Source organism: Idiotropiscis lumnitzeri, chromosome 4 (assembly GCF_059441095.1).
Source record: "Idiotropiscis lumnitzeri isolate Australia: NSW breed Sydney's pygmy pipehorse chromosome 4, RoL_Ilum_1.0, whole genome shotgun sequence".
NCBI classification, from domain to species: Eukaryota; Metazoa; Chordata; class Actinopteri; order Syngnathiformes; family Syngnathidae; genus Idiotropiscis; species Idiotropiscis lumnitzeri.
In genome coordinates this window covers 17,435,177-17,542,860 of record NC_142394.1, presented here as the reverse complement: position 1 = coordinate 17,542,860, position 107,684 = coordinate 17,435,177, and the positions used below count along the sequence as shown (strand labels likewise).

Genomic DNA, 107,684 nt, shown 5'->3' with positions numbered 1-107,684 from the left:
TGTTCAAATTCATGCTTCCGTGGTGTAGTATTCAAATTGGATGTTCAAGCAAAGTGGAAAAATATATTTTGTTCACAAGTACTGGTAGCTAACAAAACTCATATTTCAGTGTTGTTTTTATCGCGGGTATAAAAACGGGCAGTATTTTAATTCCACATCATGCACTGTACATTAGAATAGACGAATGACTAGAATGAGTGGAAAATAAACATGTGTACATCCTGTAAACTGTCAAATTACAAAGAAACGTGATCTACGTTGACACGTTCGCGGTTTGTTTTCCTTGTTTGTATCATTCGTTTGATTTAATGGGAAGGAAATTACTTGTAGCCACTTAAAGGTTGGCTCAGGTGACATTCATGTTACTTATTAACATTCTGGCTCAACGGTCGGCAACCGTTTGAACAGATTCACACGGGTTTGACCAATAGGCCGTTGTCATTCACTAATGTTAGCACAAGTGGAATTCAAACGTGATACAAGTCTGCCGTTCATGTGATTCACTTTTGTTACACTCACTGATTTAAAATGATCCACTCAATTCTGCCCTTCAAAGCGCAAGGAATTGCATTTTATTGCCACTATTTTATTTATTTAACCAGGAAAGTCCCGTTGAGATTAAAAATCTTTCTTTCTTTTCAAGGGAGTCCTGGCCAAGAGGCAGCAAAAAGTTACAGACATAAACAACAAATAAAATGGCATGCAATTATAAAAACAGTTCTAATGAAAAAAGTGATCTCAATTTGACTTTAAAAGCATTTAAAGATAAGAGTTTGGGTAGCAGGTTTTCTGCAGTGTGTCCCATGTCGTGGGAGCAGCACGTGAGAACGATCTTTTATTCGACACCATATCATTTCTGGTAAGACCTTGAGCTAAAGCGTTCAATGTGCAACAATTTTTAACCTCGAAAGAGAAACAAAGCTTATTCCAGAAAAGGAAAACACATTTCAGTTTTAGTTTCCTTACAAGATTTTCAATGTGGGGCTTGAATGTTAAAAAAAAAATCATCGAGTAAAACCCCAAGGTGCTTGTACTCATGTACCTACTCTATTCTTGAAGAGTGAAGACCTTAGAGAAATCTTCAGGAACCTTCCTGGTATTCGAAAACAACATTAATTTGGTCTTGTTAGCATTTAGAACAAGTTTCAACTGCACCACATCAAAGGTTTTCTGCAGAGATTCACGTGTTTTTTGAGAGTGTAGGTTCAAAGCAATAGATAATTGTGTGTCAGCATAGAGATGAATGTGAGCAACTGTGAGATCTTGTCCTAGTTCTTTAATATATAAAATGAAAAGCTGCTGGGTCCTAATATTGAACCCCGTGGCACCACCTTGTGGACATTCAAAAATTCGGAGGAAAACCATCACATTTAATGCACTGAGTCCTATCATTTAAGTCATTTCTGACTATTAGAGAGATAGATGTGAACACTGCTTTAGTTTCGGATTTTCTCTCTCTCTCCCTTTCTCTCTCCCTCACACACTCTATGTCTCTCTCACACACAAGCACTCTTTCTCGTTCTCTCTCTCGTTGTGATTTGTGAATGTCATGCCAGTCACTGAATTGGAATGTTGTTGCAATGCACAACACCTTCCAGCAGATGGCGGTCACAACCCCCCCAAAAACGGTGTGCGTGTCAATACTTGTTATTGAGGAAATGTAGATTCTATCTAACCGGCGCCTTTTCCGGTCAATGGTCAAAAGTGATTGACGAGGGAAGTTATAGCAAGCACATTTCTCTCATGATAGAGATGATCTCTCTGTAATTCTAATGAATAAAGAAATACATAAAAACCTTCGCAAACTGGATGGACTATGTATAAATACCAAGCGAACACATAATAAACTTGCAATTCCAATATAGAAAGGTCTGATTTAAAGACTAGAAAATTTAATACATCATGCCTCGGGATTATTTCTGATCAGAATTAAATACTTTGGAAGGCTTTATATATACTTCACTGCTAATTTGCACAATGTATCTGTAAAAAATCTGTATATTTTCCACTATTTTGGTTTTGTGGCACGGAGGAGCATTTTTAAATAATTAGAAATGTCAGTGTGATAGGAGATCGAAACAAATGAGTACCTCCAAATGTCAAGTCAAATTACAAGTTTGTCTATCAGCTATATTGTGTATATCACGCCAAGAACGAAAAGAACCACGACACCATTGGCGACCTAAATTTTAATGTAAAAATTGTCATCAATTAGAAAAAGCTGATTTTTTTTCACAATGAGATCAAAAAGAAAAGTTCAGAGATAACGGAAGGATGTGAACATGAAAGGAACCTGTGTCATGCAGAAAAATGGAGACTCGCAGGCATATCTGAGGTGTAGAGCGGTCATTATGAAGTCTCTTTCAGAGTACCATAATCAAGCGGAAGTCTTTCTTTTCAGCTATGTGGGTCGCTTTGGTCCAAGAGGCCTTTTATCCATGCAGCGTGACATAATTCACAGTTTGGATTCAGGACGTCTGGTGCTTTCACTCAAACGTGTCAAGTGGGATTTATGCTTTTAAAGGTATGGCGTTACTCTAAAATGACAGAAAAGGTCAGTGGACCAGAGGAGGGTTATTATTTTGTGAAAGCTGTCAACACTAATTTGAGGAAGAAGAAAAAAAAACAGATGAGTACTCTCATTGCTATTACATTTGAAGATGAATGCAATCATTGATTTCTTCTATTGAATGGAATGTAAACATTTCAAAACACTTCAAAGTGTTTAGCCCGCAGGCTGTGATGTACTTCTGCTCTCCTACGTATGTTTTCGGCCGTGACATCACAGCGCCGGCGGGCAGGCAGCGGCGAAGACGCCAGAGGATGCCAGACATTCCACGAATGCCCCACACAGGATCTGACTGCTGCTTGTGAACACAACCCCTCGGCCTGTGGCCAGTGGAAAAATACAAGCTTGTCTTCAGGGTCGCAGGGGCAAACAAGACTCTCGGTGGGGGTCTACGACGGGTTGGCTGGCCGCCTGGGGAATATCTGCTGGGTTCTGATTGATGTCATTGTTTTGCCATTTTGGTGCCTATTGTGAGACATAGCAGAGCTGCGCAGCTTCAAACTCTTATATACAATGGTCGATTTGATGAATAGTGGAAGAGTATGTGTGTATAAAGAGTTGACATAGTGTCTCTTCTTACATTACACACTGTTATAAAAGCAAGTCAATGGCGACACGTAATGTGACGTTTCGCCGGGCTGTACATGTGTTGGGCGATCGCGTTACAGATCTGGCCTTATCTCAGCCCTTGTCACGCAACTGCAGGTTGTCTGCTTTCGTTTGCTTTCGAATGTTGAGAAAAGAAAGCTTGAAATCGGTGGCAAAAGACGTCAGGAAATGTCCTATCTTTTGCACGCAAATCATGCTGCAATGTGCCTGTGTGCACGACGGTATTTCATGGTTCAAGGTTCAAGGCGTAAAAACTTCCCATCCAGCATCACTTCAGCCTATGTTTTTTTTTTTTGTTGTATTTGCCTAGCAGAACTTTGCATCTTATGGCCAGATTGTAATGGCTCATACTCAGGCTGGGCGGAAAAAATTAAGTAAAAATAATAAAATAAATAAAATTTTCAAAATATATTTTTTTGTTTGTTTGTTTAATTCAAGTTTTCAATTGATATTGTTGGGCAATATTTAAAATGCATATTCATATTTCATATTATCTAGTTGATGTTCATGGACTTTGAAAAATACCAGTTACTCAGTACGAGAGTAGTTTTTTCCACTGAATATGTACTTAGGGTAATTATTTTGAAGACTCCTTTTTATTTGAACTTGAGTCATATCTTTAAGTAAATAATGATTGGCTATCCTCTACTCACCTCTGAATATACAGTTGCTAATTATGTTGACGGGAACTTGCCATGTAGCGAATAATCAGTGTGTGCACGTGTGCGTGAGTTACAACAAGCAGGAGGCCTGCCTGTTCCAGTTGTAATCTGCTTACGGATTTACTGCAGGTGAGTATTTTGCCATGACATCAATGTGCGGACTAAATCTTCTTGGTCAAGATATCCCGTGTGTGTCCTCACCTCAGTGTAGAGAGATTTAATCCAGTTTTGGAACCCCGCAGATTGGAACACGTCAATCATGACTCGTGGCGATTGTTAAGAGGAAAACCAATTTGTTGGTATAACAATGGCTAAAAAAAAAAAGAAAAAGAAATGCAATAATTTAAAAAATGGTCTCAAAGTGAACATTTGAAAGCATGCTTAAATGTTCAGTATGGACGCGTAACAAGAAATTGAAGAATTGTTGCACCAACAATTACTGACAGGCTTTTGATTTCAAAACTGGCTTCCCATTAATTTGTTGTGTGTATGTGATAACGTAAGGTGATCGTACATTTATTATGGGTCCACCGTCATTACGGCCCTCTGAGGGAAACGAAAAGAGTGAGACACCCTTGCTATAAAGCTAACGTTAGCTAGGACGTTAGCCTTTGTTTTGCAAAATTACTCAAAGACAAAGCAACCATACATTACATACGTACTGTAAATGTAGGTTTTGGTTCTCCCGGGCAATCTTACAATCGTATCTATGCCACAGTTTGCAATATCCACCCTTGTACCCTCCTCACCCACGGGTTTTGCTTGATGAAGGATATTAAAAAAACAAAAACAGACGTTTTGGGATCCATCTGCTTACTTGATTTTATTTTCATTTTTAACATCTCAGTTCCGGTCAACACATTTCTGCCAACCAGAAATATCCTGGCACCAGTTGTTTAGAAACAATGACATCCTACTTGACATTTCTCTTTACGACACTTGCCCAGGGACAAAACGACAATGCCAGAGTTTGCCAGCTAAGTACGAGTGTGTCATGCTTCTTACTGTGGTTTTTTTTTCAATGTTTCTATGTAAACAGGTACTGTTTTGACAACATCATCTGTACTGAAATTTCCTAAGCACCTTCCTGTTGGGTCACAGCGGAGTTATGGTTGTCCTCAAAGGTTGGATAGCATACGTAATCATAATTACAAAATAGTCCCCTGCTTTTATAGATATCTTGTTTGCATGTCTTACACTTTTAGATTCATAAAAATTTTAGAGGTCACAAATCGAGTATCCTATTGATTATTTGGGTAATCACACAAACACCTGACAAATATTTTTGGGGTGGGGTGGTGGTCGGTGGCAAAAATGGATAACAGTGTTATCAACGCATCTGAAACTATTCTCACTTGAAATAAAACAACCTTTTCATATTCATTTTCATATAAGCCAGGGTCTGGTGTTGTGATCTTTTTGTTCACATTTGCCACATTAATCATGTCATCACTTAATACTTTTTCTCAATCGCTGTTTAGCTATGTTAGAGCGTGCAATGCTAAGCTAAGTTAGCTGGAGAAGCTTTAACATGCATAGATGCAAGTGAAAATGCTTTGCTTCTTTTAAGAAGTGATTGGACGTACTGTGACAAGGTTTTAACTTGTTCAGAGCAAGTTGTAAATAAAAAGCATCAAAGCCGAGTTGGTTTACGTCTAGTAGTAGGCATTTGACAACCGACTGGCCGGCTCACGCTAACACGTTCCTGTGTTTTCTAACCTCCGCCAGCTCCGCTTTGCAGTAATTACATAAAACTTTATTTTTGTCCAGTTTAAGTTTAAAGCAACCCCAAATCTTGGGCACATTTTTCATTTTTGAGTATTTTTATTAAAATTGGTTGAAAATCGTGTTGTCTAACCATTTATATGACAACAGACTTTTGAGCTTGTGTTGTCAATCTTTCTTTTCTTGTACCTGGGACTGGTATTCCTTTAGAAAGTGGAGTGTAGCTCGATATTTGGTTTAAGTCTTAAAAAATGAGAATAAAGATGAATATTCTGTATTAAACAATAGACAAAAAAGGTCACAACCCTCTTCAGTTTTCAAGTTTATGCCGTTGTGCTTCATGACTTGATGAATCCACAAATAACAATGATCTACTGAATGAATGCTGTGGCGGCACACATCCAGCTTCACTCCACTTTCGTCTGCAGGGATCCATGAAAGTTAATAAAGTTTAGAGTCAATGTATCACAAAAGAGCAACAAATTAACTTGAAGTTAGTCTGTTTTTGTTTCCATGTCCCCTAAGTTGTGATTCTCGTTAAACTTTAACCGTGAGACTCTGTTGGCCAGTAATTAAAAAAACAAGATATTGTATTGATATGAATTTAAAGCGCCCCCTTCCCATTATAATTTTCGTAAGATATGGATATCTTTGAAAAATTATATAATTTCTATTTTTAGTTAAAAATTGACATTTTAACTCATTTTTGTGACTGTTTCTCTGTAGAACGGGGACACTGTAACCCTGCTTCTTTTTACAGCTCTGTTCCGAAATGTCATGAATCAATTATTATTCTGAGAAAAAAATACATTTTTTAAATTTTCTAGACATTCGTTGTATCTGTGTCCGAATATGTTCAGAAGACGATTGCTATACGCAAAAAAAGGAATGACCAGCGTGACCATGTGTTTTTTATTTTGTTTTGGAAAAAACCTTTCCATATACAATGCACATAAATCCTGAGGATTTGGATGACTTCATGTCATAAATTCCTCTGAGAACATGATGATCCAAACCATCCCATCTCATGTATAAAAACCTCCAGGCCATGTGTCACGTTCACATGACATCACTCAGCAACAACAACGTGACTAATTTCCTGGGGTAAATATTATTACATCCATATATTTTACCATGACTATTCAGGGCATCAATTACTCTATTTAGATTTAAGAAACAACCCCAAAAAATGTTGGACTTGATGATGTTGAAAACAAGCTCACTTCCTGTCACGGCAGCGGCGTCTGACACATTTCAAAGCCCTTCATTTAATTCAAATGGCTTTGAAGTTGAGTCAGAGTCGCTATCGCCAACTGAAACAACCACTGAAAGTGGCAAATGTCATTACGGTGTCTGACTGGAAAGACAACACAACTGAGGGGACGCGTAGGAAACAAAGCTTAGTGTGCTTCTGTCAGGCTTTGCACCCGAGTGTCCGACCTTATGTTGACAGCATGTTGACACTCTCTCAGCCCACGTTAACGACAATGCTTTAATCTCTCAACCTGACTATTGACATAGGCTTTTTTTCTTTTTTTGTTTTTCAACTCGCCTAACGACTTTCACACGCATACAGACAAACAAATGCACAGGAAGTTCAAGGGACACAAAAGGCGGGAGGGCTGGCGGTTGTAGGGCAGCAGGGGGGGGGGGGGGGTTGCGCATATGTCGCTCGTGTCTGAGGGAACTGGTGAGGTCATGGATGAGCATTTCCCACAGAGGCGTCAACACTACTGATGTTCTGTCTCAAAGACTTGTTTACATGGAAGTCTTTAGAGCAGGCGTGGGCAAACTACGGCCCAGGGGCCACATGCGGCCCGTTAAACGTTTTAATTGGGCCCGCCGAACTTGAAAAAAATTAAATGAATAAACCTTGTTAATGTTTTATTTTCTAAATACTGTGTGTGTTTTGTTGAAATGCTTTTGTTCACTTTCATTTAAAATGAAATGTTTCGTTTTTTTTCTTCGATGAGGTGAGGTTACCAAAACACTCCATCCGGCCCCTCAGTAAATATTTTTAACGCATTGTGGCCCGGCAATCAAAAAGTTTGCCCACCCCTGCTTTAGAGCGTGTTTACACATGATTTGTTTCTTCTTTTCTTTTTCACTACCAGCCGAGTAAAAAAATATGGATCTTTGACGTCTTTAGCCGTCAATGGTAGAAAATGAATGAAATAAAAACATTTTCCACCTCTCCAAAAAAGTGCTGCTGTGGAGAGCCTCTCAATACAGGAAGGTTTCATGCACATATGTTGTGATTTATCTGATCTGAGTTGACTCTGTTGGATCGCACTCCTGCATCAATGATGCAGATGGCTGTTTTGTTCTTTCAGGCCTTGAGGGCCAATCACTTTTTTTCTCACAGTCCACAAGAAGTCACAGCCAATGTTTTGGCTAATTTGCAAACCAAACATATTGCCTTCCCTTTCAGAGGCACCTCCGTAAATGCCCCCGCCACCACCACCACCGCGTTCCCAACTCACCACCCCCTCTCACTGCCATTGGCATGTGAGAGTGGCGCACGACTAAGCCCTGAATGCTCTTTAGTGGTCACACTTTTCCCAAACGCCTTGCAGCTGCTCCTATTGTGGCTCCATAGGGAGGGCTCCTTCGCCAATTCTTTGGGCCTCCTGTCGCTGTCCAGGCCTCACACAGATTCAAACAGAAGGAGTAGGGATCCGACAATGGAAGACGCCATGACATCATGCGTCTTCTGTGGCAGAGTAAAAAAAAAAAAAATCAAATGTTAGGATTCCATTGCATGAACAAAGAGTTGTACAGCATTGGTGTGATATATTTTCTTCGACTCTTGCAACAATCTGAATTAATTCATCAAATAGAGAGTATATTTCGATGCAAAGACTGTTCTAATAGCTTTCTTTGATCCCTGAATATTTTTCTCTTCTTGTAAAATTTAACCAAAGAACAAAACTGACTCAGCATTTTATATACTTCTCAGGGAAACATTTCTCAAAACATCATGCTTATAGGTTTAATTTTTCTGCTCATGAGCGCCACACTCCAGCAGCGTTGCATTGCAAGGCCCTCTCAAGGTAACTTAAGCAGGGTATTTTGTTCTGAAATAATAAGACAAAGACTAAAACGCTCTGTGCACGAATTAGTTTTGATTTCTCCAACAAGCGTCAAGCAAATAAAACTCAAACTACCTACAGCCCGTGTTTTTCCATTTTCATGACTGTGACTAAGTTTGGTTACACATATCAGCAGAGGTTGAAGGCCGCCAAAGAAAGTAAAACACTTTTTTATATATATGGAAAGAGAGAGAGAGAGAGAGGGGTGAGGTCGGAAAACACAATGATCGAAATCCAATATAGTGCTCTACTTGTGAATTGAAAGGTTGTGTTGTTTTAGTCTCCGATCACATGTTTTGGATTACGCATTCATATAAACAACACAATAAAAGGATCACTTTTTAAATGTACAAAGTCACTTTTATTCAGTGGTATAAAAAACATTGAAATGAACATATGCAAAAATAGATACACTAGAGAAATATATTACTTTAGTTCAATAAATATGTCACATAGCAATCATTGCCCATCTCGGGGCTTGAAGTACACAGTACAGAAACATGAGGTATTTAATGGTCGCTTTCCCCAGCACGTCAGGATCGTCACATCTAGCAAAGGTTGGCCTCTTCCGTCACTTCCACAATAAACAGAGGGGATACATTCATTGTTCTTCAAATGAAGCAGTAACTTGTCAGAAAGGTTAATTATTAGATCCCTTAACTAGGGAGCAAAATAGACATTTTGGAGGTCAACATTCCTGAGACTGCTGTTAGCCCTCTGATTTGTTATCAATAAATGATTGTGATTATCAAAAGCATTTGCCTTCATGTAGCAGAATCCTATTCCAACATCCGCGCTGAGCAATTACACGTCAATACTGCTTGTTGGTAGCTGCCACATCTCCCCTTAAATGGACGTCACGATACAAGGTTACATTTAGTGCAGTGATACCAGCACCACTGTTTAAGAGTCACCAGTTGTTGAGTTGTTTAAGTCCTGTTGTTTATGTCCCGTTCTGCATCAGCAGCTGGGAGAGGTAGTGATGGGACTGTGGAGGAAAGAGAGCTGGCTGGCGGACGAGTGCACCGGGATGGACACCGGGAAATTGAAAACGGTGTTGCCGTTGCCGATGGCCGGACTTCCGGCCTCAGACGAGCAGGTGGAGGAGGCGAGAACCTGCGACTCGAACTGGAGGAGCTGACCCATGAAGCTGAAGTTGGGCGAGATGATGCTGCGGCGTTGCTTCACAAACTCGAAGGCCTCGTCCAGTTTGACGCGGTTGGTGCGCATGAGGTAGGCGAGGCAGATGGTGGCCGACCGGGAGATGCCCGCTTGACAGTGGACGAACACGCGACCGCCGTTATTACGAACTGAATCTGCACAGAGAAAAGAGGCGGCAGAGTTAGCACATTGCGATGTGGCTGTTTATGCATGCAGGAAACATTGCGGTCCTCACAGTTGCTATTTAAATTCAACAGCTCATTAAGACACAGGAGCACGGTTAATGGGGCGGCGGGGGTGTAGGCCTGTGGGGGTCATCCCTGAAGGGGGGTGGGCCATGTACACAAAGAAGAGGAACAAACGCCCCACTGGGCATATTGATCTGGGAGGAAGGCCGCCAGTGAGTGAGGAGAAGTCGCCTTTTGTGAAGACACAACAAAAGGATGGCGCGAAGCCAAGCCGAACCCGCTGTTGCCACGGCCTGGCAACTCATTTAAAAAACAGTCTGTGTTTGTGTTTGGGTGGGGGGCTTTTCTACAATTGAGGGGTGATGATGTAACCAAACCAGCTGGTCAGTTTTTGGAGGGAACTTTTTCAAATTTAAATCCACGAGTGAAGGAGGGGGGGGGGGGGTTTCACTTAGCTATTAAGAGCACAAAAGCAGTGTAAAAATAGGAAATAAAAATACTAACCGATAAATTCAATGGCCTCGTTGAACCAGGAGCTGATATCCGCTTTGTGGTTATCCTCCACAGGGATGCTCTTGTACAAAAAGGAGTCCTCAAAGTGGTTGGGGCAGTTGGCGGAGACGTTTATCAGGGCCGTGATCCCCAGCATGTCCAGCATGTCTTTTCGGGACGCATGGTAAGCACTACCGAGGTACAGGAAGGGCAAGATCTCCACAGGACCTCCCTAAGAAGATGACAAATAACCACAGTCAGTCAAGGAGGAGAAAGGTAAACATTTTGCTGTGACCGTGTTGAGGGAAAAGACACAAACCTGGTCATAAAGTGGCGTGTTGCATGGACTACAGCTTGGGTCTGCACTTCCTGGGTGGCTGGAGCTTAGAGGTAAACTAAGCCCCTGTGAGGGAGAAGGCTTGGTGCACATGTCTGGATACTCTTTGGAAAATGCGTCAAATCCACCTGTGGACCAAAAATAAATAAAGAAATAAGAACGTGTTGTAATCACATAACCGAAAAAGGGAACAACTGCTTGGAACAGAGCGAGTGGAGTCTATTTCTGAATTGTTTACAGCAGCACCAGCTGGTATGGTGACAGCTGAAAACCACATTTGCTACCAAGCACACACACAAGCACAACAAATGTAACGGAGACAATTTGCTTACCTTTCAGGAAGAAGACACTCGCGCCACAGGGGTCCCGGCAGAGGGCTGCCACAGCCAGCATCAAAGTTCCGTCTTTCTTGGCTTGGCTTAAGTCACAACTGTGATCGTCCAAAAGTACCACCGACTGGTACTCGCCGGAGAGGAGGCGGCTCCTGGTGTCCTCGTTGGGGACAATGTGTTCGAGTCCCAGGCCGCCCCTGGCTCGTCTCCGCACGATGGTGCTGAAGCGGACGTTTGTGGAGGCCGTGATGTGCGAACTGTTGAAGGACAGGAAAGAGCGGCAGTCCAGCACTAGGCAGCCCGGAGCGTCGGCCTCAATCAGACCACGGAGAGACGCACAGTCGATGGTGGGCATCTCCATTATGACCATAGTAGGGCGACGGGAAAGAAAAGTTAGATCCAAATACATATAGCTTGAAGCGGTGGAGAGCTGCTGGTTGTAGACTCCTCTTTGTTCCGATGTAAGAAAAAAAATCTTCAGACGACAAGAAAAAGTAACTTAAAGTGCTCGCAGCGTCTTCTTGAGCGTATCCGCTGTTGCTAGTTCTTTCCTGGTGTAACTGTAACAGTAGCTTGCGACGAAGTGACTGTAGAAGTCGCGTTGAAGCACTTTATTTATATACGGCCAAAGCTTTGTGAATGGGAGGCCACTGACGTCACGGGACCGCCCTCACTGGCGTCCTGCCAGACTGCATGACGTCAAAGGCACGCGCCCGCCCGCAGTGAATTCAACCACACGGGCGCGCGCACGCTTTCAGAACATTTTGGTCCCAGGCACGCACACGTCGTCCGCGTCCGCCTTCATTACCCAGCTGTCCTATCTCAGCGCGGGCACGTAGCAAGCGAACGAGGCAAATCATTCTTCACTATTTTGTAGTTTGTAGTTACTCTAAATAAGCCACGTAAAAGTAAACAATTTTGTACTCTGATAAAAAGTAAAAGTAGTGATTTGACTCTTTTACGAAAGTGAAAGAGTAGACTGAAATGTACTCAAGTCGAAATATTATCTTTTTTACAGTCAATTATATATAATGAAAACAATTGTAAACTAATAAATTGTCACTGAAGGCTTTTATGCCAAAAACACTCGTATAGCTTTGCCAATGTTTTTTGTGCTTTACACAACCAAACACATTTACAAACAGAACTGAAGACATTCACAAAGAGAGAGCACAAAAGTATCTTATGAGAATTGCTAAAAAAAAAGGAATGTACACTAAACATTTACAACCAAAAGATGTAGAGACATTAAAAATCAAAGGGGGAAACAACTTTCTGAAATTACTAAAAGAACGTGTTGTCTATTATCAATGTTATGATAAAGTCCTATTGTTGAATTGACAAATTATGATAGATCACTATGTATATTGTGTGAGGGGAAAAACATGTCCATGTCTCTATGCATAACATAAATGCATAATATTGCACATCATATGCATTTTAATGACAATTGAAATCATACACTTTGCCTGTATTTGTTTGTCCTGGTTACACAGAGAATCTTTGGATGCCAGAAGTTGATGCTTTGTACGCTCAAAAGTTGAGAAACAGTGACAGTAAAAAAATCTTGGAAAAGAAATACTCAAGCAAAGTGTAGATACCAAAATTGACTTAAGTACGGTAACAAAGTATATGGTCACTTCCCACCACTGGTGTTGACTCTCCAAAGCGGTTGATGGTTAGTCACTTTAATCACATGTTGGTTACATCATATCATCAACACACTCATTGTGAGTGACTCTTCAAAAATAACCATTGCTGATTGCGAATGAATAGATGAGTTGTCTTGTCTTAGCTTAAGTCAAGTAAAACATTTACACAATCCTTTTATGTGTAAATATTTATTCTGGATGCATCATGTAGTGCATAGTGATTAAGGTAGCTAGCATTTCCTCACTGAAATTGTTAGTTTCGTGTAAAGTGTAAAACTAAAAACAAACGTTTATATACTGCCATGTGTATTGTATTGATTTTCAGGCCAAGTATGTTCATAAATGCATGCAGGCCTATTTAATTTTTTTTGACAACATTACATCGTCAACAATTTGAGTGCTGTAATTTTTTCCCCCACCTCTGTTTTTTTTTTTACTTTGTGACCCGATGGAAAACATAAATATATATTACAATTACAAATACATACTTAAACATTTTAAAAATGGAGATTGTGTTTATAGGCCTCTTCAACTTTTGTGTTGTTTTTCTTTTGTTTTAATATCAGTCATGCTATCCCATCAACTGTTCAAAAGTGAATACAGAAATTAAGTGTTTGCCAGTAAATGAGGAATTTGACAAATTTTCCATGATGTTAGCATATAATGAGATTTCTGTTTTGCCTCTTGACCTGAGGGTTGACAAATAAGAAAATAATATGTAAATATCTGGCACGGGGGGCCATAAACATTTATTCTTTGTTTTTATTAGTCGGAGGTACATAATGTTCAATGCCCCGAGAGTGAAGGCAAACCATAAAAGTTAATCACTGTATAGAAATCTCAAGTCCAGTAAATTTCCACACGCTGAGTACCAAAACACGGGTCTTCCAGGAAGACAAGGCAGATGGAGATCTTTCCGACATGTCTAATTGAAAAAGGTGACTGTAACATTAATGTCCAGATTTTTTATTTTTTTTTTACGGTGACAGCCACTCAGAAAAGCCCTTTTGATTCGCTGCTTTGATGACTCAGAATAAACCCTGCTGTCTCATCATCAGGAAGCAGGAGTCTCATTGTTGACAACAGGTGGAGGGTGTGTTTCACTCTTTTGTGACTTGAACGCCGGTGTTGTTTTGTTGTTGTCAATGTACAGCATTGACTCCCCTCCAGCATGCTTTTTCAGTTTCAGTTCAACATGCGTCACTGGTTGTAAATCTATAAATCCAATGATTTGCATACTCTTATCTTATCGGACTGTATGTGTGTCAAGTGTATCTTATCTTTTTCAAAAGAGTTGCTCAAATAAGGGCTATGACCTCATTATCACGCCAGAGAAACCTGAGCGGGTCTATCAGCCCTCCGAATCCACATCCTCCGGTTTTACCTCGGTGAAAGAAAGGATAATAGGACGTATTCTGTGAGAAAGGGGACGTGGTGGATGAGAATCCAAAAGGGCAGAAACTTAACTAATCACAACCGAGTGCAAAAACTCTCCAGCCGGTTTAACCTAACGCTCCTGTGAGATGAGTCAACAGCAAACCAAATGCAACAGAGTTGGAATGTTACACACTTTCCAGGGGAGGAGGGGCTGGAGTGATTCTGTATCCAAACATTTTGTCCTAAATGTGTCTTCCGCCAAGTCATGATGATTTGGCTGAGGAAATAAATTTGACCAGCAAAAAAGGTAAACTGTAAAAGTTACACATAGTAACAGTTCAGCACTTTCATATACAACACAAATCAGAAAAGGTGAACTTGGGTTTGTCGATGAAAAATATTTTCCTCCAATAAGAATAATAAACCAATGAGTTTAAACTAGGCGTGGGCAAACTACGGCCCGGGGGCCACATGGAGCCCGTTAAACGTTTTAATCCGGCCCACCGAATTTGAAAAAAATGAATTGAATAAACCTTGTTAATGTTTTATTTTCTAAATACTGTGGTTTTTCAAAAACAAATATATTGTTGTAATGCTTTTGTTCACTTTCATTTAAAATTAAATTTATTTATTTTTTCCGATGAGGTGAGGTTACCGAAACACTCCATCCGTCTGCTCCTGTTCTGGCCCCTCTGTCAAATTTTAGAACCCATTGTGGACCGCAAATCAAAAAGTTTGCCCACCCCTGGTTTAAACCAAGACTTGAAAATAGAGCTGATGCTCCCGATGTCAATAATTACAGTCTGTAAGTCTTTCTTTCAGAAAGGGAAGTGAAAGAGGCGACAGACCCATTTTTGCTGTCATGCTTACCCGTTTACTGTCAATGTCACTATAGACAACCCCTGAGCAATCGTGGGAAAACACACAGCCTATATCCAACAGCTGACACATTTTTTTGACTGGAATGTGTTTAATTTCTGAAGCAGCCCCCCATAAAAGGATGAGATGGCACATAATTCGCCAATGTAAATCGTCTGGAGGGAACTTTCTGTTACTGTTTTGTAAGGTGAAAAATGCACATTGTTTTATAATGTGGCGTTAACAGTAATTGTTGTGTATTCAATGTTTGCTATGAAACAATATTCCATTTAAAATGAGTAGTCTTTGATTTTTGTCTTACATTTTCAAACAAATATTAAATTATGAGTCCTCATTTCTGCATAAAATAGCAAACCTTAAACCAAAGCACCTATCTTACACAAGAAAAATCTTTACGGCACACGACTAAACGAAGATGTTACAAAAGTGTGAATATCTAAATAATGATGATCTCGTTTCAATGAGTCACAAATTTAAATTTATTTCCTGCAAAAATCTGGGCTGTTTAAGGAACACACGCCAATATATTCATATTCGAAGCTATGACGCGTGTATGAATGGCAACAGGTGCGTATTCAGATGTATGTTGCCTCTGCCATCCAATGCGAGAACATTACCAAATATAGCTTTGTAATTATTAAATAATAATTTTCGGATAAATTAGGTGAAATTGGAATTTCCTGTGGCACCCTTGATGACCTCATGACATACTCTGGAGTACCATAGAGCAGTGTTTCCCAACCAGGGGTACGCTTGAACATTTCAGGATGTACGTAGAAACATTGGTCTTTTTTTCCCCAAGATTAATAATCTGTGGCATAGTCAACAACAAAATCACAACAGCCGCGTCTCAGCTCAAGTGTCTCATTCAAGCTCAGTTGTCAAACTGAATACTATTCTTGTTGAGTGTTTTGTTCCTAATATATTAAGTTTACATTTTTAAAGGCAAAATGTTATTTGGTTTTATTTTCAATTTGAGTTAAAAAAAACACTTGAATCAGAAGAATTAAATGTTTGATTTGAGGAAACAAAAATAAAAATATTTTCATTTAATAAACAGTTTTGTTACATTTATGTTTTTCCATGATAAATTTGGTATGTTTTTTTTTCCTGGTGTGGCAGAAGTACGCTTCCGTAGTTACGTTCTACTTTTGGAGAATCATCAACATTATGAATCACTCTCGTGGTATGACAAAAGGTTTCAGGGTACACTAGCCTAATTGTACTAATTTCTCAGTCTGAAAAATAGTGTACCCATTTTACACACTAAGAACAAATAAAAACACTAATGACAAATTATAATAATAAAAGATTTCATTGTACTTTTTACTGTCGCTTATGTATCTATTAAAGTTTCTTCATTTTTGTTGTTGTTGAAATAACATTAACTTAATATTTTACTTGTATTTTATAATATCGATTTGAAGTGACAGAAAATGCTCAAAGTCAAAGTTTATATTTTATGTGCCCTCAGATAGATTGCTTTTGAATATACTTAAAATTGTTCCATCGTTTAAAAGCCAAAACGTTTCTTTCTTAATTTCAGCGTTCCTTGCCACAGGAAGCAGAATCACAACCAGCCGGAAGTAGCTCTCCGCCAATCACATCGTGCAAAGCGTCCTAAACTGACGTCAGCCCCGGTACCGCTGAACCACCGGTAGCTTTGAGAACAACCTTGTGCTCTCTTTTGCTTCTGACTTTTCCCGCTAATCCACCTTCACCGTAGCCTGTGCGAGCATCATGCCTTTCGATGTCAGGAGGTGAGTACTCGACTTCCGCTTCAATTTTGGTTCGGATGTGAGGCTTTTTGCTCGCATCCCTGCAGCGCCACCAACTAGCCAGTCGATGCTGTTCCGGTAATCACATCTGGCATGAATAGGCTTCATTGTCACATCGTTTGTGCCCCCCCCCACCCTCCAGGTGCCTCAAGTTTGTTTTCTCACACCACCCTTATGTTCATCGGCCCTGGAAAAAATATTAAAAATGGAAAAAAAATGACTAGCCTCAGGACTCCCCGTCTAATGCTGCTCGATACTGTTGCGTATTTAGCGTGCGTCAGTGATGCGTTGGGAATTCAATACACAAGATAAAGTGGAAAAGGTTCAGAGAACATTTTAATGATTTTGCAACAACGAAGAGTCACTTTGTTGACATTGCAGAGCCTCTACATTGATACTCGTGAGCCAGACTTAATGGTCACGCCTGCAGTGCTGTTGGAACTCATTAATGCATATCCTGAAATAAAACAAATAGAGGATGTTGACACTCATTTAGCAATGTGGTCGTTAGTGGGTAGCATCAGAAACGTATCCTGTGACTGTCAAGAAATTAATATTCATTCATCAAGTTTGACTCACTTTTCAAGTATGAAGGGGGACACATGATATGAATGTGTACCTTTTTAAAAAAAGATCATGTGAAAGGTAAGCAGAGCTGCAGTGTTAGTGCAGAATAGCTTTAACTAGCAACGTAAACTGTCAGCAGAAGCTGATGAAAGATTGTAACGGGATCCCCGATTTCTGCAGCGGAATAAGCCTACCCTTATCAAAAAATACACTGAAGTGCTACGAGTTATTATAAAATAATAAATATGAAAACACGGCAACTACCCCAAGCCATATCTCTGGAAGTATGCTGTATGCCTTCTGCAAATAAGCAAATAGTGTCCAACTTTGCATATTACAGTGACACAACATTACAATGGTTCATATTTTAAATAGGTACAAAAAATCAATAATTATCATTATTCATTGATATGAAATACTTTAAACATTTTTCAGCCACATCGACCATCCCTGCTAAGCACATGATGTAAAAAAAAGGAGTTTATTCAATCTTTATACTAACCATTTATTTCACTTTTTCGCACTTGCATTGACCTTGTCGAAAGGTTCAATATTTTTTTTAAATAAAATGACTTAAATTGATCTTATCCTAATTATTATGAGAAATATTTTACATGATCAGTGTCCTCACATAATTGAGTGTTAATTATTAATAATAATCAGGCCTCTCATGAGCTAATCTCAGATCTGCATGGATGGATGCGATGTTTAGCATTAGCTTGCACCGTTAGCACTTGATTGTTCGGAGAAGTTCTTGGCGTGGTCATGGCGCATATTTGTATTTGGCAAAGTCTCCATTTGAACTGTTGCCTCGGCCTGAACGGTATGGATAAAAGTCCACATCCCGATTTTCATGTTAGATATCTCTATCAGCATTTTATGATTGGACGATGGATTTCGAAAAAATAGGGCTGAACAATGAATCAAATTAAAAGCCAACGATCGTCCAAAATACTGCGATTTTCGGTGTAATATTTTCAGAGAATGATTATCACACTTGCGCGCATACGTTTTGATGACACTTGGTTTATGTTTTTTAGATGTAGAGTTGGGATCAATGTCACATTGGAGGCTCACAGGCTGACTACCACCCTCGCTTCCTTTCTCCTAGAAAAGAATATGAAACCTGACGCGAGAAGTGATAACTAAATTATGGCAACACTTGACGACGCCATCTGGCATTTTTATAGCACAACAAACCGCTAAGCAAATTCGATATGAAAAGTCTAGTCTACTGCACGCGTGACATCACAAGGGTTACATGAAGTGGTCCAAATTGTCCAATATGGCTGCGTACAGGTATGTCATTGTTTTGATGCTTGCTTATTTAAACCTTTTTTTCTTAATTTGGGAAATCAGGTGCCTTGATATTTGCGCTTTATTCCACACACTAAGAAGAAAGGTGGAAAATGAATTTTGACTGGTCTGCCCCTTTAAGATATGTCCTCATTATTGCAAATATCATTGCAATTCATGACTCGTTGTGCTTGTCACAATAGGTGAACTGTAAAGCATTTCAGTACTGTATAACAAATCTGTTGTGACAGAGTAGTTGTGTAATGGGTGTTATCAGCTGGTCAAATCCTGTTTAGACTTACACAAACTTGCATTGCAACACTGGACCAGAACTCCGTTGACCAATTAATTAGCGCCGGTTTCAGTAGCCTGTGTCACGACTCACAATTGCGCCATAGGTTGAAGCCTTCCCAGAACGACGTGCCGCACAGGATGTTCGAGCACACGAGCCGCATCAAGCGTGTGCTTTCTCATTGACACGTACCCGAGTTACATGACATCATTTAATCCTATGTTCTGTTTATGAACACCCGCACCTGTACTACATGTTCCATTTACCGACTGAACGCCATGCACGCCAAGGTGCACTATATAAATGACGTACTTGCGCCATCCAAGTGTGTTCTGAGCTCAAAGCTCACCTAATTAAGTATTCTCCGAATTACCTTTATTGAAGCGTTCTGTTATCTATGTTAATGTAGCAAAGTTATCTTTTTGATTAGTTGTGTGCAAAGGTAATCAATGAATCCATTTATGAAAAAAAAAAAAAGTCATGATACCAAAATATCAAAGTGTAATATTTTCCGATTGGATGATGTCATATATCACCCTCGGGGGTGGTTGGCTTTGGTACACAACAGTGATTTCAGTCTTTTTCCTTAATTCAATTATTTATGCAATTGATAAAATTTCAATCATCTTTTGAAATGTTCTTGGGATAATATTGTCTTCCGTATCATAATCTAAGATAAAGTCAGTCACATGAGACATGTCACAATGTCCTTTTGGGGTTTTAAGTGCAGCTTTTAATTAGGGCTGAACGATTTTGAAACGTAATCAACTATGGAATTTACGTCCAATTTCAATAGAATTCTCAAATTTTGAATTCAAGTATACTAACTATAGTATTAGATGTTGTAAAATAAGTACAATTTGTATAATAATACTTTGCATAATCATTGTTTTCTACGATTACGCCATGCCAATTTTTTAATCTTTGAGTGTAATAATCCTAATTGAATTTTGATTTATTGCACGGACCTACAAAAACTATCATTATACATTTTTCTTTTGATTTTACGGATTAGGCGTGCACTAAAATAAAGGCAAACGAAGCGCGAATTAATATGAAAGCCAGCTTCTCTTCAATTCTACTTCAATTAGCGTTGTAAATAAAGTCTTTTAACATTCTACTGCATAGCAATGTCGATTTGAATTTGATTAATTATCCAGCCCTGCTTTTAATGATGCATCATTTGTACATAAAGTCCAAGGCAAATGCGTCGCTTAAGCTCTAAATAAGTGTGATGGGGAGGAAAAAAAACATTTTTACAGGACTTGTGAACAACTGACTCATACTGACTCATTTGCCTCGTAAGAAGCATTTGATAAGGTTCCTTCTTTAAAAAAAGCCACGCTGTGTTTTCGTTTGCCGGGATCAGCAGAGTGGACGGTACACAATGTCCTCACTAATCATCGCGCAACTGAGGCGCTGCACACGAGAGCGAGCGGCGAGAAGTGACGAAACGAGGCAGACGCGCTGACTGCAATTCAGGAAATTACAAGCGTCGAGGACGGCCTCTCCGAGTCAACATTAATATTCATGATTACGTCGAGTTCTCAGGAGAGGAAATGAATGAACGTATGAAAAGTGTGATCTCCCACGAGAGTGTACAGAGCGCACACAATGTTCAGCGCATCTTTGTCGTCATGAGAATTTCAGACAACAAATGCGTTCCAAAAATGTTTTCTTTGCTCAATGAACGGCTTCTGGAGTCACCTTTATGACTTCATGATCAGACCTCAGAGTGACATTGTTGCCAAAAATGTGAAATTGCAACATCAGCGCCCGTCACGTGACATGTGATTCATTTTAAAAATGAAGACACACGACAGATGCCATTGTGGCACGCCTGTTCATCAACTGGCACGTTTTTTTTGGGGGGGGTGGGGGTAAATTATGTTCCCAAGTGTAATGAGACACACATTAGCGTGGACACTCACGACAACAATGCGTTGAGGTTGTTGTCTGGGCTTCCGTTTAATCCCTCCCGGATTGAGAATTCCCTGTAGCATTTTAAAAATACTGTGCAAGTAGGTAACAAATTTATATAAAGTAACATTGTAAGAATGAAAAGATGCCAAGTAGTACAGTTTAGCTAACGGCGGTATAGACCAAATAAGGTAACTGCTGATCAGGCTTGCGTTAGACGTGTGACGTCAGGTCATGACAGCGAGATGTCATGTATTGAAAGAATTCATGTGTGGTGCTAAGAAACACAGCTTTGAATCCTTCTCCAATTGTAATCCACAATATTATTTTTTTTCCCAACAATTAAAATTTTCCCTTTTGGTTTTCTTCCTATTTTAATTAATTCTCTTAGAACTCGGAAAAGGCGAACAGTTCTCAGTCAACCAATAAACGTGAAACCGTTTGTCTACCTCTGTGCTCTAAGCGGTGAAAAACATGTTTTCTATTTCATTTCTATTTATTTTTAATTCTTTATTTAAACATATATAATGAATTAAAGACAAGTCATGATCTAAAATAAAAGGGAGGGAAAAAAAACAAACAAACAGAACTTAATGTAAAAGCCTCTGTATTTTATTTTTTTTACTTAATTCTGTTTTCCTTTAAGTAACCTTAAGATAAAATTTGCTTCATCAACTGGGGAGAAAATTCATTTAGTTATTTTCGCACATATGAGTCTTTTTCCGAATGTTCTAAATTATTTTACTCCGCCAAATTATGGCGCACATTGAAATTTCCATCGCGAAGATTGAATCAGCAGTGCCTCTGCTGGTTTCAAGCAAGTATTGCACTCCATTCCGCCACAATATCGTCAAAGTAGAGGTGCGACTATTCCTTGACAAATGAATCGATTATCATGTTAATCGTTAAATCATTGAAAATACCTTTTTTAATTTAAAATGGTAAAAATGCTCGCCATTACAGCTTCTCAACAGTAAATTCTCAGATTTCTGTTATCCTTTATTAGAGACTAATTATCTTTAATGTTTAATCTTTAGTGTTCAATCAAAAATCAAACATTTGCTTTTACTTTGAAAAAAACAATTACAATTTTCTTTTTTCTCCTTTTTTCTTTTTTAAGCATTTTCTGAACAAACCAGTGTCTGATTTTTCATTTATTTATGCTAGCATATTTTCTGAACTGTCAAGTTGAAATAGTGTCATGGTGTTAAATAAAGGGGTGTAAATTAATTTGATTAATTTTAAAACATGTCAATTAATTGGATTGATTAACTCATTCACTATCAGCCGAGTGGAAAAAAAATGGATCTTTGACGTATTTATCCGTCAATGGCAGTGAATGAGTTAAAAAATTATTTGATGAATTAAAAAAAAAATCGACCAACTGATCGACAAATTAATAAATTATTAAAACAATTGTTAGTTGGTGCCCTACTTCAAAGCAGGGTTATGCAAATCTCCTCTATTGACTGAAGGCTTAACAGAAGATTAATCGATTATCATGCTCATCCCAACGGACTTTTTTGTTGCCATCGTTTAAGTTCTGAGGGTCTGGAATTCAATTCAGGAATGGTGAAACAAAGTGAAGTAGCAGAGTCTGCTGGGCAGGAAGCACCTCCCTCCCACTTCCTCCCCCACCCTGCATTGCCTCAGCCGTCATGATTTCACTGGCAGCTCTCGGTGGAAGAAATGTCAACAGATGTGACTGCTTTGGCCGGAGATGAGGAAGGAGTGCGTGAGGTTGTGCGCTGTCAGTGGGGCAGTTTGGCTTGAAAAATGTATCACAGCCCAAAAAGGACATATGCGTGAGCTCACAAACTGAAATAGTTCTGATGTTTAGTCGCACATTTTGCCTCCTCTTCACTCCATAAGTAGGCTGCAATAACATCACTAGAAGAGTCACCGTATGATGATGAGTTATGCAGTAATTCACTTTTGTTTTTTTTATACGATGGTGGTCCACTTTGCTGCATGAGTCGATCATTACGTAGGTTAGCGAAAGCATTATTCCGTGATCAGCTATAACTTACGAGTATTGACATTGAATAGCAGTATCAGAAATAGACTTTACACAATCAGGATCTTCAGGCCAATGACCGAACAGCGAGTTATATAGTAATAAACGAGTTGTATAGTAATAAACCGATCACCAGTCTGATCACAGGCTAGAGCAATATGTCTATTTCAATAATTTGTATATGTCCTGCATATACTGTTATATTGTGATTTGAATATGGATCATTTATTATTTAATAAATGAACAGAACCATTTATATTTTTTTGCACCCAAAATATTTCAAAAACGTGATGTCAATTATTACTTAAATAATCATGACGAATATTTTTTCTATAATTGAGCAGCCCCTAATATCGGATTTCCCTCCTCCATTTTACGTATATTGAATCTTTCCCAGGGTTTTTGGGACAACTTTTAGGGTTTAAATATTGTTTTAAATATCTATATATATATTTACATTTACACAAAATTGTGGACAATGCAATGAAGTTAACAGAGTAATCCTGCTAACTAAACAAAAAAGAAAACCATCAAAATACTAGCCGTCGTTTTTGGGCGAGCCGTTTCCCTTTTCCAGCTGCTGAGATATTTTTCTGCTTTGTTGATGAATTGTCTTTTTAATTCATTTTACGACTGAGACTATATCCTGATGCTGTCAGGGGTTTGGTCAAAGTATCATGATCTTATCGCGACTTTGTTTTTATTGGTCTTGTGCTTTCTTGTGTAAATGTTATGTGTGAAGGAGCTACGTTGAGGTCGGGTCACAAATGGAGTGCAAACAGCTGGGTGTGTGTTGCAGCAGGCTGTCTGGGCCTGTAGAAGTCATGGCGGCGTTCCAGGGCTAACATTCCAGCACTCTTCCGTAATATCGCACGGCCCGACGAGTACATAATGTTCTTCCCTTCACAGCGCGTCGTGTTTACCTTTTTAATTTTTTTTTTTTTATCGCACCACTCTTTACACCCCCTTTGTCCCCTTTTTTTCTTTTCAGGTTCGATATCTACAGGAAAGTGCCCAAAGATCTGACCCAGCCCACGTACACAGGCGCCTTCAGTGAGTACAATCCATGACGTTTGATGCTAAAATGCTCTTTCTTGTTCGAACTGAGACAAAATTCACATTTTGCACCTCAATCAAGCTCACCGAAACGCTAAACTAACGCATAGATGTCATTTCTCAGCTTCAGGCACCACTTTGCATTGGAAACAAGTAAACCGTGTCTTTCTGGACACACACCAGCGTCGCTTGAAGCCTGAAAAAGCAAATATTTGCAAACATGGAAGTAGTTTGAAAATGTCACTTATGGAGATGAATTAAAATTCACAAATATGTAATAGGCAAAATGACGATGGTGTTATAGCATTTGTGTTGATTGCACTTCTCCAGCCAAATGTGCATGTACTGCAACGATAACCTAAACTCAGTGGTGGGCGGTCAAGGCCTTCAAGGTCTTCTCTGCTGGCCTAACATAGTCAAGAAATCATGATCATATTCTGTCCTAGTGTTGTCTTTTTATTGAGAGTTTTATCCAATCAGAATTCAGATAGCTCGTGTTGCCGGGTAGATTTCTTAATACCTGTAGCATGCACTATTCGTCCGAGGCCTTTGCATACAATCATGCGGGCATCTATTCTGTGTGAATGAGGGGCTTCTGCAGTTGATAGACAGTTACGATAGCCAATCAGATCACGAGTTGGTTACAGTCGGGCCTTCTCGCTGGCCTTACTCTGAATGTGATGAACGCGTTTTGTGATTGGATACTCACTCGTGAGACGGCAGCGCTATGCGGAATCAGCACACCCTCAGGTCGTAACCGGCGTTTGAAAATCTAAAATATTTTCTTGCTTGTTTTTTTTTTTTTTTTTTTTTTTAAACCACAATGGCTGAAGCAGGGAAAGTGTGGATTTAATTGCAGATAAACCTGCGAGGTCATTTTCAAGACGGACCTTTCAAGAGAAGCTAGGACGTCTGACACTCACTCAGTAGTGCGCAAGTGTCTTTCTGTATATTATTTGTCCAGCCGTGGTGTCATAAAAGATTAATCGGACTAAGTAGAACGTCGCTGAAGGCCTACGTGTCGAAATGCACGGGCCGCCACTGCCTAAACTCAACCAGCATTTCCCAGATAGATGACTGAGAGGAAAAGGTGTGACGGATTGGCACGTACATTCATATTTGAGTCTATTTTCTGCCAACAGGTTTGAAAACAGCAATTGTTTCGACTTTGTCCCCAAAACTTGGTACAAATCCGGTTTTCGTTTCTTACCAGCTTGTTGTTGTGTGAACCAATCCTAAAGCGTGCGTGTATATTTCTGCGTCTGTTTCGCATTGTTTTGCAGAACCAGTTTAGTAACGACTCTTATTTTAAGGAAGGGTAATTAAAGCACAACGTGATACCGTGAGATCCGGTGTAATTGAAGCCCCGTAGCTGAGTGAACGCACGTGCCGTTGTACCCGTTTGGTTGGCTGCTATGACAACAGTGTTAATGATGACCGCAGGCACTTTGGATACGGAATACTTTTCCTCCCACGCTGCGTGTTTGTCACCACTAAGTCATCATCTAATCATTTAACATTTTCACCACTTCAGAAGATCCCATGACACATTTTGGGGCCCTCACTCATCCCCTCGCATCGGTCAACTGATGAAAGCGCATCGTAGAACAAAAGACTGAGTCTCCGCATACTAAATGACATAATGTTTCAGTGTCGCTGATTACAAACGCCTTCCTGGATGACAGGGAGGAGAGTGAGGCCGCTAAAGATGTCCGTTTCCCACAGAAGAGGAAAAGGATGCGAGTAGTTCCTTCGCCCGGTCCGTCAGTTAGTCAGTCGGTCACCACCCTTCCTGTCGCCATCCACTGTCTGGTCGTCCGGCTTGTTGGCGGCATCGGAGGGGGGGGACTAGAAACGACCCCCTCCACATCACAAAAGGCCAAATATTTGCTCCCTTACGCGGTAGTTGGTCTGTTTTAGCGCCGCATTCCTTTGGGGTATGGTATTTGCATTTAACAATACATCCGTTTTTAACCACGGCCGTGTTTTTTCCGGAGCCCCTCCAGCGTCGTGCGTAATATTTGTTGGGCCTGTCTGAGCTGATAGAAAATGCTCATTGTTCTCGTTTGGTGTTTCAAATGAGCCTCGGGCGGGCCCAACGGTAGAAAGGTGCGTTTGTTTACAGCGTGGCGTCAGACTGTGCGGGGCCTTGCTAATGTACATTTTCACCCTCTGTGAAACGTGGGAACGTGCGGACGCGAGGAAGGATGAGCTCATGTAATATTGCTCGATTTGTCACTCTTTCCTACTGTACTCAACCCCCCCTCCCTCCTCCTCTCCAGTAACCTCAGGAAGTAGAAGTCTTGGCGTCTCCGCTTCAAGTTGAATTGCTGACTGTTGTTTCGTTGCGACACCGTTGTTTGGCGGTTAAACATTACCCAAAGTAGATCCTCCAACAGCCGCAAGTTTGACTGCGACGCCCTGCCAACCGCAAGGTCATGTGACTGCGATCCTTGGAGACGGTTGCCGCGTAAACACGCCTCACCTGCTCGGGGGGGGGGCGTTCCGGCCATGGCTTCTCACCGCAGCGGTCTGACCGCTATGTTGAGAACTGGTTGCTTCCCTATTTTATTATTATTGTTTTTATTTTGTAGCAACACTTAGCGCATTAGTTTATAATATTCAGTAAAAGGGCCTGACTGCTTTATTTTTTGGAGCACACACTTTTTGTTTTAGGTTATTCCCAGAGGAAATAATAGAGGTACAAAAATCATGTTCGTCTTCGTCATCAAAACTTTATCAACGCTGCAGGCAGTTTAAAGTCACAATTTAACATCATGCAAGTGTAAAAAATCGGGTAACCTCTCAAGTGCAGTAGAATGTAAATAAATAATTCAACACCCTGTCTTAATTTTAAGGCATAATGCAACAGCGGCCTCTTTTCTAAGGCTCGGGTTTCAATTTGAAAAAAATTCAGTTTAATACCTATATTCCTTTTTTTTGTTTTTTTTTTTACACACTTTAAAAAATGCTGCGTTGTGTTGGAGCATATTGGGTTACTTTTACTGAAGGTTGAGTTAATTATTTCTGACCCAGCACATTGATTTGGGTTGAATTTCGCATTTGGGGAGGCCGATGAGCTGAAGCTGGTCTCCATTTTGGCGTTCAAGCGTCGAGGCTTCATGAAGAGGAGGCGAGAAAGAAGATTGTTTATTTGAGCATTTTCCCACATTAATGCTCGCTTCTTTTATTAATTCCGGAGATATTGAAATTTCTCCACATTGTCCCGAATAAAATCTGAATACAAATACATTTAAATTTTTATTAGCTTTTGGGTCCTCCACCCACCCGTTGAGAATCACTGACTTAAATCATGCAAAGAAAATTTTCAGGCCTAATTTGGACTTCATGTTTAGTTTGTCCCTGGATGCGTTGGCATGACAACCAGCAATTGGATACATTAATGCCCTTGGCCGCTGTTTGTTTAAATATGTTCTGACTGTAGTTTCAACTTCCACGGTTTTCTGGAAAATTCAAATAGTTCATGTGGATTTCGTGAGTCACGAACATTTACGTCTTCTCAAGAAATGCAAAGCTGGGCGTTTTGCCGGTCTATATGAGCTCACCTCCTTCTTGCCGCTGCGGTGTGATGGCATTTAATGTGTAATTAGTGTAGGAGGTCGTCTAAAAAGAGTGTAACAGCGAGCCTGAGCGCCACCATTAGAGCTGCTATTCACGGAGACTATTTACAGCCTCGGTGATTTCATTAATGTCAACACCGCGGCTCATCCTCGTCTCCTTCGTGGAGCAGACTGGCACATTTGGTTTGCATCATCGCTTAAAAATAGTGATGTCATTTGAGATTGGTACTGGAGAAGGGCCATATGTCATTTACGGTGTGTGTGTGTGTGTGTGTGTGTGTGTGTGTATGAAGCAAAGATATTGATTTACACTCTGCTCCCCTCTGCCCGCAGTTTCCATCCTGTGCTGTGTCGTCATACTCTTCCTCTTCCTCTCCGAGCTGACTGGATTCATAGCCACTGAAATGTAGGTAGCACGGCCGAGTTTCAATATATTTGTCGCAACTCTCGTTCAAAACCTGCACGTGAGAATGCACAGGTGGAACGTCATGACGTGATGTCAATGAATGCGTTTTCTTTCTTTGTGTCGTCAGAGCTAATGAGCGAAGTGCGTTTTGTCACAGGAAATTGGCTCCGCTGCGCTCCCGGGCGATGTGTAATTAGGCAAGCCATGTGACGAACGACACGGAAATTACACTGGCAGGGATACGTAAAGGCTCACAATATGAGTTGACGCCAGAGATGGATACAATGTATCATATAATGAAGAAATTTGGACTTCTAATAAAAAGAAATACATTAGAAATAATGGAAATGGAGGCCATAATAAACCCTTTATTAACTGTTAAATGAGAAAATCTAAAAAACTCAGTCTTACTAAAAAAAAAAAAGACAAAAGCACAGAGTGGCGTCACAGAATTAGTTTTGGAACATTCGGAAGTCATGCAAGTGTAAAAATAATTTGGGGATTTGGGGGCTATTAATAGTCATATCAAACAAAACACAAATCAAACTTGGATCGCAAGTAAGAACGCGTATGACGCACGAGTTGGAATGTGAGTCCTCAAGCTTCGCATAACTCCAAATGATTTTTCTTCCTTTTTTTTTTCTTTAATTGGAAATAGAAAATTGTTTGTTTGACATGTAAAAAAAAAAAAAAAAAAAAAAAAAAAAAAGGGTATCAAAGAGATTGATTTTGCGTCACTCAAGCTTTTACTTCATTATTTAAAAAAAAAAAAAAAATGACCACAACTGTCTTGTCTTCTTCTCTTGCTAGTGTAAATGAACTGTATGTGGATGATCCAGACAAAGACAGTGGTGGGAAGATAGAAGTGAGTTTAAACGTCAGTTTGCCAAACTTACACTGTGATTGTGAGTATATACACAATATAAACACACACACACACACGCACACACGCACACACGCATATCATTTTCTATATCGTCCACTTGCGTCTGTTTCACACCGTCATCGCCTCTTTGGCGTTCCTGTTTTTGCCGTGCCCTTCGATTGAGGCCCTTGTTTTGGCTCGCCCCCACTTAGTGGCACACATATCTTCGTCTGCCCCCGTTTGAAGTGTCGCTGCCACGCGGTCAACGTCCGCCTTTCACATCAAGTGTGTTGTGTGTTGCCCCCCCCCCCCCCCCCCCCCCAGCTTGGTGGTGTCATGACGAAGAGCAGTCTCTGTTTATTTTCTCTCCTCATGACTGCCACGACCAACTATGCGCCGGCCACAAATCAAACAAGCAAGTCAAAAACCTGGTGACTCGGATGAACACGAGTGAAAAATGGGCTCCAGATTGCTATAAAAGAAGTTTTTGGAATGCGGGAAAACAGATGTCGACCTTGTGTTGTGGCAAGATCTCGCATGACATGCGAGACAAAAGCCAGACTGAAAGCTTAATCAATATGTTCATGGTGGTTTTTATTTTTTATTTCTTTTGCAAGAAGAATCAAGCAGTTCAGTCAGCTTGAACTTTGCGATTCTCTGCCTGAGAGGTTTTGTCGTATGTTTGCCAGACTTCTTAAAAGGTCGTACTTAAGAAAAGTCACGTCATCATGGAAAGCTCCTTCACTTTTATCTGCCCTTCCGCACTTCCACATCATCTTCCTCCACTCTCCTTTACAACGTCGCATGACTGGAAAAAGCAGAACCCGCCTGTAATAACCTCAACATCATCGTCATCGTCATCTCCCCGACCCCTGATTCACTTCTTGCAGATTTTAATCTCTTGAAAAGGACAAACAGCGCTCTGCTGTATTTTGAGCTCGCCGTGAAAAATGAAAGCACAGCAAATGAGCGTCCAACATGCCGCCGGCGTCAAAGGTCAGACAGACGGCATGCGGAGGTCTTTAGTGGACATCCTACCTACGCTCGCAGGCGAAACATAGCCGGCCGGGCGCTGAAAATAGGCCGCCGTGAGCGGGCCCGGTGGGGTGGCACACGGGTCGTGGCTAGCGACGACGGAAAAACACAAACAGAGACTGACAGGGCTGGCCAGCAAGCTGGGTGTAACATTTCCTCGTCGCTGGCCTTATGGGTCAAATTTAGGTACACTGCAGGGGTGTCCGAACTTTTTCCTTTGAGGGCTGCGTACACATAAATTGAATGATGACATTGTCGGACTTTACGACACTCACTAAAAAGCGTTCAATGATTTAGTTATTTTAGTAGTTGTTGTGTATTTTCTTGTTATTTTTAACACCTGTTGAAGACGATTTGGCAAACAGTTTGGGATTTTCTTTTCTTATTTTGGGGTGGCCAACAGCCCTCTCGCACGCAAAAATGGATTTGCCCCTGCTCTGTGCAGATGTCCTCATTCAAATTAAAACAAGAATGAATTAACATTGGAAATAAGATGACAATTTTGAAAGCCGTGTTTACTTGAGGATCTTTAATCATTGTGATTTGTAATCTTGACAGTGAAATGTTAAATAATTTCTTTGCATATCTAGAAAATCTCTTGTAAGTCAAATGTATTAACGCACCCATGGGGAATATGTGCGGCCCTCAGATTTCAGAGGTCCTTATGAATGAGTTTATATGAATTTGCCCATTTAACAAGATGTATGTCACGCAGTCATTATTTTGTTATTTTTCATATTGTGATAACCTTCAGTCAGTTTAAAAAAAAAAAAAAAAAAAAAAAACTACTAAATAAAAGTCCTGACTTGGCAACTTGTCCGTTTCCAGTGGTGGGTTTGGACATCCAAGATGAGATGGGGCGCCATGAGGTCGGCCATATTGACAACTCCATGAAGGTTGCTCTCAACCACGGAGCCGGTTGCCGCTTCGAAGGCGAATTCGCCATCAACAAAGTAACGTCTCGCCGCACACACATGCACGCCATCACGCTGTCCTGCCAAGCGCAGCTTGTATTCCAAACGTCTCATGCGTCAGTCTCTCCTCAGGGTTTGCAATCATTAACCCGGTCGTTGGGCATTTGACACGTTCGCCCATGGAATAATTGTAAATCTGTTGTTTTTTTTCACGGTGAGTTTAGGGACTTCTTGTTTCCGATTAACTAAGTTATTCGTTAACATCCGCAACGTGATCATGTCACATTTGGTTCAACCTACACAATGTAATACGACCATCACCTTGTAAAAATACGCACCAAAATGAGTCACTCGATGCTCTCGTTTCATACATTTCAGAATAACGTTTGAATTAGATTCGATCAGGTTCAAATATTTGTTAATATTTTTAATGTCTGTATCGTGCGTGGTATTAATTGGCCAAAATATATTAGCTCTTTTAAAAGATGGCATAAGTCTATTTATTTATTTATTTGAGTTTTCTTTTGCTGATTTTTAACACATTACAGCATAAGAACAGAAAGGAGTAATAATAATGAATGATTTGAAAAAAAAATAAATAAATGACAAAATGTTGTGCACTTTATTCATATTTTCAATGTTTTGCTTACTTTAAGGTGTCAAAAAGAAGTTAACGTATACATTTTTAAAAATTAATCAACCGATTAATTTGTAATGTGAATTTTAATCTGCCAAATAGTGATATCAGTTCCAAAAACTATCGTTTACCTCTAGTTTGTGTTGGTGTGCAACTGAGTTTCTGATACTGTATTTTGGTTAGCTCCATTTGGTACACGAGATGGACAAAATATTAGCAAACGCCTCTCACTAAATATAAAATGTGGTTGTAAACCTCTGCAAACTCAAACCACATTAATGAGCGTGTATTGTCTCTCTGCCGGTGTCAGACAAACCTGTTTATTGCAGGCAGGTGTAAATGTGTTGTGGTTTAGTTTAGATGACACGCTTGCACTGTTGAGACCATTTGCATAAAGTAATTGTGCATGTGTGATCAGGTGCCAGGAAACTTCCACGTGTCCACACACAGTGCCACAGCCCAACCCCAAAGTCCTGACATGACTCACACCATCCACAAGCTGGCATTTGGAGAGAAGCTTCAGGTTGGGAATGGCACACTTAGAACACATTAAACCCCCCAAAAAATGAAGTATACGGCAAAAAAAACATAAAAACGTATCCTATCTCTTTTGTTTGTCTCACAGGTGCAAAAGGTCCAAGGCGCCTTCAACGCTTTAGGAGGAGCGGACAAGCTGGCATCTAATCGTACGTAATTGCGCACTACACCTGAGCGTTGGCGTGCGAAGGCACCGTGTCATTCAGCGAGGTGGAACGCTGGCACGTTGAATGCAAATGTCATCACAGATGACATCAGGAAGAAGGCAAACGCTTGTCGTGATAGGTCAAAATGCAGCTGGCTCCAAATGTACAGAATGTGGACAATGATGAAGCTTCTAGATATTGTTGAGCCGGCAAATGGAGATTCTCAATGTTTTAATTTGAAACGGTAAATTTGTCTGAAATCGCGCGAATTGAAGGCATACTTCACATGTACGCCATTTGGAAAGGCAGCCGTGCTGCGCCTGGAAATATACCGGCCGCTCAGGAAACTTCCAAAATTCCAGATGGCCTCCACACCCTTGACGGCGCCAAATAGAATTCATCTAGAGTTACGACGCCATCTTGTTACGAGCCAACATTATGAAATAAGTCCGCTTTTGATGTGAAAGACGCAGTGCCGATCTTTTCACGGCCAAAATTATACTTTGGAGAATCAGGAAGTGCAGCAGACATGGTGGTGATTCGCTTCCACGCACATGGAATTTTGCTGGGGTCGATTTGTGCTCCTACCTTGCGTGCATGATGAACAGAGTGCTGCTTTTGTTTTGAAATATGACGTCCGTGGCGTGTCCTGCCACTGTAAACGACTCTTTTTTTTGGCGAATGTTCACTTCACATGTTGCCCTAGTATTCGTTTTGTAAAAAATTGTGGACTAACATACTTGTTTGCTGTTTCTGGTCGAGCCCTTGCAAATTTTCGCTTTGCATTCTGGCAGTGGTTTTCAAACAGGTAGGCACGCGTCCAAGTTGTTGACCTGTCGCTCGCACCTCAAGTTAGTAGACACTCACTGCTACCTCCCATGTTATGACACAACGTTGCACGTCATTGATGGGGGTCTTAACTCAAAATTCATACTTGCCTCGATACTCTAAAAATCCATCAAAAATGATCACTTACAAATCTGCGATATTCCTGTAAAGAGGCACATTTAGTAGCCTCCGTACTTAAATGGTATAACTAATAAATCTGATTGATTGATTTTTTTTTCCTTTTTGCAGCTCTGGCCTCACATGACTACATCCTGAAGATTGTGCCAACAGTTTATGAGGATCTGTCGGGCAAACAGAGGTTCTCCTACCAGTACACGGTGGCCAACAAGGTACCCTAGTCCCCCCCCTTCTGTTTCTCTGCTTCGTTCGTTGATTTGGAAACAATCTTACGAAAGCACATGCAGTGAACCCCCACATACTGGTGTTTGATTTCTTTATTCACCCTTTCTTCTGTTATTTGCTGAAGTTTGCAATTCTGCGTATGTATGTTGGTCCATCTTATTTAAATTGCATCTTGTGACATTGATATGCCATTTCAAACCCTTTATTTTGGGGGCATAAATTACTCACAGATTTTCATTCTTCACGGCAGCATTTGTTCCCTATCCGTTGCTACTCGCGTGACTTCACTGTTAACCACTTCTGAGAACTCTGCTTCGGGCTCATCACAGTCAATGATCAAGAAGAGTCTGCGAAACGTGTCGAAATTGTGCCACAGCAGTTCCTTCATTCTGGTTTGAGATGATCGAAACATCGGATTTGAATGAAGTCTGGTTCTGAATGAATCGCGAGTGACTTGATGCCGTTATGACTCAGAGAGGCCTCCAGATAAGGATGCAATTACCCGGCAGTCGACTCCAAAATGCATGGCACTGCTGATTAGAGCGCTTCTCTCCCCCAGCACGCTCATATTTACCACACGCTCTTTTCGCAGGAGTACGTTGCGTACAGCCACACGGGCAGGATCATACCGGCCATCTGGTTCCGATACGACCTCAGTCCAATCACAGTCAAGTATACGGAGAGGAGTCAGCCCCTTTACCGCTTCATCACCAGTGTGAGTAAACCTTACTGTGGATTTCATACCAGGAACCTCACCCAAAATGTCACTTTATTGACCTCTTCTTTTCCGAAATGGTAATATTATTAATATATTATTTTATTAATATAGAAGTGGAATGCGCGTATTTTATTCTTGTGTTTGCGCAAATCTGAATCCAAATCGAAATATTTTATATTTTGAGCGTCACGATCAGCTGTGACCTTCATTAAAAGAAATAATTCAAAGCGATTTGATGCAATTTGGACTTGTTTTTCATTAATCATTTGCTATATCCTGGTCAAATGAAAAGCATGTTATATGTCTATTTCTTTTTGATCGTATCTATTAACTGTCCAATGAAGAACATGCCATTGAATGTTGTTTTTAAGATCACTTTACCGACACAGTGAAAGCATCTTACTTTTCTTCCGTTTGCTTTTATCCAAACAGCAAAAGAAGTCTTTTTCTAAATGTTCTGGCTATATCTTCATTACGTCACCGGGGTTTTTTTTTTTTTCCTGCTGACTGACAGCGTGGTCAAGGCTAAATTGGCCCTTTAGATGATAAGTTCCACCCTAATTGGACCTTTGTGTTGTTTAGGCCTTGTAGTGACTGACGCGAACTTAAAAGCAGGCGATGACTGTGCTTGCTCTCAGTGCACTCGTGAGTCATTCCTTCAGATTGTGAGTCAAGTATGAGGCTCTTTGGTTGCATTCCGTCTTCCAATATTGCATGCAGCGAACACAGATCGTCAGCCAGTTACAAGCATTTCCTTGCTGACCGATTGTGTGTCACCCTCTCTTAGGAATGAAGTATTTTGACGAATAATTGAATCGGGATTTAATTTGGGAAGCATTTTTCAAGGTCCTCTTCCGAGATACTATTTAACAAACACAAACGATGAATATGAATAACGTCAACAAATCTGTGGTTTTATCATCCCCAACTTTTCATGTTCCATGAAACAATGAGCTGTAAATGTACATTGCGCTTCTTAAGCACTGAACTCATCGAGACCAGTCAGGCCAGTGAAGTGTTGGAATGTAACGCGTTACTTTAAAATGTCCATTTTTATATAAATAATCTGACGCGTGTTTCTCTCAGTGGAGTAATTTGATTATAGTTAGCTAAGTCACCTTTCGTTACTACTGCGCAAAGGATAATGTGGTCATGCTGTTAACTTGCCTGCGTCTGTTTGAGCTCTCCAAAAGAAATCAGTTCTATTTACAAACAATGTAAATTCAAAATGTTACGTGTTGCCATGGCAATATGAAGCGTTAAACATGTTAGCACAAAACAGACTGCCTTAAAGAAATATTTGTTATACTTTGATGTTAAGCGCGGTTTCGGCTTCTGTTGAATGTAACTATGGAATAAAGGAACTTGTTATCCAACTTAAATTCAAGTAATCAGTTACTTTTTCAAGTTAATTGCTGCAGTACTGATCTCGACACTATAAAAATAAATATACACAATTTAAACAAAGTGAAGCGGTTTTTTTTGGGTTTTTTTTTTAATTGTAGCCTTTGCGATTTTGAAATTGCATTCCACTACGTTACAATTTGGGTTTGATTAATCGTTCAGCTCTACTTTGTGTGCAGATCTGTGCCATCATTGGAGGGACATTTACAGTGGCGGGCATCATTGATGCCTGCATATTCACCGCATCAGAGGCCTGGAAGAAGATCCAGATTGGAAAAATGTCCTAGGACTGAAGCGAAAACTGCCCCATCCCTCACCCCTACGTTATTATTTATAAGTGCAAAGTAGGCTGTTAGCTAAATCCAATCTTGCTTCCTTGTCAAGAATGTATCCTGGTGCTTAGTGAAGGCGTTGGAAGCACAGGATCTAACTTTCAGGCTACTGGCTCTCATCTCGGTTAGCGATGCTGCCCTCAGGCTCAGTGTTCGCTGGTGACGTGTGGATCATGCTGGCTATCACATGTCTGTTTCCTCCGGCCAACTTAAGAGTGAGTCATGGGTTAGCCAAGGGAACTGTAATAAAATGCAAATTTCACTCATTTTTTTTTGTTTTTAAGGGATTTTTTTTTTGTCTTTTTTTTTTTTTTTCCCTCAAAACTAAACTCATCGGTAAAGAGTCTTCCATTGAGTTACTGTAAAATGCTTTTGAGTTTCCACAATCCTCCTGTTTTGTTTTGAAGCAGTGCAGTGGTCACCTGCAATTTAAAAGTAATTTGTAAGCAATTAACCCCTAAAAAAAAGTTCACCATTGCTTCAAAAGATGTGGAAAACATTTTTCTGTTACACAAAGCCATGGCCTGACTAATGAAGCTCCTCCCGTTTCTTTATCATACAGGCCAAGATGGCAGCAAACACTTCTTTGAAAGTTGACACAAGTTTGGCCTTAGCACGAAAACAGTGATTTGGCAAGTTCTTCAGAAAATAAGCAGGATAGGTTTCTTCCAAAGAAAAAAAACATCAGTCGATAGGTGAATTTTCCAATATGAATGTAGGGGAAAGCTGCATTTTACAGATTTTACAGCACTTAACCCCTCCACATTAGACACATTTGTGACCAATGTCCATTTTGGAGCCTTTTTCCAGATCATAACTGCCATCCAACATTCTCTTTGTTTTTGTTTCAACACAGTTTTGATAAATGTTATGACGTTTTTAATGTTATGCTGGATTTAATTTTTTTGTTGGATTAAATAGTATTGAGCCACACTGAAATGGAAAAACAACATTAAAAGAATAATATTTGTGGGATTAGTAAATCTTCTGTTGTGACCGTTAAACTTTGCGCGGTGATTAAAGATCTTGCAATATTTCAAGTTTAAAAACTAATAGTGTAAAATTATGAAACAGTCTTGCATAGATTTCATCAGAATAAAATCCTAATAATGTAATTGTGCATTATGATGTGGACTGTTCAGAAATTTGCTAGTTAAACTTGAGAAAGATTGAAACAGTCGATGTTTTGGATTTGAGCGTGTTGGAAAAAGAAACAAAAACAGCTCAGTTGATGATCTTAGAAGTTTTTTTTTTCCATGAGGATATGGAAAGTCTCCACATCAACATAAAAGCTGCTGGGCTTTAACTGTTTTGGGTCATGTGAGACTTATGACACGCAGCTGTTAGAAATGACTTTCTTTCCATTTCTGTGTGGCAATAATGCTCATTCGTAGTTTTTCAATTGTTTTTTGTTTTTTTTTTTAAAGCAAACCAAGTATTGTCCTTCTTGTTTCATTCTGTTGACAGAACACGTGTTCGAAAAAAGACTGAGGTGACCCATTTGCCAATTTGTGTTAAATTCTTGTTTGCTAAAGGTGCCAATGAAGTTACTGTCATATAGTCATTAACTGCGATTTAATGATCTGCTATTTATTTAAGTCTTTTTTTTTTTTAAACTCTCTAATTTTTTGGGGGAGAGAACTCAATTCTAGGTCCAATTCACAATATGGTACTTTTGTAGTCTGGAATGCAGACGCGATGTTTCATTTCATAATAAAAGTTCAGTAGCTGAACTGTTGTTTCGTCCGCGTTATGTCGGGGACGTACAATTCAGGTTAAAAAGTGACCGTGAAAGCCCATCGGAAACGTCTGTCGGAGTACATAAAACTGAAAACAAGCGACTTGACCCTTGGCGTGCACGCACGTGCATGAAGTGGACCTTGCCCCCCGCCACCTCATTTACAATCCAGGTCGTCATGTGTGATGTCAGCTTGTAAGAGGCTGATAAGCCGTCACCGTGCGTACGTGTGGCACCGATAAGAGCCTCTTAGTGTGACTCAACTGCTTTTTATTCAGCCGGCATCTTTCAGCCTCAGGTGGCCTGCTACATATTCAAAGCGCCGCCGCCTCCACTAAACGGCAGCTTTGGCGCATATACGCCTGCTGCGCAACATGAATCATCACTAAGCCTGTCAATCAACAATGCGAGATTATTTAAGACGAGGTCACGACAAATGAAAATACGCTGCATCCGGAAATTGTTCTTCATTTGGTTCTTGTTTTAAATTATTTCCGCCTCTCAAAATTCTACACACAACAGCCCATAATGATGTGAAGCGTCAATAAAATAGTGTGCAACGGCTGTGAAAATTTACAGTGGGTGTAAAAAGTCTACACACCCTCGTTCAGTTTTAGGAAAAAAAAAACATTTCCACCTCAATTGAAAAAGCGAAAATAGAAAAGCATCCAATAACCTGGTTGCATACTTTACAAAATGCAGCTGCTATAAGTGCGGCAGTTCTATACATGGCAACATTTCCATATTAAGCGATGAGGGCGTCTTGTGTACTCAGCCCACTTCGGATTATGCCAACTGATGTTCAATCGGGTTCAGGTCAGGAGTCAGGTTGGACCTTTTCCGAACCATTTTCTCAAGGTGAAGCCATTCCGTTGTTCTTTGTTCCCTCCATCTTACGTAAGGTCACAGATTTATCCATCCATCCAACAGCTTCTCCTCACGAGGTTTGCGGGCACGCTGGAACCTATCCCAGTTGTCTTCGGGCAGTCCACCCTGAACTGGTAGCCAGCCAATCGCAGGGCACACAATAACGAACAGCTACCGTTCACACTCATAATGATCCCCCGGGACAATTTAGAGAAGGCGCGGGCAAACTACAGCCCAGGGGCCACATGCGGCCCGTTAAACGTTTTAATCCGGCCCGCTGAACATGAAAAAAATTTAATGAATAAACCCTGTTGATGTTTTATTTTCTAAATACTGCAGTTTTTCCAATATATATATATTGTTGAATTGCTTTTGTTCACTTTCATTTCAAATTAAATGTATTTTTTTTTCTCAGATGAGGTGAGGTTACCCAAACACTCCATCCATCTGCCCCTCTGTCAAATTTTAGAACCCATTGTGGCCTGCCAATCAAAAAGTTTGCCCACCCCTCATATAGAGTGTCCAATTACTATCATACATGTTTTTAGATTGTGGGAGAACGCCGAAACAGGCACAGGGATAACATGCAAACTCCAGGAAGGCTGGAGCCTGACTGCTAACGAGTCTTCAACCGAATCGCCAGTCCCAGTTCCAGCATAAGTAATACGGCTCAAGTAAAGCACAGTTGTTCTAGTGGGATTTTTCTGACGCTTGCGGTTTATATTTCTCCAATTAGTGGTGATGTCACTCTGTTCCATGATTTATGTAATCTAGTGGAAATTCTTTTCTAATCTTCTCCCGACTGACACCTTTGAACAATGTGGATCGCGAGGTGTGGAATCTCCGCAGACAATGGCTTGTGTTGTAAGGCGTCGCTTCAAAACTGTCAGTCAAAGAATACTCGAACACCTAAACTTTATTTTGGGTTGTTCGTGTTGTTGTGGTGGATGTGCCCTGAATGGCCGGTGACCACCCTCAGGAGGTCCATCCTCTCACCCCAAATCAGCTGAGAAAGATTCCAGCTCATTTATGACCCTAAATAAAATGGATCGATGTGCTCCATTGATTGGAAAACAGACTGAATACAGAGAGAAGTGAGGAGATACATTTCTTTATATCTTCCCATATAAGGTAACAGTTGTACAAATGAATATAAAAGCTAAAAACTTTACAGTAAATGTGTTAAGAAAATACTTTGGTTTTATTTTGTAGTCATAATGCTGCCACCCAGTGGCTGCTGTGCAGTCAGGCACATCAATTCAAATCCAGAGTCAACCCAGGTTAAAGTTCACCATCCATAATCCTTACGAGGGTCGCTGGCGTATTGTTTTTATATCTTATTTACACCAGCATACTGCAATGTAACACACCGAGCTGTCCGCCTTTCCTTTTTCTTGGCATTCAGGTCACACATTGGAGGTGGCCAAGCAGGGTGCATTTGGCGAGGAGAAGAAGTCACTGGCGCAAAAGCCCTCTTCAGATAAGTGTCCGTACTCGTTGTTGTAGAAGGTCTGACCCGACATCTGGTTGAAGAAATTTGGATGTGTGGAGCTGGTGGAGCCGAAGTTCCGACTAAAGCAACCGTGAGAGGCCGTCAGAGGCTCCGTGCTGCTGCTGCTGCTCATGCGTCTGAAGGCGAGACACCAAAATGTCAGCATTGTCTTGGTTTCTACGTATTAGTACTGCAGAGCATCCAATAAGGTGTTGAGGTGAAATGTGTTTCTTGATGACTGGGCAAAACTAGGATCAGTATTGGGTATGATTATGATATTCTGTCTTAATAGGACTGAACAATTTGTCAAATTCAAATGGTCATCGTTAGGATGTTGAAGGCAATTTTCAAAATCTGCTTATTTATTGCTTGTAGCCATGGCCTGATTTTGTTGAAAAAGAAAAAGACTGGGTTAAAAAGGGAAAAAAAATATCTTTATCTTCTTCATCCAAATATTTCGAAAAGGTCATTCTAGAGCTGTAATTTGAATTCCGTGATTGCGCGATACTTTTGCTCACGGTTCTCATCCCACCAAAATCTAATATCGACTCATGCCTAGTCGGTTGGTAGGCTTTACTATTTATATAAATGTATGTACAATTTATTTATTTATATAGTGGTGTCTACATAAATTCAGTGCAGTCCACAATACATGTTTTCATCATGCAAGCCTGACCTATAAGACCAAAATATTTATGTAGTGTAAATATGATCCAGCAAAAATGAGAGATTCATGATTATCAACATTGCTTGTGTTTGCTAAAAAAATATGTCAAGAATGAAAAAAAAAAAATCCCATACTAAATCCTAATCGAAATAAAATAGCAATCATTGTATAAGTCACCTTTTTGCTACAGCACCCTTGCGCCCGTGTTCAAGTCTCTCCAACTCCTCCGAAGCTAAAACCATCCCGCTGTCTGTTTGATTATCCTGCAAAGATAACGTCACATGAGATCTTGTGATCCGCCGACCTCAGAAAAAGCCCAACAGCCACACCCTAATATCAACTTTCTTTCTCATTTGGATGATTGAGAAGATGCTCTTGAACATGTCTGTGAAGGCGATAATAATATTTTTAAGTGTTGGGCAAGACCAAAACGCACCACTGCACCTGGAAATTAGTCATTTAAAATTATTTGCTTTATATTACTAAAGCACCAACGGCAGTTTAGTGGTTAACCCGTCTGCCTTACAAATGCTTTTGAATCCTTGCTCAAGCTCTTCAGTGTAGAGTTTTATATTACTCAAAATCAATATGTGTTCCTGTGGCGCAATAACCCCTTAAAAAGTGAATAACTTTGAAGGTGAACTCAGGCCAAATGCTGTATATATTTCACGAAATTGCTAATAATAGTACGACACTTCCTACCTGAGTGCTCTTCTGAGGGTGAATCTCTAAAGGCAGCTCTTCAAACGTCTTCACTCTCGGATGGCATGTCTTTGAGCTTCCCACAAACACGCAGCCGGCAAAGGGCACGAAGTTATAATACCTGCTTGAAAGACGAGTGAGAGGTCAGCACATCAAATACGTGACAGCGCCTCACAATGAGACTTTCTTCAATTCAGACTCAAATAAAACCTCAGCTGACCTATTCCGCTCACGGAACACGTCATGAACAGCTAAATGATCTCAATTCTGGTCCAGACCCCCCCAAGGGTTTTGAAGTTTAATGACCATACTCCCAACAGTTAGGTCATTCCATTCGGGGAAAAAAAAGGAAAGAATAAAGCAATAAAAGCTCTTTGAATGGCAAAAAAAAAAAAAAACTCAAACGAAGCTGACCTGTAAACAAAATGGTGTCAATTGACTTTTCATCACGGGTTATGTTTTTTATGTTTTTAGCCACTCCCCCATATTCAAGACACTGAATGGCAGTTTGTTTCCAGTCGTCCATGCATGTGGCATGTTTGTTTGCTTGTCCCCGTGGCTTTTGGGGATTCGGCTACAAAAACTAGTGTGAGTTCTCCATCCTGCTGTCGGTGAAATGTGGATTTGGACGGCAATGACGTGTGACCATCCCTGATTGACAGCCCAAGGCTAGTTTCCAATCTTGAAAGTCTCAATCTTGAAGTGAAAAGTTCTTTATCCTGGCTTCGAAGTGACCTGTCACGGTTGATATTAAATCTCCGGTAAGGTGTTTGCCGTAGTTTGGTTGGAACATGCTGTCGCAGTGGAGCCGTAATTTATCACTCCAAACTCTTGCTGCAACTGATAAAAAGCGATTTCGACGCATTCTATTATTATTGCATGAGGTATCGCATAAGACCAAAGCAAGAAATACATCAGCACCTCATGGGCAGCACATTGCCGGCGAGCCTCAATTCCTCTTCAGATGGAGGCCGTGATGATGCTTGAGAAAAGCCGTCGTCTTCCGAGCTTTGCGAGTGGTTCAGAGGGATGTAGTCCTTGCCATCCTGAGATCAAATTTGATCGGATCAATAACCGGGGGACACTCTTGCTGTGGATTTATTTTTTCACAGGTCAATCTCACGGGCAGACTGTTGTCCTGCAGCAGGTCTCCCAGGGTTTGCACCAGGGTGGGGAAGAGGGGCCTCTCTTTTGGCTCTCCGTGCCAGCACGCCAACATGATGCCATATCTACCAGCAGAGGGCAGCAAAGTCACGCAAAGAATGCTCAACAGCCAACGATGCGTTCATCCATTCTCTCTACCCGTTAATGATATTCAAATTCAGTCTTTAGGACGATATAATTTCAATGGAAACGCAAGTTTTTAAGAATTTAATTTATGCTTAGTCATGTGATGGACAACTGTGCTGCATCACAAGGTGACGTGACTACTTTGATGATAAAGCAGATGGGCAGGTACAATAATCCGTTGCACATGATTAAAATGTAGTAAACTAAAAAAAAAAAGAATATTTTTATATATTTTTTCAGTGTAGGTAGGTAGAAAATAGTAATATTATATATATATATATATATATATATATATATATATATATAAATATATATAATATATATATATATATAATTTGATTATCCATAAATAATTGAGTTACAGATTAGATTAGGGACAGACACCAGTCACCAATTTGGACAGTTTTATTGTGTACTCAAGTTGAAGGAAATTTGTGCCAAACATAACATAATTTGCCCTGGCAACCCCTGACAAGTGAAAATGTTTTTTTCTTCTTCTTCTTAGAAAATGTTGGTAGTAAAATGAGTATTTTTCCCCATGCTTTAACAAGCTCAAACTCATGAGCATGGATAGTTTTTCCCCTGTTGGCTCAAAATCCTGACCTAACATGCTGGGTTGGCTATTTCGCCCAGTTTGGGTTACTTTGACCCAGCATTTTTACGAGTGCATCTATCTTCAGGATATACCCTCAAGTCTTGCCTCACTACTCATATCAACCTTCCCTTGGGTCTTTTATTATGTATTAAAAAATCAATACATTAATTATTTAATTAAATAAATGAGAATAATATCAGAATAAATAAATTTTAGTTAAGCATTTTAATTTTATTAATGAATAAACTGTTGATTAATACAACAAATAGCGCAGGACTCTTGATAATCGTAATTTTTAAGAAAGCAGAACGGATGTTGCCTCGTGTGGCCGGCGGGCCGTATTTTTCCCACCGTTGATATGGAGCTTACATTTCTGGGGAGGCTGTTTCTGGCGATCTCATTCTGACACCATCTTTTAATCGTTTGCAAAACTCCTCATCAATTTGCACTCCAGGATATGGAGAGGCACCTGGAAGAAAGAAGAAAGCGCGAGATAGAACAAAGGATCTGGTGCATGAAAAATTAGGCATGACGATTTAATCTGCTTCGAGAAATCCAACAAAATTCCCAAGTCCTCTGTGCTGACGCAGTGATTTACACTTCAATGGCGACCCCACATAACCAGAAAAGACTGCGTTTGAACTTCCCTTTCTTTTCAAATACTGTATGTGTCTTGATAAAAAAAAAGTTTTTGTACCAAGTGAAAAGATTTCCCAAAGGAGAACTCCAAAGGACCACACGTCACTCTGGCTGGTGTACACTTTATCAAAGATACTCTCTGGAGCCATCCACTTTAGAGGCAGTCGGGCCTGTGAGGATATCAAAGCACCACACAAATATTCCAGCTGAGGCACAAAAGCATAAATTGCATTTATACAAAAGTGAACTGTAATGTTGACTTTGCTAACAAAGTCATGAGCAGATGTGTCTGTCGCACGTACGTTGCCTTTCCTGACGTAGTCGGGGTCTTTGTATATGTCTCGGGCCAGACCAAAGTCGCAGATCTTCACAACGTTGCTTTCTGACAGAAGAATGTTGCGAGCCGCCAGGTCTCTGTGGATACACTGTAGACACACACACGAGCACACATGCGTCAAAATGTCGCAGATTCACGCGTGTGTGTGTGTGTGTGTCCAACATTGTTTCCGACATTGAATTTAATCATCTGTTAGTTTTACTTTGTTTGAGCGCTCGCTGATATGCGGCGCTGGACTTTGTCTGCCAGCCCCCGCAGAGGCTTTGCCGAGCATTTTCGAAATCCACTGCGACCTACAATCTGTTTACAAAGTTCCGTGTCATGCTATTGTTTGATATGTAAAACTTTTCAGTTTGATCTATTCACAGCGAGCAATTACGATGAGACAGATGTGATACGATGAAGCCAGACATTCAACAGAAAACGTCTGAAGGGGTACAAAGAAGCAGTGAAATATCGGTTTTAATGAGCTTCCCTCTTCTCATATAAAGACAAAATCAATCAGGGACAAAAACAAGCAGTATTCAAAAAAGTACAAAAAAAAAAAGGCTATATTGATTGATGTTGCTCAAGTTGTCCAAACTTGCTTCATCAAGTTGATGGCGACTGTATGACCTCTCGAGCACATTGTTTCTTATCGTTGACGGCAAGCTCGAGCCACGTGGGCCAGATTCGAACCTCCAAGTCATTTGATGTGGCCATTTGCTGGTGCTCAATAATTCAGTGAATTCATAGCGACATAGCAATGTAGAGGAATGCAGTTTTCAAGTCGCAAAGGCTGCGACTTGGAAAAATCAACTGTGCTCAAGATGAGTCATGTTATGAAATGTGCAGAAAGAGGAATGTGAACAAATACATGAATAAATAATCGCATATTAGTAAATCACAGTCACGGTTAGATCGTTTTTCAAATCGTTCAGCTCAACTGACTGCCATCGTTTTTCCGTCATAAATGATGAAATGAAAATAATCAACCACAGTGAGCTCCGTGCCTAAACTGAACAAACTAAAGTTAGTTACTGTCGACTAATTCCATGCTACCAATTTGCTGCCGCAGAATAAAAGCGACCTCTGGTGTTCTTATCGGGAAGTACGTAATGACCTTTTTAATGAACCGCAAACAATATCGCAGAATAGGCTGTTATAACTACATTATAACAATACTAAGAGAACAAAGTGTGTATATTTGAGAGGCTATTTTCTGGGATGGCCTCATTCACCGACTGCGCTCATGTATTTCAGCTGCGGAGTCTCTCCATGCTTCGCTTCGTAGCCATGACGACATTTGAAATTAGAAATGTGCTGTCGTTAAGTATGATGGTCAAAGATCATGTGATACAACGTTGACTGCCGTGTTACATTAAAGACGTCCAGTTGCGTCTAGTTTAGAGAGAAGCTAAGGATTGTTTTGCGTCTGACTTTGTTTCACTGAATGATTTGCATATCTACAAAGGAGTTTTAGTGCATCCAATCGCAGCAATTTCCGCTATTCCCCACGAAGCAAAATGTTGCTTGCCTTTGTTCGCCAATTTTTTTTTTTTGTTTCATGGGCTTTCAGATGGACAGATGAAAATATGGAAGCCCATCTTTTCCTTTTATCACCATTTTTGCCAAAGCGCGTGCTTCTGATTAGACTCTCACTCGCCACAATGTGATTGAACATTTGTCCCCTCTTCTTATTTGTTTTTCAATCCATCAAATGAGAAGGATTGCGCTGGACTGATGATTTTTTTATGAGCTCACCAGGACAAATAACTCGATGCAGGATGTCATTTATGTCAGTGGTCCCCAAACACTGGGAGGGGCGCAGGCTACTTTTAGACGTCAAGATATTAAACACACATACGAGCAAAATGAGTGTTATAGTGTGAATAAAAAAAACACAAAAGCAGTGTTTGAAAACACAAGTAAAATGAAATAAAAATTGCGGCCCCTTGTAAATATAGAAATATACCACATTTATCGGTTGAAAAGAACAGCATTTTGCGAATGCTTGCTGCTGTCCTTTGACTTGCTAATGATCTGAGCCACAATCTAGTTCCTGCGAATGCAACCTCGAGAGACAAATCACCGCTGCTCACAGACTAATTGCTACAGTGCTGATAATGAACCTTTCTAGATGCCAGGAACTCCATCCCACGGGCCACTTGGAAACTGTAGCAAATTAGATCTTCTATCGTCAAAGGCGTTTTCCACAAATCCTCCACTGTGGGGAGAGAGACAAGGACTAAAATGAAAGATGAAAGCCACTCAATCTGCTCTTTTTGCCACTCACGTTTCTCCACGGCAGGTTTCCGACAGGCCGTGTTGGATGATGGCGTCTGAAGGCCGACGAGCGGGGAGGAGGACGGCGAGGGTGGATGCTGGCGAGTTTTTTGGTCCGTTTGACCGGCTTCAATCATCCGTCTAACTTGGCTCTGAGTTTTGGGTGAGCGATCCTAAATGGGGAAATGAGCCAAACGCTTTATTTCATCAGTTGGAATCACGCCTGAGTGCCTCTCTATAATTGACGGCGGTTTCATACCCTATAGGGGAGGAAAAACTCTCTTTTTGCTCGCAGGAAGTTGGACAGATTCCCGTACTTGCAGTATTCCACAATCACCATCAGCGGACCTGCGCAGACAAACACAAATGAGACCAACCCGTCTCGCAAGAAAACACAGCAAATTATTCTTGCTTTCCTAATCCGTAAAAAATAAATGTAACACCCAATTTGACATCATCTGGAATTAGCCAAAGAACATTTCTGTGCTCCCATGCCGCCATTATATAATTGCCTTGGCAGACTTGTTTGCGCTTTAAGCATAAATGGCACTGGAGAGAAACAACAGTAAAACAAACCAAATAAAACAAAGAAGGTCTTGCTGTGAGCTAACCGAGGGACGACTAACAGGAAAGGGTTCCCGCGAGGACAAAGCATCTGTTCCAACAAAGACGAAACAGCGCAGCGCAGCGCAGCGCAGGGCTCATTCGGCGCATTCATGCACTTCAAACTGACCATTTGGTTTGGTGCAAGCTCCTAACAGGTTCACGACATTCAGATGGTTGCCGATGTGAATGAGGATCTTCAGCTCGGACATTAAAGCTTTGTGCTCGCTGGCCGTGGCTCCGTCTGAAAGCACAGAAGGGAAGGTAAACATCGCTTCATCTGGAATTCAACGTGGGCCTTGAGAAGAAAACGTTTGCTCGAACGCGTCACGTGTTTGACCGCCCGGGTCCAGCATATTTCATGCAGGTGGACGTGTTTTAACACACATTCGAGACACACTGTCCTGGTGTTCTCTTGAAATGAACTTCCATTATAGATGACTCATGCTCATCAAGCGGCAATGACAAAGCTATACAATCATTTCACTTGTTCATCGAGAATCTTAGGCTTTCATTATCCCACTGTAAAAAAAAAAAAAAGCAATTCCCCTTTAAAAAGCAATCACAGTTAGGGCTTTTTAATAGAACAAACTGCCTCATACTATTAGGGAAAATTGTTTCCTAGAAGAGGGAAAAAAGTATAAGAAAACTTTAACTTTTGGATACCACCCTTTGGTTTTTTCGTGTTTTCTTTTTTTCATAACTTCACACCCTCCCAGACCACTCACCTCCCTTAACAGAACGCAGAACGCGATCAAATCTTCTGTCACGCTTGCATTCATTACTTTTGCAAATCACAAATTACTGAATCAGTCTGCCTATCTGCCTGACTTAAAAAAAAAAAGAAACAAAACATAAAACTCTTAATTGCCAAAAATCTTTCAAGTTACAATGCAGTTCAGATCTTTCCACCTTAAGGGTGAAAAAAAAAAAAGCCACAAAAACAACAATTTGAATTGTAAAGTTGGCTTTGATTTGCCGGTCCAAATCGAATTGTTACATTTTGAAATCGCTCCATCCTTGAATCGTATCGCGCCCCGTGTATCACGAATCGGTTTTCATGAGAGATTCACACCAAGTATAAATCGAAATAATTCGATTTGATGTTTGTAATGATTTGCATGAGCAAAGATTTGATGTATATTTTGCCACACCAAACTGCGCTGGAAACATACAACTGTCCAACATGTCTTGGTTAAAATTTTAAGAAAGAAAATTTAAAGCACGTGTCTCACTGAACGGCGAAGCTTTCCAACATTGTGCAGGTAACATTTTTTATTTGTCAGGGTTCGTTCAATGTTGCAGTGAGCTACGGTCTTTCCCGCCTGATATTTTAATCCAGACAAAAACTGAGAATCCAGTGATACATTTGAAAAGATGTCTCTGACCTTTCAGCATCTTGACAGCCACAGTGTCCAGACGTGCGCTCTTGCTGATCCCGTAGATTGACGCCTCAATGACCTTGCCAAAGGCACCGTGGCCTAAAACTTTTCCTGCGTCGAGAGACGCCAAACGGACGCAATAGTTAGTGCTTGATATTTACTGGGGCAATCTCAGCATCATGAAAGCAGCTTAGCAAAGGCGGCGTTACAAAACGTAAATGCATCTGGCAGACAAGTCAGAAAAATGACAACTTCAATTGCAACGTTTGGAAAACAGAACGCTCCAATGAGTTGCATCCACGAGCAGATGCTTTTTTTCCTCGGGGTGTTTTTAAAGAGCCGTGCAGGGAGCGAGTGCAATATTAAACATTAGCACTTTTCTTGGCAGTCTGCAATCTAACCTCGGCCAATAAGAATTCACGGAAATGGAAACCGAATTCGGTTTCATCCGTATGTTCTTGCCTTTGTTTTTCCCTTGTGCGTCGTTGCCACCTGTTAACTGCATCATCGCCAGCATGCGTCCGTGATCACCCCCCCCCCCCTTGTGGGTCACTCACCCAGTCGCAGTCGGTCCCGGGGGATTTCCCACTGGGAGGAGTCATAAGGCAGATATTCACACTGTTCATCCAAGGGGACCTCCAAAGGGTCCATGATGATTGACAAATAGCCCGTCTTAATGTCTGCCGGGTTAATCTGAGGAACAGAGATGATGCATTTGCAGTGAGCCGGAAATGAAAAATGAAAAGAGAGTCATGCTGCTGTGACCGAGTATTCCCACTGACGACGCCATCCTGCTGCAGAGCAGCTGTGAGGTGATGTCATTTGTGACGGAGTGAGCAAAAAAGTAAATAAAAGCCTATTGGGGTGGGGAGTCATCATGCGCTTCCTTGTTATAAGGGTTAATAGCGACAAATGGTGTAATTGGACTCCGAGGAGACATTGGAAGGCCTCCGAGCAAACGGCAGCGATCGAAGAGGAGGTTGATTTCGAGGTGAATCAAAGGTTAAAGAGGGTCCGTCTCATTTCTCAAACACACAACCGCGGAAAAGCAAGAGCGCCTGACCCGTTTCACGTTGCAGAATATGAGGATGAGCAAAGCCCAGAAGAACACGGCAATCGCTCCGGTTCCGATGAGTATGATGATCTCCACATTGGCCTTATCGCTGGAACCTAAGCAGAAAGAGAGGAAAGGCATTTTAGGATGGGAACATTCCAAAGCCAACACTAAGTCCAAAGTTCCCCAAAGAGCCATTCAGCCGCCACCTGCAAATTCAAATCATGTCACATTAAATTTACTTCAACTTCATTGCGGCCAGCTTTGGCGTGCCCAATTCCAATCTTCAACTCAACTAAATAATCAAGCTGACCTTGGGGAAAAGAAACCCAATCTGCTCAAAATCCACAACTCCTCAATGAGTGGGTTGGAAAAACATTTTTTTTCCTGTGAGAGACGAGCGTCCAGTTGTGTGGAAAAAAAAAAACATATGGATGTCAATAAAAGTCTCTTAATTGTCCTGTTTTCTGGGTTTGAAGGGCATGCATACACACTCCTACGAAGGGAAGGAAGTGATTAATTCATACATTCCTTTATGTCCCGAGTAAGATGAAAAAGTAGGCCTAGGCATTCTGCCAAAGGAGGAATTGTAAGCACATGAAGACAGAGACGTAAATAAATACATATTCACTTGTGTGTGCAGCCGCACTGACAAAATGAGCACATGTACGCACACACATACAATATGCACGTCAATCAGGGATTTGTAATTGAAAATTCCTGGTTTGATGTGGTGTGTTTGGAGGCAGCAGACAGCCTTGGGATCTTCAGAGGTAATACCGAACAAAGCCCCCAAGCGTCATCATTCATTACATTGCGCACTTATTTCTTGGTTGTGTCACCTGCGGAGCGATGGAATGCCAGTGTCAAATAATTTAAGAGGGATTACAAGGTTTTGCTGTCCCGGGAGCTTGAACATATCTGGTGTTATGTATACTTTAGGCCTGTGTACCGCTGCACTGAAATAATTTATTGTACTGAGGAGAGGCGTGCACAGAATCTTGGGATAAGGCCGTGAAGAAAACCATTTAGCATCAGTGGGCTGTGTTGGAAGGAGCCTTTGTATGCTAATACAGTTCAGTACTATCGGCCTTCAAATGCTGAAGGATGAAGAAGAAAAGGGATTATATCCAATAAAAATTACAGAGTGAGTGGACTTGCATCCAAAGCAGTAAGTGTCCAGGGTCACGATAAGCATCATCAAATGTTATTAACGTTAATGTAGAGACCGTATTTTTTTTCCTGTAACGTACTGGTCGAGTCATGGTCCAAACACCTCTTGTGAATTTTAAGATGTGCAAAAAGTCCTGCAACATTGAGCAGTTGGACAAGGACATTTGAGTATTTAAGGAAAGTCAGATGAAGTTTACCTGTCGCTACCTTTATAAAATAATGGCTTAAGTCATGTTTCCAGAAAGCTCGAAAAACTGCACCAACTACAGATTAGGTACACCATTGGCCAGCATTCTAATGCAAAAAAAAGATTGTTTATTGTGTGTATTGAAGTGAAATGTTATACTGGAGCGCATGGATAGGCAACTTAAAAGCACTTCCTAACTAGATGTATGACAAAAAAATTAATATGGATGAAAATACTTCATATATTTAATTTTTTTTCAATACATGCATAAAAGAGCCACTATTGTAACCCAACAACAAATGTTTTGAAGCAACCCACAAAATAACCACATACTGTATTTTTTTTCTTTCCAGTGCAAAGGGATCATTGACCATTCAAGGATGGCACAAAACCGTTGAACAAGAAACCAATATGAAATGTCAAAACGTATTCTGAAATTAAAAATCAATCAAAATGTTGTGATTGAGCCGCTTTGTTCATCCATCATATAATTTCAAATCCACAAAAAATATTTGGCCTACTCAGATTGTAGTATAGGGTAGTTAAGACCCTATGGAAGCACAAATAAGACATCTGCCATCTAGTGGTGATTGGTGATATTACAACTTAGAACTGCAGTCGACCCCGGCATATTCACAGTTCAGCATTCGAGGATTCCCCTAGTTTTTTTTCAATATTTTCTTAATAAGTTGGATTTCTCCTGGTGTTTCTTCCAATTTCACCCGTTTTTTTTTAAACATATTGACTGTTTATCAGTTTCTTTTTTTGTTTGTTTGTTTTTAAGAATTTGTTGGATTTGTTAAACCCCCCCCCCACCCATTTTTCACCAATAAAATAAAATAAAAGGTTTTTAGTCGTGGAAGTTAATGTAGGGGTCTGTAGGACCCCAGTTGCCCGCCCTTGCTGTAGAGCATTTCAAATTCATCCTGAAATTTCAACTAACACTCAAATATAATATCCCTAACTTTTTGTGAGTAGTATGAATTAAAAGTCCAAGAAAAAATGTCTGGCAATGAGTAGTTTGACCCTAAAACAGATTTAATTCTAGTTCCAATATTTCCATTAAGGGAACATTTTAAAGAAATGGGACATAATAATAATAATAATAATTATAATTTGCCCTTTATTAGTCCCACAATGGGGAAATTCGAGATTCGAACCCAGGCCTCCTGGGGAGACTGGTTCCTGAACGCGGCGCCTTAGACCACTCGGCCATCCTGGACACCACCGGAATGGACTCTTTCAACCTTCAGATTCTAGTCAAGGGTATAAAATGATGCCACATCAATGATTGTAGAGGCAGCTACAGCAATACAGTCAACTGATAATCTGCATTTTTCTAACATCCGGACAATTAATCTTTAAGGTGAGCAAATCATCAATCTGATCAATTACCCATGAAGCCCTCTACTGCAAACCTATTGAATTATTCATCCGGGTGACATAATTACTCCAGTGGTCAGTGACTTTGATTATATTGCAGTGGTGTGAACATGCCTCAAGCGGTGAAATGCGAGAAGTGACTGATTAAAATTCCGACCTGAGCATATGTGGTGCGTCAGCAGTGAGGTGCTTTTCTCTATTGCGTTTGCGGATTTGTGATTCTCACCAATGACGCGGATGGCAGCGGTCGAGTGGACACAGCCCCGCTGGTTGCAGGCCGTGCAGGTGTAAAGGCCGGCATCCTCCTCCCGAACTCGCTGGATGCTGAGGGTACGGTTTGAATCATGCAGCTGGATCCCTGCAAGGAGTCATGTAATCAGGGGCGGAGATTGAACTTTTTCTATAGGGGGGGGGGGGGGGCTGGGCTGGGCCGAACCCTGACGCGTAATCATCAAAACATCCTCTACCTTCGCAAACAATTGTAAATATTTTCCCCATTACTTTCACATCCTTTGCATTGAACCGTTTGTCCCCGCAGCCCTTCTGAGGAGCCCGTCACTCGCCCCCGTATCTTCAAGGAGAGACAGGCTGAGAAATCTAATGAGTCATCACCGTCAGCAACATAGAATTTGCGTGTTTGTGTGCATAGGCATTCATGCACAGTACACATCTGTGCCAATTTGGTTTGTTTGAAATAATATTTCAGCGGCATGAAATGCATGAGAGGGTGGTGGGTGGATTGGATCAACCCCCTAAAAAACAGCTGTGTTTTTTTTTTTTGTTTGTCCTTGAGTAATAATGAACACTGTTATCTTGCTTTTATGTCTAAGTGGAAATCTTGATCTGAGCAATGTCCCAAAATATGCAAACTCTGACCAACAATGTGGGTGTATGAGAGTGTGTGCAGCTTGCGAGGTGGGTGTTGAGTTGCTGTGTAAAAATATGCATTATCTACAGTAGTGTTCCGTTAGATTTGTTGACTTTACCAGATATATATATATATATATATATATATATATATATATATATATATATATATATATATATATATATATATATATATATATATATATATATATATATATATATATATATATATATATATATATATATATATATATATATATATATATATATATATATATATATATATATAGAACTAGGCTGTTGGTCTATGTAAAAATGATGGATGGTGCCATTTACCATTCCAGTGGTGGAATCACAGAGAGGACTTTTGAATTGACAGCAGATCATAAAAATTCAAAGACGATTCATTCTGTGACACAGGTTGACTTAAAAATTGTTCCAATTCCATAACATTTTCAAATGCAAGTCTGTATTTACATTGAAATCAACGTACAACCAGGGGCTGAAGTAGTTTGGGATTTTTTTTTTGTTAGTTTGTATTTCATTTTGCCCTTTTTTAATTTTACTTTGAATAAAATGGTTTATTTTTGTTGAATTTTTATTAGCTTTAGTATTAGTTGACTCTTGAGCTATTTTTGTTGTGATTGCCCCAAACAAAAACATTTAGTTTTTCTAGCCATTCAACATTAAAAGGAAACTGAAGAAACATGAGTAGGTTGTAATTTCTTTTCCATGGCTGTATAAGTAGAATTTGCGGAGTACGAGATTAAAAAACCCCCAAAACAAAACAACACAAAGTATTGTGTTGTAAAGTAAATAAAACTACAATTTCCAAACGACTCTTCAACCTTCTTTCTTTGACACAGCCGTTCTGTAATACTGAAATAAAATTATTTAAATTAAAACTCGTGTAGAACATAACTGACATTGACGGAAATTAAAAACATATTAGCTAGAATAGTCGTTTTAGTAAAATGTATTTTCAGTTAGTTACTGTTTTTTTTAAGCAAAGTGTTTTTATTTTATTTCGTAATTGAAAAAGTTTTTTCTATTTTAATTTTGGTTATTATGTTAACAATAATAACCTTGCATGTAACTCAAATAAGGTACAGTGGCTCTCCGCTATAATAGCACACGAAAAAATTACTTTTTTTTTTTTAACACAAAAAGGCTAGAAAAAAATGGTGATCAACCTGCAAAATGCATTTTACACATAGACATAGACACAAATAACAGGGGTTGTTTACCCCCCGCCCCCAAAAAAGCCCCAAAACAAAAGAAAAAAATAATCTAAGTAAAAAAATTTTTAAAAAAAAAACAAAAAAAAACATATCATTACGATGTAATTACATCCTGTTTTTTAAAAAAATGTTTGACTTGGGCAATTCCACAGCTTTTTGCATCGGTACGACAATTGTCGGTTTTGCGAAAATAAGGTGAATGCTGACGAAAGGATCACTAAAACAACAAAGCCAGTGCGTGGTGGACAATGCAGACACGATCATGTACCTGACATTTGGTGAAGCGGCTGGTTGTCTTTGAACCACGAGAGGTGCGGCAGAGGTCGTCCCTCCACGTCGCACTCCATGTGCAGCGATTCCGTCACATTTACGGTCTGGTTGGTGAGACTGCGCTTGTAACGAGGCGCCTCCAGACCTGAAGATGAAAGCACACGGACTCAAAACTGAGCGATTGGATTTGTGTGAAACGCAGTATCAGTCATGGAAAAAAAAAAGATAATATTGCTGATAAAAATTCTATAAATGATTTCGACTAAAATTAGGATGGGGAAAAATTATTGAAAAAAGAAAGAGGAAAAAAATCTGAGGGTGCCAAACTTTGATTATGCAGGGATCACCTTTAATTTTAAATTGTAATGCCACCATTCACCACTAGATGGCAAATATGTCTTAGTTGCACTGACAATGGCTCTAATGATGCCCTTTACTACAACGTGAAGGTGTAGTAGAGGGAAGAGTCATTTTTGGGAAAATATGAACAAAACAAGTTCTTGCTTTATGTTGGATTCTCGTAAAGCAGTTTTATGCCGTCCATGAATGGTCATTTTTATGCAAGGAAGCCCTTTGCACCAGATAAAAAAAAAAAAAGATTTGAGCATGTGGTTATTTTGTTGTTTATCTCAAACCTTTTGTTTTGGGGTTTGGATAGTGTATCTTATCTTTAATATAGGCATTGAAAAATATTTTATTATCAGGTATTTTGCACGTAGGCATATATTTTGTCCACTTTTAAATTGAATTGGTTCTGTGTGGCCCCTTAATAAAAAATGGTTATTAGCAGCCAATTTTTCAGTATATGTTATTCAGCCTAATTGCTAGCTAATAATATTGAGAATCCTCAAGTGAAGGTAATTTATGTTGAATAATTGAATTACTGAATTCAGTCATTCATGAGTTCAGGATTGTGAACATGCTCGTAGCATGTTGATGGTTTACGATTCTGTCTTAAGAGCTTTGCTGCTATTTTGTGGCATCTATACCCAATTACAAAATAATTATTCACAGGGGCTTCACTGCATTCGGTCCACACATGATGGCAGAGAGGGCAAAGTTGAAGAAAATCACGGCATTATCATTCCATTACTTCTTGCTGGCACCCGAGCGAGATTAGAGCATGCGATCGAGGCGCACATTATGTTGTTCAGCCCTGCGGCACCTTAGCTCAACTTTCAATGCTGTTGATGCTACATTCTTCACTATGCGAGTGTGGACTTGCGTGGGCTGCTCAATGCATCAGTGTGCATTTGGAATCCATGTCCACTGAGTGCTTTCAGGGTACATTTCATGATTATCCGACTGTTTCTTTTTAGAAATGTAATACATAGAGGGTTGAGTCCATCTTTTTTGTCCCTCACCTTTGACAGACATATATCGGAACAGACAATGCCTCTCGCCGCTCCGTCTGCTCTGAGCCTCACACACATAGTGACCCGCGTCTTGCAGCTGGATGGCGGTAAGGGTGAAATCCAGGACCCAGCTGTTGGATGCGTCCTGGAAGATGAGCTGTCCGTCAAGGGCGTCGGCGTAGAGGTGCACGCTTCTGCAGTCCAGTTCCTGGGGCTTGCCCTGCAGGGCTTGGGGGTCCAGACGGTACCACTGCAGCTGCTCGTATGTGTAATTGTCGGCACTGCAGCACAAAGACACCTCGTCTTGCTCCAGGGGATTCTCTGATGGATATACATCTACGCTGAACCCCTCAGGGATGGCTGTTACAAAAAAATAAATAAATAAATAAAATAATGGGACATTTCATGGGAAATTGACTTTTGTTTGTACGCAAATAAATGGCGGCATAGACCCATTTATTGGCTGATACATTTATCTAAATCAAAAGTACGGTAAATAATAAATCAATGATCATAATAATTCCTAAAAAAAAAAAAGAAGTCGATGGCTGATAGATGACTTTTCAAACTACCCTCAACATTTTTTTCAAAAAGCATGAAGCAAAAATCTAGCTCCTTTTAAAATGTGTTTGGAAACTTTAAGCCACCGTTGGCAAATGACCTCTAAATGATAAAATGATCTTGACAGTCACACTGTCTGATCAGTAATGAATTCACTCACTGCAGATGAAAATCAAACTAATCTTGCAAAGTAAAGGTACTCAGCCTTCCTTTTGATTTCAAGGCGTAGATGTACTCGACTGTGCGGTGCACTTGCAGAGCTTTAAATAAAAGGTTGCATAATGATATTTCCTGCCTTGTTAAATTATTGTTAAATGTGAGAAATTGTTCATACATACAATGACGGGTAGCCCTTCATATTAACCAAAGTAAGTTTCAAATATGCTGGTGACCTCTGATCTACCGTATTATGTATGAACATATTGTATGTGAGGCACTTTGTGATTATATGAAAAGTGTTCTAAAATGTACTTGTCGACACATCTAAATCCATACGTTTTTTATATTTTTTGACAAAGCTGGCCAGCAAATGATCCCAATTCCGCTCAAGAACGTTCTCTGTAATTGCTCAGTACCCATCCTGACGCAAAGGAAATGCCATTTAGCATTTAGTGGGGTGGCTCTTCAATATTTAAAAAGTCTACACACCCCTGTTCAAATGCCAGGTAAAAAAAATTATACCAAGATCAATAATTTCACATCATTTTGTCACAATTAATATGTCCACTGTCAAAGAAATTAATTTGTCATATTATCAAGCTTCAAACCTATGCTTACAGGTCAGAAGGTCACAAGTGAACATATACCTCTTTGCGGTTTGGAATTAGTGTCTGCGCTGGCAGCAGAACAGGAAGCCGGCCAGCTCAAACTTAGCAGAAGTGTGAACCAAAACATGTCTTGTAAACAGAAACTGTTAGAATAAGCAGGAAGAGCGTGGGCGAGTGTGATAAAGTCAATGTTCAAGTTTTCCATTCTGTATGAGTTGCATATTCAAATTGCTTATGCTGCGATGCAAATAAAAAACACACGGGAGCAGAAGCTTCAGCTTTTTCTCTGGGCCTCCTCACACTGAGGGCTTTGGAGGACTGCTCCTCGCGAGTGACAAAGACAATCTTGGCTGGTTGATTCATTTGTTCAAGCTTGTTTTGACAGAAACATCCCTGACATCCCCATAACTCGTACAACTCTGTTGAATTTTGTTTACAATCTTTTTGCGGGAGGAAGTCCAAATAAACAACTGAGATAAAGTGGTGGTTGCACAAGTGTGCGCACAACAGCCAACAAACGACACCCAAAATATTCACATTCAAAATCATGCTTCATGGGAGTCAGCACTGACCTGCAACCGAAAAGTGTTGTGATTAATTCTAAAAAAAAAACACAAAACAAAAAAAACAAACACAATCAGTTGTTCTAGTGGGCTTTTCCTGTCATTGTTTTCACTTTCCAGCTGAGGACTGAAGTTTTGTGCTAACACTGATTTGGAAACGTTCATTTTTCCCTTTACTTTGTTTAATGCCTTTGTTCCAGCTGAAGAAAAAAACGCCTCAAAGCCGCCATCACCATGCTTCACTCGATGTACTTTAAATTGTTCTTTCGCTAATGAGCAGTGTTGTGACTGAGCTGTCCTTTTTGAAAAGATGGACAAAAAGTTAAACCTTGTTCTCTTTCCACCGTAACTAAATTCCCTGAGAAAAATGTGTCTGATAAATCCAAGATGGAACTTTTGAACCTTTGCCTTCCCTGGTTGGTGTCGTTGGTGATTAAAAAGCCAAAGTAAAACCTTGTTGAGGTCTAACATCTACAAAGACACATAAGAGTGTCAATCAAAACTGAGCATTATTACATTTTTTATACTTTTACAACTTTTTTTATATAAGTCAGCTTTTCCAATTACAGGATAGATGCTTTCGCAACAGTGTCCTACTAAATAATACATCCGTGTTCTTTGGCTGAAAAGGATTTTCCCGTTGAATTTTTTAAACCTGCCTTCCCAAACTGTAAGCACAAACAAATGTGGTGATCCGTCAAGTGTCTTGAGGTGCAGAAATCAGAAATTGTGACAATTCAAACATGTAAGAGGAACACCGAAATAGACAGAACGTCAATCAGTTGGCCCGGTAGGGAATTTCAGGGCAGGACAGGGCAGCCTAACAAAGCCTACTCACTGGTTACGTAGAAGTAAATGAGGCGTTCATCTTTGCCGACTTTATTCTCCGCAGAGCACTTGTACAGAAGAGACAAACTGGCGTTGCGAATCTGCAGCCGGCTGACTGTCTGCGGGTGAGAGAAGGTGGAGGAGAGATGTAGTTGGCTGTCAAGTACTTTTCTGAGCAGACATAAAGTTGATTGTGTTTTGACAGGTTCAGACAAAGCAAACTTCACTCAGTGATGGCTGAACGGAGTGTGTGTGTGTGTGTGTGTGTGTATGTGTGTGTGTTCAAATAGTACAATGTCAGTTTCATTTTGTCTTCCTGCATTGATTTCCTCTTCTGAGCAGAAGTGAGGAGGTGCACATGTGTGTGTTTGCATGGAACCATTGCAGGAAGCCTGCAGAGGAAGGCCGTTCTAAATATTTCTACTGTGGAAATGGGTTTTGATTGACAAATTTTGTTATGGAGCTCAGAAATTCAGGAAGCTTCCACAAAAACATCCCAGTTCATGGATCAGACTACTTATGTAAATCACGCTCTATCATTTTGCACTGTAAAAAAAAAAAAAAAAGCATGACAAGTCAATAATCAAACCGCCTTGTTTAACCTTTTGTCGACCGTCCACAAGTTCAACAGATGTTTCAATTGCATCCAATTCATTCGCAGCCCCTTCCAAGCAAATGTCCTGCCAGTCCTGACAGTCGGGGATCGTGTCACCGCGGCCCTTCCTGTCTGGTCGGACCCTGGAGAGAAACACATTGATGACATCTCCCCTCATTGACATTCACAGCATAGAGGAGACAGTGGGGGTGAATGTGAACTGTATCAAACCAGACATCCTAATGTGATAAGAATTTTCTCTCCCCTTCACATTCTGGTTTGTTTCATATCTGAATATCGCCATTACTTTCTACTGCGTCCCTACGGAAAAATGCTGCTATCGGTTATGGAAAGTCAATGTATGAATAGCATATTAAAGACCCCGAGTAGTCTTTTTATTGTGAATCGTTTGAAGATAAGCGCTGAAAACATGCAAAGACTGAGAAGATTTTAGAACTGAATTGGTGAGATATGTAGTTTAACTTCTGGAATTTTGGGGTTGAGACTAAAAACTAGCATGTAGGTCAGGGCATACTAATTTTGTACTGCGTGCCGTCATTTTATTAAGTGGTTAATTATTTCTAACAAGTGGGAAATGCATAATATCAACATTCAACACTTTATTTCTGTAAGTCTCTGCCATCGTTTACATTTTTAAATGATCACTTCTGCAACGTCCCGTTTGCAAGGTTTAGAACAGGCCTGCAGGGTACTCATAAAGTCCTTGAAGGCGACGTGGTTATGTACACACGAACACACTCATACATAAATAATCCATAAATATATACAAGTAGAATATTAAGATTATTATTATTAAAATAATAATAATAATTATTATTATTATTATTATTATTATACTATTTCAGTAGTTCGATTCAAAAAGCGAAACTTGTGCTATATTACATCACAGAATAATTTAACAAGTAAGAAAGTACTTTTCCTAAGGCCAAAAATGATGATTTATTTATTTGGTAATTCTGGGTTAATTGTGGGTTTTTTTTGCCGTTGTTTGCTTTAAGCCATAATCAAGAGAAGTGTTCCAAACAGGGTTTTATACTACCAATTTTGATTGATTGGCATACGCCATACTTTTTCACGGAAGTCCGCAGATCATAATCGGTGGTCGGTCAGTCGGAGCCCCAATAATAATTACCGCAATATCATGATATATTGCACTCGATGTGTACTAAATCTACACATACAAATAAAGATCTTGAAGTTGGCTGTAGAGCTAATGCTAAGAAAGTTAGCATGCCTCTGTTTCGGGTGAACTCGCACAGTGGTTAGACAGTTAGACCAGTTATCTTGCAAAAGATATAAGCTCAGCCGCATTCCAAAATATTTTTACATAATATGAAGACATACCTGTTTTTAAATCATGTTCATAAATCACCGAATCGATTCTCTAACTCATCTCACCAGTCGTTAAATAGAAGCTACAAGCTAAAGAAGGATAGCCACATTTCACCTTGCTTTACCTTTGCCATAAACGAAAGGAAGTAAAATTGTTCAGCTCAAGAGAAGGTCAACAAATACATAACTCAAGGCCCATGAAATTCTGAGAAAATGTTTAAGCTTAATGGATGACCTATAAGGACGCACTCGCCCACATAAAAGGTGAAGAATACGGATTGCCCCAAGCTTGTATGAAGCGGAAACAAAGTCTTAGTGGAATACGGTGAACAGACGTTAATATTCGAAAAATATAGCAAGCGTAACACCTGAGGTTAAAGCAATATGAAAAAGCCAAACAATTTGCTATGCATGGTGCTGCAAAAGAAACTATTCCATCATATTCAAGGGATTGAGTGCAGATGGCGAATGGGAGAAAAAGCCCAAGGCGGGGAAATATATGCTCGGTAATAAACTTGGTGTGTATGTGTGAAAAGTTGGGATGTGCGTGATTCATAGCTGCCAAATGTGAATGCACACATCGCGAGGTTGCCATCCCAGTGCATTAGCATACGTGTGTTGGTGCTGTTGGAAAGCGAGAGAGCTGCTGGATGGTGGATCATGTTTTCGAGCAGAGAAGGATCCAAGAGACTGACTCCAGCTTTTGTCTTTATCGTCTCCTCCTCCACTCGTTGTGCAACCACCTTCATCCTCTCCTCCTCACTCACCCTCATACTTTCGTGCACCGCATCCCGCTCTGTTTTGTTTTATTTTCCTTGTGTGGGTCAGATCGAAACTGCTGCTCCCACACCAATTATAGTGAGTAAAAGCTGCCCAGGTGAGGGTAATGTTTTCTCTTACATTCTGCCGCGAGTACGGTTGAGGACACAGGGGCCCCACTTTCTCCACTGCCAGCTGACAGTGGGAGCTGGGAGGCCATAGGCGGTGCACGTCAGTGTCTGGCTGCTGCCGCTGGGGTAAGGACTGGACGGCTCTGCCACCTCTTTCTCGTTTATCTGCGGGGCAACTGCGGTAGAGGAGAAGGGTGGAGGTCAGAAAACAAACATTTTTATGATAGTGGGTTCTTTGCGGATCAGGTGGACTGTTACAGTTGAAAATTGCAGTGTTGGAAAGTAAGGTTGTTATTATTAAAAAAAAAAACAACTAATAAAATAATTAAACTTAAAAAAAAAGTACTAAAAAAAGGAGCAAAACAGTCATTTACGTCATGACACAATGCTCCGTGACCTTTTTTTTTGTAACCTTGACTTGACATCTACTCCATCTAATATAAAAACAAAAATAAAACTAAAACTAACACTAAGACGAATAAACAGCACTACCACCACCATGCTTCACTAACTGACAACTGCTCATTGAAGCCCGAGGCATCACTCGAGGCCGTAGCAGCTACTCTACAAATGTGCTTATGCTTGTATTTTGTTACAGTTTGTTCAATAAAGCGATTAAAAGAGCACTGGCAGGTGTGCCTATCCTTGACCACCTGTGGGGTGGTAAGATCTATTGCATTACATAATCATCGGCTCGTAAATGTCTTGTTCTGTACGTGAACTGTGAGTCAGGTGTGCTAACCACTTTTTGACTATGCTGCACCAGACAATTTTTTTAGCTCCAATAACAGATAGCCACCTGCATTTGCCTGAATTTGATTTTAGGGGGGCGGCACGGTGGACGACTGGTTAGCACGATGGCCTCACAGTGAGAGACAGCATCGGGCGTGGGTTCGATCCCAGCTCTGGCCATCCTGTGTGGAGTTTGCATGTTCTCCCCGTGCTTGCGTGGGTTTCCTCCGGGTACTCCGGTTTCCTCCCACATTCCAAAAACATGCATGGCAGGCCGATTGAACACTCTTAATTGCCCCTAGGTATGAGTGTGAGCGCGGATGGTTGTTTGTCTCTGTGTGCCCTGCAATTGGCTGGCAACCAGTTCAGGGTGTCCCCCGCCTACTGCCCAAAGATAGCTGGGATAGGCTCCAGCACCCCCCGCGACCCGAGTGAGGAGAAGCGGTACCGAAGATGGATGGATGGATGATTTTAGGGGGCCATTTAAACAGGATCACTTTTAACAGTAAAACTGGAGAAAAGGAGCTTTTACAGATATCCTGTGAGAATAAGAGTCAGAACAGTCTGTGTGTGTCTTATACAGAACCCAGCAAAGTAATTTGTTGCCGATATTGAGGGCATGTCAGGAGCAATGTCTGGTTTCAAACACCCAAACGGCGACAATTGCTTTCAGGATGGGAGAGTTGAGTGGTAAACTTAACACGTCACTGCACATCATGGAATTACTCTTATGGTTCTGCAACTAAACTTGAAAGGTAGGAAATTTCCAGGTCAACTTTGCCCCCAATTTCTGTTTCTGTGTCACTTTTACAAAACAGCAACATGGGAAAAAAAAAATAATGAGTTTTTGCCTTGGCTAGTGTCACACCAGCCATTACGATAATTGTCATGGAAATTGCGTGGATACATTTTTCAGTGACAACAAATGGGAACAATGCCCGTACTGTAGATCCATTCTGTTTCTCTCGTCACTCGCCATTTAGGCAAATATTTTAGATGAAGAAAACACAAACATGGCTATATCGGGAGCAGTTACCATTGACAACAAGCGTGATGTTGAGCCTCCTCTCCAGGGCTGCTGCACTGTTCTTGAGCATCACCGTGTAGAGGCCAGCATCTCCGGGACCGAGATCCTTGATCTCCAAGGCGTGGTTAAGGTGAATTCTCATACGCTTCATCTTGAACTCTGGGCGCTCGTTAATCAGCTTTCCGTCTCTGTACCTTTGATACACAACACAATAGTGCACAGCTGCTACAGTGCCTCCCGTTGAAGTGCACTTGCCCTAATTAAGTGGGTAAATCTCAAGGTGGGGAGGCCTAATTATGCTTTTAGTATCTGCCTGTTAGACTTAATGGACACAACGGGGGGCCTCAACTTACCATCGTGTTTCAGGTGTGGGGAACGCAGACACATTCACATGCAATTTGAATGACTTCTGGCCAGATGTTACCTCCACCACCGGTCCACTTCTGTAGTCCAAGTTTATAAATGGCTTTTCTGGAATAAAAGACAAGATAATTAGATAAAGAGCAGTGACGATAGCCCGCAACTCAACTCAAGTTACAATCCACAGGTGGATATGTTGCATCTTTGTAACGTCAAGATATTCTGTACTGTGTCTGCTGGTTCCTTTTCCAAGGGCGTGAATTAGGGGTGAGGTAAAAAAAAAAAAAAAAAAAACACTTGAATTGAAAAATTTTTTTAATTAAAAGATGTGAGGGCATCAAATCAAAATATAAGTTGAAATATATTTTTTGCCATTCGTGGTCCAGCCCGGTCCCTACTCTCACTGTACTTAGTTTTCATTACGTTTGGCTTTTATTTTATTTTTTATTTTCTTTCTTTTTTTAATTGGTTTTTAGAGATGGTTTGATTGTTTTTTTTTAAGAGTTTAACTTTATTTGTATTTTGTTTATTGAAAAATGCTTCTTTTTCGTTTTGTTTTTATTAGTTTTAGTATTAGTTTTTTTTTTTAAACATGGAATATTTGTCAAGGGCAAGATAAAAACAATTTAAAATAAATTTCCAAACCACTGTTGGACCTCCCTTCTTCTGTATGGCCGTACAATAATACCAAAATAAATACACCTGTAAGCTCATGCATGAAATTAATTGACAAAGGACATTTTTGCTGTAATTCTAATTAGTTTTATTTTGTTTTTATAACCATAGTTTCAGTTAGTCATTGTCTTTTTTAAATTAGGCACTCCTTTTTATTGCATTTTGTCAACGATAGTGTTCTTTTTAATTATATTTTCAGTGACCACTTAATCATCTGCTTCCAAGATTCCCACTTTGATTAATTCATAATTACGCCCATGCAATTAAAATAGTTAAATTGTCTTTCAGTTTATAATGATCAAAGCATTTGTTTTGTCTGAGTGATTCTCAATACTGTATACCTGTTATAAAACAAATTGTAATACAAAAACAAGCATCTAATATTGCATTTTGGTGTAGCATTATCTGCTATCGTTTCTCTTCTATGAGTGAGTTTATACCGTGAACTATGACCTCCATTGTTTTGGTCTGCGTGGAGTCCACACTTGTGACGTTGCATGTGTACGGGCCAGAATCCGCGGTAGAAGCACTTTGGATGGTCAGGATGTTGACTGCTTCTGTGGCATGCGACAGTGCATCGCGGTGGTATTTCGTGTCCACTGAGTTGTTGGTCTGGAAACAAGAGGGTGGGCTTTGTTTAACGTCCCGGAAATTTGGCAATCTGATAGTGGACAAATGCGTTCCTGGCAGGTCTTGCTAACCTGCTTGACTGGGTAGGACCACTCGATGGTCACCCCAGCGTTGAACTCCACCTGCACTGTGCAGTTCAGGGTGAGGGCCTCCCCCGCGATCATCTCCACGGACTCTTCGGGAAACAGCTTGACATCATAAACACGGCTTCCTGTCCGGGAAAGACCGAGGGAGGGAGACCGGGAGGGAGGTCACCGCGACATCGTCAGCAGTTTTTCCTTCCTCACACGACTAAGGAAATGGCTCACTTTGGACGAGAGGAACCGTCCTACTATACACAAGCTCACAGTGCTCCCACAGATGAGTCAGAATATTGACAATATGAGGATGTAGTGAACTTTCAATTGAAGGTGAAAGACACGCAGTAAGATATCTTTGGACGCGCAGTCCAATGTAGATCTTGGAAATGCCATTTGGTTATACGTATAGCCTTTGCGGTTGTGTGATTGTTCAAACGTTCCGGCTCAAGAACCGCTTTACGTTCCCTCTCCTGACGCATGTAGCTGTTGCTTTTGGCCAATAACGCCAGCTATGACTTTCGGTTCACCCTCGGAAGTGAAAGGTGAACGATTTCGCACAGGGCTTGGATCCCGTTAGCTTTTCCTTCAGGGTTACCTCATACTGAGAAAAAAAAGAATGAAATCTCCTTTATTGTACTGAAAACGTATGTAGGTTCCGAAGGCTGCCATGACAATGAACTAAAACGAAAAAGATTACACAGTACACACTACTGTAATTATTAAAACTGTGAGCTAGCGCAGACGCAAAAGGCCGAACGTACGCGAGTGGATCAATATTCTATTCGCATCTGTCATATGTTGTAAAAAAGCGCTCAATTTCCCATGGCAACACGCCCTTGCGATATGCGACAAAACATCATGAGAACTAGTAGTTGTAGCCTTTGTAGTGAAGTCCGGCCTTCAAAACAACAAAGAAGACATTTACGTTCATGTCATTTAGAGTTGATTTCACGCTTCTAGCTAAATTTACTTCACTTTAGTTACCACAACGCAAAACCTAGCAACCATGAAATAGCAGCTTTGTGTAAGAAATGTTATTTATACACTGAGTTGCTAAAACATGTGTTGCTCTATATTGCTTTTTCTGTCCTGAGTTGAAAAAAAATGATCCTGTTCATTGTATCACTGAACTGCAAAATCTGACCAAGGACAAGAAATTAGCTGCAGTTTGATGTTTTATTTACGCGACTTCAAAGTTGTCTGACTGTCTCCCCATGGCGCTTTCTCAACTCTTCCTCTGTGTCGGTCTCAGTGACTTTCTCATTGTTTTTTTGTATCGTTTTAATGGTGCAAGAATACAACATTGTCACATTTCTTTTCATTTTGAACTACAGATAAGAAGCACTAGGGAGGAATAGCCAATATTTCAGCAACCTGGTCAATAAAGAACATTTATCCAAACAGGCTACTGCTGTTAGAGGTAACATTAAGTATAAGCAGTTTGAATGCACCCTGCTGACAAAATTACTGTTCCCAGCAAGGCCCGCTCAGATTGGCCTTGAACCATTTTTGTTTCATTTGTTTATCGTCTTTGCTTCCCTGCACATAATGGTACACGTGGAGGCATAAAAGAGGGGAGTCGCTTTTGGGGAAATGACATGATGACATAAAATAAAAGAAATTGGCAGCAATAAATACTAATTGGTATGACAATGATGGCCTTTTAATTATTTAACACCTGCGCTTATATTTGGCAGAGAGTTGACGAATCCCGTCGGTTGTGTTATTGTCGCTGTTTAACGTAAAATTAGAATGCTTTCGTAGACATGCGACTTAGATTTTGTGATATAACGTTAAGCATAACACAATTTGGTTTGAGGATGTCCTATCTTATTCAAAACTGAAAGCTTACAAGAGCGGTCAATATTACTTCGAAAGCATTTTCCAAATTTAGGATTATGAACCTAACGTGTCTTTGGTAAACATGTATTGCTCTGCTTCTTTGCATTCAACGTGAAGTGAGTACGGGCAAAGCACTTCATGAAGCATGATTGATGTCGGTAATGAATGTGTCTCTTTATATACTTTATTACAGATGTGTTAATAAATAATAAACAATAAACTTCTTTATTCCAGTAGTTGAATTTAATATAAATTTAATATAAATTTAATATGTAAAGTTAAATATGAATTTGCCTTCTGAGAAATGCATTTGCATATATTTAATGATATATAATGCAGTCCACATTGACTGACTCGTTACAGGCGTTGTACAACCGCAATACTCAAATTCTCTACAATTTAAATCTGTTGTTATGCACCTGCACCAACATTGTTGATATAAATTTGGATCATTTTAAATGAAAAAGTTCTTGAAATCCTGCTGTGATGAGCTTAATTAAAAACAAAGTGTGTTCCAGCAACACAACAATCACCCCTTGCCAAGGCAGCCCATCATCTTCATATTAGCATAACAACATTCATAAAGCTCTTGAAAACATTTGAAGGACAATTAAATCGGCAAACAATTACGGGTGACTGAACACTACTTGATGATGAGATCATTTGTTTATTTTTTGTCGGATGGGTCTGTTACGTTTCATCGCAGCTTTCGGTGACTTTCACAAGGCACTGACAAGTTTTCTGTCTCTCAAGTTGTAAATTATTGTGTGTTATCGACTGAGCCCAGTCAAACTTTGTCAAGGTAACAACTCCAGGAGATTGAGGTACACACATGAAACATCATTTTTTTAGTTTTAATTTTTGTGTCAACTGGATGTTTGACGTATCTTGTTTGATTTAAAAGATGTAAGACGTGGTTGTGCTTTTGTGCTGCTCTTCTGGTTAGCGACAGAGTTCCAAAGTGCTCCGCAGTGAGCTAATTAATATCCTGCGTGAACCAAGGTAATTATATTTTTTTTCCTAATGAAAAAAACAGAGTTGTTTGGTTGACACCGACGTTTATCTTGAGTGGACCCAGTGACTCATCATGGTGCTGTACGGAAATGCGGTAGTTTATTATAATGACATGAATTTTGCATTTGTGCCAGCATTTAACCTGAATGAACTTCGCTTTGATTTGTCCCCAGCAGTTAATCCGCAGTACATTATTTAAATTCTGGTAATGTAGGTACTTCCCCTGATGAAAATGACATTCCGTAATGCCCACCCGACAATCAATGCTATTATCCAAGTTGTCAACCTAATCCATGTTTTCTTAAATTGGCACAGCCAGTGGTTATTTCACAAGACCTCCTTCCGAGTTTGGTTCCCTTCATTGATATTCCATTGGCACTCCGAGCACGTACCAAGCTCCTTTCTGCTTATTTACCTGTTGTGTGGATCAGGTAGTTAGCCGAGTGGTACTCTTTGCCTTCCAGGACGGCCATGCACCAAAACCCGATGAGCATTGGCACGGTGTCGATGACGTGCCTGGGAATGGACCAACCCCGTTTGTTGTCCCATGTCAGCTCACTCCTGTCCAGCGGGTTGGGATACTGACGGCAGAAGCACAGAGGCGTGATAAGCTATATAATGCTCAATCGGCTTTGATTAGAGTACTAAAAGTCGGCGTCCTTCCACAAACCGCATATAGTGTGACATTGAGGTCGGGCACTGTGACCAGACACGGCACGATGATGTCTGTGGAGTAGTGTGTGATAAAAATGGTCTCCAGGTTGTTGTCGTTGGCCTCGTCCCTCCTGAGAAAAGGCTGTTCGGGGTCTGGATGCAGATGGAAAACAGCAGGTTATTAATGAGTCAAGCTCATAGCAACTGGGATAATGGCAGCCATTACAGCGAGCCGAATATATCGCAGCCTCTTAATGACCCCAAAGGGCACGCCATACGGGAGCTTTATCGATATTACGACAATATGCGTAAACGTACTGTAATCCCCCCCCCCATATAATTTGGATCAAATTTCCAACACCTTAATTCTCTTCCTTCTGTGACTCGCCGCTAACGCGACGGTAATGTTGTGTCACCCATTTACGCCGCAGCTGTTATCGCCGCAAACGCTCATATTGCCACAGCATGAGTGCACGCCAGTGCGCTTATCTCTTAACGCTCTCCCGCCGGCGCCGTGAGCCGTTGTACGTCGGCCACACATGATGGATGACCGCTGAAAACTACTCACTTGTTACTTCTGTTATTTCCTGACTCAAATCTGAAGAGTCAAAGAAAAGATGGACGCACAACTCTTCGCAGCTGGTATTAGGCAGGGAAATATCAAATTGGAGTGAGTGTGGGTGGATGTTGTCCAGGGCAGACAGGTTAAAGGGCCGCCGTCTGGTTGGTTAACTGCATCCACATGTGGCCCCATCACATCCCGCCTCTCACCGGCTTCTAATTAATGGCTTCACCTTCATCTGCTTCTGATCAGCCCACCTGGTTAGATGCATGGAAGCTTTTTTGGCGTCTTATCAGGAGCGTTTTACATGGATGGACCTGGCAGTCTTCTGAGTAACTTGCCTCGTCTTCTTTCCTTTTTTGGCTTTTTAGTAAAAGCAGCAAGGCAAGGAGATGTACCAGCTGTCTGCTAACATCGATGTCATTAAAACTAATGTACGACAAGATGTTACATCCGTTGATGAGAAAAATTCCAAATGTAACTAAGAAAAGCACCTTAAACTCATTCCTGAAACACACAGGGTGTCAGAGCAGCGATTTTAAAACTATAATGTGCTCCCGTCCTCTGGATGAATTCTGGAGTTAATTGTAAGCCTGAAATAATCATTTGGGGAAGACCAGACCAGAGCATTACAATAATCTAAATGACAGGAAAGCATGCATCAGCACCCCCGTGTTAGCCTGAGAGAGAAACGGGCGGACTCTGGCTATATTCTTAAGATGATAAATAAACGATCTCAGTTACATTTTTAATGTGAGGGTAAAAACAGAGCCCAGAGACAAAAATGAAACTTTGGGTTCTTCACACATTGTGAGGGTTTAGTTTTTTTAGGTAAAAGTTGTCCTTCTGTGTGGAGTTATCCTTCTCCCAGTGCTTGTGTGGGTTTTCTCTGGGTAGCCCGGCCTCGTTCCACATTACAAAAACATGCAAATTAGAGGTGTCAAACAAATGGCCTGTGGGAATAAAAGACACGTAAAGGACTATTTTTTTCTTTTTAAAGAAAACTAACTGTTGATGCAAATTTTGTCCACTGGGAGTGGCACCTCCTCAGAATTTGACACCTAATACTGATGTGAAGGCTAAAAAATGCCCAGTTTGTATAAAATCTATCATGTGACTGCTTTGGACCACCCAAATTTCACTGATGTGGGCTGACAGCGCCATCAGTACAAATTTCATTAATAGATGTGATGACATCAACTCAGTCTTACTTTTTAACTAAATAATATTCTCTATTTTGAGTTTTATCCGCTTCTGTTGAGCGATCATTTTTTTTCGTTTTCTTTTTTAACCCCCTCTATGCCCATTTGACCTTATTTGCAGAACGCATTTCACACTGGAACAAAGCGCTTAACATGAAGAATTGTGGGTTATGTACTCGCGTTCATTTTGGCCACTGAGTCTACATGGTTCAATAATTTTTCCACAGGTAGGATAATATAATATAATAATAATATTTTAAATGTTGTTAAATATTGTATTAAATCAGAGCCAGTGCCACTTCTGGCAGAGACATCACAACCTTTGTTTGATAATATCGAGATTTAGTCATGTTATAAATGGGCCGCAAATATACAGAGTCGCTTTGATCTGTAAGTTGCAAGTGTGTTTCTCTCTTTCTCCTCCTCTTCTTTTTTTCAGGCACATACCACACTTTGAATGTGTAGATTATATTATGTATCGTAGAGAAGCAAAACAAAACGTTAAAAAAAATTAAATCAATTCAAGGGATGATTAATTTTATTCTTGTAATTTCTGACCCTTCTGCATTAAAAATGAATTGGTGCTCAAGAAAAGAGAAATGTTTCCAATTTTTTTTTTTTATTATTTATAGGTAGTTTTATAATGATAGTGCAACTCGGAATAGTATATAGATTTTGGTTCCATTTAAAATGCACTAAAACATTTACACACTTGCCCTAAGCATCAATTCGCATTGCGTTTGGAGATGGCTGCAGCACCACACGAGCGTACAGAGACAAGCATGGCAGCAAATTAAAATAAAATATCAAATTGAAATGAAATCGGGAACAGAAAATCGAAAATCGAATTGGGGCTTGAGTCAATCGTTTCATCCCTATAACCAATATATGTTGAATATTTTCCGAATGGACTGGTAATTATTTGCACCAAAATAATGGAGCATTGTTTTTTTTCAAGATAATCTTATAAAGTCCCTAAAATATTGGTCGGTCTCATTTGAGATTAAATTGTGTTGAATGCAGACCGCAAACTAAAATGAATGAGCTAAATTGTCCATAGGTGTAAATGTGAATGTGAATGATTTGTCTTTACAGTATGTACATGAGGAGAAGCAGTATAGATTTCCTACATGGATGTGTCAGGATTGAACTGTCGACATCATAAAACCTTTAACAACTCCACCAGGAAGTAACATCTTTATCTAAATGTAACAATAAGAAAGTCTTAGCTGTAAAAATGCCGACCTAGCATGACCCACTGTCATGCTGTGTAGAAATCAAGACAAACTTGCAGATGGACAAATTTAATGAGGTGCTCACTAACTGCAGACTCTCATGGCACTGCCAACCATATTTGACGAGTTTGGATTTAGATCAATCAGGAGAGGCCGTAATGAATTTCAATATTATAACCGCACAACGTGAAACCAAGTTCACAGTAAAAAAAACATTTTTACTTATCACATCGGACATATGAATTTCAGAGGAATTTGTAGAAAGCAGTGTCACGTTGAGTTATTCATAAAATACCAATCAACCTCGCCAATTAATCTAAAATGTGAATGGAGCTGCCCGCTTACTATCAATTGCTTGGAATCTCTAATTTCCAAATCGTTAATCGAGCTCGTCCCTGGCGTCTCACTACAGTAAAGTCAACATCCACGCTTCTAATTACGCGGAAGCAGCTTTGATATTGAAATGATATTCAAACGGGAGAAGAGCTGATTTTTTTTTTGTCCTTATACTCCAAATAAAATGAGAAACTCAACCCCGAGTCCTAATAGTCAGGCCAAGGATCTGCTAACCATCTTTGGCCAGGAGGAGAAATGACTTCTTCACAGAGAGAGAACAAATTCAGGCGAAACACAAAAAGTGCTGAGTCACAGCAGCAGCAGTAAAAACAAAATGATTGTTCAAATGCAGGGAAGAGAATGCTTTCTACAAACTCGTTCTTTTTTTCAAAAGCGTGCACCGCGTATAAAATCTTTTTTCCAGCTTTTCCCTCTTTGCTGTTTTGGATGTGCATTCTCCAATTTTAAGGCTCATTAGCTTTTAAGTTTTGACGTGTGTCTTCCATATTCATCCTCGTTCGTCAATTAATTTTGACACCTTTAGTGACACTGTAATACCATTGGAATAATGCCTAACTTTTCTTCCACTTATCAGAACAAGACATGTTGTCAAAAAAATGAAGATGTTTTATTTTTATCTCTAGAAAGTCCCATTATTTTCAGCGGGAATGAGAACAGCAAGAAGATTTATGATTGATTGCTATTATTCTTTTTTCTGTGTATACTCAAAAGTGATACACATTGAAAAGTAATGTCACATTGACATTGAATGGTTGAAGTCACCCTTATGGTCCAAGCTTGGTCCACTTGGAATTGTTTCGTAACAGGTACTATAAATAGCATCAATGTGAACGGAGCCGTGACAAGCTAATTAAGTGTAAAACGGAAATAAGAGGTTGGCGGCCAACTATTATTGCGTGTGTATGATGACTCACCCCTGACAAAGACATAAGTGCTAGCAGCCGTGGTGCCGTCAATGACGGCCTTCACGTCCTTGTAGTAGCAGCGATAGTAGCCGGTGTCCCGGGTCTGCACGCCGGTAAGGCTCAACGACTTGCAATATGGCCGCCCACGTTGGCCTGGACACTCTGTGACCACGATTGCCCTCTCCCCTCGGGGCTTGGCGAGAGGCGACTGACCCTGGCGCTCGCTTAGCTTCCGTGCCACCAAAGACCGGTCAGGCCAGGCCCAAGTTAGAGTGCGTTGCCCCCTGAGGAGAGCACAAAAAGAGGTCAGATACAAGTTAAAATGTTCATTTCAACAAGTGTTGCGAAAACTTGTGAAATGTCGAGGCTTTAAACCTCCAATAGTTAAAATCTGTGAGTGGATGCCCGTCGGGTGTAGCTTGTAATTTCCTCCATGCACCGATCCACACATCCGTGTTTGTTTTATGGCTTCAATTGAGTTACATGAGGACATTTCAACCTGCAGGCAACTATGTGAGCGCTCTCGCCACCTACGCGTGTCCACATCTGCGGACAGTTCCAAATGATGATGACTGGAAATAACTCTGGAAATGGAGATTAAAGTATTCTTTGGGCTATTTTCCAGTCATTGTGAAGGGTCATTTTGGGGATCATTTTTCTTTGTAAAAATGGGATTGACAAGAGACTTTCCCAGAAGATATTGAAATTGGCCATATAAGAGCCATGTTGGGGAAAAAAAGGCCATGAGGAAAAAAAACGATTCCTCTGTGGGCAATTTTCAAGACCCTAAAAGAAAACTATCAAAATGCATGGAAAATAGCAAATGATGATAAGACTGCCATGCTTTTAGAATGCAATTCACAAAGTAGTGATCACAATCTTGTTTGTGTTTTTGTGCTACTTACGATTCATGCAATTTCCTTTCATTCGAAATAGACATGGCTATTTCTGTGGACAATGGAAGTGTTCTTTTCTACACTTTTCATGCAGTTGATTGACTGTCATGGAAAGATGCAGTACGTAACCTAATAGCAATTCCAGTTAGAATTCCTTCAAGGCTAGATTCTGAATGCGGCGTGGAACAAATACATTGCGTGCCTTGAATCTTTGATTGTATCCATGGACAATGTTGTGGAACCAAATTCTGATTTAGCCGTGTTATAGCAAAAAACAGGTGCTCTTGCTCCCAAAGCGGAGCTCACACATACCTGCATGTGATAGTGAGTGTTTGATGAACCGGAATCACAAGGTCATCTCTGGAGCTGTCAAGAATAGGCGGCATCATAGAAAAGCCAATCACGAGACCTGGAGAAGGAAGGAAACAAGCAACCTCTGTTGGATTCACGTTCATACGGGATTAATCGTTTTAATGGTGTTTCTGCAGTGCTGTCAAATGTCAGACACACTTCAGTAACCTGTAAACTGACCTAACAGCATGAGCCCACATGGCAAGTTGTTCCGTTATATTTACAAGCTAGAAAGAAATCTAGGGATAATGGTTTCCGGGCTTTTGTGCTGCGATGCAACCAGACAGATAAACTTTGGGTCATTCACAAGGTCACACATCACTTCTGACTTCTCCTTGAAATAAAATCCCACAGACATCTTGCATCGGTTTCTTTGTGATTAAATAAACAATGTCAGTCTGTCAGAACGGGGTCTTTGGCATCACAAGGTCACGGGATCTAGATAGGACTCGAGACAAATTGTGAAGAGATGCCACTCCCTTCCCCGAGAATCATAAATCATACAACGGACATGAATAAAAAGGAGAAATCCAATTAAAAGAGTTTTTAATCCCGTGGATGCAAGTATACATATTATCTGTTTGGATTTGAATGCCTGCTGATGAAAGAAACATTATGTCAGAAGTTCTATTGCATAGCAGGGGTCTTCAATCCTGTCCCCCAAGGGCCGGTGTCCTGTCTGTTTTCCATCGCTCCTCGCTGCAAGTCACCTGATTCAAATGATAAGGATCCTTTTCAGCTTCTGCAGACCTTGCTGATTATCTGATCATTTGAATCATGTGTGTTACAGCAGGGCGAGATCAAAATCAGACAGGACAGGATTGAGGACCCCTTGTATTAATATGGCAAAGTTATCATAATTTCCTTACGAGTAGTGTGACATAAAAATATGAATATCACACATATCAATAAATTGTAAACCCACACGGCTGAGAATCAATCAATATCAAATACGGATACTGTTGTTATCCAATGAACAAACGTGCTGTGGTCCGCTTACGTTGTGATCATTTCAGGCATTAAAGGAGCCAATTTAAATAGCAATTTAAAACAGCTGCTTGGTGTCTTATTAATGTGACTGTCACATTGCTTTTATCAAAATACCCCAAAAATAAAAAATTAAATTACACTTTACGCCACATGTTTTTGTCCTGCTGAAATTAGTCAATTTTGAGGAGGTGTGGCTTTGTGTGACGCAACAGAGAAAGATGTTTCACAATGTTGCCAAAAACAAGTTCAAGGGAGCTCCCCAACACCAGCATGGATTGTGTTTTCCTTTGTGGAGTCAGCAGTTGCTCACCACAGTATTGAACTACACTTGCCAAGTAGTGCTGCCTGTGGTGGCCACATCACCAAACATAAATAACCACCATGCCCACAACATAGAAAACTTCATTGAGCAACCAAGTTAACACTGAGAACTAATGCAAATCTCTGCACCTAAAAATACTTGAAAGCAGCTCTTATTACCTTGTGACTTTGATTCAGACTATTTCAAAGTGAAAAGTTTTCGTCTTGCATTGCTGCCAAGTCATAAGAGGAGAAACTCAATGTGGGGGCGATTAGTACATACATTTCAATTCAGAATGGCTCACTCATAAACTCATTTTTGGGAATAGTCTGCTAACAAAAGATTTACCTTGTTCAATTTAACACTTGGTGTTCCACAATATCTTCACTTTAACATTTAGAAGCACATAAACAACCAGAACAACGAGATACCTTGTCGCATTTGACCTTGAGGGCCATCTCTCCATGTTCAGGCTCAGACGTGTACGATAAAAAGCATTCTGGTACTTTTTGTCATTCATTTGAATTAAAAAATAAAGGGTGAAATGAAAATGAAAGCACAACATGCAGGCAAATTGCAATTCTGAGTGCAAATCATTCAATTGAAATAAATATGAGTCACACGCCAATACAAAAGTGTTCATCTGATGGATTTGCTAGATAAGAAATTACCAGCCTTTTGAACACTTAAAACATTAATAAAATACGTTAACAATCAACGTGACATTCATATTGATGAGAAAAAGCTCCTTTATATTCCTTTTGTTTGGTCAAAGGCAAAGAAGCCTCAAAAGGTAATTGCGCTTAACTCATTCAATACCATTGACGGATAAATACGTCAAAATCCATTTTTTTTTTACTGGGCTGGTCGTGAATGAGTTAATGGATTTTCCATACAAAAACTGAATAAGCTTCAGACTCAAAAAAAAAAAAAACACATCGTCAAAAGAACAACAAATGCAATTGTTCCACTTTAAAATGTGCTGCACTTAAAACGTAGCCGCCCATTTATTGGAGAGATGCACATATATACAGTACGGATGGATGGATGGACGGATGGATGGATGGACGGATGGATGGATAGATAGATATGTTTTTATGCCCAAAATTCTCTAATGACACGCCTTCTCACAGAGTTGTCTCCTTGGCAACGATATAGATTGAACAGGAACATCCAATTCATTGTTATATTTGTATTAAGACTATAGGCATTGTTATGATTGCCGTTTGCTGGTTGGTTGGATGATACCGGTCCCAAAATGGAAAAAAATCATTCAAACAATTGCCAAAAAGCTTTTTCGAAGCTACGAACACATTAAAATCTGTTGCCATCCTGGATTAAAAATAAGGACAAATTCAGTTGCTCTTTTTCCATCTCAATCGTAATCAAAGTGAAATAATAATGTGAGGAGGAAGTCTGAGAACCTGAAGAAAACCCACGCAACCACCCTGAAGCTCAGAACTGGAAGGCAGATGTGCTAATCACGAATCCACAGTGCTGTCAGACATGGTGCCTTTGCCTTACATGATGACCTCAAACCAAGACATGCTTTGCTAACATGTACCAGATGAAGAAATAAACAGTTACGGCCCCTGTGGTATTTTAAAAAAATATATTTATTAACCTCTGCAAATGCCACTGTCATTCTTGGAGTTCGAGTTTGTTGTCTTTTAAAAGCCTTCAAGTGGGAAATGGTGTGAGTCCATGAATCCTTCGCAGCATGACTCCCAGCAGGCAATTTCTGCCGCTCCTTCACCGATCCTAAGCTCTGCTCCCGATGACAAGAAAAGCCGGCCTAAGTCATTGTCACAGGGCCCCATGTGAACTTGCCATCAATGAGAGTCCCATCAAGTCAAATTTATTTGTACAGCCCTTAATCACAGACAGTCCCAAAATGGCTTCACATACCCACAATCGACAGCCTCTGATCTTAACCCCCCCCGGAGGCAAGGAAAAACTCAAAACCCCATCAGGGGAAAAGTGAGAAACCTTGAGAAGGGACCACAGATGGGGGGGGGGGGATGCCTCTTCCAGGATGGTCTGGCTGCAATGGATGCCGAGTGGGCAACATTTGACACATAAAATGATGCTAAACATTGTGAGAGCCGATCAAATCAGCTGTACCCCTCCACTACTCTGAAGCTTTCTGTTCTGTTCTTCACACCGGAGCTGCTGAGAGCCAAACAGCAGACTGGCACGGTAGGAAAAACAATAACACCCCCACCGCCAACCCCTCCTACACACACACTTCACAATTGTCAACTAAATAAATCCATCCGTGTTTGATAATATTAGTTTTGTGTCAACAAATGGTTCCCAAATCCATCTCTTGGACCAAAACATACGAAGAGCCTGTTATTCACATACGGCACCGCACAATGCAGATGGTGACAGGACTTTAAAGTACTGTGAGGTGCTGGGGAATTCATACGCTTCCAGTCGCACTACGGATGGCCTCCTGGTGTTTACATACATACTGTCACGTTTTGTTGTGTTTACCCCAATTTATCACAGCTGACTAACATCCTTTTTCGGTAAGTGCCGAGATAATTTTTTTTTTTACCTTTAAAAATCAAGCCAGGCATCCAAGGCAATCACAGCCTTTCATGTTTGCCCATCCCGTCCCTCCATGTTGTCCGATGACTATCCCATTCTTCGGCCTGCAACGGGTTTGCCACAACTGCTGGGAATATAACGCAAACGTAGCCTCGATTATAACTGTAGCCCGGAAAAGTAATAAAGTAATTTTGGTATGCTGTGCCAAGGGGATACTATTTTTAGACACAACCTATTTTGTTGGAGGATTTTCTGCTTTACTACAACAACCGGCTTAACTCATCATTTCCCTCATGATTTCCACACTATACGCGAGTACCCTTAAGCCTTACAGACTTCTTTAAAGTACTCCCAAATTACACAGTGCAAAAAGTGTGTATAACACCAAATGGAATGGAATGAGCACCATTTTTTCCCAATGACTAATAGTCAATGGTCTCGTTTAAAAATAAATATATATTGATTAAAATTTGTTTTACATATAATGGAAAATTAAAATAAAAATAGCCAGGAGCGCAGGAAAGAATAAGAGAAAATATTTGATTCTTAAGATAACAAAAAGCACTGGAGGCAAAATTGCAAATTAACAGGCAAAAACTAACAGTGGCTATTTATTTGATTTTTTTTTTACACAAGGGTACCATCATTTTTGTTCAGTCCAGTTTCAAGAGTCCAAAAATATAAATTGAACAAGAAAAAAAACTCTTGATTTTTATTAGTTATTTTTTAGTAGATTTTTATTTCTTATTACTGTTAAATTTTAGTTATTTCAGAGATCTTAATTTTCTTTCTTCAACATAAAAGTACCACGAATTTTCCATATTTCCGTAAAGTGACAGTCCAGCAATCAAATACTAAACAAACGGCTTTGCTTAATATCTCTGAGTAAATTCCAATGTACATACACAAGTGTTGACATTATTATTCCTTCTGGAAGATGTGTTGCAAGTGATAAGCTCCCACCGTGACAGTTTTCGTGCTGACAGCTTGGCTCATCAGTTGCGAGATCGTCCACTGACAGACAGCATGCAAATTGTGAGTCTTTTTTTTAAATGCCATGACCGTCTCGCAAGCGCAGCTTCGGGTCATGAACACAAAAGCAAAGACACTCTTGCTCAGTCTTGAGCTTCTGCTCTTCCAAATTTAAAGGAATCACAGCAGAAGGAAAAGACAGAAACGATAAGGTGATGGCTCATGGAGGGAAGAATTTAACATATGCGCATCTGACATAGTCGGCTTCCAGTGTGACTTTGAGGTTAATTCGAGCAAAAAGACTTTGCATAACTTTAAATATTGTCAATATGAGGTCTTATAACGGCTTGAAAAAAAAAGAAAACTAATTAAACTAGATTTAATGTTCATAAAACAAACTAAAACTCACTATAATCGTAGCGAAAATGTCCGTTGTTTTTGTCTTTGGCAATTAATTCGCTTTGCGGGGTGATTTTAAATATATTTATTTCGATATAACTGCACGGCCGTTAGCCAGAAGAAGAGAAGGTCGAAGAGTCATCTAGGAGTTTTTGTCTTCATATAGTGGGTCGCGAAGCAGGCGACATCATCAAGCAGCATCCAGTAAAATAGAACCAGCAGATGACGTCGCTCCTACAAGACGAGTTTGCGTGTCTTTTGGCTCAAATGGCTCACCTACTCTTGCCATTTAACTCGCCCGGAATGCATGCGAAATACAACTGGTTTAATACTTCTCAACAAAAATTCAAGCCACAAATCCACAACTTGACAAACAAGACACAGTTTTATGTACTGCACTGATTGTATTTCAAAGTCTGTGGACTGTTAAATCTATAAACTGTTATCTGTGTAATCAAATCATTAAAAAATATATATCTTTGTTGAATTTATATTACCCTCTACTTACCAAGATGTTTTTCTAATGTTGCACACAAGTAAAACATCCTAAAAAAACTCAAACTAAATAAAACTGTTTTTGAAAATACTAAAACTAAAAAAAAGATAACAAAACTGCCCCGAAAACTAATGAAAAGTAGCTAAATTTATTTTCATTTCTAATTTCATTTTAAAACTGAACTCTAAAGAAATTATATCCATAATGAAAATTCGAAACCCATAGTAACCGTGTTGTTGAACATAGGGGCACGGCTCTTCGAATTTATTTCATGTCCACTAGAAAGAAAGCAATCTAAAAGTCCTGCCATTATGTAAGTTTTTCCTATATGATGTTAGGTTGTCAATTACGTGGTGTGTAATACGCATAATGACGCTAATCGTGTCATTCATCAAATATGTTGTGACAGACGCCAATCCTCAATGTTCAGTAATTTAGGGCCACAGTATTTCTACGCAATGACCGTTCTTTTTTTCCAAATTAATGACACATCCTTAGTGTTGTGATGTCCAGCACTTGCATCGAAATGCCATATATACAGTATATATAAACAAATACGCGCAAGATTCTTTTTCAAGAGGCGATTTCATTTCATGAAATTTAAGTGCTTTAATAAGAAATTATTTGATTCATCGTTCTCATAAATCACAGTTTCTCAGAAATTTGCCCAACCACTGACTGCTTATGATTTATTTTAAAAGGCCAAACATTACCAACGTAATTAATTTACAAAATCAATGTTAACGTTGTGATGCAATTAACATTCTGCGGGCAAGGCTTGCTCTTCATCACTTTAAGAAAAAAATGGACATATTTGGTCATGAAGAACGTAATGAGTGACATTATGGCATTCAGTCACAAAATTAAATATCGGAGGTCTCCAAGAATGAGTAAAAAGAGAGATTAATATAAGAACAGAAAGTAAAGGAGCATGTCTGAAGGTTTCTCACTACATTGAACATACAGGCACTGCCATTAAAATTATGAGCTGAGGATCACTTTTGATGGTGTCTGATTAACTCCATTTACGACTAACATCAAAACTCACACACTCCCCCGACGAATAACAATTCAAAATAATTTTATTGAAATAAAAACCTAAAATGTGGCACATTAAGGTGCATCCTTTGCAAAGTAGGCAACAGACTATTTGATCAAATCAAATCTTGACAGGCAGCAGTCAACTACTTATTAGACCACCTCAATGTCTGTAATAATCCAGCTACCCCAAATTGACAACACACACGTATTGAACAAAATTATCATTAGTTATTCCAAATTTACATTCTAATAAAAAATTGGAAAAATAGAAGCCCAGAGAGTCCGTTCAAAATTGGGTGTAAACGGATTCTTGTTCAAGAGTTGAAAGTTGAATTTGAAAGAATCAGCATTAAAGCAATTGAGCTCTGAGAAGAAGATCCTGCTTCCCGTCTGAAATGCACAAGCCCACAACGGGAAATTTTGGCCCAAATTCAGTTGTTGACTTGCGGGAGCAAATCATTTGAAGGGCCGGTCCTTTCACATATGCCATTTTAAAACATACTGGGATGGTCAGGAAAATGTCTGCTGTTGATTTCAGTTTTTGTGCAGCAGCAAATGAATGTCAATGTTTGAAATGCCGTATAGTAATAATTTTTCTAATCTTGAAAGGGCAGTCTTCTTCTTTAATTAATTTTTTATTACGTTAAGGAGCCGTCATTTCATTGTAAGGTCACAGTCCATAATACATTTATGGGCCTTGTTTAGTTGTACCGAATACTGGAGGTTATTAATGTTTTGCTCTTTTTTCCCCCATCCACTATTGGGATTTAAAAATGTATTAAGGAATGTCTGAAGTCAACATCCCCAGCTTGTTCTCTGAGAAACAGAGCAAAACGAGTCTTGTACAGCCATGATATCACTCCACTTCCTACTTTGTTGCAGAAGTCAGTTTTCTCACTGCTCTCAGACTTCTCCATCCATCCATCCAATATCCAGCCACATAACCCCCATCCATCCATGCATTCATCCTCTATACAACCACCTACCCATCCATCCATTTATGCATCCATCCATCATCCCACTCATCCATCCATCCATCCAATATCCAACCACCTACTCACCCATCCATCCACACATCCATCAATCCACCCATCCATCCAATATCCAGCCACATAACCCCCATCCATCCATGCATTCATCCTCTATACAACCACCTACCCATCCATCCATTTATGCATCCATCCATCATCCCACCCATCCATCCATCAATCCATCAAATATCCAACCACCTACTCACCCATCCACCCATCCATCAATCCACCCATCCATCCATTCAATATCCAGCCACATAACCCCCATCCATCCATGCATTCATCCTATATGCAACCACCTACCCATCCATCCATTTATGCTTCCATCCATCATCCCACCCATCCATCCATCCATTCAATATCCAGCCACATAACCCCCATCCATCCATGCATTCATCCTATATGCAACCACCTACCCATCCATCCATTTATGCTTCCATCCATCATCCCACCCATCCATCCATCCATCCATCCATCCATTCAATATCCAGCCACATAACCCCCATCCATCCATGCATTCATCCTATATGCAACCACCAACCCATTCATCCATTTATGCATCCATCCATCATCCCACCCATCCATCCATCCTTCCATCAATCCATCCATTGAATATCCAACCACCTACCCACCCATCCATTTATGCATCCGTCCATCCAATATCCAACCACCTAAATCAATCCATCCATCCATCATCCCACCCATCCATCCTTCCATAAATCCATCCATTGAATATCCAACCACCTACTCACCCATCCATTTATGCATCCATCCAATATCCAACCACCTAAATCAATCCATCCATCCATCATCCCACCCATCCATCCATCCTTCCACCAATCCATCCATTGAATATCCAACCACCTACTCACCCATCCATTTATGCATCCATCCATCCAATATCCAACCACCTAAATCAATCCATCTATCCACCTATCCCACCCATCCATACATACATCCACCAATCCACCCATTCATCTATGTTCAGTTCCCTCAGTCTCCTCTTGAATATAATTCATCACCTGTAACGGGAGACGCTCGTTCTCCTCCATTTTTGTTGCTATTAGCGTACCAACTGACGCATGCATTGTTTTCCAAGTTTGCCACAACCATTCACTCTCTCACAGCCACCTGTGGACATTTAAGTCTTCAATGAACCTAACATGTACTGTGTATGGGGAAGAAAATCCACTCACAGATCCACTTCAGTTGTGTTTAACTTTTAAATGCAATCTATCTATTTGGTTATAAACTTGTATTTATATCCAAATAAACTTTTGTTTATCTTTGAAGTTGTCATGTTCAGTCTCTGTAGTGTATTGTTTGTTTGTTTGTTTTGTCACTTCCCTGTGCTGAGCTTGATGGCCTGTAGGTGGCAGGGGTATGCGTTTAGCAGGGGGGAGAACACCTGTTTGCAATTGAAAACAATTTCCCAACTTAAGGCTTCCCAGCACAACAGCATGTTGCTGGATCATTTCTTTGTCTTCTGTTTTCTGTGTGCCTTCTGGTTTGCACCTGTCTGGTTACAGTCTAGTTCCTGGTAGCAAGTTTTGTTTTTTTCCAGTAATAATCCTTGATTTACTTGCTCCTTATTTGACCACTTATTGTTTGGATTTTGTAATTAACCTTGTACTTTTTGTAGTGCTTTTTCTCCATTCTGTTATTTTGGTATTTTGACATTTTTATTTTGTCCTTACTCTTTTGATTAGATTTTGATTTTTAAGTATTCATAACTGCTAGGCTGAACTTTTTTTCCCGTTCTTTCTTTTTTGTATTTTGTAGTTGTTACTTTTGCTTGCTGTGTTAAATACCATTGAAATGTTTACGAATGCTCCCTTACTGCATTGTGGTCCAAACAGACACGAAACGTAACAGAAGTGGCAAATATTTTAATTGAATCATTACTTAGTTTTTCCTAAAAAAAAAAAAAAAAATGTTTTGCTTATGACATTGGGAGTTTATATTTATATATTTTCTTATATTGTGAAATTTGTCAGAAATGACAGATTTATGGTCATGTATTATAATTTTTTGGGGGGGAACTTTATGGGATTTTTGACATTTTTGTAGTGTTCAATCTTTTTTTCAATTTTATTTTTTTTCTTGGTCGATTGTCAATCATCAGCAGTGACGCACTTACGGTCCTTCCGTTACTACTGCCTAGCTCTGGTACTTTGTGCCAAACCGTTTGAGAACGACTGATTTAGTGGTGAAAGTCAGAGCATTATATGAAATGTAATTTCGTCTCCACAGAAGCTTTAAAGTAAATTACAGATCGGTGGAACTAATTATTTCTCACTGCTACTTTAGCAAAGCTTTAGAACAGAGATCAGCCCAAGGGCTGTAGCTGAGCTGGCCAGTTTGAAGATGCATGCAGAGAAGAAGTGTTTGGAAAAGAGATGAAATTTATGTTTGCATGTGCATTTAGAGGTGCATGTTTTTTTTTTTTTATCATGAAATGCGTAAATCCGTGTATGTCGGTTGAGCATGAGGGTGCGTGTGGTTATTTTCCACTGAAAACCATTCAGGCTGACCTTTGATCGGCACTTGCAGAGTGCTTTCACAGCGCATGATTTTCCAGGAGGATTACCTAAAAACTGAATGGTGGCTGGCTTGTTGACAAACGTGTTATGAATTAAACACGCGGCATGGGGCCAAAAAATAACGAAGCTTCACATTGTCGTTCCCCATGCATTCCTGCAGCTGGTACAGAGATAAGCGTGCAGTCTTTCAAATAACATGATCACTTCACATGCTAAAGAATGATAAAATCACTGCTGGAAGAAAAAAAAAAAGTAAACGCTCACCAAACATTTCCCCTTGAGATATGCAGTGTTTGTGCTCTTGTGAAAAGTCTGTGTAAGTAATGGGCATGGAGCCTTCACCCGCCCGGCCGGGAAAATATGAATGAAAAAAAAAAAACCCGAATGGCTTATAAAACTTTTGAGGCTGAAGTAAAAGCGAAAAGCGCCTTATAGTACATCCCAACGAGTGGACACAAGAATATTTATGCGGAGAAATGAGAAGTACAGGAAACATTAACAGATTTAAATTTGGTGCAACATTTAAATACACGGTCAAGTGAATTCGAAGATGTGTATGTTTTAAACATATTATACATGTTTGAAGATGACACTTAACACATTTTTTTTAATCCGAGATGCAAATAAACTATTCAAGTGATTTTTTTCATAATAATTATAAGACAAACATACAAAATGTAATACAGTAATATCCATCCATTATCTATTCCGCTTTTCCTCACAAAGGTCACGAGCGTGCTGGAGCCTATTCCAGCTGTCTTCGGGCACAGCAGTAGGAGTAGGTAAACCCTAAAGTGGTTGCCAGCCAGTCACAGCGCACACAAAGACGAACAAACATCCGCTCTCACACCTAGGGACAATTTAGAGTGCTCAATCAACCTACCATACATGTCGTGAGAATGTGTGAGGAAAACCCACGCGGGCAGAGAACATGCAAACTCCACACAGGAAGGCCGGAGCCAGAATCGATCCCACGACCTCTACACTGTGGGGCCATCGTGCCCCCCAATGCAATAACGTAGTTAGTAATTTATTAGTTAAATTAAATATCTAAAAAAAAAAAAAAATTATATATATATATATATATATATATATATATATATATATATATATATATATATTTATTTTTTTATTTATTTTTTAATCTGTGGGGTTTTTTTTGTTTTTTTTTGCTGTTGACCAGTTTAATTGGTGGAAATATGTACAACAACTCAGAAATATGCAGTACTCGCTTGTCGACATTTCAGTTCTCCTGATTTTTGGGACGTGGCTAGAATGGCTCTCCGTAATGCATTTGGGTCGTCCCTCCACGCACAATATTAGAAATTCAGTGCTTTCTTTTCCATTAGTGGTTATCCAGAACAGGTGGAATGTGAAATTAGTCTACCCCTTGAAATACACTTCGTATAGTCGAGCGCCTCATTGTAAGCCATGAGTGTGCGTAAGCCACAAGAATGAAGGCAGAAGAGCAGGGAGAGGAAAACTGACTATTAAAAAAAACAACTTTCTGGGAGAAGCAAATTGAGGTAATTGATATCGATCCAGTTTAGTCAAAATGTCAAAGTTGTTTTAGTTAACATGAGCTTGTTAAGGCATATTGCAAATGCGTGGCCAGACTAACGTGGGCTAGCTAACTCGTTAACAAACATGAATATTTTTCACTACGCCAGTTTTAACCATTTTAAGAAATATTTCTTCTTTCAATACTTATCTTTATATCAAGAAATTGTTTTGATACTTATGCACAACGAACGTCATCTACTTCAAAGGTTTCGCTCAAACATTGCTTTCAGGTACTTTAAACCAAATTGCGTACTGTGTAGTTCGCTGAAGGTCTTTTGTAAATGTTACTGTGATGTTATTGAATATGTCGCTTGAAACTAAACGTCAATAAATGGTAAAACAAATGAAATGAAAAAAATCTGAATACTTCATTAAAACCTGCTTTTGTGTTAGTTTGGTTTGAATGTGACTCAAGATGAAAATGTGACAGAGCTCAGAGCCACAACTTCAGTTTGAGAGAACGATGTGCAACTTGCTTGCTGTCAAATTGAAAACACTAACCAGATAAACATTTGCAATTTGGTTTAAAGGGAAATAAAACTAATTAGTTTGGGATATATACAAACGCCTTCAAAATATGCTGATGCACATTTTGTGCATATTTGCCTCAAGCTCAGATCCCGCTTTACAACTGCAAATATCATTCATGGCGGCTTAATTGTCTTTGCATAGCTTCTGCCTGTAATTTGTATCCCGCTGTGGTGTGTTATCCTCGCTTTTTGCCTTTGCCGTCTTTTCTGATTGTAAGACCAAAAAAAGATGCACACGCACGCACACAAAGTGGGGATACATTTTAAATATTGCCCCCATTCTGTAGCCCCCTTACTGATGCAGCAGAAAGTCAATGAATTTTTAAAAACAACACCATGCGAGTAGAGGTTTATCCACCAAATGAAAAGAGGATTATGAAAATGAACATTTGCGTTTATACTCATCGCGGATATTAACGCAACATGTTTTTTTTTTTTTTATTCCCATTTCCCACCATTGGAAGTAAACAATTTAAAATTTTCTTTGGGCGAACAAATGGCTGATCTCAAACTTTATATTGATAGTAGTGAAATATAGTAATGTGCTACAGTCCAAATCAAGATATTGATTACGGAGCAGCATTTAGTACAATACAGTACAACTTTATTTATATAGCACATTTCACAACGGCTGGAGCTGTAAGAGAGCCTTTATAAATTAGAGGGAAATTAGAACACAAATTGAAACACATAAACACATATAGAATAGATACCACAAGAACAGCAGCCTAGCCTAAATGTAACGAAGGCATGGATTACAATTTCTAAATGCTGCCGAGAAAGAAAGGGCTTCACTTTAGCCAGCTGCCTAAGACGAAAGAAGTTGGCTCGAACAACAGCACATGATTTGCCGATTTAAATGTTGTAAATTTTATTTGAAATCAATTTTGTAATTTTGAAAGGTGTGTCTTGCAGTTTAAACGAGAGAAACACCTTTGCAACTTTGGCGCCTGCTTTGTTACGTTTTCTCTGTCTCTCTCCCTCTCCCTCTCTCTCTCTCTCTCTCTCTCTCTCTCTCTCAAATTCCTTAGAGTTTTTGATCGAATATGCATTTATCTTGTATATTGCTGAGCAGCCTTCCTGGTCATACTTGTGCTTTGGTCTCCGTCAAGGAGCGCTGACCTCTGGCTTCAAACCAATGAGGGGGCAACACACCTGCTGACTATAGATAAATCACATGTGCATGTGGAAAGAAAAGCTGCCACAAGGCACTCGAAGCCAGTTAAAAATGTAAAGCTCCTTTTGACTGGCAGACGAATGCGAGGCGAGCGTCATCAAAGGTGCACGAGAAGCGAATCCTTCTCTTCATGGGAACGGAGGAAGGCACATAAAGCTTGTATGAAAAGCAGCGCGGTGTTTTTCAAGGCGAGCAAATTTCCTGTTTGCTTTATCATAGTCGCTCGTCTCCCACTTCCCTTTTTCATGGACGCCGAAGGAGATGTTGCCGCTCGTGTTTCCTCGCTCCTCCGTAGTTTGCTCCCTGAGCAGTCATATGGCAGGAACAGGAAAAGAGTAACATTGCGTAAACAAACAAGCATAAAGGATGCATCATGGGAGTCATTAAGGGATTTGTTTTTGTATTAATGTTGTAGCGGGTTGCTGTTCAACACTACAATCATTCCGAGATTGACAGGCTTGGCTGGCGCTCATGTTCCCTATTGAAGGTGTACACTTGAATGAGAAAGTGCTGAATGGATTTGCTAACAGCTTTCCCAAAGAGCAGTAGAAGAATGACAAAGACCGCTACACATTCATGTCAGTGACGCGAAATCTGGCCACGGGCCAAAACTGGGGCACCGTGCACGTCCGGTGAAGGACGGGAGGCCATGTAGGCCACGGAGCAGACCCGCTCTCTGAATGTGGAGTCACCCAGCCTCGGGCTGGAACGTACTCCCTCTGACTCCTCTAAAATAAAGGGTCCGCTTCCTCCATCATCTGGACACAAGGCCAGGCGAAGCCAGGAGACGGCCTGACTGGCTTTGATTTCATTGTTCATGTGAAAAGGGGATGACATTCACTATCTCCCCCGCCCTCTCCACTTTTGGGGCAGTTTGGTCTTTCCAACATCCTGCCAGGGGAAGGGTGCCAAATTAAGGATGCCTGCGACAAGCCATCTGGCTCAGCTTCCTATGTTTAAATCCTCAGCCCCAGCCTATTTACTTCCTGTACCTGCCTCACAGGAACATTCTTCCTCTGCCGCGATCCATTTTTGCATGCCATCATTTTTAGCACTGTCCCCCTGCTGAGGACGCATCCAGTGTCAGTGATGACATTTCGATGATGAGGCAGTTAAAATTCCCCTTTGAGCACACAAAGTACTAAAGCCGAGGGCTCCTGTGATGGCTCCAAAGGTCCTAAAACTGACAAACTGCAGCAACTCCCCAAAGGTTCCATTTTCAAGTGCGCTTGTTATCCAATTCCAAGAGACCGTGCTCACGTATACAAATCTACGCTGCCGAGTGGTAAATCACTGAAGCGGGGTAGCGCTGAAAGGCAGGAGAGAGACCAAAGTGAAGCACGCTGGGTCAACAGCATGCTTAATGCCTAAAGGGTGGCGAGCTGGTCATTTCCACAAGTTTCCCAGTGACCTCTTACCTATAAATAACAAGCATCAGCGTGTGACGAGACAAGAGGTGTGATAGGTTAAGTGTGCGCATTCTACCAAATCACAATCACCATCGCTGCCCGCAACTGTAAAGCAATTGGAACATAATAGCGAAGGTGGTTCTCATTAAGCTTCTGAATGTTCTAATGATGCTTGTTGCTAAGCAACATAGTACTTTGGAGCGTTGTAATGTTCACGGAACAGTCCCCGAGTTTGGGATCCAGTTTTCATTCGAGCGTGTGGGGAATGTTCAAGACAACAGCAAAATGTTCCTCGGTATGTGATGGGTTGACTTGAATATATTTCCTGGCTGTTGTAGCGTAGATTTTTACATCAACAGTTGTGACCTCGTGAAAATGGGAAGCAATGCAGTCAATGTCAACTTTATAGTAATTAACCACATTGGAAGCACATGTGTGTCTAATTGCGCACAATTTTAATTAAAGGTGCATTCTGTGTGAATGACTTATCGCAATATGGATCTCTTGTAGTTGCTGAGTGTAAAATCAAAGTCAGGAGCAAATTGGATGGAAAGATTAGACGCATTTCAAGCAGAAAATCTACATGGAAATCAAGAATATCCCCCGAGTATGTTTTTTTTTTCTGCACAAGACAGGGTGGACATAAAGAAGAATGAATGAAGGAGGGAAGGATGCATGGATGGATGGACGATACATGAGTGAATGATTGAAGTAAGAAAGGAAAGTGGCTCCGGAGCAGGACGGACGGAAGCAATGAATGAACGAGAGCGGGAAGAAGTGAGAACAGATAGGAAGGATGGAGAAGGGGTACTGGATTGCTCAAAGGAGGGGGGGGTGGACAGAGGATTAATGGCAGGATTGAAGGAAGTAATGTGGGCGGAGGGATTGATCTTCAATTCATTCTTGTGATCTTCACAATCCACCCAGAAGATAAGAGCAAACTACACCGCTGCTTGATATTTTTTTTTCTCCCCAAAAATGACAGTGTGACAAAAATAGTCGATGCGACAAGTGATGTCAGCTTGTCCACGCCCATTGAGGAATGACACGTAAGTAATGCTCCATTTAAAAGATGACACTGCCTTTCTACATATTGTTGCACAGAAAACGAGTCAAAGTCCGAAAAAAAAAAATGAAAACAAAAAATGCCACAGATGGGTTCTATCAACTATCTTCTCCCAACACCGACACATTTTTGGCTTTGTCAGCAAATTCCAACAGTTGAAAGAGTTTAACTCTCATCTTTGGTCGTGTTTGGGCTATTGGTGCTCTAAACCCATGTGAAAGTGAGCGACCAGACATGTATATGCTCGGAGAGGCCTCGCTGCTCGGCATTAGTGATGAATGAAGGACTGGTCTTCATTTATTTGGACTGCGGCAAACCTCCCATGTGGGGCAGCAGATTTCCTCCCGTCTATGTTTTGCTCTCCGGCTGATAGAAGAAAATATTCGAGGACATGCCCTCATGCAGTATCGTGAGATCAGTGCAAGGAAATGTTGGTTGTTGTTGGCTCAAATGAGTCAACCGTAAAAGTGGGCCACTGCAATAACACCCAGAACTTCGAGTCACATTTCAGCCATATAACATCTTAAAGCAACATTGACACTGTCAAAGCTTTTTTTTTTTGTTTCTCATGCGTTGCTTCTTTAATCAGTATGTCTTTCAATGGCTAATTACACTCCAACAAACACAAGGAAGCCGAGCGCAGAGAAATCCGTCATTTACTACAGACTCATGCAATTTAATCTTTTACACCAGCCAAGGTGCACTTTTGACGAGGCAAGCGAATCCACAGCGCTTGTAACAGTCGCACCATCTTTCAAAGGCATGAAAGAGAGATATTAGAAAATTGACTTGGGGTTTAACGCTTGAAGCTCCAGAAATGTGTCAGTCACGAATATGATAAGGTCACGTAGGGCCCCAACGGCCGACCTCCACACCCAATCGCTCTCTCGCTCTCTGATTATAATGATGCAAGGAAAACGACTGCATAACACTTGTGTCACACTCACGCATCATCTGTTCTTTTCATGTCACGCTTTTATAAGGGAGAAAGAACATGAAAGTGTTAAGAGGGTTAGGAGACGCGTGTTCGAAGCCCATCGCTGTAGGTATCAAGCGTGACTGGTAACCAGTCCAATGTATATTCTGCCTCTTGCATAAAGTCAGCTTGCATAAGCTCCAGCTCACCCAGGACCATAAACATGCGCTATAGAAAACGGTGGGATACGTTTCATAAACACATCAAGCCTGAGGTGTAGTGTTGTTTTCGCCAACGATGATGATGATGGAATGATTATGTCGATGACCTAAACATGTCCCTTTGATGACTGAAGCATGACAAGATGTGTATGTTTTCGTTGATGAGACGAGACTGGACGAAATTATTAGTGTGTGGTCTGTCAGATGTTCAAAATGCATGCTTAACACACCAACGTTAATTTGAAGGCAAATTGCAAGTCCTCTTAACATATCTTAGACAGAATGTTACTCAGGGCTGTGACAATAATTTGATATCGATATGTATCGCGATAGTTGGGTGATTGATATCGATAGAAAATGGAATTGATAAATTACTGATAAAAAAAACTAAAAAAAAAACAACAACCATATCGCTCAGCCCTAATGTTACTCGCCAAACAGCTAGGGTAAGCGATAAATTGGGGACACATGTGCAGCTAACTAGTTTCAGGCTAAAGTTAGCTTTGTTGTGCTAACATCAATTCATTAGCTTACACTTGAATTACTGGTACGGCGAATACAAGTGTTGTCAAACTGACTGTCGGAAACAATGTGGGAAATGTTTAGACCTTAGTTTGAGATCTAAACAATAAAGGTTTTCAAAATTACGTTACAGTAGATCTCATATTTCTTTCACTTTGTTTGTTTGTTTGTTTTCTTCCTCCTCTCACTTTAAAATGATTTAGCTTAGCTAAAAGACCATAGAACCCATTCAAAATGATGAATTGTAAGTTAGAACACCAGTTGGATGATGTCATGTTGGCCGCTGTCAAGTGGGCACTCGCAGATTGCCTTCAACCCCTGATTGCGCAATTAGCATTTAGTTAAAATGATTTTTAAAAAAACAAAAAAAAATTGTGTAGAACTCAAAATGTTATGACCCTTAGCACATTTGAATTTGAAGGTAATCATGAACTGCAAAACAGGGGACTAAGACGTCAGGGTTCCATCTTATGATGAGATGTCATCATTTGGAGTGAGCTGTATCTACAAACACTCCCCAATTTGAGAAACGAGTCACTTATCCGAGTTTGTATTGAAGACAGTATTCTTCAAGGAAAATAAACTTCATGAGCAGGTGTTCAGCCGTAATGCTTGATGAACGACTCCCAACGTGCACATGAAGTGTCTCGAAGCAAGACTGCAAACAAACTCAGCCGCACTCATACATCACACAGTGAGTGAGTGACAAGTCTTTCAGAAACGGATTTTTCAGATGCACTTCACAGCCAAATTACCTAACAAAACAAGTGTAGGAGACATCCTCTCTTCTTTCACCAGCACAAAACAGATCTGACCCTCTGTACTTCCTACACACGTCAATCCAATCTATATCCCTCTAAAATTGTATTCACACTATCACCTAAATATACTAGTCATGTAGACCTATGGTGTAAACTCATTTCACGCAATTGGGCAGACATCAACAAACTACGATACATATGACAACATGATGTCTCCCCCTGGTGCCTCGCAGATTGCTTGGACACTGCGGGATTGCTCATTCAGTTGGAAAGTTGAAATCAAGTCCAGCGGTACGCTAAGCTTGAGACATGCTGTGACAATGACTACGTTCACATGCAGTCAATATTTAGATAGCAATTTCTGAGTCGTTCCGACAAACCGGTTTATATGTGTTAGCAGACAGTTACCGCTCACATTTAAATTACCCGATTGTAACGGCAACGCATGGACAACTTCCTGATGCAATTATACGTCATCTCCGCTTGTACTTCCGCTTCCTTCCTTTATTCCTCTTCGCTCTATAAGTGGGATGTCGTACTTACTCTAGCTTTCTTTTTATTCATGACATTATTCAGGGTGTCCCAAAAAAAAAATTATTAATTTTACAGCCCAATAATTTAGGTGAATCTTGTTGAAATAACTTATTTTTTCCACAATGTATAGAAACAGATCAAGATTTTACATTATATTACATTACATATATTATACATTATATTTTATTTGAACTGATCTACGTCCCATCTCTTGACGAGGTGTGCTATTAAAATGTTACATTGATGATAATGATTAGAAATTGTTCAATTAATTTTTACAATGATTGAGAGTCCAACACAGTCGTCATATTTCCGAATGAAATCCGGTGACATCGACACCCGCAACGCCTAGTGACAGGGTGTGTTGTTTTTGGCAGGCATTTTAGATTTAGTCTTAGTCATTTGGCCGAAAATGCTTATTAGTTTTCGTCATTCCGATTCGTGATAGTTTTAATCTAGTTTTAGTCGACGAAAACTCAAAAAGGTTTTAGTCGACGCAAATGCCCAAAAAGTTTTAGTGTAGTTTTCGTAAATTTATTTGACAAAAACTCAAAAAGGTTTTTGTCCATTTTAGTTAAAACTAGGCATACAAGGTTTCCACCCAATAGCAAAAACTTTCTGATTGACTACTAAAGGACTATACATTACAAACAGATAAAAGTGGCAACAGTGGAATCAATGCTCCTTGCTCCAAAATAAGCCGAGCACCAAAACATTTTTTGGCATTGTCACTTAAAGCAACATAAATAGACAATTTAAAAATGTGTTAACAACATATACTTGTAGTAGACTTGTTCTAATACAGTAGCACAAGTCCAAACTCCATCAAACATATGTCTTGTTTACTTGTAACAGCTTGCTGTTATCAGAACCAGGTAGCCTACCGAGTGTCGCTGTCGCCATGGTCCGCCAAAGAAAAGCGTGTCAGTGTGTGTGAGCGGAGACGAACGACCTCATACGTTCGTGTTTTGTTGTGTCAGCATGCGTGACTGTGCGTGCGCGGCGCATGCGCCCTGCGTGCTGTCCCGGTGGTGGGCGTGCCCAAACGAAGGGTAGGTTGCACTTCATTGCAATTTTTTGAAAAACAGATTAAATGTACAATAGGAAGGGATGTCATGAATTTTGAGCGTCTGACAAACCACAATCTAACAATTTCATCCCGTCTCGTCTCGTCACGTCATGTTTTCGCCATCAAATAACCTCGTTTTGCTCGCCTTCGTCTCGTGATCATCATGAAAAAAAAGGGGCGTTAACGAAATATTTTCGGCATCGTCATCGTTGGCGAAAGCAACACCGGTGACAGCGCGGTCTTCTAAATTGCCAAACGCTGTACGAAAATGGTGAAGCATCCGTTTTTACACTGAGCCCAGTCTACATTTTGTTACCAAATTAGCAGGTGTGTCAAAGGCGGGACAACACCGGGCTAGACTTGCCTTGGCACCAAAATAAAGTTGCGCCCGTTTATACTCCGAGCGCATGGTTGCCCTCAATATTCAATTTGATCTAATTAGACTTAGTAGGTTTCCAAGTACTTGCTATTAAACCCTGTTTTTTCACTGACATGTAGGTTGTTCTTAGAAAACACGGTCCTGCGGATGGTGATCCAGTTTGAGTCAATATTTTCTTCCAACACTGCATACTGTAGATCATGCAGAAATAAAATACAGACCATAACTGAGATTTGTGCAGCTATTTTTGTCATGCATTGCCTTTTTAACATTGATATAATGTACTGACAATTTGTTAAAGAATCATATTTCCTCAAATTTTACTTTTCTCAAATTTCTTTCAGATGTTCTCACACCTTTCCACCAAAGGCTCAATTCAATGAAAAATAGCAGTTGTTCGTGAAATGCCAACACTCCCATATAAAACAAGATCTATTTATATCAATTGATTGCATCAGTTTCAAAAACAGTTGTTACCGATTAACTACAGTATGACGGCCACCGTTTACATCTGTTCAACATTGAGAGGTCATTTTCTTTGGAGAATTGGTCATTTGTAGCAGTATTTTAACTGTACATTCATGCATGAAGATATCAAAGCTATTCAAGTGAAAAAATAATTATTTTTAAAATGATTTGCTCCTTGAGTGCTGAGTGTTTGGTGTCCATCCAACATGTAACAACCAAGGCATTCAACAATCTGTAGCAAACAATGATCTGAGTGTCATGTCTCATCTTTAACACAACTTATCCTGTATAGAGACGCGGGGGGGTGCTGGAGCCAAGATCCCAGCTGACTTCAGGCGGACTACATCCTGAACTGATTGCCAGCCAGTCGCAAGGCACACACAGACTCTGTCACTGAGCGGGAACCGATCGCATGTTGCAAGTTTTATTCATTATGTTATTGTTTTCATTTCATAGCACGCTGCAGCGAGGTTTGATTTAAAGGATTTTTTATTTTAATTGGTTTTGCACAAGTTCTGTTTTTGGGCTCACATGTCATGCTCCTGAGAACCACCAATTAAAGTGCTTTCCTCCTGCTGTTTGTTTGGCCACTGAGGCGGCAATTGAACTACCGGTGTGTGTGCGTGTGTGTGTGTATTTATATATATATATATATATATATATATATATTACAAACACATCTATCTATCTGTGATATATAAATTATCTATCTATCTGTATGTGCACAATTTCAAATAATTTACAGAGAGAATGCACAGTCAGAAACTGCGCTCTTCATATGCAACTTTTAGCGCGATAAATTTAGATCTCGAAGTCTCCTCACCTGCCGCATAAGCAACTCCAATCCACGTGCGATAGAAAAACTTCAAATGTGTCTTCATCTCGAGTAACTCCGCTCCACAAGAGCAACAGGTTGGACGGTGTTTCCACTAAATTGCGTGCTTGCAAATAACCAGTTTAAAAAAAAAAAAAAGAAATAAAAAAAAAGGCTGCTGTGTGTGTGGGCTGACGGTATTGTGAGTCCACGGAGGGTTGGACTCAGGTGGAACTCGGCCAGGCAACGCGTGCGATGCGTGCATGTGTTCAGGACACAGGGCAGATCCCAAATGTTGCATGCGTATGTGCGATTGTACGTGGGGGTTTGTGGGGTGGGAGCTGGTCTGCATGTGCAAAGGATGCATAGGAAGTGAATGAGTTCCCTTTCCTCTGCTCGTGACAGAAACAACCATTGGAGCGTGCGTGCACAATAATGGTGACACAAAAGCTTAATGTCATGCCAATGCTTTAAAGACAGTCACATTCATCATGTGCAGAGTGATTCAACTACGGGGAAAGTAAAAGTATTTTTTTATTTAAATACATCAAATAAAATAATCCACACACAAAAGTTCCCTATTTTATCATCTTGCAGAGTGCTCATTCTAAGCAGAAGCAAACGAAAAAAAATCACTGGCCACACAATAAAAACATTTTTCCATAGCTTTGTTAATGTGAATTAACTAACAGACATGCAAATTAGCTGATAAAAAATGGAAGAAAAAAAAAACGCAGATCAACTGTATGTTTTTTTTTTTTTGGGTTGCTCCCAAATTAGATGAATGAACCATTATTGTCACACCAGAAACTCGTGGTTTTTAGGCTGTCACGAGATGCAACGTAAAATGAAATATAGTCATTGATGGGCAATGTGAGGCTCCCTGGATCACGTCTTTTCATGTCAGTTACAAACGCCCAAAAAGCTCAATCAAGGTCATTTATATGCTGTTATGATTAGCCATTTGAAACTTGAAGTATATGTTTATGTTTTATGGACTAACATCTCAGAACTGCAACAACTTTGTGCTAGAATTGATCTAGGGCAGCAAAATATGATCAGCTCTGGACTGAATGTGGTCCAGATTTGTACCAAAACTATTTTCAGTACAAAAAACTTTATTCAAGAAAAGTACATGTGGATAATGACATGACCAAAAAAAAAAAGATTGGACATGTTGGATTTAGTTCCCTTTTAACATTCATAATTGTCACACAAATGTACAAAGTCAGGAACCTGTATAAAAAGGAAAAAGTAGAAACATCAAAAGTGAAAGTGTTTTCTAAAATTCTAAAACTTTCTCCCAGAAGAAGTGAACAAAACCTTTATCCAGCTATGCAAACCAACACTTAAATGTCCTCACACCTCCTCACAAAAAAAAAAAAAAGTTGGTAAAGTTATTCTTGTATAACTGCACTTTGTAACAAAGAAATGAATGCAATGAAAACATCCCGTCCTTGGCTGAGGTAACTTTACCGTATGTCCTTACGCTCGTGCCAGAAGTATTTGAGGGGAATTTCTAATTGCTCAGCATTCCGAATGTCAACAGACATTTGTAGAGAGTTACCGCAGGCATTTAGAAGATGCAAATAAACGCAAGATGAATCACAATGTGCGCCCATATTGTAAGGTCAGCGGTTACTTATCCACAAGGTAATAAATCTCCCCAATATTCAGAAAGCTTTATCTGTGCAGGGCAATAGTCTGCTGTCATTTTTTTATGAAGCGCACTAACTTTTGTACTGTACATCATGTTCTATACAATATGAATTCCCGACAACAGAAAGTAATTTCAGAGCGTTTCTTGCTCAGACCAACGCAATATATCTCCTCCGCCCACTCCTCAATGGCTCCAGAATGAATAGTTTAGTTTAGCATTAAATGGAAAAAAAGTGTACGCTGGTCACTCCCTGCTGTGTCATTATTTTGTGTCCTCTGAAGAGAAGCTGAGTCCGATAAATGTGCAAACAAATACGCATTGTCATATAAGGGATGCTGAAGATCGAGAGACGCTGAACACACACAGTTCCCAGCCTTTCAGGTGTGTCGTTTATTAAGCAATTTCTGCCGCTGACTGAAAAAGCAGCATGATCGATGTTTAATTCCCGGCACCGTAAGTGAAGAAAATCGATGTGCTTCTTTTTTCCACCTACTTGATATCCTTTGTCCTAATAATATAAGCTGCGTGACTCCAAAATCAAAAACTGAATCCGAGTATACGCCCGATTGTCTTTCTCAATAGTACTACGCGGTTATCTTCAGTGATAGCGAGTAAACCACAGGCACAAAGAAACTAATACCAGGAGTGTGCGGAATAACAGGCGCTCGTGAGATCATTGTGCATGGTTTTTCCTCCGGATCCCTCACGGCAAGCCACCTCTGTGACCTTAAAGCACAATGTTGAGATTGAATGGTTGTAATTAAAATGTTCCCCGGCTCCCCCCCCGCGAGGCTCTGTAGCTTCAGAGCAAGATAAACACACTAAATCACGTTGATAGTTTAACAAAACGTTATGCTGGGAGTTACCAAATCTCATCCCAAATATAAAACCAATAATGTCATAAAGTTGCGAAAACACTCAAGTGTCCAATAGAATATTGCATTGTGCACATCAGCATTTAGACAAGCCATCCGTGCGAAAAAGCGATAACAAACAACTGCGGCGGTCGTGGTGGTCCCTGCTGTGTCATTTCCAAAGGTTTATAATGCAGCAGGCTCCTATGAGACAACTTAAAGAGTCAAGGACCCGTCCTTGAGGTGCCAACGCGCCATCCGGGTCATCTCCAGGCCAGGAAGCACATTAGGGATCCACAGCGAGGGGCAAAGGAAGGATGTAGCTCATGCTCGCAAGTGGCTTACTCTGCCGTGCATGCCAGTGGGTCAGTCAGGCAACGTGCATCATGCCTGCCTCCTCCAAGCGCGCTTTTATATATAGAACATTTTGCTTTGCTTCCATTGTGGCAGCAAACATCTCTCATCTGATAACTGAGAGAAAACCGCATGTTTTATTACACCCGCCGAGCTCAACACAACCTGGTACTGATAATGACGTGCTTTTGATGTGCCAACAAGCTTTTTTATCGGTTTTCAAACCAAAGCCAAAGTCTAACTTTGCAAAAGTCTCATGTTGCTTTGTTTTTACGCAGGCGAAAAAAATTGCACCTCGAAAATTGTCAGTTGGGCAAACACAAAAATACAGTGCTCTTTTTCATGAATTATATTGTATTTTATTTTACATTACCTCGCCATCATTTCTTGGCTAAGTGCGTCTTTAACACGTTCAAAAAGCCATACATGACAAAGAAACGTCCTTACTGCTCTTATCTGGCCTCATTTTCCCGTGTGTAACATTATTGTGGCTGTTCAGATTCTCATATCAACTTGAGTAAACGGAAAATACAGATTATAGGCAGAGCAACCCTAAAATATGGACATTCCTCGTCAAATCTGGCTTTGTGCATATTCTCCCTACGAAGTACTTTTCCTCTCAAGTGAGTCAGATGCTGCATAGTAGAGTAAGTCAAGCGCCCTGGGAAGCTTAAACGCTGTTGAACATTTGGATGCAGTTACAATACTCTCCACATGTACCATTGTAAAAAAAAAAAAAAAAAAAAAGACTTCCATTAAGCTTCAAATGCATGGAGCGACTGAATAAAAATATTTGAGTCGAGCAACAACACTCTGTGAGTCAGATAGTAAATAATTTAGCAATGATAATTAATGGACTATTATATTAGCTTTTCTGCCTTTTGATTAAAACGCTTCCCAAAACTCCAAGCAGCAAGTGTCCTATAAATTGATTTTCTCAAAGAAAAAAACAAAAATGATGGTAAACACAGATGGGATCAGCTCATTGTATAGAAACAAGCGCAGGGCACCCTCTAATAACGACATTCACCGTAATTAAAGTTCTGTATTTAATCATTTATTGATATTTGTTTAAACACTGGTCTGTCGAATAGTGAACTAACAGAAAAAGGTGGGTGACCACCGAGCAAGAGCAGGAGCTGCTGGAAGGCATTTTGAAAGTCAAAATGTGCCGCATCTTATTTATGGATTTAAAGGTCATTAAGTCTCCAGAAAAAAAAAAATCCCTTTGAAATGATTGGAATCCAGCCTAAGATGTTAGTGAATCACTTTTCTTAGGTATTTCATTCTCAGCGTACGCACAGTGTCCGTGTTTGAATCTGTCGATGAAAAGCGCACAAGTCCAGGAATGAACTATAAAAAAGTGGCCCTCAGTGATGTACTTGACGAGGCCAACACATCACACCACCCTTATAACAATATCCTCACCGAACCAGATGTCTGGCACCTCACCAAATCTGAGCAGCATGGTGCCACAGGGCATCAAGACTGCCAGTAAATACAAAAAAAAATATATATATATAAAAAAAAAAAAAAAGTAGCAAAATAAGAAGTAATAGAAGACGCTTGGCAACGTTTAGCTTTTCTGGAAAGTTCATTATTCACAAACCTCTTTCATTTCTATTGCGGAGAGTGACACATTGGAAGACACATTATACAAAAAGTCAACACCAGCAGCAGCTCAAGTGTCGGCTCGCTTCCTAATCAGTGACTCAACCGAACACACACGTAATGATTTGCGATCATAGACATTGAACACGTTTACCGTTTACGATAGTCAGCCCGACTAGGAACAAAAAATTCTCACACACTGCACACCACCGAATAATCGTTCATAGACATAAAGTAATCACTCGCCCCCCCTATCCATTAAAATTCATCTCAGTTTTCACCAGCTATTCAAAAGAACTACAGAATGTGGTCACTTCTATTCTATATTTTTATGATTATAATTTCAGAGTACAACAGGCACCTTTGGGGGCACACACATATTTGAATTGCCTTGTGCAACAGCACCACATACTTGGCCCTGGTTAAGTAACACACAGTTAAGCGTTTTAAATTCTGCATGACTCGTCAACTTAATGATGATTTATTACATCCATTTAGGTCCCGTTTAGTCATTCACAGATTTGCAAAAATCTTCACGATCAATCTACATTATGGTAGCATTTGGAGGGACCGCAACATAGATATGTGAGCAATTATGTTCGCCCATATCCCTTGCATGCATGGAAAACATCTGCATTAATATGTAGAAATAGAGCTCCACACAGGTCAGTCAAATAGGCGCATATTTCTGCGCAATAGTTCCCGGGGGAAACATTTGGCTCTTTGCTGCAGAATTCTGTATTTCACAACATTATGTGGTGTGTGGTTGACAGTGGGTTATCTGAGCGGTGTAATCTAATTGGACAACCCTTGTGCCTCGGGATACTTAATATTGGACTTTAAGCACCACGATCAGGGGGAGTGATACTGCAGAGTGGACATTTGTATTGAAATAAATTTAAATCCAGACAAAGTGGCAATCTCAGTCGTAATTTAACAAGACAAGAGTGATAAATGGTTGAAAACGGAGCAATGCTTATCCTCCTTTGAAGAATGCTGAGTCAGGACAGACCTTGGCCACGTTTCTCTCGAGCAAAACTGCATTCGTATTCCGGCAGTGGAACAGTTAAAATATATGACTAAATGCTTGTTAGGAATGACACAAGAAAGTGACGAAGAAGTTGCAGACGTCCCTTTGAAATGAAAATGAATGTCTTCTTAATTTGACACTCCACAGAGAAGAATTTTGTTAACAACTCGATCAAATTTGAATGGTTAAATAAACGAGGCACTTTTAAGCCCAAATCCTCCTTGGCTTCCTTGTGTGACAAACACACACTTAGGGACGACGACGAGGCACTCTAGAAGGGCCACGCTATTGGACTTTCATATGTGATGTATTTTTAGTGTTTTAGGCTTTGTAGTTCGCTAACTCATGCCAAGTACCCAAATGCACGAGTGGGTGACGTTTTTTTTCCATATCTTAAATGGAAAAATTGTTTAACGTAACACATCAAGTGAGACATACTGTACATCTCGAGCTTCGAATGTTTTCAGCACTTATCTTCAAACATGAATAATGTATTTCTCTGAATGCATTTTTTAGGGTCTTTAAGAAATACTGTACAAATATGGCCAGGAGAGGAATGATTACATACAAGTCACAAGAGAATCTACTTTCACAATCTAATGAGCTCCTAACAGTGATATACAAGCTTGTGATGAAAGCTTGTAAGCAAATTAAACTAGCCGTAATGTTCCACTCCTGCCTTGCGGCTGCAGTAATGCAGATTGACAACTTTCAAACAGCCTTTCACAGAAGACTTACCGTACCTATTGATTGGTGTCTTGTGGACTTGTGGATTTCAAATTGTTGCATGAGTCATTGCGGTGGACTCGACAGGAGAATTGTCCGTCCGGCTTCGGCAGTATTAATCCATGTCCCGCAGAGCATCCTTTTACATGCTGGCCCCAAAACATCAACCATTGCCAGGACTTGCATCATAATAATATGGGGAGACTTTTAGATGAAGGATATTGTTGTGATTCCCCTCTGGATCAAGGAAAAGCTGAGCACGAGACGACAGACAACTAGAGCGGTTGACATTTAGATCTGATACCCAAGGGCATAGTTTTGCAGTCACCATTATAGATGACAGTTCGTGGACTGTCATGCTACTTATCTTTCTTGCCCTTAATGCGCTGACCTGAAGTAAGAGAAAAATGAAGCAAAAGCTGTATTAAGCAAAATATTCCATTCTTAACACTAAAAGGGGCGCCAACAAAAGACAGAGATCATTGATTTTTTTCTTTTTTCAGGCGGGAGTTACGGAGCTTGTTTGTAAGATGGCTCACACTCATTCTTGCTGCAGACAAAATTAAATCAGAAGTAGATGTTTGTCTCTGACCTGATTCCTCGTCAAGGTGCCTCTGGGCAAGGCACTGACTCAGTGGGTGAGCTCAAAACTAGCTGACTTTGGGCAAAGCGATGGGGTATACGGTGAGCTGATTGCCAAACAGCAAACGGCACACTAAGATTGAAACCTGTTGGACAAGTGAGTCTGATTAACCACGAGGTGTCCTCAAGGGCCGCTGTCCTGCCTGTTTTCAATCAAGACCTGATTCAAGCGTCTCCAGAGTTTGGTGATGAACAGATTCTTTGAATCAGGTGTGTTGTAACAGGGAGGGATGGAAAATGGTCAATCTGTGCAAAGTTTTGGTTCCTTTTTGTGTTTTTAAGGTAAAAATCAAGGCACATCATGCATTTCTGACAAAAACTTTGCTTTTCTCGCAATCCTGATATAATCTTGAGTCAGGCGTTGAACCCCTACAGAATACAGTAGTGAATTCACCACAGTTATCCGAATTTTGTTGGTTTTTTTTAATAAAAACGAAAGCAGTTGTGACTGGTGGTGGTTTACTTATGTAAGACTACATTAAAGTGATGCAAAAGTGATGCATGTGGAAGCCCAGCTCCCTTGGTAGGCCTGAGTGTTGCTTCTTCTCTTTCTACCCATCCTTTGACTTTTCATAGCGCTTATCCTCATCTCATTAGGGTCACGGGTGAGCTGGAGCCTTCCAACTAACTGTGGGCTAGAGAAACCCTGGACTGGTCGCCAAGCAACCATTTAAACTCAACCTTTGGAGGATTTCGAGTCTTCAGTTAACCAACCATGCATGTTTTTGGAATGGGACGATTTGAAACCAAAACCTCAGAAGTGTGAGGCAGGTGTATTTGGCTAAATAGAGTGGTACCTTGACTCAGTGCGGGGTTTTCAAGTTGCAAGCTGTCACCCGTCCAAGTGAGCTTCAAATACGAAAGTAGGGAAGAAAAAAAGCAGAGCTCGAGTGAGCTGTTCGTTGAAAGGAGGAATTTCATTCTCATGAATTGAAATGGATAAAATCAAAATACGATGATGAGAAAATAACTTTCAATCTATATGCAACTGAATACATTACATGATACAGTTTTTTCTCATGTTGAATTTGATGCATGCAACACATGCCAAAAAGCTGGGTCATTTTTTTCTTTTAACAACACTTACTACGTGTTTGTGAACCGCGGATACTAATGGTTGAAGCTTTGTGGGTGGAACTGTGGGCGTTTCTGGGCGTGAGATTATGATGAGATTATCAAACTAGATTATAATTAATAGAAACCACAAGTCAAAGTACCTAAAGGGGATCTGTTTGAGGTCAAATTTTACATGAGTGCTCACCATATCTGCGATCAGTACTCCAAAACGTGTTTGGGGATAAAGTTCCTCCACAGCAAACTCATCCAACCACACCATTATGAACTGGGGCACAATCACACTGGAACATAAAAGTGACTTCTTCAAACCGTTTCCAAGTTAGAAAAATACAATTGTCCAAAATTTTGAAGTAAGATGAACAATAAAAATTCAGGGGGGGGTGCAACCCGTCTTTGAATAAAAAATGATGTTCCACTACTTTAAGTTATCTGCACAAACCAAGGCGTACGTTGTAAAAGCTCTGATCTCACCCAGGTGCAGGTCAACATAGCAGAGAAGTCAGCGACATCCTGCTGCTGCGTGGCTGCGGCCCAGAGCCATCCCCACTGTCACTGTGTTTATTTGACCTTTCACACGGTGGGAGGAAACAGGACGCGAGTGCCCCGGTGTGTTTGTGCAGATAACGACCAAGAGCGCACAGACGCTTGTAGTTTGAGTGTGAGGAGATGAGCCCGTGTATCCCAAAGTTCCTATCCAGGTGCCTGACGGCCCTACAACTCGCTTTATTGCCCATTCATGGATTTAAGCTTTGATGGTGCTTAATTGATTAGTTCAAGTTAGCGCGCAGTGTCGCAGCTGCAGCAAGTAAATCACCACTCCAGGGGTTTATTCTTTACCACGTTACAGCTAAGAAGTGTACTTTTAGTATGTAAAAAAAAAATATATATATAAATTTTTTTTTAAAAAAACAAGGATCACGATATATCACATACAGTAGTCAAATCAAATGTGGTATGAATAATTTTCCGAAATACATGAGTATTTTATTAATACAGTACATAATTAATGTGCATGACCCAACGGTGCTCACACAGACTGAGGAACATATGTATAAAATCGACAAAACAATATACACGTATGACAACAAAATATGAGATATTTCAACTCATAACAACTGCACATATCAGGAGAACTTTGATTAAAAGCACGTATGCAATGTATGCGTAACTTCTTAAACAAATACAGTGTCACATGAGCACACTTGCTGAAAAATGACTCAAGGATGTAATTAGTTCCTCTGCCGAGCACAAGGCCGGGAAGTTTTTTAATTATGTTTTGTTGGTTTGTTTACGACTGTGCAGGATTACGCAATTTCAAAAATGTATTTTTTTTCACCTTATGCTGTTACCGTCCGCTTGCATTGGGGCCAAGCAGGGTTGTGATCAACTGTATCTACAGGCCTGGAGTAGAACACGTCAGTTTAAAAGGACTTAATCAGAGGAAAAATGTGAAAGGTCTTAAATAACTAGACCTTAATCGAATAGAGCATGCATTTCACCTCCTGAAGATGAGACTGAATCGAGAAACAAACAAGAACTGAAAGCGACTATAGTAAAGGCCAGGTAAAGCATTTCAGCAGTTCTTTCAAGTAAGGCTTATGCCACTAAATATTAAATGTTGCACACTTTAAGTTATTTTAAGAATAACTTCCATAAATTTGCTCACTTGAAAAAGTGTGAGCTTCAAACAAAACGTGCTGTGTCCTGAGTTTTTTAACGCACCAAGAGGTCCGACGCACACCGGCTGACGCGTCTGAAACCGAATTACCTGTTCCAAACTGCACGGGTTCGGAGAAGGAGTAGCTTTTTATTGATTGGAATTTCATTATTCAGGAAAGGCAACTGGTGAGTAGTGGAGGTGAGGGGCAATGCCCTCTGCCATCGATCTAGAAGAGGAATGATTTGCCTGCTGACCGTTTGGTGGAAAAAATGAGCAGACCATGTTATCAGCATTGACAAAAAACATCTTAGAAAAAAAGTGTCTCTTCTTAGGTGAGGAGCTGAGCTGCAGTTTTGTTCAAGGCTGCCAAGTAATCACTTCTGCGCATCTGCAGCGTTGTCAGTTTGCCATTTTCAGGTCAATCAAAGTATGGCAGTCAAAAATAATTCATCTTGACTTTTGTTTTTTAAATTTAGTTCATTTTTGTTAGTTTTCAGAGCAGATGTGCAGTTATTTTTAGTAGTTTTGTTTGCCACAGAGGCAATAATTCTAGTTCTAGTTAGTTTTATAAATATGCAGCAGATTTGTTTTTGTTTTTTTCGAAATAACTCATTTTAATTTCATATCTTTAATGAAAATATTGTTTACATTTTACTTTGTAGTTTTAGTTGTTCATACATTACTACATTTTTGTTGACTTTGTATGCCCCGCCTCATTCAGGCTTTTGGCAAACTTCTAGCTCGCAGTAGTGGGAGCATTAGGTGGCGGGTGACGATATTTTACACAATGAAGGAAGCGTTCGAGCAAAGATGACACCATCACATTCCTCTGCCAGAGTTTTGTCTTCGAAGCTGACAATGCAACGTTGTGCTGTCTCCACATTGAAAGTTAATGGCGAGAGACCTTTCAGGTGATAGAATCCATTAACTTGCAGCACTGATAATATTTGATGTAACGGCTTTCTAAATTGAAAATATCGGCAGCCAGGGGAACAATAAATTCATTAGTGGCGTCCATCTACCCCTTTAAGTTTGACACCATAGCAATTTTCTATGAGACAATTAACTCCCTTTGTGGTAGCTAAGACAGTTTTCATTCCAGATCTAATTTGCGTCTAATGATGCACATGAAAAAAAATGATCACCTGATTCCTGCAGCGGGAACATCTTTCTCGGTGTGAAATGTTGTAACAGAGCCACTTATTTGCAGCTGAAAGCACCCTTGTCAATCTTTGTAGCGTCTTTCACCTTCACACACGCCCTGCTCCATAAAATACACAGATGTAACAATGCGGTTTTTTCCCCTCAAGCAAACGTGCCACTGGTTTGGTATGAAATTAGATTAAGTGTGACAGCAAACAAGCATGGCAAAAGCAAATCATTAGTTTGCACAGCAAAATGAAAATGTACCTGAGCTGTGGGAGCCAATAAGACACAATTAAAGAAAAAAAAAAATCCCATTAGAGTTAAAGCTCAAATGTTGAGGAAGATGACTCATGAATGCTTTCCTCAACTTACTGCAAGAGAACAAGTCGTTTTACCAACACGTCCAAACTAAAAATTCAAATATTCGAGTCCCATCTGCTCATTTCTTGCCATTACGAGGAATATTTTCACAAAGCACGCTTCTGCCCACGAGGATGGCACATATTTCATTCTGACCTTCTTTGAGGATGGAGCATTCGGTGTTTCTGCCACTCTAGCAGTTTCAGAGCAGCGGGAGGCTGCACATCAATTGTTAAATCTTGCTAATTGCCTTCCTGATTTGGAACGCTTAAATTCCAGCCTTCTTTTCTCCCTCAGAATTTCTAGGCAGGAACGCTTTGAAATGTGCACTCGACACACCACTATTGTTTGGGAGCAATCTCGCACTCAGGATAAGTCCGATGTAAACATGACAGATGGGTGGATGGAATATTTTCAAAAACTAAAATGACATACGTCAGTGTGATGTCCCGGCAAAGCAATCACTTGCTTGCAGGGAGGAAAATCATCTCTGCAAAAGCGCTGGTTCGAAAAATAGGATTTGAACAAGGCAGAACATTTCAGTTAGTTTCCACCTGACACGGGTATTTTGGAAATACATAGTTGGGCAAATTGGACACCTTCCAGGAGAAAGAAAAAAATATTAATGAGAATATATCATTTTTCTTTAATAATACAATACAATACAATCTTATTTTTATAGCGCGTTTCACAACAGATGGAGCTGGAACAAAGCGCTTTCCATAAACGGGTTTTAAAATGATTCTACTCAATTGCTCGTGCAGAGTTTGACAACGTTTCTTGTTTTCCTTAACATATGTTGGCATTTCCCTTTATTGAATAATCCATACAGTATTTTCACGAACATTAAGTG

The 107,684-nt window shown here is 40.2% G+C and overlaps 3 protein-coding genes across 5 annotated transcripts; 1 reads left to right on the top strand and 2 right to left on the bottom strand.

Annotated features, from left to right (window-relative positions):
- Positions 1-8,995: 8,995 nt before the first annotated feature.
- Positions 8,996-11,778, bottom strand: dusp1 (dual specificity phosphatase 1). Its single transcript, XM_088294443.1, has 4 exons — positions 11,168-11,778; positions 10,818-10,963; positions 10,511-10,730; positions 8,996-9,973 (listed from the first exon to the last, which is right to left on the bottom strand). Exons 1-4 carry the CDS (start codon positions 11,574-11,576, stop codon positions 9,618-9,620), a joined length of 1,131 nt encoding a protein of 376 aa, XP_088150569.1. The 5' UTR covers positions 11,577-11,778; the 3' UTR covers positions 8,996-9,617.
- Positions 11,779-16,641: 4,863 nt separating this feature from the next.
- On the top strand, positions 16,642-37,500 carry ergic1 (endoplasmic reticulum-golgi intermediate compartment 1). Its single transcript, XM_088295052.1, has 10 exons — positions 16,642-16,835; positions 23,937-23,998; positions 27,916-27,988; positions 28,799-28,893; positions 30,717-30,841; positions 31,858-31,962; positions 32,065-32,125; positions 33,200-33,300; positions 33,906-34,028; positions 35,615-37,500. The coding sequence occupies exons 1-10, from the start codon at positions 16,816-16,818 to the stop codon at positions 35,720-35,722; spliced, it is 873 nt and encodes a 290-aa protein (XP_088151178.1). The 5' UTR covers positions 16,642-16,815; the 3' UTR covers positions 35,723-37,500.
- Positions 37,501-39,524: 2,024 nt separating this feature from the next.
- On the bottom strand, positions 39,525-95,976 carry flt4 (fms related receptor tyrosine kinase 4). Of its 3 annotated transcripts, none has more exons than XM_088293200.1 (30): positions 95,721-95,976; positions 73,915-74,011; positions 72,716-72,990; positions 68,462-68,598; positions 68,207-68,372; positions 64,927-65,066; positions 64,666-64,837; positions 63,544-63,661; positions 63,200-63,384; positions 61,442-61,607; positions 59,196-59,331; positions 58,604-58,712; positions 55,884-56,234; positions 54,518-54,664; positions 52,368-52,499; positions 49,408-49,514; positions 48,902-49,037; positions 48,351-48,455; positions 47,093-47,206; positions 46,619-46,707; positions 46,370-46,532; positions 46,206-46,300; positions 44,060-44,182; positions 43,816-43,927; positions 43,488-43,587; positions 42,357-42,462; positions 42,155-42,279; positions 41,234-41,357; positions 40,709-40,794; positions 39,525-40,001 (listed from the first exon to the last, which is right to left on the bottom strand). In XM_088293200.1, the coding sequence occupies exons 1-30, from the start codon at positions 95,776-95,778 to the stop codon at positions 39,779-39,781; spliced, it is 4,197 nt and encodes a 1,398-aa protein (XP_088149326.1). In that variant the 5' UTR covers positions 95,779-95,976; the 3' UTR covers positions 39,525-39,778. The 3 variants fall into 3 exon arrangements, with proteins under 3 accessions (XP_088149326.1, XP_088149327.1, XP_088149328.1); XM_088293201.1 differs by having other exon boundaries at positions 41,234-41,354; XM_088293202.1 differs by lacking the exon at positions 95,721-95,976 and adding an exon at positions 93,866-93,948.
- Positions 95,977-107,684: the final 11,708 nt, after the last annotated feature.

Bases quoted from the DNA above. Each gene is read 5' to 3' on its own strand.
- dusp1 (XM_088294443.1), bottom strand. From the start codon at position 11,576: ATGTATTTGGATCTAACTTTTCTTTCCCGTCGCCCTACTATGGTCATA. The intron at 10,731-10,817 runs GTTTGTGTCTTT...TCATCTTCTTAG, and splicing joins ACACGCCACTTTATGACCAG to GGAGGTCCTGTGGAGATCTT. The intron at 9,974-10,510 runs GTTAGTATTTTT...TTCTCTGTGCAG, and splicing joins CGAGGCCATTGAATTTATCG to ATTCAGTTCGTAATAACGGC.
- ergic1 (XM_088295052.1), top strand. From the start codon at position 16,816: ATGCCTTTCGATGTCAGGAG. The intron at 27,989-28,798 runs GTAGGTAGCACG...TTCTCTTGCTAG, and splicing joins GGATTCATAGCCACTGAAAT to TGTAAATGAACTGTATGTGG. The intron at 34,029-35,614 runs GTGAGTAAACCT...CTTTGTGTGCAG, and splicing joins TTTACCGCTTCATCACCAGT to ATCTGTGCCATCATTGGAGG.
- flt4 (XM_088293200.1), bottom strand. From the start codon at position 95,778: ATGAAGACACATTTGAAGTTTTTCTATCGCACGTGGATTGGAGTTGCT. The intron at 68,373-68,461 runs GTTTGTGGAAGG...TTCTGCCGTCAG, and splicing joins TCAATGTCACACTATATGCG to TATCCCAACCCGCTGGACAG. The intron at 58,713-59,195 runs GTTAAACAAGGC...TCTCACCCGCAG, and splicing joins TTGTGGACGGTCGACAAAAG to ACAGTCAGCCGGCTGCAGAT.